The sequence below is a fragment of the Leopardus geoffroyi genome, chromosome D3 (assembly GCF_018350155.1).
Source record: "Leopardus geoffroyi isolate Oge1 chromosome D3, O.geoffroyi_Oge1_pat1.0, whole genome shotgun sequence".
NCBI classification, from domain to species: domain Eukaryota; kingdom Metazoa; phylum Chordata; class Mammalia; order Carnivora; family Felidae; genus Leopardus; species Leopardus geoffroyi.
In genome coordinates, this window is record NC_059339.1 from 17724161 (window position 1) to 17865482 (window position 141322).

Consider the following 141322-nt stretch of genomic DNA (forward strand, 5'->3'; position numbering starts at 1 on the left):
CAGTAGAGCCTGTGCTCACAAGACCTACGTGCAAGTGACACAAAGCAGGTCACAGATCTCTAAGTACTACAGGATAAGTATTATTAGAAAGAAAAGGAACACAAAACCACATTTAGGCACATGCGCGTACTCAGGCTGGAAGCGGAACAAGAAAGATGACGAATAGCCTTCTTGACATAAGAAAAGTCATTTTAGGGGGCGCCTGGCTGGCTCAGTCCGTTAAGCATCCAACTTCAGCTCAGGTCATGATCTCACGGTTCCTGGGTTTGAGCCCCGCCACGGGCTCTGTGCTGTCAGCTCGGAGCCCGGAGCCTGCTTCGGATTCTGTGTCTTCCTCTCTCTCTGCCCCTCCCCGGCTCATGCTCTGTCTCTCCTCTCTCCCCAAAATAAACATTTAAAAAAAATTAACAAATTTAAAAAAAAAGAAAGAAAGAAAAGTCATTTTAGGTCCCCACCATCTTGAGATCTGCAAAAGCATTTCTTGCAGAATTTTCTTGGGGTATCTTGAAATTGCAGAAGAACAGACCCCAGCAGATAATGATTTTAAGGGTTGGGGGGAGTCGGGGAGGTCTGGTAAGACTGTAAGAACAAACAGCCACTATCAGGCCAGGAGCCAGGCTAATCATGTCAAGACAATAAATCAGTGCTCAAAACACCAGTACTGGTTCAAATGTAAAGATTAATCTGAGGCACATTCTTGAGTTATCTTTGCAGGATCTAAACCCCTCTGAGCACTCAGATGCCAGACCGACCAAAGCCAGAGAACTGGTGATGCTGACTTCTATCCGGACTCTGTCACCTTAAGATGACTTTTGCCCTAATTCCATGCTGAAGCCCCTTCATGAATATGCATGCCCTCCCACCTTAAAACTTGCCCAGTTTTGCTATTCAAGGAGACGAGGCTCTGGGAAACATCCCTGGTGCTCTCCTTTACATGTGGCAAGTAAAACCCCTCCTCTTCCTAGTCTTTGGCTAGGTTGTGTCTTTTGGCCTGACGCTCACCGAAAGGTGCACCCAGTTTCGGGTAACAAGGTGTGCAAATGCATAGGAAAAGCCCCGCAGGGGTGCCCTCCACAATGTTAAAAAGCGGATGCTGACGGTGAGTGGGTGGAACACAGAGGATTTGGGGGCTAGGGAACCATTCTATATGATCCTAGAACGGTGGATACACGTCATCGTAAATTTGTCCAAACCCATAGAATGCACACCGCCAAGAGCAAACCCAAATACAAACTATAGACTCTGGGTGATCATGGTGCGTGGATGGAGGTTCATCAAGCGTAACGGGCGTCCGGCTCTGGTGTGGGATGTTGGTACTGGGGGAGCCTGTGCATTTGTGGGGCCGCACGGCATACGTGGGAGATCTCTGTACCTTCCCCTCATTTAGTTTCATTTTACCATGAATCTAAAACGGCTCTAAACGCTAAAGTTTACTTATAAAATAAACATGAAAACATTTTTCCAAAGGGCATACCTCTGGAGAGAGGGGAGAGAGCACTCGTGCTTTCCGCCGTAGACAAAAAAGAAAAAAAAGATCAAAGAAAAAAGAATATAGAAGTAAGGGAGATGGCACTTTATTGGTTGAAAAACCTCCGCCTTCCAACGCCATCTCCCACCCCTGCCATTCTTGATAAGAAGATAGATTTAGGTCCTAATTTTAAAGATTCAGAAGCCTTTCAGAAATGTGCCTTGCTTTGTCTTCTTCGCCCGTTCCCCCTGCCTGAATCTGTTTGGCATCCGATCCGTGAACGCCTCCCTGTGGGGCTGTGCTCCCCGCACAAGGGGCCCTAAGCACAGAGAAGGTCTAGGCAAAATTTATGCATGACTCAGTTACAGTCTTGCATGATTTCCCACTTGTGTCTTTTTGTAAACCTTGATTTAAATTTCGTTCCCTTAGCACATTCCCTTAGCACATTCTCTCCCCTTCCAGATATTGTTGCAATGGATATTGGGCTCTTTAAGACTTTCTCGGCTGCGAGTAAGAGGAGCTAAATTAGCAAAAGGTGGGATTTATTATAGGCATTCAGTAAATGTTTGTTGTTGCTGCTGCCCCTGCTATTATTAAAGGCGGGACCTGGCTGGGTTTCAGGAACAGCTGGATGCAGGAACTGGTACGCCATCAGAAATTTCGTCTCCCTCCATTGCTCATCTCTGGTCCATTTCAGACTGGTCTTTTTCACTGGTAAGTGAAATCCAAGTCAAATCAGCTTTAGCAAAAAAAAAAAAAGGGCAGGGGCAGGGGGTGATTATTGGCTCATGGAACTGTGGCTTCAGAAACTGCTTCACATACGTGCTAGAACTACACGAACCACATGCTTATCCTGGAAGAGAGTTCTGAAATCAGTCCTACTCTACCCATGTGAACTCTCGGTGAGAAAATGGTGGTTTGTGCCATGGCAAATCAGGGTAATGTCACCAACAAAGGTAGACAGATGCTAGGTAGGCAGAAACAACATGCATCCACAATTCATCTTTTTCCTCATTCTCCTCTCTCTCTCTCTCTCTCTCTCTCTCTCACACACACACACACACACACACACATACACAACTGGCTTCTTCAGACACTCTGACCTTTATGATAGGACATGTGGCTGCCAACGGATCTTAAATCCACTTGGCCACACTATCTCAATCCCAAGCCCAACAATTTCAGTGAAGGTTTTGTATCAGTTATCTGCTGCTGCATAACAAATGATCCCAAAACTGAGTGGCTTAAAACAACAACCACATTTATAATCTCACATAGTTTCTGTGGGTCAGGAATCCAGGGGTAGCTTAGCTGAGTGGTCATGGCTCAGGGTCTCTCATATTCCAGAAATCATCTGAAGGCCAGACAGGGGCTGCAGAATCCACTTCCAAAATAGTTCATGCACATGGCTGGGAAGTTAGTTCTGGTTGTTATAGTTCTTCACCACATGGGCCTGTCTATAGGCTGCTTGAGTGTCCTCAATCAAGCATGGCAGTGGGCTTCCCCTGAGGTGAGTGAAAGACAGAGAACATCAGCCAGAAACGATCCTTTTTATGACCTGCCTCAGAAGTCAAATACCATCATTCTATTCATTAAAAGCAAGGCACTAAGTCCAGCCCATATTCAAGGGGAGGGAAATTAGGCTTAACTGTTTGGAAGGAAGAGTATCAAAGAACTTGTGGATATATGTCAACACCACTACAGAACTGATGAGTCTTTCTTGGGTCAAGTTTTCACCCTTGAACCAATCAACTGTATCCAGAGGCAGGGTCAAGTGCTAACATGGCTGCTCTCTCTACTCGTGTGGATATGAATGGAAAAGAAGTTTCTGGAAAGAGGAGCTATACAACCAGAGAGAGCTCTTTACCTTTACCTCCAGCTCCAGAGAGAAAAATCCCAGAGAAGCGTTTCGATTGGCTCAGCTTGCGGCATATGCCCCTCTCAAGAGCCATCAGTCACAGGGGTCAGGGTGCAGGGTCTGGTGCCAGAATAAGGGAATGGAAGAGGAATCCAAAATGGTCATGGACAATAGTGTCTACACTGCGTGACTTTAGGTGGGCCACTTAATCTTTGTTAGGTCTTAGTTTCAACATCTCCTAAATAGTGATAAGGCCTTCTGTATAGAGTTGACTATTTTTTTTTAACTTTAAGTAGGCTCCATGCCCAATGTGGGGCTTGAACTCCCGACCCTGAGATCAAGAGTCGCATGCTCTACCGACGGAGCCAGCCAGGCACCCCATAGTTGCTACAACTATTAAATTAGGTGATATCTGTAAAGCACAATGCATAGCCACATGGAAGTGTAGTCAGATGATCCTTGCTGCTACAAGTACCTAAAACTTACACTGGCATTTTTTAAAAAGTAATATACAATTGGAAAGTCTCAGGACCCACTCTTCTCGTTCTCTTGGTTCTTACTTCCTCACTGGGATTGACTTCCTCCACGAGCAGGCTTTCCTCATGAAAGCAAAAGAGCTGCAGCAGTTCCAGGCCTCATGTCTGAAACCCACACAATCCACACACACACACACACACACACACACACACACACACACGCACAGAATGTCTTCCTTCCAACATCACAAGCAAGAGTCCTGACGTTCACTCTGATTGGACTGACTTAGATCACATTCCCATCTCTGAACCAATCAGTGTCCAGGGAAATGGACTGTGCTGATTAGCTGAGGCCAATCAAAACCCACCCTGATGGTGGGGGTAGAGTCGGTGTTCCAGGAGCACAAGGGGCAGGTGGGAAGAAGTGGAATAAAAACCAGGTACTATTAGAAAAGAGGGTCGGCTGGCTGGCCACCTCAGCCCTTTTGTGTTACAGCAGCAGGGTTGAGCAGTTGCCACACGGACCATGTGGCCCACAAAGCCTAAAACAGTTACTCTTGGGTCCTCTACAGAAGAAGTTTGCAGACCCCTCCATGCAGGCAAGCATACGATTTCCATTGCAAGAGTGCTAAAAGTATCTATTTCTTTCACTCTCCTCTCCCTTCTCTTTTGAGAGACATCATGATAAACCAGCAGAGCAGGCACGTGTAGGCAGAAGGATCTTCCTAGGGTCCATCAACTCCCACCCCGTTGGCAATGACTAAACACGAAGCCACAGAATTCACATCAGGCAGAGGACTGGGTTGAGAAGAGCTTTCATGGCTGCTGGAGCATATAGGCTCTGACTCCATTACCCACTGCAGAACTTCACCACTCAAAGATCAATGACGCAGCCTAGATGATGCTGGCAGCCCATGGGCTGCAGATCCCAATTTTTCCTCTGTGATAAATGAGGAGCAATCTCCAGGAGCTCTAGCCTGAGAGACAGCCCTAGTTAAATTACTTTATCGCCCAGCTGAGAGATGGCCAGCTTGGAGAAGAGGTACTCGGGCAGCATATTAACTAGAGTCAGCATCGGCACACAGGCCCTTTCTTGGAGCAACAGACTCCTCCCTCCTCCTTCCCATCAAAGCACAGAACTCCACCCTGTAAGTGGCCTGTGGAAGCCACTCTCCCTGCCACTCCCTTGCGAAAAGAGACTGGGCATCTGCGAAGGATATGCCCACCCTCCGTGCACATGTCCAGCGAGATCGCTGCTTGATGTTTGCTGAGTGGCAGAGAACATGTACATCATGGTGTCCCTGCAGACACTTGAAATGCTGGTCTATCAAGTTTAAAAGAAAGCTCCAGAGCAGCGGCTAGGTGCACGGGCAGTGGAGAGATTCAGAATGGGTTTCAAAACCCAGCTCCTCAATTCACTATTTATCATGGTCAAGTATCTCAGTTTGGGATCACTCAGAAACCTCCTCTGGGACAAGGGTCCGAGTGCAAGCAGGTGATTTAGGCAGTGACCTCATGAAGCACCAGCAGGGGACTGGAGAAGAGATGGAACTATGCAGGGTATGTATTAAGGAAGCTACCAAGGAGGTCAACCGGGATTGAATTCTGTTGGGGACTCCTGGGAACCAGTGATGTTCCCCCTCCAAGGAGCTACCTCATCCAAGGAGCAAGGAAGCTGGGGTATTTATACACCAACTTCTCCTATAAATCATTATTCGAGGGCTGTCCCGGGAGGCATTAACTCCCTGCCACTTCTGGCCTGCTATGCATGGGGACTCTGGTGGTCAGTGGGATCCCTCCGTCAAAGAGGTGCAGATGCTGGGGGTTGGAAGTCTAGCCCATGAACTCTGAAATGGTAAGACCCAAGGGAGTAAGTGTGGAGGGGCACCATTAACATACATTACAACAAGCACTCTAAATCCTCTGGGAGTCAGTTTCCTTACCTATAAAATGTAATAATACCTAATATCATAGGATTGCTTTGAGGGATAAAGGCAATACCATAAGTTACAAAATTCAACACAGTGCCTGGTGCAAGTAAACATTCAATACGTGACAGCTCTGTTTAAAAGACTCAGGCTGCATGGGGCGCCTGGGCGGCTCAGTCGGTTAAGCGTCTGACTTCGGTTCAGGTCATGATCTCGTGGTCCATGGGTTCGAGCTGTACTGACAGCTCAGAGCCTGGAGCCTGCTTCGGATTCTGTGTCTCCCTCTCTCTCTGCCCCTCCCCTGGTCATATTCTGTCTGTCTGTCTCTCTCCAAAATAAATAAACATTTAAAAATAATAATAAAATAAAAGACTCGGCTACAAACTCAAATATGCAATGAATCCCTGCCTCATTTTTACAATCAACTCAGAACCTCCCCCCACCCCACCCCCCCCATCTTATAGGGTTGGTGAGAAATTCAATCTCCATATTTTGAGGTGGTCCATCCACATTTCTTTTTTAAGTGTTTTTTTTTTTAATTTACTTAAGACAGAGAGAGACCAAGCATGAGAGAGAGGAGAGGAAGGGCAGAGAGACAGGGAGAGAGAAGTGCCCAAGCAGGCTCCCGACTGTCAGTGCAGAGCCCGAAGCAGGATAGATCTCAGGAACCGTGAGATCATGACCTGAGCAGCGATCAAGAATAGGATGCTTAACTGACTGAGCCACCCAGCGATCCCAGTCCTTCCACATTTCTAAGGTGGCACGGAATCTGGGAGGCTTAATGTGGAGCTCAGGAAACAAAAGATAGGCCTCTGGTCCTCAGTTCCCTACGTGTTGCTAATGGGCTATCATCCAGCTCTCTACAGAATTGCTTAAGCTTGGCCACAGAAATCTTGTGCAGACTGAGAGCCCCAATAGCCAGGCTCCGTCTTCCTTAAGTATACCCCAGTCATTCCACACCACCGCATCCCAACCACCAGGGGCGTTCCAGCCATCCCCCTCAGGATCCTATGGAGAATCATGGCACCTGCAGAACTCCAGCCAACCCCCTTCTGGTGTTGAGGAGTCTCCCTCCACTCCCACTGCTTCTGCCATTTCCCTGCTCCTCAAGGACACTTGTCTCCCTGTCCTTCCCTTTGAGACGACAGCATCATCTAGGCTGCACATCACTGTCGAGCTATGAGTGGAGACGTTCTGTGACAGGCAATGGACTCAGAGCCCTTCACTCTCCTACGGCGTCCCTGAAGGCTCTCAGTAACCCAGTCCTCTGCCTGATGTGACTTCACAGGCTTTATAGGTAGGTCATTGGCTACGGAGTAGGTTTTGAGTCCCCCTGGGACAGTTCTGCCTGCAGACGACACTAGTCCACTTTGTCATGATGCGTAACAAGACAGAAGAGGAAAGAGGGAAGGAAACAAACATTTATCGAGTACCAATAGAAGCAGACATTGGACGACTGCCTACCTCATGTCCATCCTCTTTTCTCCTTTCTTAGCAGTATCCAGCAGAGAGGAGAATTTGCAGATAACGCCTCACATTCTGATTCATCTCTTGTAGGAAAAAAACCACAAATTAATATCTCAACGAATTATCCTGTCTTATAAAACTTTGTGCAACATCAACTATCATCTCATACCAAATTCTAATATAAGCCAGGAGCAAGAGCCATTGGTCTAGTGGGAAAAGAAAAAGCCAAAACTAGAAATGCTATTTGTTTGGGGTTTGGTTGTTTGGTTTTGCTTTGCTTTGCTTTGCTTTTTCCGGGGAGAATTAACAAGTTCATTTCTGTAGAGGAGAGTGCCTGGTATACAGTAAGCACATACTAACTGTGCTGTGTGGTCCAGCACAGCAGATATGCCATTCTGAAGATGTGTTCACACTGTAAGAAACAGAACTGTGTTATTTCTCTGGGAGTGGCCAAATGTCTGCTTCTCAAAACAAACAAAATAATTTCTTTCCCCGAGGGAATGGGAGAGTGATCCAGGAAAATATCACCTTGCCTCCTCACCATCAAAGGTACCAAATGCAAGAAAATTTAATACAGATCATTTGCATCTATTTGGGGCTTTTAGCATTTCAAAATGGTCTCACCTCAAGGCTTTGCAAGTGTCAGAAACCCAGCTCAAAGTAATGAAGCCTAAAGGGGAATTTGCTGACTGGTATAACCTGGAAGTTCAAGTGTGGTTTGATCCAGGTACTCACAAGAGAGCATCAATACTGGGTTTTTTCTATTTTTCATCTCTGTTGGCTTCACTCTCAGGTTGGTGTTTCCCCAGCATGACTGACAGCAGCTCCTTGCTCCTTGCTCACATCCCACCAGCTAGAGATCCCACCAAAAAAAAAAAAAAAAAAAAAAAAAAAAAAAAAAAAGAATATCTCTGTAGCAGTATCTCTCTCCTTAGTCCTGGAATGCATTCTTTTTTTTTTTTTTTTTTTTTTTAATTTTTTAAACATTTACTTATTTTTGAGAGACAGAGCATGAGCAGGGGAGAAGCAGAGAGAGAAGGAGACACAGAATCTGAAGCAGCCTGCAGGCTCTGAGCTGTCAGCACGGAGCCTGATGTGGGGCTCGAACCCACAAACTGTGAGATCATGACCTGAACCGAAGTCAGATGCTTAACCAACTGAGCTACCCAGGTGCCCCAACAATCTTTTTTTTTTAAGCTTATTTATTTATTTTGAGAGAGAGTGCAAGTGGAGGAGAGGCAGAAAGAGAGAGAGAGAGAGAGAGAGAGAGAGAGAGAGAGAGAATCCCAAGCAGGCTCCACACTGTTAGCACAGAGCCGGGTGTGAGGCTAGCACTCATGAACCCTGAGATCATGACCTGAGCCACCCAGGTGCCCCAGTCCTGGAATGCATTCTGATTGGACAGCTCTGCAGTCATGTGCGTTACCTGAACCAATCATTGTGCTGGAGGATGCAGTACATGTTCTGATTGGCCAGGCCTCATGTTGCCTCTCAAGGGAGACCGCCTGGAAGAAAGATGGCTTCTCACTGTAAATCAGAGTGATGTTACCAGAAGAGGGGAAAAGTATGCCAGGCACGCATGCATAACTGATACCCCTGCAGGATCCACAGCTACCGTGTAGTTCTCAAGGGGCTCTATGATCCCCAAAATGATCATTTAGGGTTTTTGCTCCTTTTTAATCTCAAAGTCATGCACACTCACTGTAATGATTACTTTTATTTTACAGATGTTGAACCTGAGGTTCAGAAGGAACAAGGGACACCCAAATTCTCAGTCAGTCTGCCTCCAAAGGGCGGCGGGGGGGGGGGGGGGGGGTCCTTAAACCACCGAGCAGATCTGTCCACTGTCTTTTCGTCTAAGGTCCATTTACAGGCCCAGGGGTCATTTTCAGGACTGTCCAAACTCTTCTTCTACTATATACATAAACCAAAGGAACCAAACAGCGTTCTTCACCCCTCACTCCCACAACCCAGGAAGAGCAAACTTCAGGAGCCCGTCTGTAGCCACCTGGCATGGGGACTGATCACCGAGCCAGTAAGCTTGGGTTGGGTTAATACAGCAGTCACCTGAGCACTTGTTAAAATGGTAGATCCCTAAGCTCCACCCCACACGCCTGGGAAATCAGAATCTCTCAGGCTATGGCATCCAGCCTCCAAGATGGTCCCCTGTGATTCCTGCCTCCCAGTGAATCCCTGGTATTTACAACCTTTTATTGAGTCCCCTCATCCCTGAATAGGCCTGACCTGTTGTCTTAGTTAGCTCAGGCTGCTATACCCAAAAAATACCGTATATGGGGTTGATGTAAACAATAAACTATTTCACAAGTTCTAGAAGCTTGGAAGTCCAAGATCAAGGTGCTAGGGTTCACTTCCTCGTTCACAGATCACCATCTTTTTGCTGTGTCCTACGTGGCAGAAGGGCGAGGGAGCTCTCTCAGTCCCTTTTATAAAGAGGTCACTCGTCCCATTCATGGAGGCCTTCGTGACCTAATCACATCGGAACGGCCCCTCTTCCTAACCTGTCCCATTGGGGATTAGGGTTTCAATGTATGAACAAATGCTCAGTCCATAACACCCGTGTAACCAGTAGGCTATTGCAGAAGCTGACTTCTGTGGCTAGGTCATAAACAACATCACATCTGCCTTGCTCTCTCTTGAGTCAGTTGCTCTGGGGCAAGTCAGACACCATGTCACGAGGATGCGCAGCCAGCGTGACGCAGGTTTCCGCATGCCGAGGACCCGAGTTCCGTGACCTGCGAAATCAGTCCCCCAGCTCCAGCCAGGCCCTGGCCCACACCCTGACCGCAGCCTCATAAGAGACCACATGCCAAAACCAACCAGGCAAGATGCTACCTAATTCCCGACCCTCAAGAGCTATGTGAAGCAAAAATGCACTGTTGTTTTAAGCCGTTAGGTTTCAGGGTGATTCGTTACGTAGGAGTAGATAGTTACTGCACAGAGTGAGCCCAGAAATCTGCATGTTTTATAAGCTTCCTGGATAAGTCAGAGGTGCGTTCCGATCCCAGCCAATGCAGCCCCAGGATGTTCCTGCAGCATTGTATGGAGGGGACAGTGGCACTCTCTCCAGGGAATTAGGAAGCAAATTATAGTCCACCCCCAAATTATAGACAGTGATGCAGGTACACAGCTATACCTTTTTTCAAAGGAGGCCTAGTGTTATTTCATGACACGTTGAATGAAACACCAGTCAGCATATACTAAGCCATCCTACTTTTGTTCCATAAGGAGTATTATTATGTAGTCCCTCGTGCCCCAGGAGTCACCCTCCTGTAAATATACAATAAAGGCTTTTATTCCTTAAAAAGAGTTTACTTCACTCCAAAACTTTCAGCGCACAAGCCCACAGCAGCCTGATCGCTTAGAATTAGTCTCAGCTGTTTCTTTTTTTTTTTTTTTAATTTTTTTTTTCAACGTTTATTTTTTATTTTTGGGACAGAGAGAGACAGAGCATGAACGGGGGAGGGACAGAGAGAGAGGGAGACACAGAATCGGAAACAGGCTCCAGGCTCTGAGCCATCAGCCCAGAGCCCGACGCGGGGCTCGAACTCACAGACCGCGAGATCGTGACCTGGCTGAAGTCGGACGCTTAACCGACTGCGCCACCCAGGCGCCCCAGTCTCAGCTGTTTCTAAAGGTTCCCCAAGAATCCATTCACCCCGGGTTCAGGAATGAGCCCACACGTCCTTTTGACCTTGGCATCCTGCTGTCCTACCTCTGTATTCTGCTGGGACGACTCCCACCCCTAACCCCAGAGGCAAGATACTGTTCCCCCGACGAACTTCACCACACAGCCCTCGAAAATATCCAAGTGAAACCAGGCTGTAGGGTTTGTGTTTTTTTAACACATGTGAAGTACCTGAAAATCCCACTGTAAAAATTAGTTTTAAGGGGGGATGGCATAGGCAGTGGAGGCAGTAAAGCATAGTGGTTCAAATCCCGACTCCGCCTCTTAAATCAGCCCCTTTGCCTCATTTCTCTGCTGTCCCGCTGCCCTCACAATTCCAGGGCCACAGTTCGTATTGTTTTCTATGCATATAGCACCCCCTGGAGTTGTGCCTTCGTTTCCTCGTGTAAAATAAGGAATCTAATCATAATTTATAAGGTCATTATTAGGATTGGGTAGGTTAACTCCTTCAAATAAAGCCCTTCAACAGAGCTTGGCCCAGAGCAAGCATTCAACAAACGTCACCTGTTACTTTAACTGCCATCGTTATTATCCACATAGATTCCACACACATAATCCCGCTGCCCTCCTTAGAAGTCACCCCAGTTATTGTTTAAGCCGGCACACTTGCGGAATTTTCTGTGCATTTACGTACACACAGAAACACATTTTTGCATTGGTTTTGTGTTTCTCGAATGAATGGGACCATTCTCTGTGTATTGTTCCCCGGCGGCATGTGTCAGAGAAACACCCACATCCACAGGTACGGATCTGGCTCACTCTAGTGCAGATATACCATGGTTTGTCTAAGAGTCCCCACCAGATGGACACTTAGCTTATTCCCAGTTTTATGCTATTACAAACAACCCCTTTTGTTTGATGCTGCGGAAAACGTCAATACATGCCTCTTTGTCCATCACACTAGTGCTGAGACGAGATTCCTAGAGGTGGCATTTGTGGGCCATAGGGTATTTGCACCTCAAATGCTGACAGATCCTCAGGCTGTGCAACACTACAGACAGCAAGATAAGAGGAGAGCCTTTGTCACATGGAGATTAATTTAGACCCATTGGGGTTTTTTTATTTATTTTTTTATGTTTATTTATTTTTGAGAGAGAGAGACAGAGTGCCAGTGAGGGAGGGGCGGAGAGAGGGAGACACAGAATCCGAAGCAGGCTCCAGGCTCCGAGCTGTCAGCACAGAGCACGACGCGGGGCTCGAACTCACCAACAGCGAGATCGTGACCTGAGCCCAAGCCACACGCTCAGCCAACTGAGTCTCCAATTTAGAACCACTGTTAAGAAAGTTTCCTCTCTTTCCATCCTGAAGAGCAGACACCACATTCAAGCTCCATGACAAGGAGCTGCTCGCTGAGCACTAAAGACATTCTGGAGAAGGCGGGAGGTGGGGGCGGGGGTCTCCACCCCTCCAAGTTCCCACCCAGCTCCTTCTGGACGAAGAAAGATAAGGAAGAAGACCAACAACACCTCCTCATGAAGCAGGGAGCATCTCCTCCGCCGAGAAGCCCTGTCACCGCCTGCAGTGAGCCTCCTGGCCCAAATGAGACAACTGCATTGGCTGGCAGGACATTTACAGCTCTGTCTGCTAGGTCTTATACATCACCACTGGGAGGGAGACCAACCCTGGAGACCTGGGTCCTCCTCGCCAAACCCTCCCTTTCGCCTCCAGCCTCAGGTGACGGGAAGATCAAACCTGCACATCCCTCCTGCCACCATCTGGCCCTGAATCCCCAACCCCAGTGAGCAAGGGCTCAGATGAGAACACACACCCCATCTCCCAAGAGCAAACAAGCACATGCAGGCCTGCAGCAGCCCACCTCCAAGTGCAGAAGCAGATTCTTCTCCAGCCCTGCAGGGGCACGTTCTGCTAACACACACACACACACACACACACACACACACACACACACACACGGTTTGCATTAGGTTCTCCTTAAAATACCTAACAGCTTCCTCTGTGCTTCAGCATTTGGGCTTTCCGGGTCTCCCCAAGAACTGTAAATAGATCATTTTTCTTATTTTCTGCTCACCGAGAATCAAGGGATGTTCCTTCTCAAAGGTAAACTCCAGTCTTCTTCCCAGAAAGCAGGAAATGCGTGTAATGTATTAAATCAGGGTTTTCCACGCGTTCCCCGAAAATGTGCAAGTTGACTCTACCCCAGGAACTCTATTAAATATGTATTTATATTTTTCATTCCTTCAACGATATTTACTGAGCACTACTACACGTAGGACGTAGTGTAGGTGCTGAGGACACAGAGGCGGAAAAAACAAGCCAAGATTCTACAGGGGTTACATTTTAGCGCACAGATACATGGGGGAAAAGCCAACAAATATTTTTTAATGTTTATTTTGAGACAGAGAGAGAGCAGGGAAGCGGCAGAGAGACAGGGGGAGAGAGAATTCCAATGCAGGGCTCGATCCCACGAACCGTGAGATCATGATCTGAGCCGACGTCAAGAGTCGGAGGCCTAACGGACTGAGCCACCCAGGCGCCCCAAGCTGACCAATATTTTTAAGTGATAAGGGTTATCCTGAAGATTGTGAGAAGAGCAGACCTTTTTTTTTTTTTTTTTTTTGAATGGTTTGTGTTGTTCGAAACTTTTCCATTTGGAAAAAAAAAATCATAGTTTAGAAGAATATTGTTGCGTGTGTGCCCACAATATAATGTTGCATGAAAATCACTGAGTACAGAAGAATATTCAAAGTGCTAGCAGTGTGTGTGTGTGTGTGTGTGTGCGTGTGTGTTGCTAGCGGTGGTTTTTGACTGGAGGAATCAGAGAGGAATGTGTTGCTTCATTTTCTTTGTGCCCTTCTGTGTTTTCCAAGTGTTACGCATCGAGCGCACACAGTTTTTATAAATAGGGGGGAAATGTTATTTAACAACTGGGACTGCTTCCTTGCCCCAAGGTATTCTATCCATCGGTCTGTCGGAATACCTGAATGTTCTCCATTAGAGTCACTCGTTTGATTAAACCCTGTTTTCGCGGAGGCGCCTGCTAAAATACGGAAGAGGAACCGCACGCTGGTCTCTGTGAGATCTCACACCGTGAAGCAGAAATGTGAACAAGGGAATCTAAAAATGAACTGTTGCTTTGGAGAGCGGGGAGCACCCCCCCCCCGGCCCCAGCCCCCCGGCTCAGTGAGACGCAGGCAGAGAGGGAGCACGAAGAAGAGAAGAAGGGATGGAGAAGCAGAGACCAGCGGGGCACAGTGGGGAGGAGGGGAGGAGGCATCTAGCCCAGCCGGGAGGCGGGAGGCGGGAGGACTCCCATCCACGCCCCTCCACCTACTCCCACCACACCGACCCCCAAGAGTTATTCTGGAAGCAAGGTCAGCGCTAATTAGCACACTAATGAACAACCTGTTTGCTGCGAGGAAAAGGAAACCTATTTGTGCACAGTTTTCTCAGTGGTGAACGGCATGGCCCAAGTTTCAGAAGCTCCATCTAGGGTGACGTCACTGCCCCCTGTCACAGGGGCCAGAGCTGAATGCCACAGCAGCACCCAAAGGGCTCACTCACCCATCTCTCTCTCCCTCTCTCCCTCTCTCTGTAGGTTTTCATCCAGAGTCCTGTATGGTAACACCTGACAGAGGGGAAGGCGGTCCTCAGAACCACAGTGGGAGAGCAGAGGGGAGGGGGGGGGGGCCAGTCGGCCAAGAGATGAACCCTTCCCGATGTGATCCTACCATGCACGCCTCTGCTCCACAACCTCCTGCACTCCGTTCCTGGTGCCCGAACCCAAGATACCCTCAAAGCCTCCCTCTGCTCCACACGGTGACCACGCACATCGAGGGGCGGGGGTGGGGCGGGCAGGGGGAAGCAGGGGTGCAATTTAGCCAACGTCACTTAACAAGTCAGGAGCACAGAGGACCACGAGCCAGATCTCTGACATCACGTCACTCAGCCTCCATTACAGCCCGTTTCGCCTGCCCTCCCGGGAATCTGAGGTGCGACAATATTGATCATCAAGGGAAGGTTAATATGAAAAGAGAATGTACCTAAATTAAGACAGACGAGTGCAAATCTATCAACCTTACCCCAGTCCTATCAACCTGTCCGCAAGTCTTGTTGGCTCTCCCTTCAAAATCTATTGGGGATCCAGCTCCTCCTTCTTAGTGAGGCCACCTGGGGCCAAGGCACCAGGATTTCTGCTGCTGCCACCTCCCTCTCTCCCAGCTTCCACCCTTGCTCCACGACAGGCCGTTCACACACACAGCAGCCAGAGTCCTTTCTTTAAGATATAGATTGGATCATGTGTCTCTTTCCAGCTTGGAGCCTCCAGCGAATGACTTCCAGCGACACTTAAAACTTTCATTTCTCACCCTGGTCTATGAGGCAGGACATGATCTGTCTGCGTATCTGACCTCTTCTCCTACAGCATTGTCCTCACAAACCCTGTCCTTTCTATTCCTGGAAAGCCCCCAGCTCTCCTCCCACCCCACCCTCTGGCCTTTGCACATGCTGGTCCCTAGCCCTGGAGTTCTCAGTCCCCAGTGTCTGCACAGCTGGCTCTTTCTCTCCCTTCAGGTCTCAACTCAGATGTCACCTCCTCCAAGAGGCCCTCCGTGAGTCCGTATAAAACCCTCTCCCCCATTTACTCCCTTCTCATCAGTTGGGTTCACTCTTTCAAAAGAATTTCTCACCCTCTGAAATTACTTTGTTCACCCATCTGTTTGTTAATTGTCCTCCCAGACCACCACATAGACACTACCGGGGCAGGGCCCAGGCCTGCTTTGTTCAAGCACCCAGTACACAGTAGGCGCTCAATAAATACCTGAGAAGAAAGGGAGGGAGGATGGAGGAGAGTGGGAGGGAGGAAGAGAGAGAACGGGAGACCTGTTGAGCTCCTCACGCCCACGTCCATACCACGACTCCAAATACTCAAGTAACAGTCAGCTGACCAGGGCAGCAAGCCCGGAGCCGGCCCCACCGTCCATCAACACCGCGACAGCGGGTATTCTGTGTCGCTTGGCATGAGCCCCCATGTGACTGGTCATGGCTATTCAGAACAGCCAGGGCCTCTGCTAATGAGGTGAGCAGCCATTTTCTCCAAAGCTTGTAACATCACTGAGAATGCTTCTCTCCAGGTCAGGTTTATGGCTCTTACCTGACGCTCATTATAGGGTGTTATAATAGGTCTGAGAAAAATAGCCAACACCTGTGGAATTCTGCCTCCCAGGGTCCGGCCTTGGCCTTGGGTCCTGAGGTACACGGGTGCCCATATCACAGGCTCAGCAGTCTACACTGAGCTGGGGAGAGGATCCGACCTGCCTGGTGCTGAAAATCCCTTCCCCCTGCTCTACAAGGAGCAGGGGCTCAGGCCAAACCAACCATGGATGATCCCCCTCAAATCCCACTCTCTCCCTCCGGCAAGAAGAAAGTGATATTGATTCTGCAGGCTCTGGGGATGGTAAATTTGCCCTTGTCAGGCAGGCTCTACCAAGCTGGGGAGAAAACAAACCACTCCAGCACCTAAATCTAGTAAACCGAGGAGAGGTGGCAGCCAGGATTGCTGCAGGGAGGGGAGGTAGGGGCCAGGAGAGATTTACGGGGCACCAGCAGGAGAGAAATGGGGGTGGTTGAGCCCATTCTTCTGCCAACCCCAGATTTATACACTCCAGGCCTAGTTCACTGTCCCCACGGGACCTCAGGGACCTTTTGGTCTCTCCTCCTAGCCTTGGGGAGATTAATCACACAGAGAGGAGGCGAGTGTCGGTATATCGCTGTGGGTGTGGGTGTGGGTGTGCCTGTGTGTGCTTGGATATGTGTGTGAATTGTGTGTCTTTGTGTGTTGGCTTCAGTGCATTTGTGCATTTTGTGTATGTATGCGTTTGTGTTTCTCTTCGGCTACTCCTTTCAAATATATGCTATCAGTATCTCTCTGAAACAGCCTTTGGGGAGTTGAGCCTCCTCTACCAACGTCATGAAGCTTCATCTTCCTTTCTTGAATGTCAAGGCACCTTTTCCCATGCTGACCATAGAGCAAACCTTGGAGGTGGTCTTGGGTTATATCCAGGGATAAAATGAACATCTGTGATTGCAGTATGCTAAGAAAATGAGATGGGTAGCCCTAAGCCCCTAGCTGGTGAATACCCTCCTCTTTCCTTCTTGCAAATCACTTGTGGTTTAGAGCAACAATTTTAAAATCCTGTGTCTGGGGGCACCTGGGTGGCTCAGTCAGTTAAGCGTCTGACTTCGGCTCAGGTCGTGATCTCACAGTTCGTGAGTTCGAGCCCCACGTCAGGCTCTGGCTCTGTGCTGACAGCTCAGAGCCTGGAGCCTGCTTCGGATTCTGTTCTCCCTTTCTCTCTGCTCCTCCCTGCTCACATGCTATCTCTCTCTCAAAAACAAATAAGGATTTAAAAAAAATTTAATAAAATAAAATCCTGTGTCTGTAGTCTTTTTTATTTCAACATGAGCAGCCCTTCAATTCTCCCTACCTCTGCCTTCATGACCTGAATGTTACCAAATGAGGTGGCAGCATCAGAAAAATCAAAGCAGGCTGAGTCCTTAAGTCATTGCATGAGGGACCACCACCTAGAGGGTTGACTGACCCTCACCAGAATTCATAGAGGAGAAATACAGCTTTGTGGTATGAAGCCATGGAGATTTCTGGGCGTGCTTGTTCCTGCCGCATTAGTGGGCTTATCCTGACTAATATAACACCTAAACCATCATATATATATATGATATATATGATATATATGACATATATATATATATGATATATATGACATACATATATACATATATATGACATCACATATATATACCCTTGGTGAGATACACCAAAACACTTTGGGATGTGCTGAATCTGACTATTTCTAAGGTCCTATTCATGTCCAACATGAAGATCCTAACCTCTTATGATGGAATGGCCTTCATTCTTTCCCCAATCATATGACTAGAATCTCTACACAGATGAAATCTCATCCCGACATTGCCACCCAGCCCTCTGGAGTGTTAGGAGATAAGTTGAAAGATGCTGCCGGGTTCTCCCATTATGGCAAAACATGAAACTGAGGTGTCTTTGTTGTGACCATGAGGCTTCTATGTTTACTACTCACCTCAGGACTCGGCCAACTGTATGTCACCCTGTGTTGGGCAACTGTTCCCAACCCAACCCAAATCCCTTCTCTCCAGGTGCCTTTCTATGATCAAGACCCTTCTGATTAAGGACACCACTTTGAAATTATCCACAGAAGACTCCCCAGAAGTACCTTTTGGCTTCAAGCAAGCCCGGTGCCTTGAGGGGCTTATCCCGGCTCTTGTCCAGGTGAATTGGTCACTCATGTCTAACGACAGTGCCAGTGACCTAGGTTCAAATCCCCACTCTGGCATGTCCTAGCTGTGTGATCTCTTGGCAAGTTTCTTAGCCTCTCTGGGCCTCATGTTCCTCATCTGTAAAATGTGGACAATAACAGCAGCTACCATGGGGTTGTCCCGAGGAAATATAGAACATGAAACTGGTTCTCCAAGCTGAAGTGAATCAGAGTAGCCTTTCATGTAAGCAGAACAGGGAAATACACTGTGTTCAAAAGTTCTTTTCCTCCCTGATCTGGCAAAGTGTCAGTACTTCTGCCATTAGAGTCACCAGTTTGCATTAGGATATTGCCACTAGAAATAAACTTGATCTGACAGACTAGCCCTTTGACTCACTATTGCTCTCTAGCTAAGACTGACTTCTTGAATGTGTCATTGCTATCAGGAATGGGAGACAATGAGACAGGGGACTAGTGGATTTTCATGATGAGAAGGAGAGCCCATGCTTGGGCATTTCTGGAGAAGTACAGGTCAAATGATAAGAAGCCCCAGGCACTAAAGAGACAGCATGAAAATAGTATATGAATCACTTCACTTGAGGTCACTGTTTCTTCCTGCATAAAAGCCATAGGATGTACTGAGAGTATAAAGTGGATGCCACAAATTTTAAAGTGTAGTGGACTGACTTGTTATTGCTATTGCCATAACCATTATAATCTGCCCTACTCACAAAAGCCCTTACAAAACCATCCCTCCCTCAGTGCTCCTTACACCTTCTCCTTCCTGTGTGGTTGGATGAATCAAAACCAACACTCTCCAATTTCCAGGACTCTCCTGGAATCATTGTTTGTTCTCCAAGAGGGTGGATTTTAATTCCTTTGTAGGTGAGAGCCTGGCTTCCATTCCCTCTCTGCTGTCATGGAAACCAGGGCACTAGCAACCTGGCATGGAAACAAGAATATGATTTTTTTTTTCTTTCACCAAGCAGAGGAGAGGCTAAGACAACTTCTAGGCAGGGGGAGGAGGCCTTACAGTCGATTTGATCTCCTTTTGTGAAGGAACAGCTACCCAGAAGATGCCAACAGAAGGTGCCTCCCGGAGCTGTTCAGCCACAGAGCCCTGGAACTGACTTCAGAACCATGGAAAGCTCCCTAGGACTTAAAGGTTGAGAGAGGAGGCTACACCATATCCTGACTTCTAGAAAAGCAGAGTATTAAAGATGGGGACTGTGCTGTGTTTAAGAGTGTCAGAACCACAAAGAGGAAATGTGAAATATCATTTAGTTCACAATCCCTCAAAGTGTGTTCTGAGGGCCTGCATCAGAATCATCTAAAACGCCATTCCTTCCAACATCTGAATCCTTCTCTGTGGGGCGGAGTCCTGCATTGTGCATTTTAACACACTGCCTCAAAAAATTCTGATGCACATCAAAGCTTGAGGCCAACTGGTCTAGTGCCACACTCGTATTTTTCAGGTGGGGAAATGTGCTAGTCAAAGTGACGTGCATTTTCTCAGTTCAAACAGCAAGTTGCAACCAGAATCCATGTGTCCCAATTACCAAGATTTCTCCGAACCATCCAGCACTGCTCCGAAGTCCCATTTCAAAACCCTACCCTAAGTACCTATGCTGATGGCCCTGGCGAGCACATGAGATAATCATGCCTTAGGTCATCTCTCTGAGAGCTCTCTCCTACGACACAAATTCTCACTGGGAGAGGCAAACTGTCTTACCACCATATTCATATCCCTGGAATCTAACACAAACACGGATGCTCAGTGCTTGTTGGCTGAACTAACTAATCGATTCGTGTACTAATGGATGAATGAACTCCTCAACAATGGGGTGTGATGTCTCTTTAATGGAGCTGTAATAAAAATTCACATTTATTGAGCAAGCTTACACGCCAGTTTCAGGGCTAAGAAATCAACACTCAGAGCCCATTGGGTTTGCACAACAACCCAATGAGATAGGAACTATTATCGTCCTTAATTCAAAGATGAAGAAATACAGCGTGGAGAGGTGTAGCAATTTACCCAGGGTGCACACAGCTGTGGCAGAGCTGGGATTCACACCCAGGTGTACTAAATCCAAAGGCTGAGCTCCAAGCCACATTTTTTGGACACACCAGGAAAAGGCACTTGCCCTAATGAATGGCCTCTGTGCAGTGGGAAGAAGGTTAAAGAAAAGGATATTCAAGCCCCTGCGATGTGTTTGGTCACTAGCCAGAGCCTCTGCTTTGAGCTTTCCAAAGAGAGGTTAAACCCACCCACCCATCCATCCATCCATCCATCCATCCATTCCTTCATTCTGAAAATATTTGTTGGCCACCTAGTGTGTGCCAGGCCCTGTTCTAGATACGAGGGTACAGTAGTGAACAAGATAGACAAGGTTTCTGTTCTAGTTGAGGGAGACAATCAGCACACAAAGAACTAACAAATAGGTACTGTGGTATCAGGCAGTGATGAGAGCTAAGAAGAATACAGCAGAGCAAAGGGGATAGAGAGTGACAGGGCATGGAGGGAAACAGCCAGGAGAGCTACTGACACACAGCAGCTGTGTCTGCAAGAACCCCAAACAGCTAGCTGAAAAATAACATGTCAGGCAACCCACTGGTTGGCATCAGAACAACCAAACCATCTCAGTGCGTTTTCTCCACTGAACTCATCTTATGTTGTCTTATTTTTTCTCTTTTAACAGAATCATTGATGAATAGATAGAAATAGAACCCGAGAGCCGGAGGCTATGACCGATGCTCCATTCTCTGGCCCGGCCCGGGCCTTTTTTCTGGTTGAGATAGCCCTGCTGTGAACAGTAAGGACTGGCAGGAGTGCCCGCTCAGGGCTCAGAAATAAGAACAGAGGCCTGTCCATTGACAATCGTGTCAGTTGGGACTCTCTGGATACAGGTCACGGTAGTTTTCTAAATCTAACATTAGGAATAAAAGGGGACACGTAAGGGTACAGAGTGTTTCAAAAACACCAGGCTAGGGACATTCCAGGACTCAGGAGTGACCTGAATGAGCAGCAGAAGGCTCTCAGGATGCCTGCTTCCTCTCTACGTCTGCCACTCGGCCTGCTTCTCTCTCTGCGTGTGGGCTGTCCAGTTTATGTGACGAGCCAGAAGCTAGCTGCCCACCGCTCCTGAGTTTTATAGTGCTGCTCAAAAGCAGCCCTCTGACACTAAACCTTCTTAGTCCCGATCTCAGATTCCCAGGGAAGAGGTTCTACCTGGCACATTTGGGGCTAGGGACTCCCACCTACGGTCAGGCAGCTCTGGCCAGGGAGAGGAGAACTTCATCGAACAATCATGGCGAACCTGTGTGTCAGAAGAGTAATGGAGGAATTGTTTTCAGGACTAACGGAATCAGAGTGACCTACACAGGATCTCATAAACTTGCCATGACTATGATATATCCCAGACCCTAAACACAGAGAAAATGCACACTCCAGGGGTTGAGCAATTTGACCGGGGAAGAACTTGGGGTCCATACTACATGGAAGCCAGTGATGGGGATGAGACAGTTAAGCCGAACCCACAAACTCTGAAAAGCACCCAACTCCACTCGGTAGTCATTGAAATGGCCTCCATAAAGCTCCGAGGCAAAATTATAGATCATCATTTTAATTGAGTGCAATTGGCTATACATTAATATTCATGATTATTAGAGCAGCTAATTTTCCTCTTTATAGAAAGTGAGTGGGGGATCATTTCAGCTGCTACTTACTTTTCCTCCTTTAGATTTCTGCGGGGGAGGTGAAAGAATAAAAGACATGGCACTTGAAATCAGCCATCAATTCCTGAATGTTGGGTAATTATTAAGGATTTTTAATTGCTTTGACCTCTTAGACGGGGCTGGGGAGAAGCATCTTATGAATATAAAAAACACACATATACACGAGCCTCCAGAAATGGCTCCTCCGGTTGGATGAAAGCAGATTATCTAAATGAGAATCTGATCCATTCCTCAGTCCCACTAGCCTGCCAAGGATAATAGTAACGACAGAAACAACCACAATGATTGGATTGCCATCAGAGCCCAAGCGGGATGAGGAGGATATCTGCCTGAGGGTACAGCTAACATGGGCTAAGAGAGAACAGGCAGGGTGACAAGGGGGTCCATGCAAGGTAGCAGTGGCAGGTGTAACAGGATGATTGTTTCATTGGTCAGACAGTTAAATATACTGAGGAAAATGGCAGCCAGCTTTCTCATCATCAGAAGGGAGTTACAAATATGGAAATGGAAAAAACCAGAATAAACTCGATGGTGATAGATTTGAATCAGAGGTATCAGTGTGACTTTATGCTTTTCAGTATATAGAAAAAGTCTAGAAATAAATACAGACGTGAGCATGTCTATGTGTGTGTGTACACATGTGTGCACACATGCGTGCACACGCACACACACACACACACACACACACACACATCCCTGAGCTTTGTCCACGGGGGGGCTCTCAGAACTGTGATGCCCCAACAGCAATACACACACCAGGACCAACTTTACTTCTAGATATCCCCCACTAAACTGAACCAGGGCTCCCTTGAGAAATGGTTGAGTCCAGAGCTGCTGGCTCAGGGAGAGTACAGGATGAGCCTAGAACATCTTGCTGGGCCAAAAAGCAAAGCAGTGCTCAGAGTAAAATGGAGGTTGTATCAAGGGACGCAGAAGACAGCTTGAAGGGACTCTCACTGGCCCAAAAATGAGGCAATCTGACCACTAAAATAAATGATAACAGTAATGGATTAAATCCTCTAAGTAAAATAGCAAAGAATTAGTTCTTAATGTTATGAATGAATGAATGAATGAGTGAATGATTTGGTGACGACATTTACATAGTTTCAAAGAGCTGGGGCTCCTGGGCGGCTCAGTTGGTTAAGCATCCGATTCTTGATTTCGGCTCAGGTCATGATCTCGTGGTCATGATATCGGTCCCTGCATCAGGCTCTGCACTGACAATGCAGATCTTGCTTGGGATTCTCTTTCTCCCTCTCTCTCTACCCCTCCCCCACTCATGCTCACTCTTTTTCGCTGTCTCTCAAAATAAATAAATAAACAGTAAACAAACAAAAAAAAAGAACCTTTCCACAAAAATATTAAGACAGAGGAAAAGAGTAACTTCACAGCAAAAAGAAGCTTGGCAGAAACCACCTTAGTCACATGACTAAAGAGAACAGACCAATAATGGGACACATGGAAATCACACGCCACCTGGCAGGATTCAATAAGGACACAGAATTGCTCCTGTGCCATTCCTGCCAAAGATGCACGATCCAAAGCTAAACTCAAGGGAACATCAGACAAACCCAAACTGAGGGACATTCTGCAAAATGATGGGCCTGTCCCCTTCAAAAGGTTGAAGAATGCTCCAGACTAAAGGAGACTCAAGAGACAGCACACCTACAGGCAATGGGCAATCCCGAACTGGACCCTTCTGTTACAAAGGACATTATTGGGACAAACAGCAAACGCTGAAAGGGGTCTGAGGATTAGAGGTTAGTAACGTGTCAGGGTTAATGTCCTGATCCTAACAGTTTTATTGTGACGATCTCAGAGCCTTCCTGTTTTAGGGAAATAAATTCTACTATATTCAGCGGTCATGGATCATCAGGTTGGCAGCTTTCTTCCAAATGGCTCTGGGGGAAAAAAGGTACTTGTATTGAACTTACAACTTTTCTATGCTACTGATAATTGCCAACTTGAGTGCCTACTGTGTGCCGTGCACTCCATCACCGCTTCTATCTTACAAATAACCTTACAAAATATTTCTAGTTCATTTTACAGGTGAGGAAACAGAAGTTCACAGAGGTTAAGCATCGTGCATAAGACTGTTACTTCTTTCATTAGACAAGTATTCATTGCATCTCTGGGGGCTGTGTGAGGCACCAGCACATAGAGTAAGGAATAAAATAAGCATGCCCGACCTTCATGAAGTCTCCAGCCCAGGAGGAATAGAGGCAATAACCAAGAAAGCAAACAAGGAAATAGTTCCAGGGCATGACGAGGACCATGAAGGTACCAACAAGAGGTGTCGGGAAAGATAACGTTGGAGGGTAAAGGATGAGCCAGGTCGTGTGGACCTTTATAAAATTTGGATTGCATTCTAAATCAGAGGGAAATCACGAGCATGATTAATGCAGGGGAGTGGCTGGATCTGATTCATATTTTAAAGGAACTCCCTCACTGTGGAGAGAGATAAGACGGGGCAAGAAGAGAAAATGTAGGGGCCAGAGAGCTAGTAGATGGCAGAGCCAATGTGTCCCCCACCCCCCACCCAGATCTGTGTGACCTCACTCTCTTGACACTGAGGGAGGGCATGCACTCTGGGTGCCTTCCCATGTTCTCCTGCACTTACCAGGTCTGGGCATCCAGCCCAAATTCCATCTGTCAGCTCCCTGCCTTGGGCTTTCTTTGGCCGTCCAGAGCAGGTCGACAGTGCCCAGAATCAATGCTGGCTCTGTCACCGGGAGAGCATCCCTCGGCTGGTGACACTGGGAGAGCCTCCCTTGACCAGTGACCTATCAGGCCTAGTGGATAAATACCATAGCTCCCTAGAGCAGGACGTGTTGAGTGAAATGAGCCACTTCATAGCAATCTGGGGCCAGTCCGTGTTACACAGAGTCTAAAGATGGCGGGGGGAGGTGGGGTGAGCTCTGGAATTAAATGAGATCTGGGTTCTAACCCCAGCTCTGCCACTTAGCGGGAGACGGAAGTGAGAGGCGCACAGGCTCCTTAGGCTGGGGCCAGCGAAGACCTCCCTCCTTTTTGTTGTTTGAATATCTTCCGTTTTGGGTCTTCCGGACCAGGGGGCACCAGCAATGGCCAACAGAACTTTCTGCGATCCGGGGAACGTTCTTTACCTGCATTGTCCAGTCTGGTAGCCACTAGTCACATGTGGCTATGGAGTACTTAAAATCTGATTAATGCAGCTGAGGGACTGAAGTTTTCATCTGACACCATTTTCATGAATTTGAATGTAAATAGCGACACATGGCTACTGGCTGCCGCGTTGGAGGGCGCGGGTCTACCCCCTTGGGACAAACGCTAGGGCCCATCCCGCTGGAATGGGCACCCGCACCCGGCTTCCGAGCTCTCCGGAGAAAGGCAGCCGGTGGGAGCAGCAAACCACACATCCAAAGCCACGTGACCCCTGTCCTCTGGTCGCCAGGATCAGCCACTGGGCTTCTCTCTCCTTTGTCCTGCCTGAACAGTGCTGTTCCTTTTCAGAGATGCACACGCATTTTCATAAGAACATACAGTGCTAAATCGCATCTCTCTCTCTCCTGACACAATTCTCTCTCTAACGAGATTTCCCCCATTTTCCACAGCAGCTGTGCTGAAAAGCCATCTTCTGATTGAGCCGTGACGCCTGAACGCAAGGGATGGGCGGGGCATGAGGCACAAAGCCAGAGGGATTTAGGTCTATTTTCTCACCTCTTTGGGGACAGCCAGCTAATATAATCAAGCCAAAGACGATTTCCCTAACGCCCGCTGCGAGGCCAGCTGACCGGCACCTGCCTGGGCCACTTGTAATTGACGACGCTGCCAACAGACGGAGCCTCGGCCGTGGGACAGCCCGGCCCGGGGGCCTCGCATCTCTGGAGTGAACCTTCTGTTGCCCTTTACGAAGGGTGAAAACAGAGACCCATTTCTTGCGAGAAGATGAGCGGAATTTATTCTCTAATAGGAGATGGCGAGAGGAACTTTGGTGGTCTGAGAGCTCTTCGGGCAAGCCTAGCAGAAGTGACGCTTTCCCCTGTCCCTTAATAGCCATTCTGGAGCCCTGGTCTATTTAGCCCCCACCCGTCACTGACCCCAGCCCTTTCTCCCCACCTCCCGTCATCTCTCACCTGCAGGAACAAAATCACCTTCTCAAAGACCTCCCTGCGGGGCGCCCGGGTGACTCAGTCGGTTAAGCCTCCGACTCGATTTGGGCTCACAGTTCACGGGCTCAAGCCCCGTGTCGCGCTCTGTGCTGGCAGCTCAGAGACTGCTTGGGATTCTCTCTCTCCCACTCTCTCTGCAACTCCCCTCCCTCTCTCTCTCTCTCTCTCTCTCTTAAAAAACAACAAAAGGCTTCCTGGCTTGCATTCTGCTCCTCTCACACCACAGCCAGAGTAACTACTGGTGGGCAGGACAGGCCATGTTATGGGGCTGTAACAATCAGTCCTCAAAAGCTAGTTACTCCAAACCATCATGACAATCAGGGTTTAGTCCTTGCTCAGGTTCCGTTCAGCTAGGACGTCGGCTCCATGGCCCCACCTGCAGGATGCCAGGACAAACGCTGAGGGCCGCTCCAGATGGAAAACGGACAGCCACCCCTCACTCCCCAGGCTCCCGGCACGCGGCAGGCTGTCGTGCCCTCCACCCTGGCCTCGTCTCCTCCTAGGCCAGGCTGCGACAAGGGCCAGGAGGCTGCAGAATCTCTGAGGGGACAAATCACCCTTCCTGTCCATGGCATTGCGACAGTTTATGTCAGGAAGAAAACAAACGCACACGGTGACACTCCCTCCCCGATTTAGCACAGGGCCTATTCCCTCATCGCTTGGGCACCTACGCCGAGATCCACAAAGCAGTGAGTCCCAAGTGCTGATTTATAGTTGTTAGGATTATGAAAAGAAAGTGTTTGTTTAAAAAAAAAAAAAAGTGTTTGTGGACAGGCCACCCTCCTTTTTTTTTTTTTTTTTTTTTTTTTTTAAGGTTAAAATGAAGATTTCACACCAGTAGCAGAATCATCCGATGAACAGGGAGGAGGAATCTTTTCCTGGCCTGGCCAGTGCCTATTTCACACCCTCGTGGACAATTTTCCTGGCCAGGAAGAAAGACATTAAAAAGGTGGCTCTTGGGACGCCTGGAAGGCTCAGTCGGTGAGGCGTCTGAATTCAGCTCAGGCCATGATCTTGCGGTTTGTGAGTTTGAGCCCCACATCCGGCTGCCTGCTATGAGCACAGAGCCCGCTTCGGATCCTCTGTCCCCCTCTTTCTCTCTGTCCCTCCTGCCTCGTTCTCTCTCTCAAATAATTTTTTTAAAAAAATTAAGGTGGCTTTTTTTTTTCTTTTTCTTTTTTTAAGCAGCCTGAGCAGAAGCTGGGGCCTGGGGTTCCTGAGTTCCTCTCTGGTGAGGGGAGAGGGGGGAAGCCGGAGACCAGGTGACTCTCAGTTCTGCCGATTAATATCTGTGTGTGATTTAGCCTCAGTCTCCCTATCTGTAAAATGGGGATGCAAGTAACTTTGTTTGAGGATTAAATGGTAGAGTGAAAACAAAGTGTCTTAGATACTGTAGGCATTCTATATTTTGAAGTGCTTTTACATTTTGGGGCTGCTCTGGCTCCTGACGTGTCTTCCCCACATCTCTACGAGCCGGCCGCTGCCCTTCCTTCAGGGCCACCTCTGCTGGCAAGCCCTCCTTGATTGGATCTCCTGGGCCAATGAAGATCTTGGTCACCTCCGAATCCGCATACTCTTTAGGCCTCGACTATGAATTCTGGATAATTCTCGTCTCCCCAGCTAGACCTAAGCTAGAAACGGAGCTCTGATTTGTTCGTGTCTGTTGCTGAATCCAGCAGGGGTTGGATGCACAGCTCAATACTATTCTCTGTGTTCCCTTCTCCCCCGAGCAGTCTTCAGACCACCCTTTGAGGGAGGTTTCAAGGGCAAATTAGGCCCTGCTGTGGCCCAGGTTACATGACAGATAAGTCAGGGGCACTTATGGCCACGCGCCCCCCCCCACCGCCCCTCGCCACCCCACTCCCGCCCTCCCCACCCTCTCACCCATGCCTCCAGCCGGGCTGAGCTCTCTGCCCTTGTGCATTTTCCAGGCTCCATCCCACAAGCTGCTCTGCTTTCAAAACACCCACCCTCCTCTCCGTCACTTGGTCTACTGCTGCCCTGTTCAACTCCTCTCATTCTCCTCCTCTCGGTCCTCACCTCCTCGAGGACAGGGACCTGGCCTGCCTCAGTACTTGCCTTGCCCTGGGGGCCGCGGCACCCAATCACAAGCGAGTGAATGAGTCGCTCTGTTCTATCTAGGGAACAGGAATTACAAACGAAGCTCTCTGCTTGGCTGGCAGGAAGAGGAGAGGCAGGAAGAGGCTGGCAGACACAGAAACCCCCTCACACACACTCACCCCAGGAGCGGAGGTGATGGAGAAGACGATCAGGCACTGACCCGTGCTACAAGCCAGGTGGACGTCAGAAACACTCTGCTAAGCGCAAGAAGCCAGACCTGAAAGGCCACAGAGTGTACAATTTCAGACATATGAACTGCCACGAAGAGGCAAATGTGTAAGGCAGAAAATAGATTAGCGGTTTCCAGGGGGTGGGGGAAAGGAGGGGGGGGGCTGTTACTAATGGGAAGTAGGCTTCTTCTGGGGCAGGTTAACGTGTTCTGGGATTAAATAGCGGTGATGGTTGTACAACCTAGGGAGTATACTAAAACCACTGAATTTTATACCTTAAAAAGGGCAAATTTTATGACATGTGGATTATAGCTCAATAAAAAAAGATGATGATAGATAGATATTTTTTAAGTTATACCAGCTACTTGATTACAGTTGATGATGGTTAGTATGTCGAGATCCATATGCTTTGATGAACATGTTTCTTCCTCTGCAATAATACCGCAGTATTTTTTTTTTCATAAATAAACCTGAAGTGTGGTCCTTTAAATTAAAAAAAAAAAAAAAAAAAAAGGAAAGGACCAGAGTGATTCAGGTGATCTCCTCTTCCTGCTTCCCCATCAGCTCCATACGGTCAACGGTCTCACCCCCTGTGTGAACCACACCATCCTTAGTTTGAACCCCGGATGTTACCACCCTCAGGGCAGCCAATCACAGCCACACGGCTACAAGCAAGGGACGGAAGGAAACTCTGGCACCTTTCCCCAGATACTCTCCCGGCCGGCTCCGAGCCCCCAAACGAAAGCAGGACTGGCTGAGAAAACCAGGCCCGGGAGCCCCCAAGTGTAGACAGGCAACACAAGAAGAAGATTGCGGACCGGCCCCAACCTTCACCTCCTCCCTCATCCAGGCCCTCTGCCGCCTTCCCGCCCCTAGAGGCACGGTGTCTGGTCCGCCGAGGTGAAGCTTGGGTGGGAGTTGGATTTGCGCCAACGGTGTGCTCGCGGACGCAGCCCGTGCAAAGTCCTAAATACACTTTTGCACTTGGCTGGTGTCTCGTGCCTTGGCCGTGGGCACTGGCATGGGAAGAGAATGCCCTGGGCAGCCTGCTGGTGCCAGGAGGCCAAAGGCGAAGGTGTGGAAGCCTGAGCCTCCTCTGCAGCCTGGAAGCCCGGCCCAGCTGAGCCCAGCTCCTCCTGAACCGCAGATGGGCCGCGTGAGGGGGACGGACGTGCCGGGGCTAAGCCACGGTACCTCGGCGTGGCTGCCCACGGAGCTGACTGGTGCTTCCGGACACACGTGGCCGCACATCCTGGCCTCCCGGAAGACAGGGGCCTCGGCTCCCAGGAGACGGAGCGCTGGGACTCGTCCCTGAACTCCAGTCCTGCCAGCCCCTAATACCCTGGGCCCACCAGTGTGGTGGGAGGAAGTTTCTCGGGCAGCGGTGACCCCCTGTGCACCTTGGCGACGTTGCACTGGGGTCTCCTCCCCTCCACCTGCAGGGAAGGAGTGGACGGAGGCCGAGAGGGGCTCTCGGGTCCTCTTCTCTTGAGGACTCTGGGCCGGGCAAGAACTGGGATGGAGGACCGATGATTCCCGCACAGGGGCCCAGGACCTGTGGGCTCCGCTGTGGGCCATCTTGGGGACACTGCTCCCAGGAAGGCTCAAACCTCTATCAAAGTCCAGAAGGCAAGAGGCGGCCACCAAGTATCTGCTGAACATGTGCCAAACTGCTTGGGTTTAAATCCCAGCTCCTTCCCTTGCTACCATGTAACCTGAGCTCTCTGTGCCTCAGTGCTCCCATCTGTGAAATGGGGATCTCACGACAACAAGAAAACGGCATTTGTCCCACGGGATCGTTAATGAAGATTAAATCAGACGGGTACTCGTAGAGCAGTCCGCACAATGCCTAGGTCATACTGAGGGCTCAGTCTTGGCTACTGTCGTTACTATCATTTTCAACGTTATGAAGGGAACCAATGGGTGGAGAGGGAAAGAGTAAGAGAGGGGATATACTTAGTGAGGATGGTCATAAAACGCTGTGCCCGACATCTCATTTCAGCTGAGGCTTGGAAGGATAAGGAGCCAACATGTGGAAGAGGTGGAGGAAAGGGCATCCCGGACTGAGGGAGCAAGTGCAAAGATCCTGAGGTAGGACAGAGCTTGATGCTCCCGCAAAACCGAAAGGGGCTGTGGATGCAGCAAGTCCAGCTCCTTCCACCTCAGGGCCTTTGCACATGCGGCGTCTTCATGGAACACTTCTCCCCCTCCCCGGCCCTCCCCTCACCTGCAGCGCAGCCCCTTTTGCCAGCTTAATTGCTACTTATCCCACATTTGCCAGCTCAAAAGCCACTTCCTCCCAGAGCCTTCCTGGATTTCCCAGATGAGGTCAAAATTGGTTATTCCACCTGGATTCATTTCCTGAGACTGCTGTATCAAATTTCCACCAATATGGTGGCTTAAAACAACAGAAATTCACTTCCTCACAGTTCTAGAGGCCAGAAGTTCCAAAGTCAAGGTGTCAGCAGGCCCCTGATCCCTCTGGATGCGCTAGGAAAGAACCCTTCCTTGCGTCTCCCAGTTTCTGGTGGCTCCAAGTGTCCTTTGTCTTATGGCTGTATCACAACACCCTCGCATGGCTCTCTCCTCCTTCTCTCTTGTGGGGACACTTGTCATTGGACTTAGGGCCCGACTGGATAATCCAGGATAATCTCATCTCGAGATCCTTCCTTTGTTTTGTTTTGTTTTTTTAAATTTTTAAATGCTTTTCTAATGTTTGTTTATTTTTGAGAGAGACAGAGACAGAGGGACAGAGACAGAACGCAAGTGGGGGAGGGGCAGAGAGAAAGGGAAACACAAAATCCAAAGCAGGCTCCAGGCTCTGGGCTGTCAGTACAGAGTCCGACACGGGGTTCAAATTTAGAAACCACGAGATCATGACCCGAGCCGAAGTCGGACGCTCAACTGACTGAGCCACCTTGGTGGCCCCAAATGTTTATTTATTTATTTTGAGAAAGCGAGAGTGAGTGGCAAGCAGGCGAGGGGCAGAGAGAGACGGAGAGAGAGAATCCCAAGCAGGCTCCACCCTCTCAACACAGAGCCCAACACGGGGCTCAATCCCACAAACTGCAAAAACGTGACCTGAGCCAACGTTAAGAGTCGGACACTTAACTGACTGACTGAGCCACTCAGGCTCCCTGAGAGCCTTTATTTAATTACATCTGCAAAGACCCTTTTTTTCCAAATAAGGTCATGTCCACGGGTTCCAGAAGTTAGGACATGGACAGATCTGTTTGGAGACCGCCATTCACCCCACTCAACCTTTTCACGTCATCTCGGAACCTTCCCTCACTCCCTTAACCCTCAGTCCCTTAACCATAGTTGGAAATTCTGGAATTATTTGCAAAATCATTCGGCAATGCCAGTCTTCTTAGGAAGCTGCACGCAACAAGAAGGCGGACCCCACATCTGTGCTGCTCACCACTGGAGGCCGCGGGCACCCGGTGTGTGTTTGTCGAACCAACAGGCCGCTGAGCCCCAAGCTCCTAGAGGATGCCTCTCGTCAAGGACACAGGCCAGAAGCCAGAAGCAAGGCCTCCAGCCTGCAATGTGCTCAAGCCTTTACAGCCTCATAAATCCCATGGCTTGCGGCATGATTAGGACTGAGTCAAAATGCAAGAAATTTAATTTCCCAGGGCTCAGCCTTGTAAACTCACCCCCTCCCACCCCCGAGCCAGTAGCCATAAATGTTTGATAAAACACCACGCAGCTTCTGTTTCTCAGAAACGGTCCGTGGACCCAGGGAAGACACGTTGTAATTAATGTTTGGTGGAGCCCTTCCTAATGGCCTGGGCTCTCTGTAGCCGTAAAAATAACAACGACACTCACCCAGCCAGTCTGCTGATGTGTCTAGTCCACACAGGAAAAGAGAACGGAGAATCTCAGAAGCAACTTCAGACACGTTACAGGATAAGGGAATGGGGCCGTGGATGTGTACGGTGCTTTGGGCTTTTCAACACACAGCCGTGTCCTTGGTCTCACTTGATCCTTGCTTTGGGTCCGTGAGAAGCGCAAAGCGAGAACTGCTCGCTCTGTTTAATGGAAGAGAAAACTGAGGCCCAGAGAGGAAACTTGCCAAGTCACACAGCTCACAAAAGCCCCAGGACCTGAACCTGGGGGTCAGGACCCCTGACCCCCTCATACACCGTCAGTGGTGATGGTGGGAAGGACAGGATGCATCTACACAGCAGCAAGAAGGAGGCGAGTCAGGTTTGAGGAGGACCTTCCTGACCAAGAGCATTCTACAGCATGTAACCATAGCAATGGCCTTCTGAAGGACATCTGGATCCAGCCAAGCCTGAAGCCAGAGCCCTAGATTTTTCAACCCATTGAGCCGGCATATTACCTTGCTTCAGCCAATATGAACTGAGTTTCTAAGGCTTTCCAATCAAAGGAATCCTGATTCACACACTCTCGATTCTATCCCCAAGATGAAGCCAGGGAATCAGGAGGAAAACTCCCTCTCGCATTTAAGACACGTTGGCAAGGGTGTCGTTGGCATCAAGAAATTCTAGAATGTCAGAGCCGGAAGAGTCACCTCACTATCCAGAGGAAGAAACAGAGGCCAAGAGAGTGGACTTGACTTTCTTAAAGCCATGCAATACAGGAACCAAAGCAGGCCTCATATCCAGGCATCGAAGGCAGTGAAGGCATCCAGCCATGTAAGATCACCCGAGGAGCACAAAACAGCATCTCCCAAACACAAATGACCAAATCAATCAAATCACCAGATCAGAAAAGACCTCCCACTCCCTGTCACACTGCCACCGTCAGGGGGACCCAGCCCCCATCGTCTTTCTGTCTCCAAGATGCATAAACCCAGGGAAGGAGTTCCAGCGATGCCGATTGGTGGAGGGATACAGCTAGAGAAATGGTGGATTATCACTGGGTCACTACAGGTGGGGAAACTGAGGCTAGGAACAGGACCGTGACTGGCCTTTCCACTTTCACAGAAAGATCTGCCCACAGCAGGCCACGGGCAAGGCAGACACATCTTTGGGAACCACACTCCAGTAAGAGCCCGGGGTCAGATGGTGCTGCCTCCCCTAATTCGCCTGAACTGATGTGGGCCAGCTGGAAGCACGAGGACGGCCAGCTGAGCAGGACACAGGCCCTAGACCAAGCCCCCCCTGCCTTTAAGAATCTAAAGAACAGGGGCGCCTGGGTGGCGCAGTCGGTTAAGCGTCCGACTTCAGTCAGGTCACGATCTCGCGGTCCGTGAGTTCGAGCCCCGCGTCGGGCTCTGGGCTGATGGCTCGGAGCCTGGAGCCTGTTTCCGATTCTGTGTCTCCCTCTCTCTCTGCACCTCCCCCGTTCATGCTCTGTCTCTCCTGTCCCAAAAATAAATAAACGTTGAAAAAAAAAAATTAAAAAAAAAAAAAAAAAAAAGAATCTAAAGCAAACTCTAGTCACTCTTCCCCTGGAGTGAGAAGAGAGAACCTCATATTTTGCCCTTAAGAAATGGGTGTTGACATCTCTTTACATTATTAGAGAAAATGCCCGGCCGAGAAATAAACCACCGCTTTATTTACAGTATTATTTCCCAGAACTCCGAGAAATGCTGTGCTTTTCTGCATAGACTTCAGACCGAAGCATAATTCATCACAATACATCGAACTTCACAGAACATAAAACTCTCCCTACCTTGTAAAAACATACAAGGATTTGCTCCCTCTTCATATAAATTCCTTAAGAACATCCCAGCTGCACACATCATCTCGAAAGGATTTCCCTTACTGGAAAGAGCCAACTCCACCAGTGGCGATCTCTGCGGTGGCCGAGGGAACAACGAAAATGAGAACGATAGAAGTTGTAACAAAGCATTCTGTGGGGAAGAAACCCATCCCAGATCAGCCTAGAGCAGCGAAATAAGTCACCTCCGTGCTGAAGTCCGGGTTTGGCGAGGCGGGTGATAGAAACAGAAGCGAGAAGGGCGAGGACCGTGTCTAATTTTGGTCGCCAGTGTACCCTAGCGCATAGTGGGTGCTCGGTAAATTCAAGTTGAGGGGGGGGTGGGGAGATTAGGAGGGGAGGAAGAAGGAGCCTGCAGAGCCTATAAATGTATCAGTTCTCTCCCCCTACAACGATGCCATGTAACCAGCTATCTTAAACCTCAAGCTCTTCAAACTACTACTTCCGCGACCCTGAACAAGTCTGCGGTTGGCTGGCCGTTCTTCAAGCCTCAGCCAAGCTCACACACTTGTCTGGCAGTCAGCACGTGTTGGCTGATGGCCTCCGTTGGGACAACTGGGCTCTCTCTCCCGTGCGTCTGTCACATGCATGCATCTCTCGTGTTCTAGTCTGGACGCGTTTTCCGGCCAGCTCAGGCACATTCTCTAGGCGCCTGCGGGAGTCCAAGGGAGCAAGTGGAAATATGCAAGCACTGTTTTCAGCCTCCGCTTGCCTTATGTTTGCTAGTATCCCACGGGTCAGAGAAGGTCACACGGTCAAGCCCCGAGCCAGAACAGGAGGAGATTAGGAGCTCTAGAACCAGCATGGATACGGGGAGGACATTAAGGGGACCATCCGAGCCGTACCCATTATCACCATAATGATTCCCGATTCCCAAAAGCCCTCACCCTCCAACCGCACCCCACAGTCTGTGATCTTACACCCATGGGAACAACAACAACAAAAAAGAACAGAAAACAAGATTCTACTGACCCCACTCTCCATATGGGCAAAGTAAGGCTCCAAAGTCAGGCCCTCCAATCGGTCATATTTATTTAAAATAGCCGTTGCAAATCTTAATACCTACAGGGACAGGCAGGATAATTACTGAGCCAGACCCAGCAGGGAACGGAGTGAACTGGGACCACTCTCCCTGCGCCCTCAAGGCCGGCAGGTGCGCAGCCAAGGCCTCACAAGAATGGGGGCCCAGGGCCGCCAGCTCACCTAATTATCTCAAGAGAAGCTGGAAATAGGCATTTGTAAGCGAAGTCACATTTCCAAGTTAGCCACTATTTTTCTGTTTGACTGCAGACACATTGTGGGCACCCTCCCCCGGCGCCCCACCCAACAGCCATGAGGCACCCCCGACGGTCAGGCCTGGGGGTGCAGGTTCTGCCTCCAAACACTGCGATGTAAGGACCGTGGGCCCCAAGCTTATTGATTTTGCTTCACCATGGGTGAGAGTCAGACATTTCCTTAGGAAATGGAGGCAGGAACTGGGTCTGCCTTGCTGACCACTCGGTGCCTCAGCCCAGAAAGGTCCCTGGAATGCGATACTGGTTAGAAGGAAGGATGAGGAGAAGGGAGGGAGGGAGAGGAGAGAAAGGAACATTTCTAGAACGTCTGCCCCGCATCACGAAGCATTCTACATGCATGTTGTGGACAGAATGATGTCCCCCCCACCCCCAAATTCATATCTTGAAGCCTTAACCCCAAAGTGACTGTGTTTGGAAATGGGGCCTTTAAGGAAGTAATTAAGGTTAAATGAGGTCATAGGGTGAGGGCCTTAATCCAATAGGGCTGGTGTCCTTATACAGGAGGAAGAACCACCCGAGATAATGCCTTCTCTCTCCCTCCCTCTCTCTTCCTCTTTCTTTCTCTTTCTTCCCCTCCCCTCCCCTCTCTCCCTCTCCATCTCTCCCCTTCTCCTTCCTTCTCTCCCTCCCTCCCTCTCCCTCTCTACCCCCCTTCCCCCCTCTCTCTCCTTCTCCCTCTCTCTCCCCTCTCTCTCTCTCTCTCTCTCTCCCCCTCCCCTCTCTCCCTCTCCCTCCCACACAAATGCAGAGGAAAGAGCGAGAAGATGCCATAGGCAAACCAAGGAGCGAGGCCTCGCCAGAAACCAACCCTGTTGACATCTTGGACTTCTAGACTCCAGAACTGTGAGAGATCCATTTCTGTGGTTTAAGCTGCTCAGTCTCCGGTATTTTGTTATGGCTGCCCAGCTGACTAATACAATGCACAGTCTCATTCCATTTAAATTATAGTACAAAGACGTGACATAAATCCCCACCCAAGAGAAAGGTAAACACCTCACCTTTGTGTAGTATTTTATTTACGAGGCCCTGGGGCGGGGTGGGGAGGGGGGGCGGGGGTGGGGGGGGACAAATGATTGCCTTCATTTTTCAGGTGAGAAGACTGGGGCTCAGAGAGGCTGAGGCACTTGCCCAAGGTCACACAGTGAGAACACCAAGTCAGTCGCTCTTTCCCATACATCCCGGCATCTGGTCTGGCCTGGACGATATTGGTGCTCAGCCCAAACCCACTCAGATCTCTTCATTCCTTCTCTGTGTGCCCCAGCATCTACCCCAGCCTCTGCATGCATTCACCTCCACCAGCCAGTCCTGTGACCCTTCGTGGAGCTCCTGGGCTGCTGAAGGCCTCTGCTGGCACTTGCAGGGGGGCCAGGAACGCCTGAGCTTCCTTCCCGGGCAGGCCTTAGCTGATGACCATCAGGTGCCTGTGTGTGAAAGCCCCGCTCCCTCCCCAGGCTAACTCAGCTCAGGGACTCACTCTCCAGGGCACCCCTGAGGATCCGGGCTGAGGATACCCTCCATAGGACTTTGCCCCGAAATCATACCTTGTTTGGCTTCTTCCCTTTCCCTGCCCTGCCTCCCTGACCCCCTTACTCATCTCCCCTGGGACACATAAGTCTTTCTTATGTGACCTAAGAAGACCTAAGAAGGTCTTCTCCTGGGAAACCCAATCCAAGCCCGGGTCCCCTTAAAGACGTATGCCCTACAGCAGCTAGGCTGGTTTTCTGACCTGGCTCCTGATACAGCGGGAACCAGGCAGAGCCCAGGGCCTGATGCAGAATCACACCTCCAGGGACACCCTGAAGGAAGCAGATGGGCAGCTCTGGAGACAGCTGTCAGCGGGGCTGGGAATGGGCACTCCGTGACAGGAGGAGAGAGGGGAAGAGAATGAGGCCCTCTGGCTTTCTTTGACCTGTCCTGTTTTCTTGTTACACAATTTCTACACAGGCAGAAGACCAAAAAAAATTTTTTCAATGCACATTTTTTTTTTTTAAAGATCACCCAAAGATAAAATAAGCAGTCAACATATTGGGGTAGCTCCAGCCAGACTGTGCATGCGTTTAAACAAAAATAGGGCCACTCCATATTTAGAAAAAGCACTGTGTAGAAAGGGAGCCAGACTACCAGGCTGTGGACCTCGCTCCTCACTCACAGCTTTGGGACCTGAGGCAAACAACCTCACCTCTCTGTGCCTCCGTTCCCTCATCTGCAAAGTGGAGAGGCTAATGTCTACCTTCGAAGGCCTTGGAGGGTGGTCTCGAGGATGAAATGAGCTAATGCATCTAGGGCACTTAAGACAGTCCCTCACAGGGGCGCCTGGGTGGCGCAGTCGGTTAAGCGTCCGACTTCAGCCAGGTCACGATCTCGCGGTCCGTGAGTTCGAGCCCCGCGTCGGGCTCTGGGCTGATGGCTCAGAGCCTGGAGCCTGTTTCTGATTCTGTGTCCCCCTCTCTCTCTGCCCCTCCCCCGTTCATGCTGTGTCTCTCTCTGTCCCAAAAATAAATAAACGTTGAAAAAAAAAAATTAAAAAAAAGACAGTCCCTCACATACACACAGTCCTGTGATAACATTTGCCGTCCTCACCAGCAGAACTGTTCTAACTGGAGGCCCTGAACCAGCAGCTTCTGGCAAGAGCCAGCCTGCAGAAGTGTGTTTTCGTTCAATCCGAATAACGGGTTTGGGACCTGTTCGGTGTCGGGCGCGCACAGGTGCCCTCTCAAGAGTTGGCCGGGTCGGAGGCAAGGGAATCGAAAGCGTGTACTCCAACCCCTTCTTACCTCTCGGTCTTCGGTGTAGAGCTGCCCGGAGGGGTAGGGAGCTTGAATTCCCAGCAAAATGGATCCTGGCGGGCTGAGGGCAAAGCGCCAGCAACAGAGATGCAGGTGCTAACCGTGGGGAAGACAGTGCCCATGAAAACAGGAAAGAGGTCCCCGCATGCGAGCAGGGCACTGATCGCATTTGCTACAGAACGTGGAAGTACACGGAGGTCCTGATCGGTTGGCAGCGATTGCCAGGAGCAGGATGTTGGCATCTGATACCAAAGGACCAGGAATACCAAAGAATGTACCCTGTCTGGCTCCGTCCCACGTAATGAAAACTCGCCCCACCCCCAGTGTCCAATTTTCACCCCTAGAGATGAACGCTTATCTATGTCTAGTCCCTCATCTGACAGATGAGGAAATTGAGGCCCAGAGAGGGAAAGTGACTTGCCCAAGGCAACACAGCAAAAAGACCACACAGCTGGGGGCTAGAATGCTGGTCTCTGCTCAGCTGCCCTTGAATCTTAATTCCTCCCCAAACCTGAAAGAGAACATTGTAGGCCCCAAGCGCAAAAATCCCTCTTGGAGTTCTAGAAGGGGGAGCCCATCCCCTGTCGTCTCTGGGTGGAGTGGGGAGAAATCCAACTTCAAGACGGTAGAGGCTAGTGCCAAAAGCAGATGTGCAAACAAAGATAAGGAAGGCAGGGTTTTCACCAGACAAATTCGTGCCCTGCTCGGTTTAGACATTAAAATGAACTAACTTAATTTCATGCCATATGCAAATCCTTACCAGCTGTCAGCTCTGTAATCACAGGAGACTTAATGTAATAACTAAACAAGAACAAAAACGCAGCAAATACAGGCTCTGGGCAAGTCCATTGACAGCGGGTTTTATGTTTCTGGGAACTCAGCAAGTGCAGAGCATTTATGGCGGACATCTGGAAGCAGCTATGTGCCCACACGCCTGCCATCTCCTTAACAAAAATGCTGGCAGCGATAATAAATAATGGTTAAGGACTGAGCTGGCCGTTGCACGCCCTGAGCCCCCGTGTACCGTGAACGTCTCTCTCCAGACCCCACAGCTTCTCTGCGATCGTCAGGGCTCAGTTCGGCCTGGCTGCATCTGCACTGAGCTCAGAAGTAGCCAAAAGACATCGCGGGCTCGTTCGGTCTGGGTCCCCTGACTTGGAACCAAAGGAGTGGGAAGACGGCTGCTGTCACGGGGGAGGAGGGGCGGTCTTCCAACCTGAGGGCCCCGCGTTACTCTGACTGCCTGAATGAACAATCATAATGATTTAAGATCATTCATTCATTCATTCATTCAACAACCAGGTAGTGAGCACCTATTATGTGTCAGGCACTGGGCTGGAAATGGATTAGCAAACAAAATACAGAAAACTCCCTGGCTTTGTGAAGTCTACTTTCTGGTGGGACACATTTTTAAGACACAGCTGGGACGTGTGTTAGGAAAAAGACACTTTGCGCCCTACGACGTCACCAACATTATTGCCTTAGGATGGCGGTCTAGGTTCCAAAGTTGATTTAAAGAAAAGCATTAAGTAAATAATAAAACAGGTGATTCAGAGGTGGGCTAAAGGCATGAAGGGGCTTCTTGTGCACAACGCTTATATGGGTGTTATTGGTATTGTCAGTCCCGTTTGACAGCTAGGGAAACCGAGGCTCAGAGAGGTGGAGTCATTTGCCTGAGGTCACATGGGAAGTGACGGAGTCCAGATTTGAACCCAGGTCCATCTTCAGAGTCAGTGTTTTAACCACTACCCTGAGCCAAAGAGATACATCAGGTGGTCCATTCTGACACTTGGCTCCCTGCCACCAGCTACCAAAATCACTTTGCACATGGTTTATATCCCCTCTACAAAAATCCCACCAAGAGGTTGTGCAATTTCCCCTTGCTTACGTTTCAGGTTAAGGAGGATTTGGGGCAGCCTATTTCATATCCTTCCTTCATTTGGGAGCCAGGACCGCCTCCCATTCGCACACAGCCTAACTCGGGGGACTGTGGAAACAACCCACTATGGGGAACCCCCCCCCCGAGAACCCACAGCTACTTCCTCAGCCCCGACAGGGCTGGTCCCGCGTGTCTGTGACCAGCAGGGAAACCTGCCAGCACTCCGGCCAGGAAAGCAACTCGGAACACCTTCATTTCCAGATAATCAATAACATCTCCCGTGTATCGCATGCCAAGAGCTCACTCACTCCTCTCACAACCTGCTTGACAACCAGATCATTCCCATTTCACAGATGAGACGACAAAGCCAGGAAGCCCAAGGTCACACAGTGGCAGGGCTGGGTTTTCAACCCCAGACAGTCTGGCTCCAGACCCTGAGCTCTAAACCAGGGGTCAGAAAACTTGTTCTAGGAAGGGCCCACTAGTAAATATTTTAGACTTTGTGGGCCTTTCAGTCTCTGCTGCGACCACTCTCCTCAGCCATAGACGATACATAAACCAGTGAACATGGCCATGTTCCAATAAAACTTTATTTACAAAAACAGGCAGGGGGCCAAACTGGGCCCCCACGCCATAATTTGCCAACCTCTACTTTATTTTTTTAAGTTTATTTATTTTGCGTGCAAGCAGGGTAAGGGCACAGAGAGAGAGAGAGAGAGAGAGAGAGAGAGAATCCCAAGCAGGCTCTGCACTGTCAGCACAGAGCCCGATGCAGGGCTCCAACTCACGAACCGTGAGATCATGACCTGAGCCAAAATCAAGAGTCAAACGCTCAACCGACTGAGCCACCAGGCGCCCCACCAACCCCTACTTTAAATCACTGCACAGCACTGCCTTTTATCATTTCCAAAGCACATACCCTGAGCCCCCCTTTGGGGATTTGTGTCACAGAGAAAACATAGAAACAAGAAGTTGGTCTCGGGCAGTGCCACTTCTGAGGGCACCTCTGCGCCTTCCCGTCACACTGGAAGCTCATTTGCCCTCCGTCCCTGTTGTGATGGAGCCTCTTAACTCCCTCCCGGGTGACAGCCGTAAGGGCCAACATGTGAGATTTAACACCCCATTCCCCGGGGTAATTAGATCCAGCCATACAAAGTGAAATGTTGGACAATTAACTTCTCTGCGGCTCCCTGAGGTGATGTGGCAACAGTGTGAGCGACCCTGTCCATAAACCACTCTTTTGTTCTCTCCTGGAACCCTGAAGCCACTCATTTGTTCTCTGTTGCTGCCGTGTGTTCCATTGGAAGAGGTCGGGGATGGGGTGAGGCGAGGTCAACACCCCAAGAAAGGCACTTAGCACTGTGGAAGGGGGGGGGGAGCCACAGGGAAGACCTTTATAAATGGAAGCAGTAAGGTTCAGTAAAATCTAATCAGCCCTGAAACAAGGTGAGCTCTTCGTACTTACTAGAATGTTCCATTCATGCCAGAACGATTTGGGGGTTCGTGTTGCACCGGGGGGGGGGGGGGACTGCGGGCAAGGGCTGCCCTGCGAGTCCACAAGCTGCCAGGGAGACAGTGGACAAATAATTGGATACAAGAGGGACTGACACCTAGGGAGAGGGCAGGGAGCCCTGACCACACAAGGGACTAGGGTTTGAGCAAGCTCCCCAAGAAAGGAGCTGAAATGCTCTGAGGGGAGCAGGACTTTGCTACGGGAAGCAGGGACGTGGGAAAGAACATTCCAGGTGAAAAGACTGTGTAGCAGCCCTCTGGCCGAATGGCCCTTGGTGTGCGTGAAGTCCCTGAACCCTCTCATGGATGTTACTGCTACTTGACATCATCCTGCACAAAAGATCTTTCCTGAAGGATCTTTCTGCTCCTCCCTGATTGGCTATTCAGGGAGAGACTCTGACAGGGAGGAGGGGTGTGCAGCACGGAGTTCTCCTACAGAATCATACGACGGCCCCGGAAATCAGGAAATGAACACCAGCATCCTCGTCACTTAATCCTCAGACCTCATTTAGGTGTTACCAGTTATCCCAATAAAGCCCTTTATAATAAAAGGACACGATTCACAATCAGAACACCTTGAGGTGTCACATTTTCCTCTGTGTCTTCCAGTCTGTAACAGTTCCTCCTCGGTCTTTCTTTGGCTCTCATGATCGGGACACTTTTGACAGGTACCGGCACGGCAGTTTGTAGAATTTCGTTCGGTGTGGATCTGTCCAGGTTGCCTGTCCGATTAGGCTGTCCCCTGCACACCCGCCCCTGCAGACCAGCGGCCCCCAGGTGAGCTGCACGCTTACCACAAGTAAGCCTGTTGACTTGCCATTGTATTTTAGGAAAACAGCACGTGGTAGGATAAAATACGAGGGGAAAAGGAAGTTGTGTCCATGAAAAGTTAAGTGTTTTTAGAAAGCCCTGAGAAAATCAACTTCCTAAATAGAAACTGCTAATTAGCTAGAGAGGTAGGTGACTACTGTAAAAGATTGCAGCGGCCCGGGGTGGGGGTGGGGGGCTACTATTAAAATCTGGAAGGGTCTGTATTCTGCTCTGCAAGTGGCTCTAAAGTCTCATTACATTTGGAGCGCCTGGGTGGCTCAGTCGATTAAGTGTTCAGCTCTTGGTTTCAGCTCAGGTCATGATCTCATGGTTCATGGTTTGGAGCCCCACATCGGGCATTGCTCTGACAGCTCAGAGCCTACTTGGGATTCTCTCTCCTTCCCTCTCTGCCTCTCCCCTGCTCTCTCTCTCTCTCTCTCTCTCAAAATAAATAAATAAACTTTAAAAATAAAATAAAATAAAACAGGGGTGTCTGGGTGGCTCATTCGGTTAAGCATCCGACTTTGGCTCAGGTCATGATCTCCAGGTTCATGGGTTCAAACCCCACATCGGGCTCTGTGCTGACAGCTCGGAGCCTGGAGCTGCTTTGGATTCTGTGCCTCCCTCTCTCTCTGTACCTCCCCATTCACACTATGTCACTTTCTCTCTCTCAAAAATAAATAACATTTTTTAAAAATTTAAAAATAAAGAAATTAAAATAAAATAATAAATTCTTTATTACATTTAAGTAAGCCAAAAGAGACAATCATCTGACTTGTAAAGGAAAGACAACAGGAGGCTTTAATCACTCAACCTATCATCGATTAATTAACCCCATATTAACTAATTACCTAGGTTACTGAATTGACCTCATATTAACTAACCCCATGTTAATATAGGAAAATTAATGTACAGAATATAAATTAGTATACAGGACACTTGTGTGGGTAAGTGAAAATAAAAGATAAAATATTCTAGGATATAAAATGTTCTGGTTTTCTGCTTTAACCAACGTTTTCAATTAATCTCGCCAGATACTAGCCAATGGGAAAATAGTATCACGCTCCATATCACATGTCATCAGAGAAATGCAAATTACAACAACAGGACACCGTTAGGGGTGCCTGGGTGGCTCAGTCGTTGGAGGGTCCCACTTAGGCTCGGGTCGTGATCTCGCGGTCTCGCGGGATCGAGCCCCACGTCGGGCTCCGTGCTGACAGCTCGGAGCCTGGAGCCCGCTTCGGATTCTGTGCCTCCCTCTCTCTCTCAAAAATGAATAAATGCCAAAAAGAAAATTATAAAAATACAACAGGATGCCACCACACACCTGTGAGAAGGGCCCAAATCTGGAACACGGTCAACACCAAATGCTGACAAGGGTGTGAAGCGACAGGTGCTCTCACTCATGGCTGCTGGGAGGTCAAAAAAGGACTTTGGGAAACAGGTTGGCAGTTTCCTCCAAAACCAAACCTACTCTTCCGACACAAGCCCGCAACCGTGCTCCTTGGTATTTACCCAAAGGAGTTGAACACCGGTCCACACAAAAACCTGCACACAGATATTTACAGCAGCTTTACTCATAATTGCCCAAACCCGAAAGCAGCCAAGATGCCCTTCAGGAGGTGAGTGGATAGACCATGAAGCATTCAGCGCTAAAAGGAAATGACCTATCAAGCCATGAACAGACATGGAGGAAACTTAAATGCATATTACTAAGTGAAAGAAGCCAATCGGAAAAGGCTACGTACTGAAGGATTCCAACAAAAGATATTAAAAAAAAAATTTTTTTTAATGTTTATTTTGGGGAGAGAGCATGTAAGCGGGGGAGGGGCAGAGAGGAAGACAGAGGATCTGAAGTGGGCTCCAGGCTCCAAGCTGTCAGCACAGAGGGGCTCGAACTCACGAACTGTGAGATCATGACCTGTGCCGAGATCGGACACTTCAACCAACTGAGCCACCCGGGCGCCCCCCAACAGACAACATTCTGAAAAAGACAAAACCATGGAGACAGTAAAAATATCACGTTGCCCTGGGTTGGGACGGATGAGAGGGATGAAAAGGCAGAGCACAGAGGACATTTAGGACAGTGAAAATACTCTGCATGATATGGTGGTACAACACTGAGAATGAGCCTGGATGTCAACTATGGACCTTGACCTTGGTGATAATGACATGTCCACGTAGCTTCATCGGTTACAACAAACACTGCGCCCTGGTCAGAGATGTTGGTGAAGGGGGTCGGGGCTGTGAATGGGGGGTGAGTAGGGTGTATGTGGGGAATCTCTGTACCTTCCTGTCAATTTTCCTGTGAACTTAAAGCTGCTCTAAAAAGCTTTTGAAAATCTTTAAAATTAAAAAAGAAGCGATACCAGATAGCATCTCAGCTGTCCATGAGGACATGTTAAAAGTGAACACTAGGAATGTTATCTGGCCTTAAAAAGGAAGGAGATTGTGGGGACCTTGGGTGGCTCAGTCAGTTAAGCGTCTGACTCTTGATTCTGGCTCAGGCCATCATCTCACCATATGGTGAGTTCAAGCCCGGCATCGGAGCCTGCTTGGGATTCTCTCTCCCTCTCTCTCTCTCTCTCTCTCTCTGTCCTTTCCCCACCCCCCTCTCAAAAATCAGTAAATAAACTTTAAAAATTTTTAATTAAAAAAAAAAAAAGAAAAAGGAAGGAGATTCTGAAACATGCTAACCACAGGGTGGACCTCGGAGGTATGTGAGGCTAAGCCATCACAAAGAGACAAATACGGTCAGGTTCCACCCAGACTGGTCAGAATCATACAGACAGGAAGTAGAAGGGGGTCTCACAGGCTGGGGGGAGGCGGACTGGGGAGCTACGGTCTCAGTGTCGGCAGATGAAAAGGGGTCTGGAGACGGATGGTAGTGGTGTTTGTACAAAAGTGTGAATGTGTTTGATGCCACTATTTCAAAATAGTTAAGGTGGTAAATTTCATGTTATGTGCATTTTAATATAATAATAATACTCATCAAAGTCAAGTATCCAGACTAGTGCAAGGTGAATGGTGAGATTTTTTTTTTTTGATACACACGGTTTATGGCTGAAAGAAAAGAGACAGATTATAGCTTCAGCAAAACATGGGCATGAACTAAAAGAGGCGGCTTTTAAGTGGATCCCACAAAAAGAAAAGGTGGGGGGAGTGCTTGGGTGGCTCAGCCGGTTCAGCGCCCAACTCTTGATTTCGGCTCAGGTCACGATCTCATGGTTTGTGGGATCGAGCCCCACGTCAGGCTCTGCACTGACAGTGTGGAGTCTGCTTGGGATTCTCTCTCTCCCTCTCTCTCTTTCTGCCCCTCCCCCACTCATGCTTTTTTTTTTCCCTCTCTCTCTCTCTCAATAAATAAGCATTAAAGAAGAAGAAGAAAGGTTTAAAAAAGGGAGGTGGCGGGGGGCGGGGGGGAGAAAAGGTCTGTAACAATGAACTAGTCCTAACACGCATGCCACTCCTAGGATGGTGCCTGGCACCTAGTGAGCACTTCCTGGCTGTGATTAGAACTGTCCCACCCCGGCCTCCAAAAGAAGGAGCGCGGTGGGGAGGCATGTCCACCCGTGCAGGCATGACACGTGGCCAGTCGTGCTCCAAACGGGCCACTTGTCCCACTACAGCCTCAAAGCAGCGGGGAAGGGTGAACATTGGTGGCCTCGGAGGAATCTGCTCCCCTCCGTCCATCTGGAGGCCGGGTGGGGGCTAATTTGGCAGCTGCACCTCTGGCCCATGAATTGTTCTCAAAGAGAACAGAGACACCTTTGTCAGGGAGACTATGAAGAACCTTAAGGAGGCAAAGAATAAAAATGCTGAAAGAAGCCAGTCACAAAAGACTACGTATTCTATGATTCCATTTATAGGAAGAAGAATCTATAGGGATAGAAAGTAGGTTGCCGGGGCTGAGGGCGGCCGGTGGCAGAGAAATCTAAAGGGTGGGAGGTTTCTTTTCGGGGGGATGAAAAGTTCTAACCTTGACCATGATCCTGAGTGGATTGTATGGTACGAGAATCACACCTCAGTAAAGTTGATATTAACAACAATAGGGGCACCTGCTTGGCTCAGTTGGTGGAGCATGCAACTCTTGATCTCGGGGTTGTGAGCTCAAGCCCCACACTGGGTGTAGAGAATCCTAACACACACACACACACACACACACACACACACACACACGCACAAATCTGAAAGTCTTCTTAAAATAACAGTATCAACGTCAACAAGAAGCTGCCTTGGCTGTAAACGTGCTCCTTGGGTTCCTCTGAGAATGCCAGAATCACCACCATCACCCTATGGGGGTTGTGCTCATTTCACAATTTATTTATTTATCTAAAAAAATTTTTTTTAACATTTATTCATTTTTGAGAGACAGAGAGCAAGTAGGGGAGGGGCAGAGAGAGAGGGAGACACAGAATCGGAAGCAGGCTCCAGGCTCCGAGCTGTCAGCCCAGAGCCCGACGTGGGGCTCGAACTCACAAACCGCGAGATCGTGACCTGAGCCGAAGTCGGACGCTTAACCGACAGCCACCCAGGCGCCCCTCATTTCACAATTTATTAAAGAGCATTTCCAGGAAAAGATCCTTTGATGTCCGTCCCTAGCCTTGTCTAGTTAGAAGTGGGAAACGCAGAATAAAAGTGCAGCTTTCTAGCCCAGCCAGGCACCCTTGCTAATTTCCTTGGCTCCGTGTTACTATGGCAACCGAAAGCTTCCACTGAGTGCTTCTGGGGCGTGTCCAAAGGGACTGCAATCTGGACCCAGGGTGGTTGCGGCCCCCCCTGCCCCGCGGCTGCCAAGCGCTTGGCTGTCCCGCTGACGGGTGTTGCTGGAAGGGGCAGCCTCGGATCGGGTGAGGCAGGGAGATCTGAGAAGGGGGAGGAGGCAGACCGTGGGGCCTCCAGATCGGCACTTGGGCTGGCCTAGTGGCCACCCTAAGTCACCATCACCACGCAGGAGGAGGAGAAGGTGTCAGTCACATCTTCTAGAGGCAACGATCTACAACGGCGTCCTGAGCACGTGAGCCAGTCTCCACGTCCGCATGACTGTGTTTTTTAGGCAGGAGTAGGCAGCTTCTCAGGCCAATGAGAGTAGCAGGGCTGGAAAGCTCTCATGAAACATCTGGGGGAAAGGCACTCTGGCAACTCAGAACCCACTGTTGTGACAGGTGAGTCTCACGCCTGCAGAAGCTTCCTGTCCTGAGGCCCCCAAAGACTCGGAAAGAACCACTGGGATTGAGGAGGGGCAGGCACAGTGGGTGCTGGACAGGCAGCCTCCGAGACGGCCCCCGATGACCTTCACCTCCTGCTGAACGCTAGGCAGTCCCCTTCCACATGGTACCGAGGTTGCCCTGTGTTGCGGCCCATACAGTCCAGCAGAGGTGACGATGCGTGACTTCAAAAGCTATGTCATAAAAGACACCATGCGCTTGGATCACTCAGACTGGGGGGAAGCTGCCATGCTGTGGGGACACTCAAACAGCCCTACGAAGTGACCCACATGGAGAGAAACGGAAGCCCCTGGCCACCAGCCAGCACCAACTTTTCAGCCACCTTGGGAATGGCTCTTTAGCCGAGTCAAGCCTTCGGGTGACTGTAACCCCAGCCAACATCACAACTGCAATCTCGAGAGAGATCCTGAGCCACAACTACCCAACTAGGGACACCTGGGAGGCTCAGTCGGTTAAGCGTCCGACTTCGGCTCAGGTCACGATCCCACGGTTCGTGAGTTTGAGCCCTGCGTTTGGGCTCTGCACCAACAGCTAGGAACCCAGAGCCTGCTTTGGATTCTGTGTCTCCCTCTCTCTCTCTCTCTGCCCCTCCCCAGTTTCTGCTCTCTTTCTCAAAAATAAATAAATAAACATTAAAAAAAAAATGAGGGACACCTGGGTGGCTCAGCTGGTTAACCGTCCAACTTCGGCTCAGGTCACGATCTCGCAGTTTATGAGTTCGAGCCCCATGTCCGGCTCTGTGCTGACAGCTCAGAGCCTAGAGCCTCCTTCGGATTCTGTGTCTCCCCCTCTCTCTGCCCCTCCCATGCTCATGCTCTGTCTCTCCCTGTCTCTCAATAATAAATAAACGTTAAAAATTTTTTAAAAACTCACCCAGTTAAGCCACTCCTGGATTCTTGACACATATGATGAGCTATGCAAAATAATAAATGTTTATTGTCGTGTTAAGCTGCTAAATTTGGGCATTATTTGTTACACAGCAGTGGATAACCCATACAGAGCAGATCCAGCTGCCCCTAAGAGACTGAAACTGTCTTGAGAAGAAAAGATGACTTTATTAAGATTTCTCCCTCCTTGCTTCTCATTCCCTTCTTCAAAGTACTTTTACATAAGAAAGTGATGTGTTGATGAATAAAGAGAGAGTCTACGGACTTGGATTTGTGTCCTGGCTTTGCCCTTGCACTCTATCCGCCTCAGTTTCTCCACCTGTAGAACTGAAGAGCCTAAGCATAACCTGTCAGCTCTGAGATCACAGAGTCTCCTAGTGGTTAAAAACCACAAATTCTGAGTCAGGAAGGCTGGTTGTGAACCCTGGCTCTGCCACTTGCTTGCTGTGTGACTCAGACTAATTACTTAACTTCTATGAGCCCCAGTCTTACCTTCTGTAAAGTGGGCTTAATAATCTCTGCCTCACAGCATTGTTCCAAAAGTCCAATAAAACAATACACATAAACTACTTCGTACACAGTAAGTGCTTAATAAATGGTGGCTACCACTACCAGTAATGAGATAGTGTGACCAGTACAATTATTTCCATGTATAGCCAAGATACAGAAGGATCAGAAAGGTTGGAGGACTTTATCAGTCTAGAGCAGGCCTAGGTATAGGGTGTTTTTTTAAAAGCTCCCCAGGTGATTCGTTGAGAAGCTCTGCCCTAGAGAAACTTCCAGACACACACCAAAAGATCATATAAGAACTTCGCTGACATGTTGCTTGTAATAGAAAAGGACTGAAAATACTCTAAATGCCCATCAACAGGTAAATGGGAAATAAATTGTTAAATGGAATACCACATAGCAGTGTCCCATTAATGAACCAGAACTCCATGCATCAATAGGACTATAAATCTCTCAAACAAAATGCCAAACAAAACAACAACAACAAAAAGAAGGATACGCAGCACACATATAACATGTAAAAGCATGCAGAACATCGCTATATATCATTTAGGAATATATACCTATGGGTAAAAACAAGAGGCCATATATGGATGTAATAAGCAACAAATTCAAGACGGTGATTATCTCTCGGAGGGAAGGAAGGGAAGTTGATATGGGAGAGAGTGCCCCGGGGCTTCAGTACGTTGGTAATATAATATGATATTTCTTAAACTGGCGGAGGGGGGGGTGCAGGGAGGCACCCAGGGACCCATTTTACTACCTATGCCTTCTGGATGTCTGAAATATTTCATGATTTAAAAATAGATGTGCATAAAAAATAGTACAATTGCGCACGGGATTTTTTTTGTCTTCTTCTTGTTTGTTTGTGCCTTCTATTATATCTGTGATCCCATTATGCTTTTAGGAAATAAAGTAGTTGTGATAACGTTGTAAAGTGACGGACACTAACTACACTCTTCATGGTGAGCATTGCGTGATGTACAGAATTGTCAAGTCACTGTGTTGTACGCCCAAACGAACATAATATTGTATGCCAGCCACACTTCAATTAAAAAAAAAAAATTAAGTAGGTAGTTGGTTATTTGGGTTATTTAATGAGAAAAGGAAACAGTTATGGTTTAATTTTTTGAAAGTAAGAAACATCACTTCCCCAAGTGATTGCTCTGAAAAGAGTACTTCTTTGCATGTCTGAGATCATCCTGAATCCCAAGCATGAGCCATCAGCCCAAGGACACCTATCCCAAACCCTGTCTCCTGTGGATGCTCCCTGGACCCCACTGGGTATGCAAACTGAGGACATCAGTAGTCAGGGAAAAGGGTTGCTGGGGGCCTCTTCTGCAGCAGCTCTAAGTTAGAAGGAGAGAGAAAAAAAAAAATCAAAGCAGGTTGGGAAATGAAAAGAGCCTGGGAGTTGGGAGAGAGAGAACCAGTCTGGTGTATTTTCTTTTAAATGAAGTTGAGTCATTCTGGAGCCATCAATGCAATATATAGCCTCGAGTTGGGGAGTTTTGTGTTTCCTAAGCAATAGAACCCGATTCAGCCAGCAAGAAGCGCTTGACTGCTGTTTCTTAAAGATGCATAAGGGTTTGTTTTGTTTTGTTTTGTTTTGCATAATGGACACATTTCCAAGCAGCCACTTTCCAGGTTCTTTGTCAAGTGTCAAGGTAAGCTCTTAGAAAACTCCTGCGTGGGCCACGAGGAAGCCATTTCCACCCAACATAGAATGCTTAAGGTGGAGAAAGCCGACTTTTCAATCTCGCTTCAGGGACCATATTTTGTGCATTCAACACAGCTGAATGCAGACAAAGTCAAGAAAATTGAGTGTGATCTCCTGACAAAGATTGAACGGGGGACGTGATGTTTGGTGAATTACTGCCCCCTGGTGGTCACCGACAGTGGTGCAGTCATTTGCTGAGCGGGCATTTGTGATGTTACTTCCTGTGTTCCCAGCCACCATCTCCCGCCCATTCTAAAAGCCTAAAACAGGGATTACAGTCTGGCAGCCCTGCATGGCCAGTGGGCAGAGATGCCAACTGTTAAAAAATCTGGAGAGCTTGCTTCGAGATCTAGGCCTGACATTTCTTGTGAAAAATCAGAAAATGTGTCAACTCTTGGACACATTTTTCACACGGTAAAGGTAGGCTAGAGCAGATTAGCTGTTACCCACCTTGGATAAGGCAGGTACGCTCACCTTGTCCACACTCCCCACCTCCCTCTACTGTCTCAGGCCCAGGCAATTTCACTCCTTGATGGTTCTTATGCAGCTTCTGGATTTGCTCCCCACGGTCTAAGCTCATTAAAGAACTGGGGCCTGAAGAGGTGGAAAGCGGACAGTGCCTTTAAAAGCGGATGATGATGTCATCTTATGCCTGGGAGGGGACAGAAGTCCACAAGCCCCATGATATCCAGTTCAGTGTGGTGAGTGACCTAGTCCAGGTAGGCCTTGCATTTGAACACATTATCTGTCTGGCCCCCGAGCCTCACTGCTTTCCCCTCCACTGACCATCCTCCATAATTCACTGGTAGCAAGGCAGCCTGGCCCTCCTCTGGGAAAAGTTTTTACAACATTACTACGCAGGCCAGCAGAAGTGAAAATTCAGGGCACTTCAAGGGAACCGTGTTCAAGACCTTCGTTCAAAAGACAGAAACAAGGGGCGCCTGGGTGGCTCAGTCGGTTAAGCATCCGACTTCAGCTCAGGTCATGATCTCGCGGACCGGGAGTTCGAGCCCCGCATCAGGCTCTGTGCTGACAGCTCAGAGCCTGGAGCCTGTTTCAGATCCTGTGTCTCCCTCTCTCTCTGACCCTCCCCCGTTCATGCTGTCTCTCCCTGTCTCAAAAATAAATAAACGTTAAAAAAAATTTAAAAAAAAAAAAAAAAAGACAGAAACAATACGGGGCCCCTGGGTGGCTCAGTCGGTTGAGCAACTGACTCTTGATCTCAGCTCAGATCATGATCTCACCGTCGTGGGATCGAGCCCCATGTCAGGCTCCGCACTGAGTGTGGAGCCTGCTTGAGATTCTTGTCTCCCTCTCTATGCCCCTCCCCTGCTCACATTCTCTCAAAATAAATACATTTAAAAAAGAAAAAAAAAAAAAAAAGATAGAAACAAGAAGCCCCAGAAATAACCACCATCTTGATTTTTTTTTTTGTTTGTTTCTTAAAAACACCATGGTTTGTCCTGTTTTAGATATCTCTTATTTGAGTCAACAAAATCTCTTGAGCCTTTGCTATGTGCCGTTCTCCATGCCAAGAGCCGGGAGCTGGGGGAATAGGGGAAGAGTTACCAGATATAAGCGGAAGCACAGCCAGCGAGGGCCAAAGCTGTTTGGTCCCTCACCTTGCAATGCCCCGCACCCCTCCCCACCCCCCCACGCCCCCATGGTATCTTTCATGACAGCACACCTCTGGCCTGGGTTGGGACACTTCCTTTGTGCCGTAGGTCAGTGGCTTCCCTCAACTGGATCAGGCTGAGACCTAAGAAAGGACATGGAGTCACTCCCCCGTGGTTGGAGCAGCCTACAGCTCTGACAGTTTCTTCTGTGAATAACAAAAACAGCAAGGACTTGGTGTCTTGTCTAGGAATAACTGCAACAGCAGATACTCACCAAACGTCAGATTTGTGCCAGACATGTAGGATCTCGCTTCGCCCTCACATAAAACTCTATGAAGTACTGTCATCACACTGTCCCCATTTTACTGAAAAGCAAACGGAACCGGTGAGATAGACCAAGTCACTTGCTGAATGTTAACTCAGCTTGCAAGGGGGCAGAGCTGGGATTGGAACCCCGGGCTGTGTGGCTTCCAGTGGAAACGCCCACAACCACTGCCTGATAGTGGCTCCCGAGGGGAATGTGTGTCATGGAAAAGGTCAGATCTTGAAGAGTCTGGCCTGCAAATCCTGAACTTGGGGCCAAAGGCGAGGCAGTTTGTCTCCATTTTACAAATGGAAAAACTGAAGCTCGGAATAACTTGCCGAAGGTCTCACAGAGCGGAGGTGACAAAGTCTGAACTTCAGCCGGGGTCCCTCTGGCTCCAGTCTATAGGCTAACATCTTAATGCTTAGCATTTCTGGGCACGTCCTGGGTGTTTAATTTCAATATCTGTGAACTAAGACGGAAGTTTCAGCTCTCTGCTTCAAAGAAAAATCTCTATCTCCCTGGGAAGCTAAATAAACCAGCCAGCTCCTTCTCGAGCGGATGCCAAATTAAAAACTCAGGGAGGAAAAGGAAAAGAGGTCAGAAACGACGGCAACCCTGGTACAGCGTCGTGGCTAAGAACAAGGGGCTGTGACGGCAGACTAACAGGGTGGAGAGCACCCTCATTTCACACCTAAGGAAAAGGAGGCCCAGGAGAAGGGCCCCAGGACGTGGAGAGGGAAGCACAGCACTCCGGGGCTGGCGGAATTACCAGTTTCCGACCGCGGCATCTATCATACCCGCAGATCTCCGCGCCCGCGCGGGTTTTCCGCACGCTACTCCCGCCTCTCGCCCGGGCACCGCCCCGCCTGTTGCTTATTGGCCGCTGCGGGCACGAGACCAACACAGGAGCCAGCCAATGGGAGTGGCCCACGGCGCATCTTTCCCGGGGAAGCAGGAGCTGACGCGAAAACCCGGAAGTACGAGAGGCGGACAGGTCGGGGAAGCCAATCCGCCACGACGAGGATGGCGAACCACCCAATGGCGAGGCGAGGCGCCGGGGGCGGGGCCAGAAGGCCGGCGGCGGAGCAGGGCCTGGGAGCCGGCGGCTGCGGGGCCTCCGAGCGCCTGGAAGTCGGCTGCAGGGTCGGAACCGGCGCGCGGTAGGAGGGGGAGAGCCCAAGGGGCTCGGAAAGAGCCAGCTGGGCAGGGGGCGGCGGGGGAGTGAGTCCTGGGCGGGGTTCAGAGGGACTGTAGCCAAGCCCCTCTGGGCGTCTGTTTCCCCCTTCCTAGGGTAGTGAGGGGTGAGATTCGCATCTCCTGCCTTCCCTGCGCAGACCCGCGTCCCTGGCGAACTCCAGCCCTGCCGTGTATCCCGTCCCTCCGGGAGCCGCACAAAGTACCTGGATGAAGCAGTGACTCACACCCTCCTCTAAACCCCTACAGCACGCCAAGCGTACCCCCGTTAGGGCGCAGACCAAGCCATTTCAGGTGTTATCAACGAGCCAGCTTCCCCATTAGACTCTAAGCCCTGAGCGATCACAAACCTCATCAGTCATTTCTGGGTCTTGGAGGCCCAGCACCAGAAGCAGGCCGGAATAGGGGTACACGGGTCCTGGTTGAGAATAAGGTAGAGGTTAAGACCTGGGCACTCTTCCTAGATGCACTGAGGATTCATTCTTCATGCTTCTGTTTACTCCCATGGCCTTCTAGAAACTGACTTGCTGATTTAGTTTCCTTTGTAAAATGGAGCTAAGGGTAGCTTTCCTTCATAAGGTGTTAAGGAGTAAGTGAGATAATGCACGGCTACCCCACAGCCCAGTGCTCAGTACACCATAGTTGCCCAATAAATGCTTATTGTCAGCATAATGGTGCTTGCATACCTGACCCCTCCACCTCCACTGCCAGCCCCAAGCACATGCCCACTGTCCCGATGGAGGGTGAGGAGTGGGTCACCCACTCTGGCCCACATCTGGAGGTTTTGAGATGCTTGGACTGCCCAAGCTCTAGGTGAGATCGTTGCTGGGCAGGCCAGGAAAGGAAGGCCAGAGAGGGGAGAGCAGCACTGTGGCTAATACCAGGGTGAGGGCATGAAGAGGCAGTAAATCAGGCCACAAAAATAGTTGTGTTTATCAGACACTAGGCCCCAGAACTGCCTTGGCCAATCTTGATGTGTGGCCACAGAGATTTGTGGTCAAGGGAGGTTGGGGGAGAGTTCCTGAATTCAAGTCCCAAGACTGTCACTTACTCACTGGGTGACTTGGGGCAAGGGGCTTCATCTCTGAGCCTGTTTTGTCATCTGGAGAAGTGGGAGGACGATAGATAGCATCTGCTCCTGTTGGAGACTGGTAGAGATAGTATGCATGAGGTCCTTGGTACTTAGCATGGGGCCTGGCACACAGTAAGCGCTCAATAAGTGTTGAGCGCGGTAGCATTACTGCTCAGAGTCCCAACGGCCTGGAAGTGGCACCAGTCTTTCGGGCTGGCCCCTCCCCGTTGATAAGCACTTCCTGCCTTGCCTCAATCCCCCTGGTCATAGTGAAGTAAGAGGTGTGGGAGCCTCCAAGCCCCAGCTGAAGTCAGCAACATATCTTGCGTGTGTCCCCTTCCCCCACTTCATCTCCTACAACTCTTGGTCCCCTGCAGATCCTGCTCTGAGGCAACGGAGTATGTCCAGGGGGCCTGCCCCTCCGTCCAGATGACACTCATGCCGATGGCTTCAGTGATGGCAGTGACTGAACCGAAGTGGGTCTCCGTCTGGGGCCGCTTCCTGTGGGTGATGCTGCTGAGCATGGTGTTGGGGTCCCTGCTGGCGCTACTGCTGCCGCTGGGGCCCATCGAAGAGCAGTGTCTGACCGTGCTCAAAGGCTTCTACCTGCTCAGGAGCAAGCTGGACAGGGTGCAGCATGCCGTCACCAAGTGTACCAGCCCGTCTACAGAGCTCAGTGTCACCTCCAGCGATGCGGCACTGCTGGCGGTCAGGACCAAGGCCTCTCCAGGTAAGACAGACTGGCCAGCTGTCCTCAACACTTGTTAATTTCATAGATATTTACAGTGCATACTGGGTCGTGTGTGCAGGACACAGGGCCACTATGGGGAACAAGTCTACCCTGAGCTCCCGGCTCAGACAAGCTGACAAATGACTGCCGCACGGCATCACCAGCCTGGTGATGGGGAAGGAGGGGAGCACACCAGGAAGGCTCCCTGGAGGGGATGCCTGAGCTGAGACCCCAGTGTAAATAGGAAAATGACCGAAAGGAAAAGGCATGAGGGGAAAGTGCACCAGGCAGAGACCCGGAGGGTGAGAGGGCTTGGGCATCCAAGGAAAAGAAGCCAAGTATGTGTTAATGACCCTCAGCAGTGGGTGGAGGGCTGGTGAGGGAGGGCTTGAGCTAGAGAAGTTTCTACCCCCGCGCTGTCCTCTGTGGTGCACTGTTAGGAGGCTGAGCTTCCCTGGTCTCTACCCGCTGGATGCTAGTAGCACCCTCACGCCCTTAACTGTGACACCCCACCATGTCTCAGACGCTGCTGGATGTCCTCTAAAGGACAAAATCACCCCTGCTTGAGAATCACTGGGTTAAAAGATTTAAAGAACAGATCAGGGGTGGGGAAGCCCCCAGGGCCTGGCACCGGGGTGTGTGTGTGTGGGGGGGGGCCGCTGTTCACAGCCTAGGCCTGAAGGGACAGGAGCAGGGATCAGCATCACCAGGACTGATCCAGGACAGCAGGGAGCTGAGAAGATCATACAGGAGGGCCACCTGACAGGAGTTGTGGCCACAGCCACTCACTTCGGCCCTCAGAAAGCTGGGGGCTGGGGAGTCCGGGTGATACCTCCCAGGGTGGAGGCAGTGGCTCTGGGGACACACACACACCAGGTGTGGGGCACAAACGCATCCACACACACACAGAGTGCTGGGACGAGCCCCCTGAAGCACCGGCACAGGGGACAGCGCCCCTGAACATCCCGTGGCCTCCCTACCCATGCTTCTTTGGCTCTCTTCTAGCTGGGAAGTTGGAAGCCAAAGCAGCTCTGAACCAAGCCCTGGAAATGAAACGCCAAGGCAAGCGAGAGAAAGCCCACAAGCTCTTCTTGCACGCCCTCCAAATGGACCCAGACTTCGCAGACGCGCTCAACGAGTTCGGCATCTTTTCCGAAGAGGACAAGGACATCGTCCAGGCCGATTACTTGTACGCCAGAGCGTTGACCATCTCGCCCTACCACGAGAAAGCACTGGTCAACCGGGACCGGACACTGCCGCTGGTGGAGGAGATCGACCAGAGGTATTTCAGCATCATCGACAGCAAAGTGAAGAAGGTCATGTCCATCCCCAAGGGCAACTCCGCGCTGCGCAGGGTCATGGAGGAAACCTACTACCATCACATCTACCACACGGTCGCGATCGAGGGCAATACCCTCACCCTCTCGGAAATCAGGCACATCCTCGAGACCCGCTATGCCGTGCCAGGGAAAAGCCTGGAGGAGCAGAACGAGGTCATCGGCATGCACGCAGCAATGACGTACATCAACACGACGCTGGTTTCCCGCATCGGCTCTGTGGCCATCAGCGACGTGCTGGAGATCCATAGGCGGGTGCTGGGTTACGTGGATCCAGTGGAAGCTGGCAGGTTTCGGACGACACAGGTCCTGGTGGGACATCACATCCCTCCCCATCCTCAAGACGTGGGAAAGCAGATGGAGGAGTTCATCCAGTGGCTCAACTCCGAGGACGCCATGAACCTGCACCCGGTGGAGTTTGCGGCCCTGGCCCATTATAAACTGGTGTACATCCACCCTTTCATCGACGGCAACGGAAGGACCTCGCGCCTGCTCATGAACCTCATCCTGATGCAGGCGGGCTACCCCCCCATCACCATCCGCAAGGAGCAGAGGTCCGAGTACTACCACGTACTGGAAGTCGCCAACGAAGGCGACGTGAGGCCGTTCATCCGCTTCATCGCCAAGTGTACGGAGACCACCCTGGACACCCTGCTCTTTGCCACAACCGAGTACCCGGTGGCCCTGCCAGAGGCCACGCCCAACCATTCCGGGTTTAAGGAGACTCTGCCCGTGAGGCCCTAACCCCGGAGAGCCTCCCTTGGTGCCAAGGGATGACCCAGTGGGAAGCAACACTTAGCGTTTCTAGAAACCTAGCCGTCTCCCGAAGCAAAAGGAGACCGATTAGGAACTTAAGCGTTCTTTACCTCCAAATGTTTTTGTTAAAAAAGCGACAAAACTAAATTATTAAGCCCTGTCTTTAAGGTAACTTATAACTCAGCCCAAGTTATTTATTTTCTTCTTTTGAGCTAGTAAATGTTGTGTGGCGTCCGCTGTCCGTGGTGGTGGCCCCAGTAGGCGCTGGGGGCGCACTGGTGCGCTTTGTGTGACCAGAACACGGGTTCTGGAGCAGAATTTGCACTCGGGTCGGGAGAGGCCGGGAGTGTGGACCGAGGTCTAGGGCCCCAGGAGTAACTCCTCCAAGTGTTTCTGTGAAACTGGCTGAGAGGTGCTGGGACTTCACCTGGGAGGTCAGCACTCTTGGTGCGAACCCGGTCCCGGTTCTGAGAAATAATGGAAAGCTTTCTTTCTGAGAGAGTTTTGCTCCCCTACAAAGAGATGAGCATTGTGACTAATTCTCACTAGTAGGGCAGACTTTTGAGATACAAAATAAAAAATGTTGACAACATTTCTGTGAGATACCTTGCTTATTTCAAGGGAGTCTTTGAGTCCTAGGTGGCTTGCGAACGCGAGTTGCAGAGGCTGGTTTTTTTTTTTCCCTGTCAAAACTCTTTTTCTAATTAAGAATAGCCGAGCGGCCAGCTTGGTTTTCTCTGTGTCTGAATGTTTCTCACACTTCATTTGCAGCAACTCAGACCAGATGTTTTAGTCTCAAAGTTCTGAGTTCGTCACTCGACTGGGTCATACCGCACGTCAGGTATTGTGCACGTGGCCAAGTCTGACTCTGAGTGTAACATCTTGTGTAGGTAGACATTCAAGAATACATCTGAGAAAACAGATGCCACGTATGAACACCGAATATGCATTTTTGGTAACAAACTGGAGTGTCTCCCGAACCAAGGGAAAACCCTTAGCCACAGTCCGATGTGTCTCTCTTGTCGTGCGGTTTGATCCACGTACTCACCTGACCCCCACCTCCCGCAGCCAGGGTACAGCACGGTGTCCAGCATTCCCTCGGGGAAGCAAAAGAGATTGCCTTCCAGTGGTCTTATCTTCCTAGGAACTTGTAAAATGATAAAATGTACCACACGGCCAAGTTTCCACGTCGTCATTCTATGGAAGAAGGCTCTCTATCGATAACAAATGGCAGAGGCGACAATGTGACCGCTGCTGTGCTCCTCAGAGTCAAAAGGGCCACGGGTCCCCCTCCCAGTGACGGAGCACGGGACATCTCACGCCGTAGTGCACTCTGTCAGGGTCCAAATGATGGTGAATACATACAAAGTGTGGTCTCTGGCTTGAGAAGTCACACTCTGACAGTAAGGAGGTCACTATTCTGAAGTAGCAGGTGTCTGTATACCTCTTTGTGTAATTAGCACAGAGTAGCTTTCTGAAGGATTAAGAAAAATGTCTGAAGTGGCCCCGAGTGATATTCAAACCTCTATAAAAAATCTTTTTGTATTTGCACGTTGCCGTAAGGTAGCTCTTCAACCTAACTCTTCTTGATGTTATAGGCACACCAAGGAAGCCTGACGGCAGCGCTCTGTACTATAGAGAAGCGTGCGCTTTAGTTCTGTTGCGAAGGATGTTATTTTAACAGATGACTGACTCTAGTAAAGTATTTTACGACAGAAAGGCCCGAGACTCGGCTGTCTTATCCAAGAGCTGTTCCCATTTGTTACGAGGATGAAGGAGGAATTCTTGCAGAACGTGAAGTCCTATTTAGATTATCGTGGCAGAAAACAGATCCCAGACGGTGATTTCAACAGGAAAATGGGACAGAACCCTTTGGGTTAGCCACCTACCTGTGCCGGCAGGGAGAAGTCACCGACCTGTCACTGACACTCCCAACTGCGTGCCATTTCGTGCTCCTGTTTGCCAACAGTTCTTCGTTTCCTGGGGAAAACACACAGACCCACTCACATGTTCCCGACAGTCCGTTTCTAGAGCCGTCAATACCCTGAGCTCCAGCCTGAAGAGGTTCAACTCTGTGATGGGCCTGTGTTGACAGGCGAGAGCACAAAGTGAGGGCAGAAGGCTGCCCCCATCAAGAAAACAGAACAGTAAGACGGGAAGCCGCGAGAGTAAAGCCACATTAACCTGGATTAGGAAGGGAATATTCGTGGCTCCTCGGCAGCCGTCCCTGAGCATCCCCAGTCCCCTCACCCAGCGAGCAGGCTTCTGCAGGAGGGTGAGTGGCCATATTCCAAAGAGCACAGGAGGAACCAGGGTCACAGCACACGCTCTTCTGGCTGCTTCCAGCAGCCACTACTTGAATTTAATTCAGAAGTAACACCTGACAAAAAATGTTTTGTGCCAAAGAGAAAGACAAGGTAGAGGGGAACCTTCAGATTAAAAGCCTTGGGAGGTTTATCAACCGATCCTAACTTACCACGGTGGGGGGCGGGGGGATACATTTACAGAACAACAGGAAACTGGCCATGTGGATAGCTGAGGACACGAAGGCATGACTGCTCATGTTTCTAGGGATGATGACAATACTGTGACCTTTAGGTCTTTATCTCTTTGAGGCAGGTGCTACGCGGTTACTGGGGGAGTCCTGTGATGTCCGTAACAGGCAGGAGGGGGTGGGGGCAGAAACGAAGGCCGATGCGCTAGATGGGAAATGCTGAGGCTCAGTGGCAGGCGCGTAAGGACTTCCTTTTGCTCTTCTGTCTGTGCTTTTGAATAATGCTTACAGTTTTCTGTGAAAAATGTAGTAAAGCCTGATGCACAGAAACTTAAAAAACCAGAGAAGTGGGTTGATTTCCATCACACATGAAGCATTTCCTGATTTCTTCCCCAAGAGTGTCTTTACAAAGTCTATTTCCCTATTGGACTGGCAATGCTGCTTTTAAAGCAATAAGTATTTGATAGAAGCGGAGAGGTTAAAAAAAAAAAAAAAAAAAAAAAAGCTTAAAAGCTGCAGTGCCAACATGCTGCAAAGTAAAGTTTAAAACGGAAGACCCATCACATCGGAAAGGATTTAAATCAAAGGGACAGCAGGACTGGACTTACAAAAGTTCTATTCACACATGTGTTAGGTAACACCAAGTGCACCCATCTCAAAACACGTCCGGGTTTGAATGAACATCTGAGTACCATTCAGCAAGAAGTTTTTAAGAGAACTTCAGTTTAATAAACAAAGCTAAGTGGGAAGATTTTAAGTTTGCACTTGACATGGCATTTAAACAAAACCAAAGGGCTGAAACGCAATGTTTAGACAAAGAATACAGTTCACTCAACACTAGGCAAAGAAAATGGTCCACGGCAGGTGGCGCACAGAACTCCCAGACAAAACAAATGTCACAAAGACTCGGCTTTTAGGAAACATAAAACAATGGGTTGATGTATCATTTACAAATACATAATATAAAAACGCGCACAGCCCCCTTGAACAAAAATCCATCAATTTTTTTTTAGGTGACTTCCCCTATCCCCACCACCCCTTTACTAAAATAGGCCATTCTGGTGAATTACTAGCATCTGCCATTTTGTCTTTTAAAATTAAAAGAGTGACGGGCACGTGTGCTGTGCAAGGTGTAAGAGAAGTGTCTTATAAAAGGGGGCCAGAGCTGGCCGAAAACATTTGGACAGGTGGTTCTCAAAACGGTGTTTGAGTTTCACTTCTGTTTCTCACTCCATAAGACACAAAAATATTTTAGGAAACTACACCCTGGGCCCAACCACGGAGTGATCATTTTCCTCCTATTGCCCTCAATATGAGGGAGCACTTCAAGCCTCTTTCCTTGGACACCCTCATCCCTTTCTGTCTAACCCAGAGGAAAATGTGCAAGAGGGGTGCTGCCCCGGGCCCCTCCATACCCAGAGTACCGCTGGGTGCCGGGTGGTCTTCCTGGCCAGCATGAAGTAAGGCATTTCCCTTCTCCACAGTCCCATTCACTTTCTCAGAAGCAACTTGGCAAAATCGGCATTGGACATCTTGGGTGCCTCGGTGGCCGCTGAGGTGGTGACCGCTGGCCGCGGGGCGGGGCCGTTCTCAGCCTGAGCAGCCGGGGCGCCCGGGCGCTGCAGGGCACGAGGCAGCAGGGAGAGCTGGGTTCTTCCCTTCCCCCGCCTGGAAGAGCAAACACCGAATGTATCCTTTCCAAGCAACAATTCACGGCCCCTCCTTGATTTGGGAAAAGAAGCCAGGATGGTCTTAAATCACCCAAAGCTAAAAGGTGAAGACTGTACTTTCAAGGGTCATTTCTGTAGTCTGTTACGAGACAAGTTTCTCTCAATGCACAGAGCACAAAGTTAAGAGGTGAAGAGTAAAAACCAGAAAGGTAAAGATGATCCCTGTTCTGCCTGACTTTGAACTGGCAAAAACCGGTTTAACAAACTGCCCCTTCCACAATTTTGGCAAAGACCAACCCTGTGCAATACAGTCACGAGCAGGGCGGATCAAAATGCTGTCATCCTTCAGACCTCACCAACTAACGTCACAATTCTGCCGTCTCATTCCTACCGGCTGAAAACCTCGCTCTTAGAGGATTATAGCTGGGGCTACAGGTCACCCCGGCAAGCTTCTGAATCCACACGTATGGACCCTACTGCCAAAGGAGGCTTTAAAATAACCGCCGCCTAGAAACCGACCGCCCTCAAATAAGTCACGTGTGAAACTGTGAACACCAGGAAGGGCTCCGCTCCCCGGCTCACGCGCCGTGCGGACCTGCTCCGGACACCCTGCTCTGGTGAGCCACGGTGAGCATCCCCAGCACGGCAGGCCCTGGCTCTCTGCCCAAGCCCGCGTGACTAGCAGGAAACCAGCTAGCGGCGCCGGCCAAGACGGAGTCTGCGCCCGGTGGCACGCAAGCACTTACGCTCCATAAATCTGCCGCGGCACCAAGGCACCACCCGGCCCTCTCCTTGCTTCTGGCTTCTCTGGAACCTTCCTCTGAGGGGGATTGCTGATGGCCACTTTGATGACATTCTCTTTGATAGTCATGCCATCCATCTTCAGTACGGCCTGTGATGCCTGAGATTCACTTTCATACTCCACATAAGCCAGGCCCTGAAAGAGGCGGAGCCAGAGCCGTCAGGTCAGGTGCTGCGCAGCCAGACACGATTTCCTCCCTCAGTTCTGGAAGCCGGTACCGGGCAGGCACCCCGTCATCGGGTTCCCTCCCCCCACCGCCACCGTCCTTTGTCTACAGATTTATTCGCTGGCCCTGCTCTTCCTCTCTGTTTCTGCCGACTGTAACTTCAGATCATCTTTGTGAGGTTGGTACACCTCATGCTTGCTCCAGAAAAAAAAAAAAAAAAAAAAAAAGGAAAGAAAAAAAAGATAAGAATAACGAAGGAAAGAAAGAAACGGACAGACGGACCAGTGTAAATCCAGCAAAAACAAATGGATGAGGTGGCTGGACACGGGATGAGCCCTCATGTCTGCACCTCGGCCCCTCCTTGCTTCATAGTCTTCAACTCTCCATCACCCTGGACGGCCGGGGGAACGAGAGGTCATCCAAACACGTGCCTGAACAACTACTCAGAATGTCGCACAAAAAGGATCTCGCAAGGTGCCCAGGGGGGCTAAGGGGAGGACGTGATGGGGTCTCGGGGAGGGACGGGAAGTGGTGGCTGGAGGCCTAGTGAAGGGGCCGGCCTGGGCAAGAGGGCGCTCGCTCTGGAAGAGGGCACCTCGCCCACACCTCACAGCCAGGGGTCTGCGCTGAGGCCCCTGCTAATTCAGGGCAGGTTCCCCGCCACGGCCGATGCCCTATTCTTTTTAGCATAATTAGCTGGAAACAAGCCAATCCGAGTCCAAATGCAAGTAGAACCAAGTGTCCTATCATTCTGTCAACCTGTCGTTTCTCAGCAGACAAACCAGAAACCTACTCAGAACCTAACAGCCTGAACAGATGGAGAACGAGGCTGGCCCGAGCCTTGGGAGGCTAACGCATCGCGCGCAGACACTGACCTTCGGTTTGCCCGCCCGGTTGGTAACCAGCCTGATGTCCTTCACGGTGCCATGAGCCTTACAGATCTCTTCCAGTTCCTCTTTAGTGCAGGAAAAAGGCAGGCCCGAGACAAACAGCTTGTGTTTCTCCAGGGCAGTGCTGTACCTGAACACCTACAGAAAGAAGGGAGGGAAACGAAGTCAAGCACCCACAGCCCCATCCAGCACACCACACCCTAGTGCATACCAGACTCAGCCCGGAGACGGGAGCCAACCCTGGGTGCCACAGATTGGTTTTTTTGTTTGTTTGTTTTTAATGTTTGTTATTTTTGAGTGAGAGAGCATGAGCAGAGGAGGGGCAGAGAGCGAGGGAGACACAGAATCTGAGGCAGGCTCCAGGCTCCGAGCTGTCAGCACAGAAACTGATGTGGGGCTCGAACCCACGAACAGCCGCATCGTGACCTGAGACAAAGTCTGACGCTTAACCCACTGAGCCCCCCAGGCGCCCCCGGGTGCTGTGAATTGTTAATGGCACCACTCCAAGCAAGTCACTTTAACTTCCTCCTCCAGAACATGGCAAGAATGGAAGCCGCTGTTCTCCTAGTGTGGGCAAGGAGCCGACAAGGCAGTATGTTAAATACCTCACACGGCCCCCTCGCCCCCTCGCCCCCTCTCCACTGCTAAATTCAGCGGCAAGCAGCCATTGTTACGGTTCCTAATGTTCTCATCACGTGTCAACCAGCGCGGGCTCGAAGAAACCGAGCCAGGAGTCAGGCCTCAGCTACCCAGCTCAGAACAGACCCAGTTAACGCGGCAGTTACCAGACTACAGATACCGCACGTGGACGCTAAATGTTAGCGGCTCCAGGAGAAAAGCGTTCGCTCTGCCCGCAGCAACCCAACATGAAAGGCGTCGTGTTGCACAGACCCACCTTGAAATCGGGATTTTTGCTCTTATCCACACAGGGGGAAACAAACATCGGCCTCCCTTCTACGTTCTTCCGGTCTAACTCCAGCGCCTGCAGGGCGGACTTCTCCTCTTTAAACTCCACGTAGCAATAGCCTCGGAAATCGCCCCGGTTGCTGAAGATGGGCCGGATCTCCGCCACCTCCCCACAGGCCTCAAAGAGCGGCCGGAGCTGCACGTCCGGCTCACTCATGCTGTAGGGCAGGTTGCTGACGAAGACGGTGATGCTGTCCTTGCTGCTGTCGTGGGGCACCTTGGGCACGTCCCTCTTCAGGGCGGCCGCCCTCTCCTTCTGCTTTGAGGGGGGGTCCACGTCCACGGGCACACTTTTCCCCAAGAGTCCCGCTTCCGGCTCTCGGTCCTGTGCTTCTCCAGCTGAGGGAGTGCTGTCCTCAACCTTTCTGCGTTTGGAAGGCTGCTCTACAGGTTGAAGGAAGCAAAGTAGCAACGATTAAGATTTCTTCTCTTCAGCGAGCTGTTCCCCGTAAGTGCTCTTGCGGGGAAAGTTCTCCTCCCACCACAAACGGCTGGTCTGTGGCAGCTGCCCAGGACACACTCTCTGGACCTGGGCCATACCACGCCCTCTGTCAAGTCGTGCTTCACCCATTCAACTTGTCCCCCCACTTTCTGGGCCTCAGTTACATTCAGGTAAGTGGACTAAATCAGGTGATCACTTAAGTCCCCATCACCCACTCTTTTTTCTTCCTAATTTTTTTTATTTTTGAGAGAGTGTGTGTGTCAGCGGGGGAGGGGCAGAGAGAGAGAGGGAGACAGAATCCGAAGCAGGCTCCAGGCTCTGAGCTGTCAGCACAGAGCCCGACGCGGGGCTCGAACTCGCACACCACGAGATCATGACCTGAGCTGAAGGCGATGCTTAACTGACTGAGCCACCCAGGCGTCCCCCATCGTCCACTCTTAATTATACAGTTGATCCTTGAACAACACGGTTTTGAACTGCGCAGGTGCACTTGCACGTGGACTTTTCTGATAAATACCATTCAGCATGGAAATGTACTTTCTCTTCTGGTTTTTGCAATTACGTTTTTTCTCTAGCCTCATTATAAGCATACAGTATAGAACATACGTGACGCACAAAATATGTGTTAGTCAACTGCTGACAGCATCCCGGGAAGGCCCCCAGTCAACGGTAGGCTAGCAGTAGTTAAGTTTGGGGGGAATCAAAAGTTACATGCGGATTTTTGACTGTGCCCGAGGTCGGCACCCCTAACCCTCAAGGTTCAAGAGTCACCTGCATCAAAGGGCAGGGGATCTCCAACTTCAGGTGGCAAATGCTCTAGTACCCCTTTTGCTGGGGCAGCAACGGAGGGATGGGGCCGGGAGACTTGAATTTAACGTTTATTTATTTTTGGGACAGAGAGAGACAGAGCATGAACGGGGGAGGGGCAGAGAGAGAGGGAGACACAGAATCGGAAACAGGCTCCAGGCTCTGAGCCACCAGCCCAGAGCCTGACGCGGGGCTCGAACTCACGGACCGCGAGATCGTGACCTGGCTGAAGTCGGACGCTTAACCGACTGCGCCACCCAGGCGCCCCGGGAGACTTGAATTTAAACAAGCCCCTTAGGTGACTCTGCAATACGGGCTCCACATCTACACAGCACTGCAGTCCCTAAACTGTTCACTGCTGTCTCGTGTCCTTCAGCAGAGTTTAACAACATTCCACTCCAACCCATCTGCCCCACTGCCTCCTGAGGAACGGTCCTGGAAGCCAATTGGCACTGGCCCCACTTCCAGACCTTTCCATCAACTCCCCACTACCCTCCTAATGAAGTCTAACCATTGCACGCTGCATTCAAGAGCGGCCCCGAGTGGGCAGGCCGGCCAGCTCCTCCGGCCTCGCCTCCCCCAGCCTCCCATATGCCAGCACACCGCCCCCAGCACGCATCGGGGCTCAAACCCAGCTACCTGTCATTCAGAGAAAATGCCAGGCTCTTCTGTGCCTCGTGCCTCGCTGTCAGTGGCACTGTTTGGTTTACCTTTCCCTTCCTTTGCACTTGACAGCGACCCCTCCTGCCTCCAGATGTCGAGATGCGTGAAGTCTTTCCTGCAGACAGCTGACACCCGCCAGTGGCCCTTTGGCCTCCGCCATTAATCCACACCGTGCTCTCCCACGATCCTGACTACCCACCACGGCAGTCACGTCACATCTGCCTTTCCTGCTAAACCTGGAGCCCTAGGACTGTGAGCTACCCATACATGGTCATTCTGAAGCCCCCAAAAGGTGCATAAGCGAAAGGTCGTTCAATTGGATGATGGCTCCGTTACTATTTCCCTCTGGTTGACACCATTGTACTAGGAAAACGTATGGCGTCCCTTAATGTCTAGAGACAATGCTTTTACCTTGACTGACGTTGCTGAAATAAACCTGACCCACACCTGCCCAGCCCTGGAACGGCAGGGGCAAGAGAAACTCTGGCTGAAGACTCTACCAAGTCACAACCATTTGGCAGGCCGAACAAGGCAGGTGCCCGCGCAGGCTGGGGCTGCGGTGCGGGATGCTGGAGCCTGAGAGGATGAGGGGCAGGGGCAGCTGGGGTGTGGGAACCCGAGTGGGTGAGGGGGGTTCCACACAGCAGGCAGGCGGAGGGGGGGCGATGGCACAGTGGAGGGAGTGGAGGCTGGGAAGACAGGCCGAGGTGGCTGCAGGGCAGGGAATGGCACACGGCGTGGAGCCCGAGCAGGGGGAGGTCACGCATGTGGACGGTGGAGAGGGACAGGAAGGGTGATGGGGCACCATGCGAGCAACTTATTCTCACATGGCTTAAGACAAAAGTTCTCTGGATGTTTTTCATAACTTCACTGGAACTTGGAGATGCTCCCAAGTAGCATTTCCAGAAAGCTTTACCTTCTTCATCATCGCCCCACTCTTTCTCATCATCCTCTTCTGCTTTGCGCTTGTCTGCGCCTCTGGTCTTTTTCTTCTTTTTTAACGCCTTCTTCTCAGCCCGGGCCCTCTTCCGCTGTTCTGCCTTTTCTTCTTCTTGCTGGGCGAGCGCCGCTTCCTTCTCCGCAACCTGGGAAGTTGGGAACACGGACGCATCACTAAAATGCAGCGACTGCGGGAACTCTACGGACCCGTGGGGAGTGGCGAGGGAAGGGGACTTGGGAGTGGACATTCACTACCCCAGGGAGAGGAGAGGTCGCCAGGAGGGGGAGGAGGGTGTCCTCACAACGTTCCCGGCCAGGGCTTATCCAGGATTCTTAGGGTTCTGTGTCTCGAGTCTACAGGATGCTCTGCAGTGTCCCCAGGAATTACTCACCAAAAGGAAGAAACACATCGTAAAACCGGGGCTCTCATTAACTGGGACGGGTTCAAGTTCCAATCACCGGGCTACGTGGGGCTCCATTCTATCTCTTTCAACTATAGCCCAATAACTTTTAGGTCCCAAATCCCCCCCACTACATACTTATTGCTGGGGCTCAAATTTTGAGCCAATCCAAGAAAATGATACAAGATAGGCTTCAATGCGGATTCAAGTGTTTCACTAATTAATATTCTCTGAGCAAACGATACTTAAGACCTCAAAGGTTTTGACAAGAAATATTCATACGAAACACAGTCAAAACAGCTAGCAGAGGTTCTGAAGACTTTAAATAAGCATCATCACCTTAATTCTCTGCTCATTAACACGAGCTAATCGAGTTTCGGTTTTCTGAACAGCTATATCCCAATCTTCTAGAGTACCTTGACAGAAAGAGAAGCAAACTTTAACTTTTTTGCATTTGCAAGGGTGCAACAGTATAAAATTTTCTTAATTTCCCCGCACCTCTACCAGAGATCTCTCCCATCAAACAATAAAAACTGGAGAGTCGGCTCCCCATTTTAGGACTTCCTTGTGGCAGGCTTGAGCTTTTCAGAATGTGAATAGTCCTCCCAGATATGTCTAAAACATCCCTTTTCTTTTAGAAGAGACTTGAAAACCAGAATATGATCTATTATGGGCTCTCCGCGGCAAAGATTAAGAAGACATTCTAACGTAACGGGTACAAGGCATTTACACGAAGATGAAGGATTTTAAGAGCTGCTCAAATGATAAATGTTAGGGTATTTTTTATTTGCTTTTGTTGCTTCCGTGTTTTGTTTCCAGTTCCGAGGGGTTCATACCCCAAATCTAGATCAACACCCGTAGATAAATGCAATTTCCTACTGAGAACTTAATACCGAGGCTCTCAGCTAGGACAAGGGACGCACACCCCACCGAGGGCCATGTTCAGCCCTTTGCCCCTCAACAGGCCTTTCGTGTGCGTGACATTGTGCTAGAGCAGGGACTCTGAACTGCGAGCTGGCTCCCCAGGGAACAAGTCTGGAGATGTCTCTGTCGTGACCGGGGGTGAGGGAGGAGTGCTGCCGGTACCTAGTGAGCAGACAGGGCTGCTTTGCCCACCGCAAAGAATGAAGAGAACCCTGTGCCAGGGCGCATCCCAGAGAGCCCTCCTTGTACCCAGAGACTCTCAGAAGAGGGGCGACAGGATGTGGACTCACTGGCGAGTGCCATCAACGCTCTAATCACTGAGTGCCATCTGAGCGGCTGTACCCATACCCAGTCTGTCCTTAGACTATAGTCTTGAGACCAACCGGCTAATGGGACAGACTCCAAGCCAGAAGCCGAGAGCGGAGGGTCCCCACCTTCTGTCCTCTCCATGGTGAGCAACACTTCACAGACGTGCTCGGGGTAGTCACTGGTACACTGGACGGCCCGGTGCAGAGCCTTCCTACAGTGCTGGGTGTCACCGTGTGCCCTAGGACAGAAAACAAACCATGGCTGCCACCGGGACACAAAGCAGCAGGCACAGAGAAGGAGAGGCCGTGTTCTCACAGGCAGCGTCACAAGATCAGAAGCTCTGCGACAACTCTAGCTTCTGAGGAGGCTCTAGCTTCCAGAACTGCCCACAGCTCTTTGCTACTTGTAATACTTTCTCCCTTCTCCTCCAGTCAAAAGCTAAGGCTTTCTTCTAAGCCACTCTTGCCTTTAGCAACCAGATGCTACTGGAAAATGCACCTGGGGCAGTAGTCCGTGACCAGGTGACCTGCCTTGACAGCACTGGCATAGGCAACACAGGTGGGAGGTCTAAGAATGCCATATAACTTGATCAAGTCCTTAGAGAAACTCTAGAATGCTGTCCTACCCAAGGGAAGAATCACTAATCCAGCAGACTGCCAGATTTCATGCCCAGAGTCCCATCTTTTGGTAACTGCTGTTACTAAGAGAATATTGTTTATTGTGATGAGCAGTGGAAAGATACACTGCTCATCACAATAAACAATATTCTCTTAGTAACAGCAGCTCTGAAACACTACGTTCCCATTTCTATTTTTTAAAAACTTACAAACATATGTAAATATTATAAATACGTATTAGGACACTAAAAAATAAAAAAATGAGAGCGGCGGTTCTCCAAGTATGATCCACGTCACCCCAGAGGGTCTCCAAGACCCTTTCAGGGAGGGGATCTGCAAAGTCAAAACTACTTTTGTTGTTACTGAACACGAATTGACTTTTTCACTGTGCTGACATTTGCACTGATGGTGCAAGAGCTACGGTGGCCCTTAGCACAAATCAAGGCAGCACAGTTTCCACATCCTGTGGGACAAAAGGAGATGTGCACACTTAAAGTGCCTTTTCTGCACACCCGAGTATGACGGTTGTCCCAAAGAAGAGATCCTTTTGTTTAGGGGGCAAGCTGAACTAGTTTGTTTTCTCATGAAACAACATTTTTACTTGAGAAAAGAGCTGAGTGACAAAACCTATGGTTATGTAGACCTGAGAATCCGGCAGACATTTCTGAAAATTAATGAAGTGGGTTCGTCACTTCAAGGAAAACCACGAACTGTATCTGTTGCCATGTTAACAGCGCAACTTCTGAGTGAAAATCCCGATTTAGGAAAATCTGTATCTGCCACTTTGAGGCTGACAGGTTCCTCCTTAACAGACTTTTCTAAGATCACCGAGGACATGAACAAAATGATACCTTTTAAAATACCGTATTAAAGGGGCGCCTGGGTGGCTCAGTCGATTAAACGTTTAGTCTGACTTCGGCTCAGGTCATGATCTCACGGCTCGTGAGTTCAAGCCCCATGTCAGGCTCTGTGCTGACAGCTCAGAGCCTGGAACCTGTTTCGGATTCTGTGTCTCCCTCTCTCTCTCTGACCCTCCCCCGTTCATGCTCTGTCTCTCTGTCTCAAAGTAAATAAACGTTAAAAAAATTAAAAATAAAATAAAATAAAATAAAATAAAATAAAATAAAATAAAATAAAATAAAATAAAATAAAATAAAATACCGTATTATGAAATGTGTCGATACTGTGTAGAGCTGCATGACTCAGTGATTGCGTATTTTCCACATGAACAATGCAGGTCACAGAACCATGCATATTTGGTAAAAAGTCCATTCAAAGTACAAAACAGACCAATGGATATTAGCGTAAGAGTCTCAGAAATTCAATGATACGGTTTCAGGTGCCACATCGCAACTATTAAGAAACTACTTGCTGGGGCGCCTGGGTGGCTCGGTCGGCTAAGCGTCTGACTTCAGCTCAGGTCATGATCTCAAAACTCATGAGTTTGAGCCCCGCATCAGGCTCTCTGCTGTTAGTGTGGAGCCCGCTTCAGTTCCTGTCTCCCTCTCTCTCTGCCCCTTCCCCAGCTCGTGCTTTTTCTCTGTCTCAAAAATAAATAAAAACATCTAAATAAACTTTTTAAAGAAAATACTACTTGCCGAATCTTGCTCTAGTATGAAAGAATATCCATACTTATCTGAAAAGCTTATTAAAATACCCCTTCTCTCTTCTAGCCTCCTATCTGTGTGAAGCCAAATTTTCTTCATATTCTTCAATGCAAATTCACAAGACAGCAAATACAAAATCCAGCAATCTTCTAACCCAAACGAACGATACTCGCAAAAATGCAAAACCATGCCACTTTCCTAAGTTATTTCGGGGTTTGGAAAATAATCATTTTTCATAAATAATATATTCTTTATGTTAAACATAATGAATTTATTATTGTGACAATAAAATTATGTTTCAATCTTTCACTTTCTAATACAGTGCTATTGATACTTAGGAAGATGTATCAATGTTTCTAATGTGGTCCATTAAAGACACAGAACTCACATAAACAAAAGCCGTTCAGGGTTCTCAAACTTTAAGAGTGTAAGGGATCCGGGGCGCCTGGGTGGCTCGGTCGGTTAAGCGTCCGACTTCGGCTCAGGTCATGATCTCACGGTCCGTGAGTTCGAGCCCCGCGTCGGGCTCTGTGCCGACAGCTCAGAGCCTGGAGCCTGTTTCAGATTCTGTGTCTCCCTCTCTCTCTGCCCCTCCCCTGTTCATGCTCTGTCTCTCTCTGTCTCAAAAATAAATACACGTTAAAAAAAAATTAAAAAAAAAAAAAAAAAAAAAGAGTGTAAGATTCCTGACCAAAAAATCTGAGAACTGCTGGTCTAGAGGAATATTCAACAAGCATTTTTTTTTTTAAATGGTTATTTTTAGATAGCACATGTGTGCATAGGGGAGAGCCAGAGGGGGGGGGGAGGGGGAGGGGGAGGGGGAGAGGGGGAGAGAGGGAGAGAGGGAGAGAGGGAGAGAGGGAGAGAGGGAGAGAGGGAGAGAGGGAGAGAGGGAGAGAGGGAGAGAGGGAGAGAGGGAGAGAGGGAGAGAGAATATCCCAAGCAGGCTCCATGCGGTCAGTGCAGAGCCTGATACGGGACCCAATCCCACGAACCGTGAGGACTTGAACTAAAATCAAGAGTCAGATGCTTAACCCACTGAGCCACCCAGGTGCTGCTCATAAGCTTTAATAGTAGTCATGTCTCTGGGGATGAGATGGGAAGAAACTTTCACTTTCTACCACACAGTTTTGTAAGTGTCTATTTTAATTTGAGTACATGTTGTTTTTTAAATTGGGGTAAAATCCAAAATACTCAAAAAAATATATAGACAAATATATTTACTGACACACAATGTTTAAGACACAATGAAATAGAAAAGCTGGTCATATTTTTTACATCTTACCCCCGTGATAAATATCATTGGTCACATTATTTATTTAAAATAGCTTCAGAGATTTATAATGTACGCTATCATTCCAATTTCTTTAAAACAACAACAAAAAAATTACAGAGCACCTGGGTGGCTCAGTCACTTAAGCATTCAACCCTTGATTTAGGCTCAGGCCATGATCTCACAGTCATGGGATCGAGCCCCACATGGGGCTCTGCACTGGGCGTGGAACCTGCTTAAGATTCTCCCTCTCCCTGTGCCCCTCCCTAACTCGTGCATGCGCTTCCTCAAAAAAATAAAATAAAAAAAATTTTTTTAATGTTTATTTATTTTTGAGAGAGGGAGAGAGAGAGAGAGAGAGAAAGAGACAGACTGTGAGCAGGGGAGGGGCCGAGAGAGAGAGAGACACAGAATCCGAAGCAGGCGCCAGGCTCTGAGCCGTCAGCACACGGAGCTCAAACCCACAAACCGTGAGATCGTGACCTAAGCCGAAGTCCGGCGCTTAACCGACTGAGCCACCCAGGTGCCCCTAAAATAAAAATAATTTTTAAAAAATTTAAATCTAAAAAAATCTCCAGGAACATACCCAAACTATTAGCTAACAAAGGTTATGTCCTCTGGGTCTGTCGCTACAGAAAATTTGGGGTTTTTTTCTCTTCGTTTTTTAATAGTTTCTACTCTTACATCCAAAGCAAATATAAAAAATAGTTCCCCCCAAAAGTCACATAAAACATTCATCTCCAAAAATCAAAACAAACCAAAATAACAAACACAAAGAAACGCACGGCTGTAAGACAAGCCCAAGCATAAAACAGTAGGTTCGGTTCCCTGGCCTCGCCCATTATACACACAGCCACCAACAAAAGAGAGGCTAATCGGTGGGGGTGGGGTGGGGGGTGGGGGGGGGTGGCGGGGGGGGACCGGCCTGCAGTAAGGAGCAGGCCCAAGCTGGCAGGAGTCAGCCAGGAGGGAAGACGGGTTACTCCTGACAAGCACCACCAAAAGCACCCCCAGATCAGTTACCTTTCCAGGTTGTAATATTCAAGCCACATGTTGGCATACTTGGCGTTCCCTTTGGTCATGATGCTGTCCCAGAGTTCCCGAGCTTTCTGCATGTTATTGCACAGTCGAGCCTGAAACGCATTAATGGGCTCCATTAGGAACGATTCAAACCTTACCGACGTTGGCACCCATAACAAAACACACCTCAAACAGACAGGCTTTAAAAACCCCCCACTAACTGTGCATGTGACGTAACTCCCTGGACATTCCCAGCCACCTTCCACGGCGACGGGCTCGGCTCAACCACTCCAGCCTCTCCAAGGGGACAAGCCTCTAGCTGCCTGCCTAACCTATTTGAGAGCAAAGAGCAAGAGCCCACAGGTACTTACGACAGAACTAGCTGGACAATCGTGTTTTATTTTTATCAAGCTGAACTACGAGTGTTTAATCTGAGGCAATGCGGAGAAAGAAAGACTGCTCTAGGAGGAGGCCCCCTGCTGTGCCACTTGGGCAAGTGAACCTCTCTGTGAACCTGACAGACATCCGTTTCTTTGACCTGACCCCTCTCAGAAAATAAAATGTGCTTCGAATTTCACAATTCTGGAAGTGCCTGGGGGGCTCAGTCGGTTAAGTGTCCGACTGCGGCTCAGGTGATGATCTCGCGGTTCGTGGGTTCGAGCCCCGCATCGGGCTCTGTGCTGACAGCTTGGAGCCTGGAGCCCGCTTCAGACTCTGTGTCTCCCTCTCTCTCTCTGCCCCTCCCCCGCTCTCTCCCTCTCTTTCTCTGTCTCTCTCTCAAAAATAAACATAATAAATATATATTAAAAAAAAAAAAAAGAATTTCACAGTTCTGTGAGCTGATCGAGGGCGGGTTCCGTATCTTCTTGATTCGGGGTCCTTGGTCCAACAATAACACTCAATTCACTGTGTCCCCTAATTATCCGTCAAACTCCTGTCTCCCACACGAGATGAAAGCCTTAGGAGCACGAGGCGGGTCTATCTCCCCAGCACACAGCGAAACACCTGGCGAACAGTCCACACCCGGTACAGCCTGACGAACAAGGCACTGAGGGACGGAGGCAAGAGGTGCAGAGTGATGGGCGTTCCAATGTCCGCCGCACAGCCTCTTAACTGCGTGCCAGTGTTTTCTCTGAGGTATGAGTGAATGTGCACCGAGCTAGATATGTAACAGAGATCCTTACAGACCCTGGACCATCACCTAAGATTCGGACTCAACTTTAGCCACATTGACGACACACGCGTCCTTCAAAGCGGGCTGGAACCGACAGGCGTGTCGGAAACATTTACCTCAATCCTAGCCCAGTTCTGCATGATCATGCAGCTTGGATCTCCGCTCTCGTTGAAACCTGTAAGAACAGAGTCAGTCAAAATCAGAAAGCAATTTAGAGACCCAGAGCCTCTGACTGAGAAGGCGCATATCCACCAAGAACAGGAGACGAGCGGAAAAGGGAACAGGTCGAAGCCACACTTACGCTCCTCCACCTCCTGCTTCAGATACTCCAAGGCGCGAGTGAACGCAGACCTCAGCTCTTCCAGCTCTTTACTGGAGTCTGTCAGAAATTGCAAAAGAGGTTTGGCTTCGTGAAGCCACATAGCATGTCTTTTTTAATTTTTTAAATCCCACAGTGCAACTCCTGGGAGCCTGTTGTGCATCTGGCATCAGCTCCTGCCCTCATCACATAGCTGGGGAGAAAGGCCACAACAGCACCCATCACGGACAGCACAACAAAGGTGAGCACAGGGTGCCGTGTGTGGGACCACAGCAGAGGGGGTCTTGCCCAGCTGAAGGCCACCTGCATGAGGGCAAGTCAGGGGTTTCTGATGCCTTTTTTTTTTTTTTTTTTTTTGGAGGAGAAAAGGGAAGAAGGCAGGGGATCCTCCAGAGATTCAAAGATTTAAAAGACATACGGGAGTCCTACCTAAAGAACTATTTAGGATCTATAGAAGGGAGAGAGGAGAGAAATGAGACGAAAGAGGCTGGCAGGAGCCAGAATAAAAGAGAAGGACCTTAACTCTCTTCCTTTACAATTCACAGCAGGACTTGTTAGAAGATTTAAATAGCCAAAATTTCTGGGGGCAAACAGTTACCAGTGGCTGGTCTACATCATTTGCCTAACCATGATGTATCTGGGCAACCTGGGACATCTCAGCAGCAGGTATGTTGAGAAAAAAGTCAGAACCGAATCTGACACACGAATTTAAATACCTTGTTTGAAATCAACCCTTCTCCTCAGGTAATCAAGGTACGCCTGCCAAATTTCCACATAATCAGTGGCCTGAATGAAGCCGGCACTCAAAGCTTTCTCGAAGGTCGCTGGAATTGAAGAAAAAGCCAGGATTTGTTACCAATTCAAAAAGAAGCTAATATAAGTTCTCAAGATTGTTACAAAAACCTCTACTGACTATCAGATACTGTATGACTTAAAACAATAATGATAGGATACAACAAAGTGAAGTGAGCTAGAGAGACATGTTCAAAAGAAAAGCTACTACAGGATTTGGACCGTGTTCTAAAAGGGGTAAATTCCACATGATGTCCTACACTAAGAGAATTCCAGGCCAAGTCAGATTGGAGAGAAGACCCAACTTCTTGGAAAATCACAAAGAATGTCAGCATTCTTTGGCTCTGAGAAGACAAAAACACAACCAAGTTATCTCCCACTTAGGGCCTTTTTTGTCACTAACCCCCAATATCCCAAACTCAACACCCAGGGAAAGGCTGACCTAATGACTCTGTCACAGCTATCTTTCTGGCTTGGAACAGAAAGTTTAAGAGTCTTCCCACAAAAACATTCGCACCGGAAATCACTTGATGGTCAACTCCGTGTCTTTCCATGGCCAAGAGGTAACGGCTCCACAGGGCAACTGTCCAGGGGCAGTTTCTAACGGCACGATTATGTACAGATAAAACCAAATCCTTTACTTTCAGCTGCCGATCCTACGATGAAGAAGTTCACGGTGAGGAGATAAAATGCTACCGTTACAGGCTTCACCATCCACGAGACCTTTCCAGCACGACCAGCTGACAAAAGAAATTTCCTTAGAAATTCTCGTGACTGGTGTCTTCGACAAAAAAACCGCAAAGGGGAATTGAGGAGAGGGGAGACCAGAGATGAAAACAGCTTTAAGGGATATCAGCCTAGCCGCGTGGATGGACCCAGTTTGCACCCTGACTCACATCTTTTATACGCACATACTGACGTACTCGCCAGTGAAACGTGACTTCTGGATCTGCTTCACATGGAAGGGGGAAGAAGGCAAGCACACAGATGGAACTAGACTAGTGCCGTGAGTTAACCGTTGAAGCTGGGTGACGGCACGCCAGGTTCCGCCTTCCCTCATCTATGTGCCAGGTGTACATTTTCTCCAGAATACAAAGTGAAAAGAAAAACATTGGCGTCGCAAAGCCCTCAACAGGAAGACCGTGCCCATTTTCCCCACAGTGAGCGTGATCAGTCTGATAGGACTTGAAACAGCAGAACCTCACGGGTTGGCCAACAGGGCGAAAGGAAGACGAGGGAAAGGGGAGAGCGCAGAGAGGAGCAGCACACGGCTGACTCCCGGCGCCCTGGCTGAGTTCCTCCGCACAGACTCTCAATCGGTAAAAAGGAAACGAAGTTATTAGAACAAATCAGGTCGTCTTACTAGGTACTGACTGTAGCGGATCCACAAATCTGGGACGAGGCAGTTCTCGACCAGGGCGCGCTCGAAGATCAACTGGACTCGAGCAGGGTCGCCGATTTTCATCTCAAAATCGATGTACGCCTGATATTCAGCCAGTCTGGGTGCCTCTGCTTGCAACTAGGGAAGGCGGGGGAAGCACAATGAGGTCGAAATGAGCTACTCGACACCGGGAGGAAGCACAACACATCTTCATATTAAATCCTGGCAAGACTGGCTACGTCAATCAGAATCACCAATCCCCACCCCGGGTACCTCCGCAATCTGACCGGCAGAGTGAGGGTCCGGGGTGCCTCTCCACGGCAACACTTACAAAGACTCCATCAACCCTTTCCCGGACCCATCCCTAGGCCACAGGATTTCTGATGAGAGCATCCACCAGAAACCAAATGAAGGAGAAACACCTTTGCCAATGACCACGGCTAGCCATCGCTCCAAAGAAGTCCCTTCCTTGGCCTACTGAGCGAGCAAGGGCAACCACACTGGAGCACTTCGGTACCGTGTGGTACTTCAGGTTTCTCATCCCACATATCAGCTCCCACCGGGACGCAGGCACAGGCAGAAAAGGGAAGACACGAGGCCGAATGCTGACTGCTCCAAAGACCAACAGTCCAAATTCTTTTCAGACAAAAACCTTATTCAACTTTGCTTTTCAGCCACCCTCTGCTGAAGATCCTAACATCAAACTGGATGAGGATTTCACTAATGACGCTTTGAGAAATACAACCACCTCCAATCATTTACACGTGAAAAAGGGACACAGAGCACACGCGGGCCAGCAGGAGAGCACGCACGCTCTGAACATAGAAAGATGATGTTGTAGAGAGCCTCGGTTTCCAGTTGTAATGACAAACTAGTTGCCCAGGCAGACTGCCACTGAAAACAACTTAAAATTGCTGGATTAAATATGAAAAACGTCTTGAAAAACATCAGCAAACCGGCAAAGAAACAAGAAATACTAAGAACAAAATCTAAGTGAAGGTTAAGCCTTTGCTGGTATGAGATCTATTAAGGATGTGATCTTCACAATGAGGTGTCATTATTACCCCCTCTTACATTCGAGGCGACCGATACACAAGGCGGCTAAGAACGAAGTCTGAGAGCTAGTAACTGGCAGAGCTAACATTCAAACTCGAGGTAGCCTGGCTCTCAAAGTCTCTGTCCTTACTATGCCACAAGATACCAAAAACAGAGCCAAGAAGCCCAACTAACCCCCAAAAGGATAAATACAAAGATATCCACCCCTGGACCTCCTGTAATGAAATTACAGGACATCAAACAAAACCAAAGAGATCTTAAAACGGGCCGGAGAAAAAACAAGGATTGGCATCAAAGAAGCTGACTTCTTAACAGCCAACGACAGAAGCAAGACAGGAGACGTAACTGTCAGTCGAGAATTCTACATCCTGAGAAATGAACTTTCAAGGAGACCAAAGTGAAAGACCTTTGCAAATTAAAACTGACACCATCTGTCACCAGCAAATATCCAGTGCAGGAGACTCTCAAAGGGTGTATCTGAAGCAAAAAAAAAAAAAAAAAAAAAAGATTCCAGATGAAAGCTCTAGGATGCAAGACGGGAAAAAGAGCAAAGAAAAATGGGAAATGCACATAAGTGAATGCAGACAGGGTGGGGCTGTATAATGCAAGGTTCACAAGGATGCCTCTCAGGTTAAACAAAAAGACAAGAAATACAAGAAAACAAGAGTGTAAGTCTGAGACATGGTAAATGAAGCTGAAAGTATTCTAAGGCCAAGAAAGGTTGAAAAACACCACTTACAGACAATCTTATGGTCAACAAAACAAAAACCAAATACTATGGTCAACACAGAAAATCCAAAAGAATCAATAAATCATTGGTAAGAATTTATAAAGAAAACAGACAAAAATTAATATAGAAAACAAAAATAAATTTATACAATTTTACAGAAAGACACAGCCTAAATAGCAAAGACCTATAAACCACGTTCATAGATTGGAAGACTCAAAATTTTAAAGATGTATATTCTTCCCCAAATTGATCTACAGAGAAAATGTAATTCCAAAAAAAAAATTCAACAGCTTTTTAAATAAAATTTGAAAAGCTGATTCTATTCAACAGAAGCAGTAAGAACTAAAACAGGGGTGCCTGGTGGCTCTAACTCTTGATTTTGGCTCAGGTCATGATCTCACAGTTTGGGGGTTTGAGCCCCGCATCGGGTTTTGTGCTGGCAGCGTGGAGCCTGCTTGGGATTCTCTCTCTCCCTCTCTCTTTGCCCCTCCCCTGCTCGCACGCTCTGTCTCTCTCTCTCTCAAAATAAACAAATAAACTTAATAAATAAATAACATTTATTAAAAAAAGGGACTAAAGAAAGACAAAACACTCTTGAAGAGGAACAACATGGGTGGGATTCATGTCACCTACGAGCAAAATTTATAAAACTATCAGTATTATGATAGTATAAAATAAACCAGTGGGGCAGAATAGAAAGCCCAGAAACAGATACGCAAATGCAGAGCTAATCTATGACAGATGTGGGCCGGCACATCAACGAGGGAAAGGTGGAATTATCAAAATCGGTGCTGGAAAACTGGTCTCATATGGAAAAATGAAACTGGACCCCATCTCATGCTATATGCAAAAATCAATTCCATACGAAGATCTAAACATGAAACACACAACCATAAACTTTCAGAAGAAAACAGAGATAAGAACAGCCATGAGCTTGGAACATGGAGAGATTTCTTAAGCATAACAAAAGCGCAAACTGTAAGACAAAGAATGATAAATCCAATTAGAGTGAAATTAAGAACCAGTCATCAAAAGATGCCATTAAACACCTTGAAAAGACAAATCACAAACTTGGGGGAAGTTTTTGCCATACATACAACCAAAAGTAAGGATTAAGATCTGAGGTTCCTCCGAATTAATTAAAAAAACACAAATGAAAGGGAAATGAGTCACAGACTTCAACAGGTACCTCACAAAAAAGGAAACCTGAATGCCAACAGATGTGAAAAAATGCTCAATTTTAGTAGTAACCAGGGAAATGCGAATTAAAGCTACACCTCAGATCCATCAGAATGGGTAAAATTTGAGTATGTCGATATCCAAGGCTGGTGAGGGCGACGAGAACCCCGAGTTCGCTGAGAACCCCCCGCTAGGAGCATCAGCCGATGACGCGGAAAACAGTCCCGCAGGACGGGACAAGCCAGCAATTCCATTCCTAGGTGCACGCTCTGGAGGAACTCTCCTCACACGTGTACCAAGAGATACATCCAAGAACGGTCGGAAACATGCTGCTCCTCCTAGCAAAACACGGGAAAGCGACCCAACTACCTAGGAACACGAGTCAACAAATCGAGGCACACACATACACAACTCGATAGCCGTGGAAACAAATGGACTATACTTATCAACATGGGTACAACCCAAAAACATGGTCGATGAAAGAAAATACACAGCATGATTCCATTATATAAAAGCTCAAAAAACAAGCAAAATTAAACAATACGTTAATCAAAGGTATGTTCGTAGATTGTAAAACTATAAAGAAAAGCGAGGGAATGATTATCACAAAAGTCAGGAAAGTGATTACCTCTCGGGAGAGGGAAGAGGAAGCAATCGGAGAGGGGCACATAGGAGACTTCTAAGGTACTGGCAATGTTCTATTTCTTAACCTGGGTGGTGGGTACATGGACGTTCACTTTATTATTAGGATGTAAACTGCACGTACACATTTATACACTCTACACATTTCACAACAAAACAGATTTTAAAGATACCGCTTTATTTGCAACTATCGATCAGGGTAAAGTTTGCAGGGACGCGTTTACCGTAAAAGAGGCCAACACTTACCAGCGCTTCTTCATAGGGTTTGTATTTCTCCAGCTGCTGCAGTGCTTTGTTATAGTTCTGAATTACCGACTCCGGTATTGGGTCTTCTGACCATTCTTCATACTCTGCGAATGTTGCCTCCATATCTATTGAAAGATGGATTCAGCCCCGTAGGTCTTGCCATGGGTTTTATCAACCCAACCAGAGATGAAACCATGAGACTCAGATGTTGCTAGCCCCTCCCACATGAGCGGCCACAACAGCTCTTAGGATCGGATCTTCTACTGGGCCCGGACTTGACCTTAAGATTCTGTCTCAAGGCAATTCCCCAAGCAGCCCTACCAACTAACTAAGCAGTTAATTAAATAATAACAACACTCACCCACTGCTTCCTATGATCTAATACTCTCCATCCACTAACTCATTTGATCCTCACAACTCTATGGAATAGGTTCTATCGTGATCCCCATTTTGCAGATGAGCAAACGCAAGCAGAGAGTTACATCAAATGGTAGAGCAAGGCCTTGAGCCAGGCAGTAAGGCTCAAGGTCACGTTCTACTCACTGGGCTGTGCCATGTCACAGTGGTACATGAGGGGACACCTACAAGCCACTGAGTTCTAGGCTTTTCTGCATATCGCCCAAGGATTCAACTGGGAAGCCAGCCATTTTATAAATCTGTCAAATCAAATCCAAATAAACCGTGAAGTAAAAAGAGAAATTATGCCTGGGCTCAAGTAGTTATCCAGAAGTGCCAGGGGTGTGCAACGCGTAACCAGGCCTAGGGAACAAATAAGATGGAAGCACCAAACTCTTCCCATGCCCAGAAAAATCCTCCAGGCGCCGCTCACACTCAATACCAGAGCTTCAAAGGCTTGGCTTACCAAAATATATTTACCCAAAAAGGAAAATCCTTACCAAACCCCCAAGAAATTCAGATGGGAACACTTCCAGTCAACAGTGCTCCTGAACCAAATCACATCCCTCCCCCCGCCCCCGGAAGAATGATAGAAGCCTGTGGAAAATCCCCATTCTGATACCAAAGAGATTACTCCTAAAGAGAAAATGTTCACAACGGAACCCTTACTCATTAAAGCTTCCCCAGGAAATATAGGGGGTCAGCTTCCCTACCCCTTATAGTGACCCCACCTCTCCACCAACAACGTCTTAACGTAGGAAACTGAGTCAGGAAGTCTGCTGCTGACCCTCAGAATCCCCTTGAGCATTAACAAGTCAAGGTATATTTTTACCAATACACAGTGACACTGTCCAGTGAGAGCAAGAACACCAGCGACATTTGCCTCACAGGACGCTAGGAAAGGACTAATGACAGGACAGACCCCCAGGCATTTTAAAAACCATGGAGGAAGGGCCGGCTACTGACATGTCGGTTTCTCTTACCAAAGAGTGGGATCGCCAACTGTCGCCGGAAGAGACTGTGGACTTTCTCCAGCTGTGAATCAAAGGTTTGTTCCCGGTCAAAAGGGGAAAGGAAGCCAGCTATGGGCTAAAGAAGCAAATGTGTAGTAAATTACAAACTTTTTGGTTCTTCCTACTTCAAAAAATATTTCAACAAGTTTTTAGTTGAAAGTAAAAAACTGTTTCTGACCTCTTAGGCATGAGGTATTGTGACAAACGTTGCAAGGGATTCAAAAATAAACTGGTCTCTGCTACTAAGTGTTTAAGATGGAGTGAAAAGCAAAAAGGAATATAAGAAACGCATATACGGACTATATTCTATACAAATGACTACCACGGGGCCGAATGGAGATATCACAAAAGTATCACTGGTATCGAAGTCCCGTGGCTGGCTTTATTTAAGCTGGTTTTGGAGGCTGCGGTTCGTTATGAAGGGAGGAGATCGGGAAGGACTCCCGGGGGAGCTGGCACCTGGGGTGCATCTGCAGGCTCTCCGGACATAGCAAGAGAGAAGGAACGGCGTGGGAACGGGGGACGGCAAGCGCCCGAGTGTCGAGGGGGGACTGCGGGAGCAGGGCCCACGCAGGGCTGGGTCAGCCAAAGGCGTCGGACCTGATGCCTCAGTCGGGGTGAGCTAGAGGCACCGCTGCAGGCTCTTCAATAGGGATGTCACCAAGAAGGGAGAGCGCCACTTTAGTAATGACCTAACTGCCGGCGGGCTCCGCTAACTGCCAACACTAACTCTGTGCATACACACACACAGGGGAGAGGGGACACTGGGAGGGGCTGTAAAATCCTGTAAATGAGAGTTTAAAAATCTAATTATGATGGGGTCAAATCTCTTGCAGTTACTACTGGACACGACACATACACACATACATATATATATGTATGTGTATATGTGCACATATATACGTGTGTGTATATATGTGTGTGTGTATATATGTGTGTGTATGTGTTTTAGAGTGACGTGGTTATTCTTGTGTATTCACCTGGAACCAGTAACTGAAATAGTAGTATTTTTTTAAACATCAAGAAAAAATCATAGGGTCATTTGCTTTTCAGTCCAACAAATCATTCTTGCTATTCCACAAAGACTACCGATTTACTTTACTGCCCACCCACTAGGGGACTGGCAAAGACCATTTTGTTAGCGGTGTTCCTCCAAGACCACTTACAAAGAGCCCCGACTGTTCAAAGGCAAGCACTGGGCCCAGAGACGGGGGCACTCACCCGGGCAGCTTCCACAATCGCACTTTCAAACTCCCGGTAAGCCTCCCAGATGGCGAGTCCTTTGGTCATATGTAAGCCAACCGATGAGAGTGCCCTTTCAAACACAGAGCGGACTTTCTCAAGGCCACCTTTCTGCCCAATCCCACCGACTGAGTACTGGCCGTACTCGAGCCAAATGTTAGGACCTAAGAAGAAGTGTTCTAATCAGTTCAGGATATGAAATACCCAAATATCAAAACTTTTGTTCTGATGCATCGCAAAATAAACGTGCCCACCAAAACAGTACAAATTCATATAAAATGTTAACGGAACATCAACCAGCATCCCCACTTACATATAATGCTAACACTGCAGCTCAAAAAAAAGAGTATCTTAAACCATGTTCCTACTAGGTTTCGATTATCGAGTTTTACTTCATAAACAGAATATGCCAGGAGGTAATATGTAATACGACTGTGATTATCAAGCTTATTTATTAAAACCGAAGGAATCCACTAACAGAGTTTAACGAAAATAGTTACAAATCTGAGTCAACTTTCAGAAAGGTTGCAAAGCCCAGAATTTTTTAACTTTTGAACACTGACTCCTTTTTAAACCTACTGTTTGAAGTGAAAGAACAAATTAAAAGCACCGATCCTGTCACCAGAAGTCTGTATTTTAAGTCTCCAGGTGTAATGATGTTTACACAGCAACAACAGAAAAGGCCTGGTGGCCCTGGGTTTTTTTCCCACTTTCTTTTTACACTTTTCATATACTCACCCCTGCTGCTTTTAAGAGCAGACTGATGAACTAAACTCTTCGGAAAGGCAGTGATTCTTATGGCACACATTTTGCCTACTAAGTCACTTTTCCAAGACCTGAAAATAATTTCACGGGCCTGTGCTAACTAACCTTGTAAAATAAAAACACTTAAAAAATAAAGAAGCCTATATGAGAATTACTGTACGTTTTCCCAAGGCTTGCTTTTCCACTGAAACGGGTTTATTTCAAAGACCTTAGCCAAAGTTCGTCAGCTACTCTGTTTTAGTTCACCAGTACTGAGCTTCCATACAGGCTGCAAAATAAAACAGGAAAAGAGGGGCGCCCAGCTGACTCCATCAGAAGAGCATGTGACTCTTGATCCTGGGGTTATGAGTTTGAGCCCCACGTGGGGTGTAGAGATCACTTTAAAAAATAAAATCTTTAAAAAAAAAAAGGAAAAGAGCAGCTCTTGGAGCAGAAACCCTTGGTGATGGTTGAGTCATGTCTACAGATGGTCTATGAAACAGCTCATCCTCTGAAGAGAAGGGAAGAGAAGGGAATTTTCAATGGATTACCTCACAACTCCTCCCAATATTTAAACAATCTAAAAAGGTGTAAAAATTATGAGTAGTATTTTAAACTCAGAAAACCCAAGGGTACAGGGTCCACAATAATTACGAGAAGCAAATAATGAGTCACTGGACTCCAGGTTCCAAAGCAGGGCATGAAGCCTTCTCCAAAGACCAAGGAACCCGATTTTCAAAATCATCAAAGAGCCAAAGGGCCACAGGCATACTCTGTTACTGGCGCACTGAACGCCTCCCAGATGGTCTGAAATCGGGAGTACATGCATCTTCAAATGTGCAAAACATAATCAAAAACTAAGAAGCAGACCAAAGTGGCTTCATAGTGGTTTCTGAACATTCACAAAACATGTGACACAACTTCCACGTTCTAAAGCTCCTGAAAACAACAAAAAAGCCCTGTGGGTCCCCATTCAAAACTACTGTGAGACACATAATCTGGGGCACCTGGGTGGCTCAGTCGGTGGGGGGTCCCACTTCGGCTCAGGTAATGATCTCACAGTTCGTGAGTTCGAGCCCCACATCCGGCTCACTGCTGTTAGCACCGAGCCCCCTTCAGATCCTCTGTTCTCCCCTCTCGGCCTCTCGCCCACTTGCTCTCTCTCAAAAATAAATAAAACATTAAAAACAGAGAGAGAGACAGAGAGACAGACATAATCTAAGAAGCACAGTTATCCAGCTTCCTGACCCCCAGCAGCCCTGAAGCACTTGGGGAAAAGGAAGGCGCGCTGACTTCAGCACTAAGTGGCAGCGGAGGCCGGACAGCCGGAATGACTACAAACCATAAAGGACCTAAAAACATCACAGTCTGGGCAGAGACAAAAGATCCCTGGAGAAAAAGAACCGGTGCTGTTAAGGACGACTCTGAGACCTTAGCAAAGGGGTAACAGGATCATCAGAAAACATGGGAACATCGTGCCTTAAGAACTGTCAAGAGACTCTAAGAAGCCACAGGGGCAGCATCAGAACAGAGACACAAGTATAGCTTCTAGAAGTGCATATGGTATAATTTCATATTCCCTAAACACCTGTAATTTTCAGTATCCAGATTATAAAAACTAAAAATCGATCAATTCTTTTTGGCTGGTAAAAAGGTACATGAAAGGTCCTCTCCCTCAGGGCAGTCTAGAGTCCAGACACCCACGCTTCTCACAAGGGGAGGTGCCCACGGCGGGAAGTGGGGCAAATCACACATGGAAGGAAGATGTTTAATTTAAAAGACGGAAAGGTGGGGGCGCCTGGGTGGCTCAGTCAGTTGGGTGACTTGATTTTGGCTCGGGTCACGATCTCGCAGTTCATGAGCTCAAGCCCCGCATCGGGCTCTGCGCTGTCAGCATGGAGCCAACTTGGGATCCTGCCTCTGCTCCCACTGGGGTTCTCTCTCTCATGCACACGCACTCTCTCTCTCTCAAAATAAATAAAAACGTAAAAAATAAAAAAAATGGGGGCACCTGGGTGGCTTAGTCGGTTAAGCATTTGACTTCAGCCTAGGTCATGATCTTGCCGTTCCTGAGTTCGAGCCCCACGTCGGGCTCTGTGCCGACAGCTCAGAGCCTGGAGCTGCTTGGGATTCTGTGTCTCCCTCTCTCTCTCTACCCCTTCCCGACTCGTGCGCGAGTGCACACCCTCTCTCTCTCTCTCTCAAAAGTAAATAAACCTTAAAAAACAATTTTAATAAACAACAAATAAGTAAAGAAATAAAACATTCTGTCCAAAACAATCCAAACAACCCGTTCAACGTGTAAAAGTCATCTGGAAATACCACGTAAGTTCTCCCCGCCAGAAAAGTGCTAGGCGTAACTATATTCATTATCTTGCTAGAAATATCTCTTCCACTTGAATTTGAAAACCAAATATCCTCAAATGACAACCACAGACAATGAGAACGATGAGCAAACTCCAATCCTTCTAACTGCTAGACTAACGCTCTCCTTCCTGAGCAGTGACACCTCACAGGACGGTCCAGGGCAGGAGAGGCCGCCGCTGGGCGACGCTGCAGACGCCTCGGAGAAGCGCACGGGGAACTTACAGATGTAATCCTTCACAGCCTTCTCAAAGAGGTCGTACACGTGCTCTCTGTCCAGACCGTCCAGAGCCATGCTGATCTCGTCATGCAGCCACTCCAGCCAGAGCTCTGCAAGACAACAGCACCTCCTGCGTCACCATCTCCTTCACCAAAGGGCAGGACGAAAGCAGGGACTTTACTGCCAGTCACGGGCACACAAACACCTCACCCATCTTATACAGCCTGGTACAGTTCGCAGAAATTCCATTCTTAAAGCCTGTACCAAGCACGTAGAAGGTTTATGCTTCCAAATCAAATAATTAGAAACATAATATCCTACACCTATTGGGCATTTTATACTCTGCAAAGTACTTACATATATTTCCCATTTAATCTTTGTCAAAATTCTGTAGGTGACAGTAATAATAATTAATAAAAATGGCATCTAAGCATTGACAACACACTAAGGTATCTGTTAAGTGTTGTGCACAGAACACCTCTTCCAACCCACGTACTATAAGGCAGAAACTATTATCAGCCCCATTTTACTGCTGGGAAAACTGAGTCTTAAAACGTTTACATAATTCACTTAAGGTCACCCAGCAGTAAGACGTACAGCCAGGAATGAACCTCGGTGATCTGATTTCAGTTTCCATACTCGGCAGTTATGCTTTCGGGGCAGGGAGAGCTGGATCTGGGACCAGAGTTTTCCAACTCCTCCTTAAATATCCGTTACAAACATTCGTGAAGACTGAACCACAAAGATGCACAGTTTAGTTATGTTTCAAATAAGCAAGTAAGTATAAATAACCTAAATGCCCAACGATCCTGTAACAAACAAGGTATAAATAAATAAACGTTGAAAAAAAAAATTAAAAAAAAAAAAAAAAAGTTTTCATCGTGATATAGGATTAAAAAAAAAAAAAACTCAGGATCCGAAACGTGGGTCACTATTACATGATCACGACTACATTTCGAAAAAAACTACAAGATGAGAAACTAGAAATCCCTGACACTGGCTGATGGGCTTTCTTCTTTCCACTTTATTTGTATGTTCCAAATGTTCTGTAAGGCACACATCCCACTGAAACAAGAATGTGTATCCTGCACTTCCGTTTTTATCAAAGCAGCCTGACCGCTAAGCATCACCTTCAGTCAAAGGAAAGATCTCACTCATCTTCTGGCGAGCCATCCTCACTTTGGTGAGCTCGCCTTCCAGCCGGAGCAGCCGGATCAGGTCCACGTGGCAGTTGTAGTCATAGACATTGATAGAGAGCTAAAAGGAGAACAACACAAGGTGAAATTTAATATGCCATCATCAAAATAACTTAGCATTCTTCACCACTCGTTAGGAGGCACATGTCTGCTTACAGACAAAAGGGGCCATCTGGGAGAGCCAAGGAAACAACAATGTAACATTTACCCCCAGGAAGAGGAAGAAAAATCAATGAATGAGGCTTTCTCTAATCAACACAAAGCTCTCCCAATCTGTCACAGTCCCTATCAGAAAGCAGTTGGGTTCTCTCTGAAACACAGGAACATTCTGATGAAACGAATGAATAAATAAATACCAAGTGTGACCTTAGGCAACTTATTAATTCTTCTAAGCCTCCAGTGTTTCACCTGTAAAACAGGGACACCACTAAGGTCTAGTCCATAAAGTTCTTGCAAGGATTTTACTGTCTTTATTTTCATTTTTTTTTTAAGTAATCTCTACACCCAACATGGGGCTCAAACTCACAACCCCGAGATTAAGAGTCAACTGAGCCAGCCAGGTGCCCCTCTTGCAAGGATTTTAAAAGGTGCTTCATGACATGGTTTAGCACATGCCAGGTATGTAGGTTAAGAGCTCTTTTACTAAACAAACAAAAACACCTACTGCGAAATGAAAATGAAATGAAAATCCCTACTGCGAGAAACAAGAATGGCAACACCTGTTGAAGCTGAGTGAGAGGTAGAGACTTGTTTTTATATTTGAAACTTTTCAAACTCAAAGTTAAAACAAATCAAAATCGCTTAAATAGCTATCAGACATCTGAGACCACAGCAAACTAAAAGAATTTGCCGCTAGCAGACTGACTCTTAAAAGATAACAAAAGGAAATGATAAATCTTGGAGCACCAGGAAGGGAGAGAGAACAGAAAGTATAGAAATACGAGCAAGTATCAGGAAAGGTGCTTCCCATGAGTTTTCTAAATTGGATGTGATAACTGAAACAAGACTTTCAAGGCCATCTGATACCCAAAACAATGATATTTAAAAGTAGGGATGGTAAAGGGACTTAAATGGAAAGATTTCCACATTTCACTCATTGGTAGAACAAATACCATGTAAGTTAAATACACTGTAATACCCAAGGCAACCACCAAGAAACTATACAAAGCAATATACTAAAAATCACTGCAAATAAATCAAGATGGGATATTAAAAGATGTTCAAGTAACTCACAGGAAGGCAAGAATAAAGACACAAAAAAACAGAGGAAACAAACAAAATAATAAAATGCCAGGCATTAGACCTAACATATCAACACCTATCTTAATGTTTATGGTCTCAATATACTAATTAATAAGGCAAAGAATGCAGAGCAGATAAAAACACAACCCTTCTAAGAAACTCACTTCAAATTCAAGGACATAGGCAGGCTGAAAGGAAAAGGGTGGAAAAAGATATACCATGTAAACATTAGTCCAAAAAAAGCAGAAGTGGTTATGTTAATATCACATACAGCGGACTTTAGAGAAAATTACAAAGGATAAAAACGGACACTACAGGGGCACCTCGCTGGCTCAGTCAGTGGAGTGTATGACTCTTGATTTGGGCTCAGGTCATGATCCCAGGGTTGTGGGTTAGCGCATTAGCTTGGCACAGAGCTTGTTTAAGATCTCCCCTCCCCCACCCCCACCTCTGCCCCTCTCACCAGCTCACACATGCTTTCTCTCTCTCAAATTTAAAACAAAAAGGGGGGGGGGATTACGTAATGATAAAAGGATCAACCCACCAGGAAGGTCACAAACAACAGATCCTTCAAAACAGATTAAGCAAGACTGAGCTAAGAGACACGACCACAGTTATAATGGGGACTTCAACATTCTCCACTTCAACTAAAAGTAGTACTGGACAGATAATCAGCAAGGACACAGAACTCAGTTTCATCAACCAACATGATCTAATCAACATATATAGAACACTCCATCCAAGAGCAACAGAATACACCTTTTTTTCCCTCAAGGGCCCATGGAACATTCACTGAGACTAAATCACAGGCCATAAGACAAACCTCAACAAATTTTCAAAAACTGAAATCATATACAGTATGTTTTCTGATGACAATAGAATTAAATCAAAAATCAGTAAAAATGGGGAAATCTTTAAACATTTGGAAACAAAGTGATATACTTCTAAATAACCCATGGATCAAAGAGGAAGTATCGAGGAAAACAAAAATACACACTACTGAATGAAAATGAAAATACAATAAATTCAGGATACAGCCAACGCAGTGTGGAGAGGAACACTTAACCGAACTAAACTCAATGTATAAAAAGAATTATATGCCATGACTAAACAATTTGTTCCAGGAATGCAAGGCTAGTTCAATCTTTGAAAATCAATCACCATAATCCACTAAATCAACAGGCTAAACAAAAATCATGATATCCACTGACACAGAAAATGCAATTGACAAAATCCAACAACCATTTACAATAAAAACTCTCAGCAAGTTGGCCCGCACTAAAATTTAAACTTTTTGCTCTATAAAAGACTCCATCAAGAGGATGCAAAGACAAGCTATAGACTTCAAAAAAAAAAAAAAAAAATGTACAAACCACATATGTAATAAAGGACTAGTATCTAAAAGCTAGAACTCTAGGGATGCCTGGGTGGCTCAGTTGGTTAAGCATCTGACTCGTGACTTCAGCTCAGGTCACGATCTCATAGTTCATGAGTTCAAGCCCCACATCAGGCTCAGTGCTGACAGTGCAGAGCCTGTTTGGGAATTCTCTCTCCTCTCTCTGCCCCATTCTCTCTCTCAAAATAAATAAATAAACTTAAAAAAAAAAAAAATATATATATATATATATAGCTCTAAACTTGACAATAAAGAGGTGCCTGGGTGGCTCAGTCAGTTGAGCATCTGACTCTTGATTTGGGCTCAGTTCACAATCTCATAGTTGGTGAGTTCAAGCCCTGCGTTGGGCTCTGTGCTGACAGGGCAGAGCCTGCTAAGGATTCTCTCTCTCTCCTTCTCTCTCTGCCCCTCCCCACTCACATGTGTGCTCTCCCTCTCTCATGTAAATAAACTTAAAGTAAATTCAACAGTAAAAAACAAACAATCCAATTAAAAAATGGGTAAAAGACATGAACCAACACGTATATCCAAAGAGGACACCCAGATGGCAAGTAAGTCCACATGAACAGTCAAGATCGTTAACTATCAGGGAAATGTAAGGTAAAACCACGATGAAACATTACACACCTAACAGAGTGACTAAAATAAAAAAAAGCGACACCACCAAATGCTGGAGAAGATGCAAAAACAAAAACAAATAAAAACAAAAAACCAAATGGATCACTCACACATTGCTGCTGGGAAGGTAACACGTATACAGCAGCTTTGGAACACAGCTGGGCTGTTCCTCGTAAAATTCAACACACGATCACTTTATCGTCCAGCAAGTGCACCGTGGGTATTTCTCCAGGGAAACAAAACCCATGGTCACACAAAACCTGTTCCTAACAGCTTTAGTCCTATTAGCCCAAACTGGAAACAACCCAGATGTCCTTCAATGGTGAATGGCTAAAGTCACCATGGTGCACCCACACTGTGGAATACTTTTCAGCCAGAAAAAGGAAGTGAATATACACCCCACTCAGATGAATTTTATGCTGAGTAAGATGAATTATGCTGAAGAAGAAAAGCTAATGCAAAAAGATTACATACTATATGATTCCATTTACATAACATCCCTGAAATGACAAAATTATAGAAACAGAGAACAGACAGTGATGGCCAGAGGTCAGGAACTATAGCTATAAAAAAACCAGAAGGACCCCTGTTGTGACAGAACTGATCTGTGTCAACTGTGTCGACGTCAACATGTGGGTAGTGACATCATATGTAGTTTTAAGAAGATTACCACTGGGAGAAACTGGTAAAGGGTACACAGGAGCTCTGTATTATTTCTTACAACTGCAGGGAAGTCTACGACTAGCTCAAAATGAAAATTTAACTTTCTAAAAAAGCTTTTATAGGAGGTTGGGGTATGGGGTTACCTTAGGTCTATACAAAAACACTAGTGTCTACTTTTCCAACACCTGCCACAGCATTTTGGCAATAAATATTTCCCCCTCCTTCATTCAACTAACACTCTGAAGGTATACTCAATAATCTAGATGCTAGCTGATACATTAGAATACGCATGGAAGGACTCGTCTCACCAGGTTGCAAGTCTCAGCAGAGTCAGACCGTGGAATTGACACGGGATTGACAAACTGACCAACAGAACAAAAGAGAGCACCCAGCATCAGACCCACACAGACAGAAAACCTATGACAAAGTGGCACTCATCGCATCCATTAAAATGAATTCATGACCCATAACCATGACCCCAGTTTGAAAAACACTGACTCAGAGAAATTCTTTTTTTTTTTTTAATTTTTTTTAGCATTTATTCATTTTTTGAGAGGCAGAGAGAGACAGTATGAGCTGGGAAAGCACAGAGAGAGAGGGAAACACAGAATCCGAAGCAGGCTCCAGGTTCTGAGCTGTCGGCACAGACCCCGACACGGGGCTCGAACTCCCAAACAGTGAGATCACGACCTGAGCCAAAGTCGGACACTTAACCGACAGAGCCACCCAGGTGCCCCATAGAAATTCTTAAACATGGTGGATAATAGCATGTTTCAACAGTAACAATGTACCTTGTGGCTGGTTGGTAATAGGACAAAAGAAAAAAAACTGTAAGCAATCCAAATGCCAGAAGAACTGATAAATTGTGGGATACTCGCCCAATGTTATGCTAAATATACAGTAGTCAAAATGAATTAAGTGCAGCTACAAGCAACACAGATGAATGTTAGAAACAGGATGCTGAGTGGAAAGCAGTCCCAAAAGATTACATACAGCATGGTATATTTTTTAAAAGCTCATCAATGAACAAAAGTGGACAACAGATTACTTAGGAATGCATACGTGGGAAATAAAATTCCATGTTTTAAGGGAAAAGGGAGCACAGCAGATTCAAGAAAGTAGTTACCCGGGTTTTGGGAGGAGAGGCAGGGCAACGGAATAGGGGAAAGACCCATCGGTACCTGCAACAACACTGCTGAAGTTCCAACTCTTCGACCACGTGCTGGGTAAGCAGTAGTCACTTATCACCCTTTGTAACTTACAGATGTGAACTGCTTTGCATGTATCAAATTACATGCAAAAGGACAATAAAGGCTCAATAACAGGTAAGACTGTGACCTATACTTTTTTTTTAAATCCTAAGACTTTTAGCAATGTTCTCCTGCTCATGATATATAAAATTTAACAAGCAGAGCCCATCCCAAGATCCAACATGAAGGGCTGAAGAAGGACTGGACTAGGTCAGGACCCAAGCGTTCTGATCTCCCCTGGCTCTCCTCCTTTGTACCAGGAAGGCGCTGGAGTGAACCTCTGCTTGCCACGCAGGCTGTCATGACACGCTGATGTTTCAAAATGGACTGTCTAGTGTGCACTCAAGTGACACTAACTAAAGAAGTGAAGTTTGCACAAAATGTACTTTCCTCGTTAAAGAAGGGGCAAAAGCTCTCCCTGTCACCCACCGCTCTCAACTCACTTGGGTCTGAGAGTGGTTTTGGAGCACGAAGAGGAGTGGGACAGTCCTTGTCAGTCATCGTGAGTAATGTCTGTCTATACAAGCGTCCCTTACCTGCATATCACATGGAGGTCAGAAAGAGTAAGTCAGTGAAGTAGAGAAACGGCCTCTAAGGTGCCGTGGTCCAAATTTCTCATGTTTAGGCCCAAACAATGAAGATACTATACATGAAGAGGCGTTCCAAAAGTACGTGTTTGAAATGCATACTGAGGATGCATTTAAGAGACATTTCCACAGAGTTCACTTGGCATTGACGAATGAGCACACATACAGGTCTATTCTGGTCTCAGAGCCTCATTAACGACAAAGGATGCTTTAAAGAAAGAGGCGGCTTAACCAACGCAGAAAATGATGTGTTGATTTCCTGACTCCCTAGAGGCACAGCCTGGAAAAGGGGTGGAGAAGTAACAAAAGGCCTGGTCCAAGAGACACAACCACTGCAATCATGGGAAGGGCAAGAAAAGAACAGAGCAGGCCTACTATGCGTCAAATGTGCCACGAACTTTCGAAGCAGCAGGTCACTTAAGCTCCACGACAGCCCTGTGAGGTTGGCACCTTGTTTTAACCACCTGGGCCACCGAGGGACCAGCGGGTTGGAGTAACCGATAGGGCATCACTTTTAGTCTCAGGGCACAAACAGATAACGGGAAACCCTTGCTTTTGTTACACAGATACCACAACTTGAAGCTTTCATAAACTACACTCAGGGATGAGCACTGGACTTCGCAAATATGACCAGGTTGAGTTTTTCACAGGCCTGTCTAGAAGTTATTCCGTGGCACTAGAGGAACTAGAGGCTATGTGATTAGGAGGAGGTGGGAGAAAGGTTTGGAAAAATGGGAAAAATCAATCCCTTGACCCCACGACAGAGAGTCTGATAAAGCTAAGAGGCTCTTCAATTCACATCACTTGCCAGATCCCATCCTGTGTGGTCCCCTTCCAAACTCCATCCCGCCCTCTGTGGCCCAAGGTGGGGCAGGCAACGAGGGGACACCAGTAGCCAGGACACCTCTGCTCTGACCCATCCTCCTCTCTAGCTAGATGCTTCTCCTCATCAGGGATTTAATCTTTCTGCTTCCAAGCCTGTCCTTCTGCTAAAACCAATAATCCTACTTCCCCTGCCTCACAGAAGAGTAGGATCTGAGTGAGCTAATGGCTCGCTGAAAAGCTGAAGGCTAGAAATCAGAAGGACAGACTTCCATCAGGGCAGGGACATAGCCTGGCATTTTCCCAACACATGAAAGACTGAACGAACACCAGCACGCTTATTTATAAAACGCGAACAGGGAACCACTTTCCTACACCCACTGGTTCCTTTGACGTTCAGACGTGATGATGAATGGAACGAGCGATACCAACGGACATCGTTACTATTTCACAACACAAGTATCACTGCCGGAGAGGCCATCCTAAGGAATCTCACACCCAACAAGGTTGAGTAACCTAGGTTAACAACTTCACATCACTGATTTCATACAGATGTGGCATCGGGGCCGCAGACAACCCGGTTAAATTCAAATCCCCTTGTGAGTGACTTTGAGCAAATCGTTTCACTCTTCACTGAGCCTGTTTCCTCATCACTAAAATGAGAATGTGCTTGATTTCTGTTTGCCCTTCCAATTCTACTCCACCTTCTCCTCCCTGTCCTGTGCCCTCCCGTGTGTACCATATCCATGGGGTCTCTGGCTCTCTTGCTTCCAGCAGGGTTCGCCAGCCAAAGGCACCAGCAGATGTTTGGAGAGAGGAAGAGAGGTCAGGGTATTCCTTCCTCCACCCCAATCCCTGATGGGAAACTACAGCTGTGCGCCCTGACTAAAGGTGTCTCACCTGCTCTCGGGTGCCCTCTCCACACGACTATCCAGAAAACTGGTCACGGTTTTCCCGCCTCATCTCTTCGGGCCTAATGGTGGTCACAAGGTCCTGCTGTTAAGGAGCCCCGAGGAACTGAACCTTCACTCCTGGTTTCTCAGCTCACGCTTTTATAAACACATTAGTCCCTTTATTGTCCTTTTCTCAAATTATCCTAATTCGAGTGTGCCACCTATTTCCTGCTGGGACCCTGGATCACACAGAAGTTACAAATTAGGGATCACGCTACCATTAGGTGCCAGGCACTGGGCCTTTAATTACTGTTATGAAAACTACATGATGCAGGAGTTGTTCCTCCCAATCTGCAGGTGAGAAAGCACAGGCTCAGACAAGTTAAGAAATCTGCCTAGGCACACGTAAGCATGGAAGGGCTACAACTGGGACCCCAGCCTCCAGCCGCTGAAACCGCTACCTTCCCGTTTCTATTATCGCCGTCCCGCGGGTTGCTTTGTCTATCGTACTGCAGTTCATCATTATGGTCATTCCTACCGGGAAAAAAAAAAAGAAAGAAAAGAAAAAAGAAAGAAAGAAAGAAAAAGCCACTCTCTTATGAATAACATTTTATTGCTGCTGCAGACCATACTTTAACGGGTGGTTCAGAGTGGGAGCTCTGGAGTCGTTTCAAAGTTCAAGGCCTGGCCGCCACTTGCAGAAGTGTAATCTGCTGCAAGATAATTCCCTCCACGAGGAGCCTCAATCCCCTCCGGGAAAACGGGGAATAACACTACTTCCTTCACTAGGTCGCTGCGCAAGTTCAAGGGGACGACACTCGCAAAGCACCCGGCAAGCAGGAAGCGCCCAAACGATGGGAGCTGCGGTGATTAATAGCGGTTTTGCGGCCTTGGGAGCTTTAATTACCGCCGGAGGCCGGGCACCGGGGAGAAGGGCCGGCGCTTGGGAACCACAGGGAAGGAGCCCGCCGCCCCAGCCACGGACACACCTGCTCCTCCAGCCGCTCGATCTCCAGCTGGTTCTTCTCCTCCTCTTCGTCGTACTCCCACTCGTACTCCCCGGGGGAGCTCTCCGCGGAGGAAGCCATGGCGTACTCCTCGTCCCCATCGCTCTCACTCACGCCTTCCTCCTGCTGGTCCCACCCCGGCCCCATGGCCTTGTACGTCGCAGCGGCCACGGCCCGCGACAACACCTTCCTCCTCGTCCTAGCCGCCTTAACCTCATCTTCCTCGCCCTCCGCGGTGGGCCCGGCCTTAGGCTCGGCCTCCGCTTCCGAAGCCGATGTTGCGGCCGCCGTCGCCATCTTGCGCTTCCAGTGACTCTCGGGTCTTCTCTCGGCGGCCGAGGACCCGCGAAAGTAGAAGCTGCCCGCGGCGTTCGCCTGCTTAAAACCCCGCTCTCGGGCCACCGAATGGGAAACTGTGAGCCTCGGGTGACGGGAAAATCTGGGAATACACGAAATTTTGTATTGCTTTTGAGACAGGAGACAGCCTGACCTTGGGCAGTTAGGCATAAGTGGCTCCTTGATAACAACAAGAGGGCAGAAAGGACAGGACCGTCTGAGACACCCACTTCCTGGGACAATCCGCCGGGGACCATATCCAGGTTCAGCAGCTGCACGGTTACTCCCCCTCAAAATGTCCCGCCACTGTAACCCACAGAAGCCCTCCCCTCGGATGCCCTAGTGGCTTTCTCCTTAAGGAGCCCCTCCGGGGTGGCGAGAGTCTCTTTGTTTCGTCCTCGCCCTCATAAACCTGGTGCCTGTGCTGCTCTTAACCTTGCTGATCGGTTCCATTTTTGAGAACACAATCCCGGCTTTAAAAAACGGTTACAGCTTTGAAGGCTCCTTGGAGATCTCCGCGTCTTCTAACGGTAAGTAAGGAGCAGTCGGCACCCTCTTTTCCTATCTCACACGAACTCTCAAACTATGGGCACCTGTTAGCCAGTTAAGAGCGAATGGGGCGTTGCCATTCTCAAAGCCTCGGGTGACAGGTTCCCTGGGTCTTCTCCCAGCTGCGCCCCAAACGGAGTTGGGAACGTGGATGTATTGGAGACCCAGTTTCCCGATGCATGGGACTTAGGGGAGGGCAAACAACAACTGATGCGTCCTGACTGAACTACTCTTTGGTGGACGCCTGAAGGCGCTGGCGGAAACTGACCCCTGACCGCCCGTTTGGGTATCCCGCTCAATTTTCCTCTTTGTCTCGACCAGCCTCTCCCTTCGGGAAATGAGTGGAGAAGCCCAGGACTGATCCCCCGGAAATCTTCCCAGGAGTGACCCGGGAGACTTCCAAGGGGTCCTACTCACAGGTTTCCCAAACTACAGTGGAAGGTGGCTACTTGCTTCCGATTCTGACACTCTGGCGTGGCTCATCTCCCCGGTCCGCATTTTCTACCTTTCATCTTCAAACTCCTCTTGTGGAGTTTATAGCCCTCACCCGGGTCCTGGAGCTTTAGTGAAGGTAAAAAGTTCATCTTTTTACCTAAGATGATCTTACCTAAACATCTGTACAGACTTTAAGTATGCCTACTTGGTCCTTCATGGCCATGCTGTCATCTGGAGAGAAAGAAACTTTCTAGCAGCCACTGGGACTCCTATCCAGTTCCATCAGGAGATAGGTCATTTACTGATCTCAGTCTGTGTGTGTGTGTGTGTGTGTGTGTGTGTGTGTGTGTGTGTGTGTGTGTGTGTGTGTGTGTTTCAATGTTTATTTATTGTTGAGAGAGTGCAAGCGGGGGAGGGGCAGAGAGAGGGGGACAGAGGATCCGAAGCAGGCTCTGCGCTGGCAGCACAGAGCCCAATATGGGGCTTGAACTCACGAACCATGAGATCATGACTTGAGCTGAAGTTGAACGCTAAGGGACAGAGCCACCCAGGTGCCCATGACCTCAGTCTCTTCCCCCAACACACTGTAAAGGCCACCAAAAAGGACCAGATGAGGTTGCAAAGGGAAATAAAAGGACTGATGCCACAGCCAAATAGGCAGCTAATAGTGTTTCCCCATAAAAACAAAATAGCTCCTCTCTTTTGGGAACCCCCCTTACAACCCATGAAACCCCAATACAGCGACAAAGAAACCATGAGAACCCTGTCCTGGCGATTTACCCTCTTGCCCTCGGGATGGCTACAGGATGAACAGGGGAAGATCTTGTTGCCCATTGCTACCAGATGGAAACTGCTTAAAACCTTCCATCAATCATCCACCTGGAAAGAGATGGGACACTTCAGTGGACGTGTAAGTTCTTCACAGGAAATAAAATTAGACTAGGGGCACCTGGGTGGCTCAGTCGGTTGAGCGTCCGACTTCATCTCAGGTCATGATCTCACGGTCCGTGAGTTCAAGCCCCGCATTGGGCTCTGTGCTGACAGCTCAGCACCTGGAGCCTGCTTCCGATTCTGTGTCTCCCTCTCTCTCTGCCCCTCCCCTGCTCATGCTCTGTCTCTCTCTGTCTCAAAAATAAATAAAAACATAAAAAAATTTAGACTGTTGAGCAGGTGGTAGGATCCTGAGAAATATATCAAAAATAAATAAATAAATAAATAAATAAATAAATAAATAACCCCAAGCACCATCGGGTGGCTCCTCCAAGGAGTCCAACAAACAGGGTCTTTTCCTGGGGGAAGATTGGCCGGTATTTGCCAAAAACTCCAGGAATACAGTACCTACTGGTGTGGGTGGGCACCTTCACCAGTTGGATTGAGGTCTTCCCCAGTAAGATGGAAAAGGCCCTGGAAGTAATTAAGACAATTGAACATGAAATTATTCCCCGATCTGGGGCGCCTGTTAAGCGTCCGACTTCGGCTCAGGTCATGATCTCGCAGTTTGTGGGTTCAAACCCCGCATCAGGCTCTGTGCTGACCTCTCAGAGACTGGAACCTGCTTCAGATTCCGTGTCTCCCTCTCTCTCTCTCGGCCCCTCCCCCACTCATGCTCTGTCTCTCTCTCAAAAATAAAGAAACATTTAAAAAAATTAAAAAAAAAAATTATTCCCCGATTTGGGTTGCTTGAAAGCGTTCAGAGTGATAATGGTCCATCACACAGGGCATCTCTGCTGCCCTAGGTATTCGGTACCACCTACATTGTGCCTGGAGACCCCAGTCCTCAGGAAAGGTTGAGAGGGCAAACGGGGTTCTAAAGAGGCACCTAAAAAAAGTTTGCTCAAGAGATGAGCCTCCCCTGGATACAGGTCTTGCCTATTGCCTTGCTGGGAATGAGGAATACTCCTCAGGGCTGGTCTGGCTTTAGCCCCTCCGAGACGCTTTATGGGAGACCCTTTCTAACCAACGACATATTATTTGACAAGTAACAGGTCAAACATGTCATTTCTCCTTCCAAATTCCAGAGGGCACTACAAGAAAACGAAAATACCACACAGCGCATACAAGGAGGACCTCTATTTGAGCCCGGGCATCCAGTTCTAGTTCAATCTCTTCCTCCTCCTTCCCCCTCTCTTCAGCCTTCCTGAGAGGACCCCTGCCTGGTGATCCTCTCCACCCCTTCTGCTGGTAAGATTTCAGGAGGAGATGCTTGGATTCACCACACTCATCTAAAGCCCTGGCGAGCTCCAGACGATCCTCAGAAGGAAGGAGACAAGTACATTTGTGAGCCTATTGAAGACCTACAATTGCTCTTCAAGAAGTTCAGAGAAGTGCTCCACCCCTTAAACGTCTCATAACAACACCATGACCCCTAGGGCTTTAATATTTCTATATCTCACACTCTTATGGTGCCGGCCGCCACGGGGAATCCTCGAGTGGGTTCCATTAATTGCCGCTGCCTTTATCTTAACTGACTGCTGGATCTGTGGGAAGGATTCTTTAGGCACAGTCATCCCAGCCCCCACGTCTGTGTGGCTCTGAGCCAATGACACTGTCACCCCCTTCATCTCCTCTACCAGTCCTCTCCCCGGCGCTCACATTGAACGGCTGTTCTTCAAAGCCTGGAAGGAGGATACGGAAACTAAAAGGAACAACACCCCTTGGTCCAGTGGTACCCTCACCCTCGCCCGGTTGGACCGACTCCACCTCAACGCCAGTGCCGCCTTCCCAATCTGCTTTGAAAAGTCAACGTCCATCCCACACACGGGTCTCTTCACAGGTAATCTCCCCACATCTCAATGTAATCTCACATCCCAAGTCACTAGAGCCTCTGCGGAAGGAGACCTGGAACTCTTCCCGCTGTAGTTCTCTCAGTGCGTGTAAGAACACTGATAAATATCACCTTTTCCTCGACGTTTCCTCCGAGCCCAGTATCCCCCAAAGCGCACAACCTCCTGCACCGCAGGCAATGTCCGTGTAGCCAGAAGGTCTACCGTCTCTTATAATTCAGCAAATTTAAGTCTGGCGTCCACACCACTCCTCTCGTCCCAAGAATTCTTCCTCAAAACATATCCCTCCAGCTTCCTTGCATCCACCATACGGGAAAGACTCAGACGCCTCCCTAATTTGAAGCAGATTGTCAGGGGGCCCCCCTGCAACAAGTAGACCGCAAGCCCTCTTTACTTACGACTTCCACGTAAACCTCCGGGTGGAAGAGGGTTTGTTCTGTGGAATCAGGGAGTACATCACGCTGCCGCCCTTATGGAGAGGGCAGTGCTTCCTCGCTTTCATAGCTCCCCCAGCTGATGATGCGCCTGGTTCCAGCAGCATGCTGCAGGTTCTAAATGATCCTTGACCAGGGTCCAAAGGGTGGCTATTGCTCCCCTTCTGGTCTCTCTGTTCACTGGATTGTCGGGAGCGTCTGGAACAGCCCTAGGAGGCACCTCCGTAGACCTCTCGGCACAACTGGCCAAGACATTGAGGGAGACCATCAAGGGGATACAAACACCTGCAGAGCAGGTGAACTCCTTGGCAGGAGTCACACTTCAAAACCGACAGGCCTATGGGGCGCCTGGGTGGCTCAGTCGGTTAAGCATCTGACTTCGGCTCAGGTCATGATCTCACGGTTCATGGGTTTGAGCCCCACCTCAGGCTCTGTCTGACAGCTCAGAGGCTGGAGCCTGCTTCAGATTCTGTGTCTCCCTCTCTCTCTCCCTGTCCCTCGCTCATGCTCTCTCTCTCTCAAAAATGAATAAACGTTAAAAAAAATAAAAACATTTTTAAAAATAAAAAACCGACAGGCCTGAGACTTGCTAACCTCAAGTGCAGTGGGTGATCCTGTGCCTGCCTTAAGGAAGAACGTTGTTTCTACATCAATAGCGGGACAGATGGCCACACGTCTCGATTCCTCCAACAGTCTGGTCATCTCCATAGAGGCTCTTTCCAATTGGTGGGGCTCCCTAAGGGCTCAACTGTTCGCGCTGGCTTTGGCCACTAACAGCTCCCTTATTAACCCCTTCCTTAATGCTCCTCTTAGGACTTTATATTCTCAGTGCACTCACCTGGTTTGTTGCTTCTTGCCCAGAGTCCTTTACACCTGCAAATGGTCCTATCAGTGTACCCAGCAATGGAAGTGCCACTAGACCTTTACTGGGGGCCACGAGACAGACCCCACAGGGAGGGACTCTAGCTGCCACTCACCTCCATGCCCCATCCCAGCATGAAGAAGTCAGAGAGGTCACCACCCACATACCCCAAGGGCAGTTGGGGTCACCTCCTCTAAGGGGGGACTGTGACAGGAGACAGACTGACCTTGGGCAGATAGGGATAAGTGGCCCCTTGTTAATAGCAGAGCAGAAAGTACAGGACTGAGACACCCACTTCCTGGAACAATCTGTCAGGGCCCATATCCGTGTTCATTAGCTGCACAGTCACACCTCAAAAGGTCCCACCACTGTAGCCCATACAAGCCCTCCCTCTCCAACGACTTAAGGAGCCTCCTCTTTAAGGAGCCCCTTCCAGGTCACAGGGGTCTCTTTGTTTCACTCTCATCCTAATAAACTTGGTGCTTGTGCTGCTCTTAACCTCTTTGGTCAGTTCCATTCTTTGGCTACATCAGAACACGATCGTGGGTTTTAAAAAGCGGTTACACATTTACATACGTGTAAAAGTAGTCATAGAGGAAAAACTCCCTAACACAGCGCATGTTCCATCGCAACTTTAGACAGAAGTTGAGTCTTTGTACAGAAGTGCAGGCCATAGAGGAAGTCATGAAGTGATGATTGAAGGGAAGGGTTTGGCGCCATCTTGAGAAGGTCAAAAGGAATCTAGGCATAAACGCCTGCCTTCCCACCTAGCCCGACCTGGTGTTTGTTTCAGTCTCCGCAGTAACTGAGCCTCAAACGCAGAGAAAACAAGTTTTCAGGGGAAGGATCAATTGCACCATTCACAAGAAAAACCCATTTCCCAAAGAGATTCCTCCCCTTTATGTAATACCTGGTGCCTACTGGGCATTAAATAAATGTGTGAGTTTTCTGGTTTTTTAAGATCATATTCTGCAAACCTCGATTAATAAATCACATGACTACACTTATTTAGAAACTCTTCATTTCCAAGCATTGTCATATAAATTACTCTTTATGAAAAGAGAAATAGATGCAGACATAAATTCATATCTGCACTTCTTTAAAAATCAGGGCATGGTGTGTTCGCGTCCTCAAGCTCATTTTTTAGTAGGAAAATACTGATGTTTATTTGTTGCCTCTCTCCCTCTTAGCAAGGTTAATTATGTAAGCAATGAATGTGTTTTTTCTTTCCCTTGGATCCCCAAAGACTAGTACAGCGCCTTGCCACATGGTAGGTACTCCACGTTTATTTGCTCAATGAATGAATTGTCCTTGAATTAGTACAAAAGTCAGGATCAAGGCTTAAAGAGGTGAAGTCATTCGCATAGGGTCACACGGGAACCAGGGTTGTCAGAGCTTCCCAAATGCCTGGGCAACCTTGGACAAGTTACTAAATCTCTCTGACCCTCAACTCCTGAAGCTGAAAAGTGGGGGTAAGAGAAGTAGACTGGTTGATCCACTGCGCCCACTCCGGCGGTAGGCTTTGTGAACGCAAATCTGGGTCCCCATTGCAGCTCCAGCACCCCATGAGATCCACAAGCCTACAGGAAGAATTAGCCCTCCGCCTTCGATCCTTTAGCTCCGTGTCCCGCCCACCCCCGGAGGGGCGTGGTCAAGGCGGGGCCAAACGGGGACCTGCGCACAGAGGGGAAGGACGCAGGCGCGAAGTCGCGGTGACGTAAAAGGGTGCGCGCTCTAAGCGGAGAGCCGACTCGCGGGCGCACCCCTCCCCTCGGTCTCGCGCTCGGCCTGCGCAGGCGCAAGCCCGCAAGATGGCTACGGCTGGAGCGGGCCGTCTGAGGCGGGCGGCGTCCGCCCTGCTGCTCCGAAGCCCGCGCGTGCCCGCCCGGGAGCTGTCGGCTCCGGCCCGGCTGTATCACAAGAAGGTAGGGGCTGATGAGGGGCTGCGCGGGGCCCGCACCGGCAAGGGGGCGGGAGGACGAGGACCACCTGAGGGACTCAGGTAGGTCAGCGCCCGGCGGAGGCCCGGCCTAGAGAGGAGCGGTTGCGGGGTTGTGCGCGGCCTCGGGAGGCCCCAGTGCAGCCAGGGTGGGGGCCGTCCCCTCGCGCGCCTCTGCCTGGACTAGCTTTCGTTTGCTGCGCAGTGACTACCTGCGCCTGAAATAAAACTAACCGCTGCCCGTGGGCCCCGCCGCTGGCTGCGATTTCGGGCATCCCAGCCTTAAAACGCAACAGCCCGGGAAGGAGGCCTCTGTTGTAATCTGGCAGCCTGACTTCAGGGATAAACGCACACACTGGCGCGGGCTCCGGCTTCAGCCAGGCTATTGCCCTGGCCAGGTGACCTTGGGGAAGTCACTGCTCTGCGCTGAACCTGTTTTCCCCATTTGTAAAATGAGGTCTTGGCATTCATCTACACGAGCTAGGTAGTGCTTGTGGAGTCCTCGGCCTGGTGCCCAACACACGGGGATCATCTGTGGTGCGGTTCTTGCTGTCGGAGCCCTTAGGCTCCGAGTGGAGTCAGACTCGTAATCAACAGTCACAATATTTTAATTTTTGTCTTTTTTGGCGGACGGAAAGGAAAGGAGCCGGGGGTGTAGGGATAGGTGCCTAGTTTGCAGCCCTTGCCTTCCGAGGGCGTGGAGTCCCCTAGACATGAAACTCTCCCACTCAGAAAAGGACTACCTGAAGGACGCGGTAAATCAACATGGGGCAAAAAGTCCAGATTTAGCTTACTATTTTGTACGTCCTTGGGCTTGGAGTCAAAATCCGTGGTCCGGTAAGTGGGGAAAGCAAACTGGAAGGTAGGGAGACTTACGACTAACTGGTAGACAAGCCTCGAGGTTACATTAAAGCCTCTTGTATGCCAGATTATCATTCCGTTCTGGCTTCTGCACGGTTGCAGGGACTTCGCTCCTCCCCCACCCAGGGGTGTGTTTTGTTGACAATACACGCTCCGCGAACGTGGGCTAGCAGCCTTTCAACCACCAGGGTGCGCTGCTCCACCAGAGCGATTTCAGGGCCTTGAAATACAGTCATAGGACGGTTATTTTATCACACACAAATGCATTCCATAGCATTGTTCCTCCTGGAACATTCTCCTTGAGGCTTCTGGGCAGTCCTTCAATTGCTGGACCATAATTCATTTTAGAATTGTTAATAGTAATCATTACCCTTTGAAGATGGATTTTATTTGGAAATAACATAAATGCTATTTGATCCCAATGACTTGTGATTAAAAACCCTGTGGAATTAAGACATGATTTTGCTGATTTTCCTCCAGCATCCCAAATGTCTGAAGGTAGTTGGAGAAGAGCTACAAAAAGATGGGGTTATAAAGTCTCATGGACATAAAGTGTAAGCCCTTCTGCTGAGGTGAAGTTTGGTGTTCAGTGATTGTTTGTCAGGTTCTGCTTGCTGGCTGCAAGGAGCTTACCATCAAGTGGGGGCGCGGGGGCGGTAACAAGAAAGAGTGATCATGTCTTCTCTTAACCTTCTCATTTCAGGTTGTTGATCATTATGAAAATCCTAGGAATGTAGGGTCCCTTGACAAGACATCAAAAAACGTTGGAACCGGATTGGTGGGAGCGCCAGCTTGTGGTGATGTGATGAAATTACAGGTGCCACTGGTTTTCATCTTTTAGTTCACAAACCATTTGCACCTACAGCATTTCATTTGGTCTCCATCTGGATTCCTAGGACAGGATGGGATGAGCTGCTGTCACCAATCATTAGAGTGGGAGCTGAGTGTTAGTTCTCCTTCTTAATACACTACGCCGACCCCTTCTGACAGAGTAAACCAGTCTCCCTTTTCTACTGTCTCAGCTTAAATTCCAACCTCAGCTCGGTAGAGTTTCAAAGGAAAACCACAACCGTTCAGTTAGCAATCCCCGGTGAGACAGGAAATGGCAGTATATCAACCCTCCCCCCAAATGGGAGACAACAGAAAGGGAGGGACTGGCACTTTGGGTAAACTGTACCTTTGACCACATCTACTTCACCTTGGGGAGTGAGTAGCAAGCTTGCCAGAGGTCTTCATGCCTGTCTTGGAAAACAGAGGGGAGGCAGGAGGGAACCACTAGATGTCATTTCATGCCAAACTGAAAAGCATTAACCAGAGGCCTTATTGCAGACTCTCCCAGGGCTTAAACCTACAGATTGACTGAGAGCCATGAGCAGCAGACCTTCATAGCCAAAAAGCAAGCTAGGCTTGCAGAACAAAAACAAAACACGGAGGGAGGGGGGCACATTCTTCAGCCTGTCTTTACCAGGTAGGCCTGTATGGTTGTGATAGTTGTTCCTACACTTTTCACCACTGAGCCCTTTGCCAAAGCAAAGCAAATTTAGTAGTCATTAATGCCAGAACTTAAAAGTGTGAAAATCAAGACCAAAGCCCTTGGGGAGAACCCAAGTTCTACAGGGCGGCACCAGGAATCACTGCTTAACTCCTGTCTCTTTTTCAGATTCAAGTAGATGAACAGGGGAAGATTGTGGATGCCAGGTTTAAAACATTTGGCTGTGGGTCTGCAATTGCTTCCAGCTCATTAGCCACCGAGTGGGTAAAAGGGAAGACGGTAAGGTTGCCTACAAACTGAGAGAATTAAATCACATTCCCAACAAACCTGCCTCTGAATTCAGGGAAGGGTCTTGTTGGGGCCGGGGAGTCACTGTGATTTTTTTTCAAAATATTCTAATAACTTTTTAAATTTCTCCTACTCAGGTTTTGATTAAATTCTTCTCTACGTTGAGAATTACGGATAATTTTGTTAGGTGTATTTTAATGGGGGCGGGGGGGGGGTTGATCATTTTTATTTGTTCAGGGATTTTGATGGTTTTACTTTTGTTTTTAATTATGTAGAAAAAAGATCTTCACCTCCCCCTCTAACAAAAAAGAACTACAAAGAAATCTGTGGCTTTCTCCCAGGTTGCTGATTATGTTATAATTTCCTAGGAGTTTAAGGATGGGAGAGGTTATATCGTGGTTTGTGTTCTTGTTTATTTCCTTCCATCATATTTCAGGAAGGACTGCAGGTGGCTTGTAAGGATTCGTGAAATAACAAACTAGCCTGTGCTAAAAGAGGGATTAAAGAATCAAAAACAGCGAAGATGGAGGCAAAGTGAACAAATAAATCAGAACAGTGATCCCGGTGGCTGATCAGCAGGTCCTCAGAGGGTAGAAATGAGAGAGGCTGGAACATCTTTTCTGTCCTTTTCTCTGCCAAAGCCTCTTTCCCAGCAGCTGCAGAGGTAGAAGGTCCCACATGCAGTGAAGAGCTGGAGTTTCTAAAATCCAGTCATTAAAACCTCTCCGAAAAGCCAAAATGCAGGGCTGCTTATCTTTGCAGCCCCAAGGGATCAAGTTCAGGGAGCTGAGTCACGGAGGGGTGTGCTTGGGGAGCTGGGCAGCTCTACAGCAATGTGGAGTGCCAGGCCACGTGCCACCCGCCTCCTGGGGCTCAAGGCCTTCTGGCTGGCAAGCTCCTCTGGCGAGCACACACCTAACCTGTTCTGGCAGGAGGTGGCTCTGAAGTCATTTGTGCTTAAGCACTGTCCTCAGGGGAAGGGGAAGTGAGACAAGGCACCTGTGCTCCCAGGATCTGGCCTTTGAGTTGTGACCAGAAAGTGGAGGAAAGAGGGCCTTTCTATGACCTTGAAGTCCTCCTATCTGAGTTACTAGGAACAGAATGTGAAGTATAATCATTGAAGTCAGCAGAATTGGGAAACGGGGGGGCAGATGGGGAAATCTGGCATTCCTTAAGCAGTGGGGCTCCATGCCATGTAGGCCTGCCTCACGTGCCCTTGGGCACTCAACCAAACCCAGGCATCCTAGTGTGTTTCAAGGAGACAGGTCTTCCTTTAGGCAGAGGAGGGGCCTAAAGAGACCTCTCACCCCAAGACCTGTCTGTGCCACTGGCCTATCTGCCATCTCTCTGACCTCGCTGACACTCTTTAGCACTTCTAGTTGAAGGGATTTATTCTAAACATTTGGTATAAGACCATCAGTAAAGCTGGTATTCACAAAACCAGAATAGGAAATCCCTGGCTTTAAAAAAAAAAAAAAGACTCATGTCGCTGGCCTCCAGCAGACCCCTAAGGGACTCCTCACTGGCTGGCTTGTGGGACCGTCTTTGTCGGCCTTGCTGACCCTGGCCAAGCGCCGGGGTGTGTGAACTCCACCCTTGAGCGTCCCAGCTGCAGCCTTGATGCACAAGCGAGGGGCCTTTGGGGCTGTTAAAGGGAAATCATCCCCCACCACCCTGTCCGGAGGGCCTCTTTGACCTTCTCTTTTCTTACTGCCTGTTCTTTAAGCGAGAGCATCGCTGCTAAAACTGTTGGTCTTTCACGTGTCTCAGGTAGAGGAAGCCCTGACCATCAAGAACACAGACATCGCCAAGGAGCTCTGCCTTCCCCCCGTGAAACTGCACTGCTCCAGTAAGTCTCTGCTCCAGAATCCAACAAGCTGGGGCAGTTGGGAGTTTGTCATGTATCAGCTGGCATTTGTGCAGGGTACGGGCAAGTCCATTTTCATCGCGGAGTCTGTCTCTGTAGCCTTGAGAGGGTTAAACCCCGGGTGACACAGTCGTCTCCAGGAGGATCTTCCAGGAGGTCGTGTGTGGTGGGCATCATGCTGAGCACTTCGTGGCATCATTTCTCAGCCTCAGAAACGTCTGCTAGTCCACAGAAGGTGTCATTACGTGTCCCTCTTACAGACCAGGAAAGCGGGGCTCAGGTTAAAGCGCCCCAGTTCCATGGCTTCTAAGTGGGAAAGCCAGCACCTAGCCCCCAATCTCTGATGCCAGAATCTGTGCTGTTCCCACCCCATCGGAGTCAAGTTCAGACCAGTAAAGGTGAAAAGCTTTTGCCACGATCCCATCTGTTGTATGTGTGTTGTCGCGTCCTTTCCCAGGCGCTGTTCTGTCGAGGTCTGCATCTGTGTACGGGATGACCAGGTCCGCTCGTTCACTAGTCCCCTCTGTGCTGTCCTAAGCGAAAGCCCAGATGCCTGAACACCTCTACGTGGCTTTCTAGTTCAGTCTCAGCCTTAAGTCTAAAGCTTTTTCCATCCTCTCTCTCAACCTTCTGCGGGAAGGAGGGAATGAGAAATGGCAGCTTCACTTACTGATGGAGGTTTACTGACCACATTAGTTACAAATCAGCAGAGAGCCCGGTCTCCTGCCCAGGGTAAGACCCCCAGGAGAACAGAGTGCTGGGGCAGGGACGTGGAACACAGCCTTCAGGAAGTCTGCTGAGACCAGAGTTCTTTCCACCTGAGCTGGACTTTCAAGTACCCAGGAATCCAGGCCAGAGCTCATAAGCATTTTCACACGGCTTCAGAAAACCCCCAGCCGCCTCTTTTGGCCGCCTCCTTGGGTACCGCAGCCTTCAGCTGCCGCTCTCTGCCGCTGGCTTGCTTGCTGCTGTCATTCCAGCACTCTTCATTTCTATTTTCCCCCATAGCGTCATTTGTAACATTGACTCCAAAGTAAAAGTGTTCAGGCTTGGGGTCTCTGGAGAGTAATGTGGCAGGTGCCACCTGTTGGCAATATGTAAGTCATGCCAGCTTGCTCAGCCAGCATCCACCACCTTTATTCCTGACCTCCACGTGAGCAGACGAGACCATTTCTCCTGTCCCTCCGATGCATCAGACACTTGGTGCAAGTCCTCACGCTATCCCTGCAAGAAAACAGTGTCCCAGTCTTCTAGAAGAGAAAGGGCATTCCAGGAGGCTGAGGGACCAGGCCCAAATCCCACGTATTTAAACCCCAGTGTGTCTCCAGAGCCACTGGACAGGAGCAGCCTGGCTCAGGAAACGGCTGGTTGGCTTTCCAGGCTTGCCCGTCGCCCCCCACACCCTGGCTAGTCGGCTCTGTTAAGCCCTTCCCAGCACCACGGCCCTCCAGCTCTGAAAGATGCAATTCCTAAGACTCTGTCTGTAGAGCCTCCAAACTTAGCTTGTCTTTCCTTGTGCCACTTCCAGTGCTGGCTGAAGATGCGATCAAGGCTGCCCTGGCCGATTACAAACTGAAACAAGAACCCAAGAAGGGAGAGGCGGAGAAGAAATGAGCCCTCGGCGAAGCGACCGGCAGGTCATATACGCTGTTTGTCCACCCGCCACACAATCACCGTAGATGTTCAGAAGCCCCTCACACTACAGTACGAGACCCTCTGAGACACGCACAGCACTTGCTGGTCACGTTGTGGCTCTAATGCAAGCAAAATACACAGTTTACTCGTTCCAGACCCCGTGCTTTCTTTCAGCCCCCTTTTATCGCCTTAACCCAGTTTGTGTATATTTTGAATTGTGTGCATGGCCTCAAAGCTGAAATCAGGAACGGAGTCTGCTGTGCTGGTCCCCGAAGTGCACCGATACCTCGTTTCAGCTGACCCTGTCTGAGGAAGATCACCAGTAGAAGGCCTTGGTAGGATTATTTGAGAGAGCCAATTATTGTACATAAAACAGATTTGCATATATCTATATATATAATAAAAGAACGTAAGACCATGTTTTTCTCTGGTAAGCCTTGTCTCCTGGATCCCTCACTCACCCCCAGGTGCCGCCCCGAGCCCCCGGGGCTCCCAGGTCCTGAACCGTGACAGCATGTGCACCTTTCTCAGCAAACTGGTCAGTAAAGACCACTGACAGAGATGGCCAGATGTGTGTCACACTTTATGGAATGGGGTGAAGGTGAAAGGAGAGGGCCATCTCTGTTCATGGTGCTTTGCAAACTAATAGATTGAGAAATAAATCACATTAAAATACAATGTGATAAATAAATTAGCACAGGTCTTTATAGTAGGGATTCGTCCCTGTGGGAGGAAAGGCTGTTAACGTTTCAGAGAACTGTCCCAGCTATTTGGAACCTTGACTTTAAAAATGAATTCAGCTACAATTTTGACCCAAGAAATTGATTTGGGTATGTATAGATAGATCACTGACGGAATTCAGATTCATACTAAAGACGGTGACAGTACGACTTTAAAAAAAAAAAGCGGGGGGGGGTGTGCCTGGGTGGCTCAGTCAGTTGGGCATCTGACTCTTGATTTTGGCCCGGGTCGTGATCTCATGGTTTGTGGGTTCGAGCCCTCCATCAGGCTCCATGCTGACAGTGCGAGCCTGCTTGGGATTCTCTCTCTCCCTCTCTCATTGCCCCTCCCCACTCGCTCGCTCTCTCTCAAAATAAGTAAACAACAACAAAAAAACACCCGGAGGATGAGTTCAAAATGGAGATTTCTAGACCCATCATTCCACTTTAGGTCCCCTTTAGATTTTTTTTTTTTTTTCCCCAATGTTTATTTTTGAGAGAGAGAGAGAGAGAAACAGTGCAAGTGGGGGAGGGCAGAGAGAGAGGGAAACAATCCCAAGCAGGCTCCAGGCTCTGAGCTGTCAGCACAGAGCCCGATGGGGGCTTGAACCCATGAACCGTGAGATCCTGACCTGAGCTGAAGTCAGACACTTAACCGACCGAGCCACCCAGGTGCCCCCCGGCAGGTGATTCTAATGCCTCTGACTTCTGATGGCCTGGGTGGTTCTGGATAGTGGTGGAGGAGCCCAGGCACAGGGAGGGAACTTCCTTTGTCCATTCTCTGCCATGCCCTGCACAGGGGTGGTATTTGAGTAGCTCATTCGGAGCTGTCTGCACATGTACAGTGACCTGAAGTTTTAAAACATCCGTCACTGGCTCAGGCATGAATAACATTCTACCCAGCATCCCTCCTGACCCTCATCTGCCCCCGGAGCTGTGGGTATCATTTTGAGGTACCCCACAGTCCTGCATCAGCCAAAATCCCACTTAAAAAGGCCCAATTTTCTAGCAAAAACGTGATCTTAGAAAGTACCATCTAACCGTCTCAAATCTCCAACTCTTCAAAAGTAAAAAAAAAAAAAAGAAAAAGAAAAAGAAAACGAAAAGTCCTCTGAGTCCTGGAGGAAGGCGCAGAACTTCAAAGCCCATTCCCTCCACAGAGTGGGCCTTTATAAGAATCTCAAATTAGGGCCACCGGGTGGAGCCATGTCAAAATGTCCCGTGTGGCACACTACTATTTAATTCACCATCCCTCTAGGCTAAGCCGGTCCCGTTGCCTTCTTTATTATATGTGGCCACATTGCAATTCCCCACCGCGTTTCTCTGTAATTTAAAAAAATGAGACATTTCTGTCCCGGTTAACATCCCCTGAGACTCGAACCAGAATTCTACACGCCACGAGCTGCTCGCAGACAGCCACAGCAAGATTACCAGAACAGCCCAAACCTCAAAGTAGGTGTTTGTGCAGCGAAAAGAAGTGATTTTTTTTTTTTTTTTTTTTTTTTTGACTTACATTCAAGACCCTCCTTTCCCCAGACAAGTCTAGTGGTAACCACACGAGGGCATCGCCTACCCTTCCATGAGCTGAAGGCTAGGTCTCTGCATCTCTAAGGAAAACCTCCACGGAGAGATCTTGACGTGCAAGTCGGAAGAGTCCATCATGCACCCAGGCCCTGACGTTTGTCATCTGTTGATTGGCACGGCAGCCCTCTGAGGGGGCCCTTATTTAAACTGACCCAAGCCACAAGGCCCAGGCTTCTTCCTGGTTTCCCGCTGGCAGGACACATCAAAGATTCCTCCCGCGGGCCAGAGGCTCACCTGGGCCTTGAGAATTCACATGAAAGGAAGCCAACACGGGATAAGCCCCCGTGCGTTCATCTGGCCAACTCGCCACCAAGCACCACGGCCCTTGGCTGGCTGTGCTTCAGGACCGTCCGGGGAGCCTGCTTTAACCCCCGGGGAGCCTGCTTTAACCCCCGACGCCCGATTAAATCTGATGTCCCGAGGGTGGAGCCTGGGCGCTGGTATCTTTTAAAAAGCTCCCCAGGAGTTTCCAGTATGCACCCACGGGCGAGAACCGCGGCGCCCTTTGCAAATCAGCCTGCTAAGATTATTTCACTGGAGGCTCACAGCCCTGTGAGGTGTCACCTCCCATCTCCAAAAGAGCTCCTGAGTCCCATCCTCGCTGGCCCCCAGCGTCTGCCTTAGTCTAGGCCATCGTCATCTCTCTCCTGGCCCCCGCAGTGGTCTCCCTGCCTCCAGCCTCACTGTTGGGATCCGTTTCACACGTGGCTGCCGGAGGGGTCTTCCTAAACAAAAGTGACTCCGTCGCTCCTTTTCTTAAAACCTGCCCGTGGCTCCCTGTTGCACTTCAGACAAATTCCAAACTTCCTACCACATCGATGGATTTGCCCCAGCCATGCTGAACCTTACTGTTAGGCTTTTCCCTTGCTTCTGGCAGGAATGCCCTCACCAGGCATTCTCCCTTAACCCCCACTCAGCCTGGGAGCCTCATCTCAGGCATCAATCACCTCCTCTGAGAAGCCTTCCCGGATTGTCCCAGGTTGAGCTAGGTGCCCCTCTCTGCTCCCGCAGTCCCCTATACTTCTTAATCACGTACGTGTCATAGACAGCACTGCAGTTTGCTTTTCTCTTGTTTTTCCGTATCATTGCACAGACATTAAGTCTTTTTTTTCACTTTTAAATAGGTAACATACCACAAGAAAAAAATTCAAACAGCCTGAAATGGAAGAGTCCTATATAAGTTTCCTTGCCATCCTTAATTCCCCAGCCTCCTTCCCCAAGGCAATCTCTAACACTTGTTTCATAGGTGTCCTTCTAGCAATTCTCTAGGCACATCCAAGTATACGTGTGTTTAAGTAGACCATCCTTTTGTTTCTTTTTCACACAGGTGGTAGCATACCATACATACTTCTGCCATGTTTATTTTCCTCTTGACCATATTTCTGAAGGCCATTCCCTCTCCGTTCCTATAGACCTGCTACATTCATCACAGCTGCACAGCATTCTATAGATGAAGGTCCATAATTTAGTTTTCTGTTGATGATTACATAGATTATTTTCATGGCAATGTCTTAATTATGGGACCCAGCATCTGGTACAGTTCTTAACTTACTAGGGGATTCCCTGAATGCTTATTCGGTGTATGAATGGATGGGTGTTTGGATTGGTGGGTGGATGGGTGGATGGATGGATGGATAGATAGATAAGTGGGTGGGTGGATGGGTGAGTGGGTGGATTGGTAGGTGGGGGGGATGGATGGATGGATGGATGAATGGGTTCATGGGTTAAGTGTCCACATAGATGGATGGATGGGCCAATGAATGGGTGGGTAAACAGAAGGGTGGATGGATGGAGGGTGTGTGAGTGGGTGGGTAGGTGGGTAGATGGATGGATGAATACATGGGGGGGATGGGTGGGTTAATGGGTGAATGGATACATAGATGGATAGTGGGTGGGTGGTGAATGGATGGACGGATGGACAGAGAACCAGGCTCAGAATGGTGAAATGGCTTGCCCCCGATGACACAGCCAGGAAGCAGAAGGCCAGCACTCCGCTGAGGTCCTCTATCCACCTCCCACCCCTTTCAAAGCACCACACCACAACTATGACCATGTCTCTAATTTAACCTTCCCTAGATGTTATTCCTGGATTTGGGCCACTTGGGACCACATCAGAATGCACAGTTTTAGAACCTCCCATTAAGCATGTCCTGTCAAAACTAGCGGTCTCTATCCTGGAGTCTTATTGAAATGCCAAGCAAATGAGAGGCATCTCTTGATAACTGAGGCCCCTTGAACTTCAGGGAGGAATACAGACTCTGTCCACCCTCATGACAAGACAGAATACTTATAGGTCCCACTGAGTCTCGGTAGAGCGAGGGGACACTGCAGACGAGCTCCAGCCCCAACCAGAAGATGGATGAGAAGCACATCCCTCATCAATGGCTCTTTCTGGCCCATCTACTTGCTTTCTCCACCCTCCAAGGTGACATCAGCCAACGCCTCCAAAAACCACCTCCCCAGAGAAGGCCACGTCCACACAGGGAGGCAGCAGCAGCACAAAGCCGAGTGAGCTTGAAGTGCTGGAATCAGACCGAGGGGGTTCAAGTCCTGGCTGCCACTGTGGGACCCCGAACAGGAGACCTCAACCACCCCAAGCCTCGGTGTATTCATCTGCAGAATGGGAACGATAACAGTACCTACCCGGTCGGGTTGACCTGACAACTGAATGAAAGAATGCAATAAAGCATATGATACATAGAGTTCATTATTGTTATGGTGTCTGTTATGATTACGCACAACAGCTCAGCCCTGACTACGGACCAGGCACAGTTGCTGGGTGTTTCTATAGATCAGCTCGTTGGCTCCTCCCAGGAGACTCCTAACCTGCTATTATTATCCCATTCTTCAGATGAAGAAACCACCAGCTAAAGGGCATGTCCAAGATCACACAGCCAGGAAGTGACAGAGGAGGGATTCTAGCCCCAGGCTGCCTGATCCGGAGTCCAGGCCCTCTGCTTGCTACGACTCCACTCACGCTCTCTGCTGCCATTATTACTACGAGCGTGGGTATCATTACTACCATTGCAAATAGTAGCTATTGTTACTTCTACTGTTACTACTCCCACTATTACTGTTACTCTTTTTAAAATACCACAACCTCAAGGCTTCCAACCTATGGTATGTTCACCACGAGACCAGCCCTCACACTAAGTCCTTCAAAGTCACGCAGAGCTCTCGTCTGGCTGCACAGGGCAGGAAACACACAGATGTGACTTCTGTCACACATGGCTTGTTGGGCAAGCTCCCTCCACGGTGCTTGGCCAACCACAGGGTATGGCTATGCCCCAGGCCCAGCCTCAAATACCACCACCGCCCTCCCCGCCCAGCTATCTTTGGAAAAGTCATGTTAGGCACCTCAGAGAAGCCCAGCTCCCAGAATAACTCCAGAAGGCCCCCCGGGTGAGGACAACTATTATTGCCCTTAGAGCTGCTTGTGCCCAAGAAGTTCCAGGGGCCTCCCATCCTGCCCCTGGCACCTCAAGCCAATGGGTCAAAGGAAGCCCCAATGTGGAAACTGGGCTGGACACCCCTCTACCCAAATACCTCCCCACCACATGCAGCCCTGCGTCACTGGCCTCCTGAGTCACTTGGGGAGCAACCCTGAACGAGGACTTGGGGGCTTGGGTTCTGACCCCAGCTCTGCCGTGACCTCTGCGTGTGACTTTAAGCAGGCACTTCACCAAGCTGAGCTTTGATCTCCCTTTCTGAAAAATCAGCAGAAAGCTAGCCCCTATGTCATAGGATTGCTGTAAGGACTGAACGAATTATCCCAGCTCCAGTCAAAAAAGACACAGAGCCAGGCATGCAGTTAGCGCTCAATAAATGTTAACCACCATCACCTTCACCTTCACCACCACCACCATCCCCAGCATCATTATCATTACCACCACCACGTCCCCGTCATCATTACCACCATCATTATCACCATCATCATCATCACCAGGATCCCCATTATCACTGCCACCATCACTGTCATACCCATCATCGCCATCGTTATCACCATCACTGTCCCCATCGATAGCACCATCATTGTTACAGGTCAGGTTCCCCCAAGAAGCCGACTCTGATATGCAAGTTAGCATGAGGGGTATTTATCTGGGCGTGTCCCTGGCGTCAACACCTGTGGAAGGGTGGGTAACAAAGCAGGATTGGGCAGAGGGAGGACGTGGGCAGCAGTGTGCCCCCGACAAAACTGCCCGTCGATCCCGTGAGGAGCTCTAAGTCTGACAGCCCCTCAGACGTGTCTGGCATCTGCGCGCTTGGCACTTACAGTCTCTAGAATTTATCACAATCTGGGGTTCAGAGGAGATCTGCATATTGTAAGAAGAAGAGACAAGGGCTTACCCCCAATGAGGAATTCGGGGATCTGTGGGGTTTACTGTCTGGGGGCAAAGGAGCTTTGTGGGAGCTTCTCACACTGTCCCATTTGCCCCGCAGCCCCAGCGTCTTGCTCACTTTCCCACAACGGCAGGGCCCCTGGGGACCATCTCCCTTCAAGCGGGTGCTCATCCGTTCTAACCCCAAAGGCTTGGGACAGCGTGGCCCTGCTTCCTGGCAAGCCTTCTTGGGCGGCCGCCGGGATCTGTCTCCTCTTGACCTTTCCCACTCTTTTTTCTAGGGAGCTGAACCAAAGGATGGTCTGCTCGTGCAGGCGAGTCCCTTTCCGGCTGAGCTGACAGAGCTGAGGGCCTCAGGGAGAGCGTCTGGGTCAGGGCCACCTGCCCTTCGTGGCCACGAGCAAGCGTGGGCCTCTCTCATGTAGAAAACCCGCGAGGGGCTGTTACAGGGCAAAATGAGGTCGCGTGATCCAAGTGGCCAGGACAGCCAGGCACCCAGTAGGGGCTTACTAGATGCTCCTTCACCCACAACACAGGCCCTTAGCGGGTGCCACAGGGCAGAAAGGAGACGCCAGGATTTATGCCAAGCAGTGGCTTGCTTCCCACCGAACCTCTCTCTCTGGCCTCGGAGGCCCTACCTGCCTACCTTTTGTCTCACTCAACCCATTCCAGCCCCAGTGGCCTCTCCCTCAGACTCCCCAAGCTCATTCCCACCTCAGGGCCTTTGCACTTGCTGGCCCCTCTGCCCAGAGCCTTCTTCCCCAGAGCTTCCCAAGACTGCCCCCTCCGTTTGGGTCCTACCTCACCCCATCCACCCCTGCTCAGGTAGAAACCCATGCCTGCTGTCTAGCTCATCATACTGTTTATTTTCTCCACAGTACACAGCACCCTGGATTCCCCTCGCTTGGGGAGGGCACGTCTGAGGATTCACCACTGGATCTCTGATGCCTAGAACAGTAACTGTGTACCACAGAGGAGGCCCTCCCAAAGGCCCATTCTGGTCACAGGTCCCGGAAGAGGGTAGGAGGCAAAAGGAAGACCTGTTCTCCTTCCCTGGGCAACCCTTTCTCCTCTGTCCGCGCAGTTTCTCTGCACAAGGAGGGGACCGGACCCAATGAATCCATATTCCCTTCCAGCTCCAACAAAAAGATTCCACAAACTTGGACAACTTCTCATTTTAGCCAATAACCAACTCATGCCAGAACATGATTCATCTCCGCCGATTTTGCCTAGCAACCAGCCCTTTTCCCCACACCCCGAGTCAACCTCCCCCCAAGAAAAATTCCTCCCCCGCCACACACCCGCCCCACCTCCCCGCCCCCCCCCCCACTTCTGGCATCCCGGAGAGGAATGCAAGCCTTCAAGATCCCCCCCTGTCTGTCTGCCACCAACATTTTAACGCAACCTCAGAATGTCTCGGGCTATGTCTGGAACAAGCTGGGGGGAGCTGTTCCCCCCCGGGATTAGTACAGGAAACAGCAGCAGAAGTCAGGCAGGCAGAAAGCGCTGACCCAGCACGGGGAGATCATTTCTATTCTGATGCCTCACCCTCCTCTTACATCCAGCTCCCGAGGCCTTGAAAAGTGTCTGCGTTTTAGGGAGGAAGCGAGGGGAGACCGGGAAAGCGAGCAGGGCAGCGGGAGAGTCCATGCTCGAGAAGGACCCGGCTCATTCAGATTGCCCCAGGGATGTTTGCAGGCATTGCCTCATCTTCGGAGATACTGGAAAGCAGTTAATAAACCTCAATACCCGTTCGCAACACAAAATCTTGGCGATCTAAGAATAGAAAGGAATGTCCTTGACTTGGAAAGGGATATTTACCAGAAAACTACAGCAAACATTATGCCCAGTGGAAAACCGTATAAGCACCCCCCATCAAGATCAGGCACGAGGCAAGGATGTCCACCTCCTCAAAAAAAAAATTATGTTAATATGTATTTATTTTTGAGAGAGAGACAGACACGGAGTGCGAGCGGGGGAGGGGCAGAGAGAGGGAGACACAGAACTGGAAGCGGGCTCCAGGCTGTCAGCACAGAGGCCGACGCGGGGCTCGAACTCACGAACTGTGAGATCACGACCTGAGCCGAAGTCAGAGGCCTAACCGACTGAGCCACCCAGGCGCCCCTCCACCTCCTCAACCGGCACCTTCTCCGCCATCACCACCACAGTAACACCCATCATCGTCTCCCCCACAGCCTCTACCCTCCTCCAGCACCTCCCCCTCCCCCTCTACTATCACGACCCCCCCCCCCCGCCCCCAACCCTTCACCGTCACTCTCCCACCACCAGTCAACACTGACGACAGTCAGGGACGTGGGCTGGAGACCCGCCTCGGCCACTACCCTTCTCAGTTTGCCCGTCTGTACCTTGAGTGGTAGGATCGTACCAGCTGTTTGCAAACTACGCTCCACTGAGCACTCGGGGCTCGTGCAGGGGCACAGGGAGGTGAACAGGTGCCCTCCGGGGGCAGCCCGTTCCCCCTCCAAAATACAGCTCTTCTCTCATCCAACTTAGGGTAGGAGTCCTGGTGAGAGTTTATGAGAACAAAGGATTCTGTGGCTCAACAGGGTTGAAAACCAGCGGAAACGCGATCAACACAAGCGGAGACTAAGGATCGAAGCAGGTGACTCATGGGAGAAGGACTCTGTACGAAGCCCCCTCCATCAGGTCAAGGCCACTTCCTGGGGCTCATCGTTCTTTCCCTTCGTGTAAGGTAGTCGGTAAACCGCAAGGAGGTTGAGCTCCCAGGCCAGACCTCGGATCTGAGCCCTCTCCCCCACTCACCGGCCGTGTGACCTCGGAGGGGTCACCTCCGTCAACAGTTCGCGGAGCAGGGATGGCTTCCTCATGGGCTAAACGAAGCTGAGCAAAGCGACCCCGTAGCGATTTTTCCAATGGGATCGTTTACGTGGAAAGCAAATCGAGAAACGTTGATGATATTAATGCTCCAGGCCCTTGCCTCGCAAAGCAAGTGCTCTCTGAACATCCTCTCACTTGACAGGAGCACCGGCTAGAACTCTGCCACACCAGTGGGCACAGGGACGGCCTCCCTTTTCTCACTTGTGAACCACGCGGGCACGGGCATCCTGGCAGGCCCATCTCAGGGCCCACACGCAGGCACTTCTGTAGGCCGGCTCCGGGTAAGAACTTCTGGGGTGAAAGGCAAGGACATGATGCTGCCATATGACCCTCGGAGAGGGCCGTATATCTGCACTCCGGTCCACTCAAAACCACACCGTGCGAGCATCTGATCTGCACAAAGACAAGCCGTTCTTATCTCACGAGAGGTCACGGGAAAAATTCAAAAGTGTTTCTAACTGGCTCCCCGATGGCTGGCCCCGTCCTTCCAGCCAGAGCTCTGCGGTCAGGGGGAAAGCGGCCCTCAGGCCCAGCCCGTCCAACTTAGGTGTGATGGAAGGAAGGACTTCCTAACAGCGAGGAGTTTTCAGATGCTGGAGACGACAGAAGTTGCTGGAAGGATTCCTCTAGGGGTCTCTCAAGATGGGAGGCCAGAGGTAGTTTGAGCTCTCAGGCGGGAAGAAGCCAGGTTCTCCCAAGACCTTCTTGTCCAAGAACCGAGCGACTCAGGGGAAAATGGCATCCAGCCGCCTTTCCCCCCAGATGCCGTCAATAACGCCTCATACAAGGGCGCAGGGTTTGGGGGCCCACCAGCCGTCTGAAATTCAGAGCACTGCCTTCTTCCCTTTGCCAGAGACGTGGTCGAGGCCCAGAGAGGGCAAGCGACTTGCTCCAGGCAGCACAGCCAGGGAGGGTGTAGAGTTGCACCCCTCCCCCCCCCCCCATAACCCCGGAGCACCAGACCGGGGACCAGTGCCCATCCAGGGCCCCCCCGCCTGCAAGTTCACGTCTCAGGAGAGCCGCGGGGCCGCGGGCTCGACCTCCAGACGCGGTGGACTCTTGGCGTCCCCGCACGTGCGCAGCATCTTGGGTAGATCCAAGGCGCTTGGGGTCCCAAGGCCAGCTGGTCCTTCCCCCGCCACGTGACCTCAGGCCAGCCCCGACGGCGCACTCGGGAACGCGGGGACACCCTGTCCACAGGGCCGTGCTGCCAGAGGCTCGGGCACCCGCTCCACCGGCAAGCGAGAGCGCCCGCCCTGCGGGTGCGCGCATGCGCCGTGTGTGAGGCGGAAGGGCCTGACGCGCGGCGGGCTGGGGTCAGAGGCCTCTTTGCTGCCTTTCCGCCTGCAGACCCGCGCGCCGCGGCACGTCCTGCTGCCCCAGCTGAGCTGCAGGGGTGTGAGCACAATGGACGTGGGCCTCTCCTCCAACCCTGCTTGCCCTGCATTCACACACTCATTCATGCATTCATTCATTCGGGAACAGGATTGCAGAAGTGTGACCTTGGGCAAGTCACTTCACCTCTCTGATTTTCCGTGCCTTCCTCTGTGAAACGGTGGATAATACCCGTGCCTCCCTCAGCTTTGTGAGGACCCAATGTATAGAAAGTGCTTAGCGCTGTGCCCGCTACGCACCGGGGACTCAAGCAGTGACGGAAAGTGGACCCAACAGGGGGATTTCAACACTGACAAAGGATACAAGGAGGAGATCTGGGGGCCACAGGGGTCTCTCTCGGACAGCCTCGTCCCACAACCTTCCCCAGGGCAGGTGCAGGAGAGGTGTCCCACCTCCCAACGTCACTCTTCCTCTCCGCTCCTCCTTCAGAGAGCAACTTGAAGGGATTCATTGGGCTCAGCATGCATTGAGCGCCTACTGGATACCCAGCTCTGTACTGGGCTCTGACCTGCAGTGCAGCTGGGCAGGGAAGCCACAGAATCTCAGAGATCGGAACTGCCTGCCGTGCCCTCTCTGGAGCTTCCTGGCAGCAGGAGCAACAAAGATAATCAGAAACGGAGCCCTTTCTCCCTCCCGGGCCCCAGGCCATGAGCTCTAGGAGCATTTTCTCATCTGAGCCTCGCGACAGGGCAGGACCTGTGGTTTCACAGGTGAGGCGCTGAGGCTCCAAAAGGGGGTGGAAACTGCCTAAGGTCACACAGCCTGGAAGTGGAATTCGAACTTGGGTTTGGATCCAAGTCTTGTGGGATGCAGACACCTTCAGTCCTTCCCCCACTGCTCCTGAAGGAGTGTCCTGCCCAGAGTCAGTGCTGATAAGTATTTGGCTTGTTTTATAGACGGGAACACAACAGAGAGGGGAGGGGTGATTTTCCAGGTCACCCGGCAGCTAATGCAGCTGGATACCACCCCTCCCCAACCTTTCCAACCCCCCAGAGATGGCCTTGGCACCTGCCCCAGATGGGCCCAAGTTCGTGGGCTCCCCTACCCCTGTTGTCAGCCGCGTCTCCAGCCGCACTCGCCCAGACAATATCTAAGCCCTAACTGCGGTCACCGCACCTCGGAGGGAGACAGGGAACAGCTGTCACATGACCCCTGGCCCCCGCCAGGCGCCAGACCCCTGCAGAGGGGCACACGGGGTTGCGGGGTCCTTCCCCAAAGGGCGGCACGAGCCTGTCTCTTCTCTCTGGCCACATCCTTCACCCCCTCCTTGGAGTTGACGGGACTTCCCTGGCTGCTGGCTCTGCTCTGCTCTCACCGGACACTTCCAGGCCCCTCTGCCCTGCCCCCACCCCAAGAAAAGACGTTATAACGCCAAAGTTTCAAGCGTCTGAGATCGCTGATTCTGGAGCTTCTAAACCTAGATCTGGAAAGAAGAGGTGACTTTCAGGACAGCTGGACACTTAGAGACAGAAGTTTCCGCCCTTTTCTCTGGGCACAGCACTTCACAGTCGACAGCTAACGGAAGCTCACATTCACTGAGCACCCGTGGGGGGCCTGCTCTAAGCAGGTCTAAGTGAATGACCCCAACTCCCACCGCCCCTCTGAGGTAAGGGCCACCATTATTCCCATCTCACAGCTGAGGAAACTCAGGCTCGGAGAGGTTTAGTGACTTGCCCGAGGTCACACAGCCGGGTGGTGGCAGAGCTGAGATTGGAACCCAGGTCATGGGAAGCCTGTACCCCTAAGCAGCAGGCTCCACTGTCCCACACGCTGTAAGGTGCGTTCACGTCTATTAACCTTGCAGCATTCTGGCGGGTGGGGGAGCCAGGGCACAGGCTGTGGTCCAGGGGCTTTACAAGTGAAGAACCCGTAGCTCAAAGAGGTAAGCTGACTTGCCCAAGGCCATGCAGGTAGAAGGGTCTCCAGGTTCCTTATTTCCGCATCCCCCTCCCCTTGCAGTCCCCAGTCCTCCACCCCGGTACAATCCCAGCCTCTCTTTTTCCCCCTCCAGACCCCCTGGCTGAGCCTGGCTCCCCAAAGCCTAAGGCAGAGGTCCCAGGTGGCCACCCATAGACCTGGACCCTCCATCCTTCCCGGGCACCCCTAGGTGGCCCCTGCAGGGCCCCAGCGGGTGGTGGGATGCCCATGCCCGGCACCGCAGAGGCCTCTGGCGTCAGGGACCCCGGCAAGAGCAGATTTACGAGCAGGACTATTTTATACTTTGCAGCTGCCGCTATAAACCCTGGACCCATTTGGCTGGGGGGGGGGGGCGGGGAGCAGCTGCAGAGGAACCCCCCAGGGCCCGGGAGCCACTGCCAGATCCTCCAGGCTTTTTCTGAGCAGCCAGAGGAATCCTGAAATTAAAACCTCCTGAAAACATGGCAAATCCCTATCTTGCTCCACATAGGCCTGCTTCTTCCCCGACACCAGCTGAAGAGCCGGAGACGAGGCAGGGCAGAGACGGACACAACAGAGACCCGGGTCCCTGGTCGGCTCTGGGTGGGTCCCAGCCCCTGTCTGGTCCACAGATGCCCACGCACGACATGGGGGTGCTGGTCTGGTTCAGGGTTTCTGAGACTGTCTGGACTTCAGAAGTTCCCCACAGTAACTTAGTTCAAACCGTCCCACTGTAAGATTCTGTGCTCCCACGACTTCCTGGCTGTGTGACCTTGGACAAGTAGCTTGACCTCTCCGAGCCTGTTGTTTTCATCTGTAAAATGGGGAGAAATAACAACCATCTCACTAAGAAGGCTGTAAAGAAGGAATAGAATACACCAGGAGTTCCCAGCAGCTTTATTTGTAATAGCCAAAAGCTGGAAAACCACCCAAACGTCCATCAGCAGGTGAACGGATAAACAAATTACAGTACATCCATACGAGGGAATCCTACTCAACAATAAAAAGCAGGGGAGTATCCGGGCACCTGGGCGGCTCAGTCCGTTGAGCATCCAACTGTCGATTTCGGCTCAGGTCACGATCCCAGGGTCACGGGATCGAGTCCCAAGTTGGGCTCCACGCTGAGGGTGGGTTCTCTCTCTCTCCCTCTGCCCCTCCCCCCGGATCGTGCACAATTTCTCTCTCTACAAAAAATAATAAAATCAAAAATAAAGAAGAGTATATGGTTCCATTTATAGAAAATTCCAGAAAACAAAAATGGATCCTAGTGACATAAACAGATCAATAGTTGTCTAGGGATTGAGGTGGGGAGAAGCGGTCAGCAGAGACCACAAAGGGGTATGAAGAAACTTTCGGAGGTGACGGATATGTCCATTACCCTGATTGTGGTGATGGCTTTAAGAGATACACCTACACCTATGTCAAAATTATCAAATTGCACGTTTTTAAAAATGTGCATTTTATCGTGCGTCAGTTATACCTCTGCAAACCGGCAAGAATGAATATGTATCAGTAAAGCGCCAGAGACGCGTGTAACAGTCCATTTGTAAATGGCGGCCATTCCTGTTATTAATCACTGTGGTCGCATCTAGAGGATTCTTTGAGTCATTTTCATCTCCTCCCCGGGGTGCCTGGGTGGCTCAGTAGGTTAAGCATTTTCACCTCCTCCCCTAGAATATAGGTTCAGGTCTGTTGTGCCAATGGTGTGTCCTCGGTACCTGGCACACAGTAGGTGCTCATTAAAGAGTTGCGGTTGGAAAATGAAAAGTCGATGACCCTGGCAGTTGCTTCTCGGCCACCTTGGAACCCGGAAAGCTGATGGATCCCCTTGGGGGCAGACTCAATGATTCCAAACCTCTAGGAATGAGAACCAAGACAGGAAGGACCCACGGCACTGGCCAGTCACCGTCAACACCCCAGGGGTAGGGTGGCGTTAAAACAAGGACTGGGGACCCACGATGAAATGCAACGGACGCAAAACAGGATTCCCCACCCCAGCATCAGAAGGGCTCAGCTTCTGGGCCCACAAGCGAGTTCTAAGATGACCCTGGATTGAGGAGTCAGACGGACGGTTCAAATCCCAGCTACGCCTGTCCGCGTGACACAGGACAAGCCTCTTCACCCTCCGCTTCCTCGTCTGTAAAAGGGAGGCGATGATGTTGCTCGTCTCTCTGTGGGGAGTGTGGTGAGGGTTCAATGGTGTGATGGATGCTCACGTGTGCCTTCCTTCAGCCTCATACGTGTGCACCTGTGTGCACACGCAGAGCCCCTACTGTGTGCCCGGAGTGCTGGGGAGACACTGGGGACAGACCCGCAGGCAGAGACAGTTGCCCAGCCACACCCTCAGACACTCTGATTTCATTGGTCTGGGTCGGGGGACGCCTGGCTGGCTCGGTCAGTGGAGCATCTGACCGATCAGATCATGACCAATCAGATCATGACCGATCAGGTCATGATCTCCTTGTTCGTGAGTTCGAGCCCCACATCAGGCTCACTGCTGTCAGCGAGGAGCCTGCTTCGGATCATCTGTCCCCACCCCCCCTCTACCTCTCCCCTGCTCAGGCGCTCACACGCTCTCTCTCAAAGATAAATCAACATATAAAAAAAAACTTTAAAAAATCTGAGTGGGGCCTGAGTGCGGTTATGATTTTAAAAGGCCCTCAGTAATCTCCATGTGCAGGTTGAGACCCCTGCCGGGTAGGGCAGGATCATCTCCTCTTCATACACATGGAAACGAAAGCCCAGATGGCCGAGGCCACACAGCCGAGAGAGGACGGAGGTGGCATGGACACAGGCAGATCTCATCCTAGGGGCCCAAACCTCCTTAATCACCCCAAGAAGATTACAGATGATGCCCCCAGGGCAGAGCCCCTGGAAGACGGGACTTCTGCCCCTCCCGCTCTTGCCTTGACACGACCCCCAGCCAGGGGTTACCCAGACCCTCGGGCTGGTCGGAGAAACGCAGGGCCTGGGGATAAGGGCTCTCCGGCAGCCCCGCCCCCACCCCCACCACACTGCACCAGCAGCCCCCATTCCCACACTGAGCTGGGGGCCGTATCTTGGGGTGGTTTTGCTGTCCCTCCCCCTCTCTCTCTACAGCAGCGGCAGCAAGCCCAGCCCCCAGACAGACTCCCAGCCTGGGGGCAGCTGTGTGGTTTTATAAGCCCCGGGACAGTGGGGGCCTGTTCGGGCCCTGGCAGATTCCTGGATCCCTGGGAACAGGGGAACGGCCCACCCCCACCCTCAAGCCCCATTTTCCCCCTCTCCTGGACCCAACCCACACATGCCCCCAACCACTGTCTGCTCCACAGCCCGCCCTCTGCTGGTGCCTGGCCAGATGTGTGCCCACAAGAGAGGCCCTGCTGGTAACGCCAGCAAAGATGTGGGAGCACACTGGAGGGGCTCTAAGCAGAAGTGGGGCCTTGCTCTCTCCTCCCCCAGGGCCTCATTCATTCATTCATTCACCAAAAAAGCTGTAGAGCCCATTTACCGATTCACTCTAGAATCAGACCACGAGGCTGGAATCCCGGCTGTGTGACCCGGGCACCTGACATCACCTCTGTGGACCTCAGTTTCCTCATCTGTGAAGTGGGAATAACAGCAGTGTCTATCTCATAGGCTTGAGAGTCCCAATAAGCAAAGGATGTTCAGTGCTTAGAGCACTGCCCGGTAGGTACAGGTGCTCATTCACTATAAGCAATTATTATTAGCATTGAGCCCAGGGGACTGTGAAAGAAAGGCTGGGCGGGGGGAGGGTGCTGTCAGGAAAGGTGACATCTAAGCTGGAAGCTAAAGAAGGAGGCGGAGTTAGCAAGACAAGTGGGGGGGGGAAGGGTGTCATAGGCAGAGGGAATAGTAGCTGTAAAAGCTCAGAGGTAAGAGGGAGGTTGACTTATGTACTGGGACTCAAACTACCTCCTTAATCCTCACCCCCATCATTCCCGGGAGACACAGGCCATAACTAAGGCCACACATTACGTGTCCTGTGGCAGCTCCAGTTGACGATTAATGGGGGAGACGTTGACCACGGAGCCGCTGGTTGGAAAACTCATCCCTGCCTGCTCCCCAGGGATCTCTAACATCTACTTCTGTCTTACCTACCCCAGCCCTACCCAATCGCCTAGGACCCCGCAGGAGCTCAGGAGCAAGGAGAGAGCCTGTCACACACGGAGAGGTTGAGTGACTTGGTCAGAGCCACATAGCATGCAGGCATCCATATTGGATTTTCCCTACATTCTTGGGCGGGAGCCTGTCTGGGCTGAGAGAGGGAGGGCCCTTCCCCACTGCGCGAGACAGAGGCCATTGTGTGTTATGAAACCCAAACCCGGCGCCCCTCTGAAGGGATGTGGGGTCAGCGGAGGAGAGGGGCTGGTGGGGGGGGGGGATGGCCTCCCTGCCCCCATCACCCCGGGGATCGAGCACGTGCTCCCAGCCCAGCCACATCTGGATTCCAGCTGGCTGCTCCAGGGAGGGGGGGGGGGGGCGCGCAGTGGCAGCAGGAACATGCCATCAAAGGCAAGGAAGAGCCTGGCGGTGAGGAGACAAAGGCTAGGGCTGCCTCCCACCCCAGGCCAAGGGTGCGGTGACCATGGCGCTGGCCATGAGACCGACTCTAGTCCTCGGCCACTCTGCCAGAGGATGGGAGACTGAAACGTCGGCTGGTAGTGTCTCTACGGCTCATATTTCCAGGGAAAGGAGGGGAGTGGCTCTCCGACAGCCACAGTAACTAGCAGACCTGCTCACAGAAGCCGGCTGGGTCTGTGTGGCCGCGAGTCCAGGGCTGGTGCCCAGTCTTGGGGGCAAGAACTCCCACCCCCTTCCCATGGGGAACCTGCTCTCCACTCCCTTCCCGAATCTGCTCATTCAGCCTGCCCGCCGTATCTCCCCCAGAAAGCTGCCTCACCCCATGGAACAGCCCAGAAGAAAGGCTCCACCCCCCACCCCCACCAGAAGACTCATCCCCACCCCCCCCACCCCCAACCCGCCCCGCAGAAAACCAGCGACACTCGGGCCAGAATAAAGGTTTATTGTGCTGGTTTGCTATATCTCAGCACCTAAAAAATTGTGCAGAGGTTGGGGGGGCCCCAGATGAAGGCCTGAGGAAGAACACCCCCCAGAGCCTCCCCAGATCGGGACGGAGCTCAGTCTCCCTTGTCGAAAGCTAAAGAATGCTGTGGGCACAGGCTGCCAGACAATGCACGTGAGCGACGTGGAGGGGGGCCAGGGCCCCCCCCCCCCGCTCCAGGCTGGGTGTTGGAAACCGCCCCCACCTTCTCAGTCTCCCCCAGAGTGGGGCCCCCTCACACACAGCCCCCCCAGCTTCGGGGGCCTGACAAGAAAGCTTTGATGCATTCATCCCATGCGGGTGGCAGTGACAGGATGAGCAATTCGCCCCCGGGCAGAGATGCTTGGCAGAATTGAGGGGACCCGAGCACCCCCAGACCCCATACCCCTCACCCTGGACCAACCACAAACTGGGGGGCACCTTCAGGAACATCTGGGGCACTGATTTCCAGAGTGTGCTCTGCAAGATGTTATTCTGTAACTGCAAAATAACAATGACGACGACAAAAAAAAAAAAAACCCTGTGGTCAAAAGCAGTTTGAGACAGACCAACCGGGTTCCAACCGGGGCCTTTACTGGAGTATTTGCAGAGCCCTGGGGTGCCCTAAGGGGGGGGGGTGCGGGGAACAGAGAGGCAGTGTTTCCTCAACTCATCGGACCCCCAAATCCTTTTTCCACAGAGCACCGCAGGGAACGCAGCTTTGGAAATGCTCATTTAGGGACGTGTCGCGATGGCGATGTGCGCACGGGCCCCCGGAAGCTTCCCGATTCATCAGGCCCACGTCTACGGTAGCTCTAACTGCGCCCGCCCCAGGGGCCTTGTCCCATTCCCCCTGGTCCAAAACTCCTAGGTATTCTGACTTTTCTTTCCTACCCCCGGCGAGGTCCGCACCGTCACAGGGGACCCATGATCTACGTTTCCCAAAGGACATGGCCCATGTCGTCGGCCGTGTTTTCATGAATATAGCAGGGATCCTTCCCATCCCCGCCTGCCCGGAGGAGCTGTGTTTGGGGTGCCGCCCTTTGGGGCTGCAGGGGCAAGTGTTCCTGGAACGGGGGGAGCTTCCCGGGGGAGGCCGGAGACCAGCACCTCTGCCCACTGCAGGGTTGGGACACACTGGGATTTGCGGCAGGGGGGGCGCCGAGGAGAGGGTGTCAGGGAGCGGAAAGGGTCAAGGGCCTTCCCACATCCACGGAGGTGACCGCTAGGGGTCCGACAGTCAAGGCCAGCAGCCCCAGAGGCCTGTTAGACCTTGGGGGCGATACCGCAAGCGCAGGGGCTCTCGGGGGGACCAGCGGGTCCTCTGGCTTCCTGGGCTGGTGAAGGAGCCGCTTCTGACTCGCCTTGGCCTTGGCCGGCCTCCAGAGCCTCCTCCGCCCCCACCGCGCATGGCTCATCTGGCACCTCGGCTTTCTCCACCGGGACCCCACGTCCCTGGGCTTCCTGGGCCCCCTCCCGGCTGCCGCTCTCGTCTTCCTCCGACTTGCCCTCCATCCTGGCTCCGTCTCCACCGCCCAGGGCAGCTCTGGCGGGGGACTTGAGGTTCTGGGTGGCGGCAAGGATGTCAGCCTGGAGCTGCTGGGAGGAATCCAGGGCTTCCTCGGACCGGCCGTCGGGAGCCCGGTCGGGGACCTCGCTGAAGGCGCGGGGGCCCCCGGCCCGGTCACTCTGGTCCACGTACTTCTTCTTGGGGAAAGACGAGGGGTAGTAGGCCGAGGCCTTGTGCTTCTGGCGGGTGATGAGGGCGGCGCAGACGATGAACATCAGCAGGAACACCAGGGAGCCCACCACGGCGATGAGCATCACGTACTGGCGGAAGAAGTCCACGATCCCGTCCAGGAAGTTGGTGGGGGGCCTGGGGCCCGCCAGGGGCGTGGGCCGGGGCCCCAGCGACGTGGGGCTGAGGGCCGGGGTCCGGGGGGGCGGGAGGCTCGGGGAGGAGGCCGATGAGCCCTCGGCCTCCCCGCTGCCCCCTGTGTCCTCCAGGAAGGCGGCCTGCAGGGGCACGGAGTAGGCCACCGCGGGCAGGGCCCTGAGGAGAAGCAGCAGAGACACGAGCAGCCTGGGGACCACGGCGGAAACCATGTTGTCCGGGACCTGCGGGGAAGCGAGGCGGGAGACAGGTCAGGGTGGAACGCCGGGGTCTCGGGGACCGCGGCCAGGCGCAGGAAACAGCACGTGTTCCAGAAGGCCGCTTCCCCTGCCCGCCACACAATGGACCCCGTCCGCCCATACGTGGGGGACATGCCCGCCCCCTCCTTCACTCTGAGATCCCAGAGGGACCCCTGGTGAGGCACCCCACTCCACTCTGAGGTCCTGGAGGGCAGGGACCGAATCTTACTTCTCTCGGCACCCTCAGGGTTTCACACCGTGTCCGGTATACAGTAAGTGCTCCATAAATGTCTCTTGACCGACCGGGCCGAATGAATAATAACTTCCCCTTCCACTGCCTGCCATGTGCCAGGTCCTATTTTAAGTTTCTCACACAGAAGTTCATTGACTCCTGAGACCCACCCGATGGGAGAAGTACTATTATGACCCCCATTTTGCGGGTGTGAAAAACTGAGGCTCAGAGGGGTTAAGTCATTGCCAGGAGAGGGCAGGGGTTCGGATCCAGGCAGGGAGGGAGAAATGATGGTAAGGCTGAGTAAGTAAGAAACAGAGTCACTGAGGGAGTGAGCTCTTTTGGGGAACCTTCCCCAGCAGCCCCCAGTGACTCTGGGGTTCCGTGAAGCTTCCAGACTCCCTGAGCTCAGCAGAGGGTCTGGATGCCAAGAACACGGCTAGCCCTCACCTCAAGGCACAAAGCAGGGCGTGGAGGCCCGGGAGGGGGCGGCGGGACCCCTTGTGCCAGAGACAAAGCTGGAGACTGCGGGAGCCCCAGTCCTATGGCCCCCCGTAAACGGGAACCAGATGAACCCCGCACCTCCCTCCTCCCCTGCGGCAAGACTGCTCCCGAGATGAACCCCCAGACCCCATCCCGCCCAGACAGCCTGGCTGACCAATAAATTCTGCACAGCCTAGGTTTACAGAGGAGACCAGCTCCTGAAACACGGACTCTCCCGGCCAGCCCGAGGAGGGCTAGGCACTCAGACAAACCCAGGAGTCCCTTTCTGCAGCCCCCTCGTGGGCTGCCCCGAGAACCCCTCCTGACCCAACAGACGGCTCAGGCCCCTGGGTGGGGCTAGAAGCTCGAAGAAAAGCCTTAGGAAGCCCTGTATGCCGCCCTCTCTCAGGGGATTGAGATGGGGGACAGGGGCCCAGAGAGGGCGAGGGGCAGGCCCTTGGTCACGGAGCAAGGTCCTGGCCTGGAGGAGGAGGTCAGGTTCCCAGCACCTCGACTGCGTGTCCCCTCGAGTGCCCGGTCCCCAAGTCCTGCTCCGGAAATCGGCTGAGGGGTACCGGGTTAAGTGTGGGGGTGCGGGGAGTGAGGCCTTTGAGCGGCTTCTTCCTAACGACCCGAAGCCTCCCCATTAAGCATCGTTAGTGGCAATTAATTGTACCGACATAAATTTGGACAAACTGCCTCCGGTGGCCAAAAACAAAACAAAAGAAAACAAAAAAGATAATTCCGGGGCATAAAAAGAGGCAAATCTGTTCAGGGGTTCGTTTTGAATAATGAGCTGATGACCCTGGGCTTTCCACTGGGGGGCGGGGGGAGGGGAAGCCCCGCCCCCTTTGCCGGGGGCCCCGCCCCAGAGCCACTCTACAGTTCAGCCCTGGGGGCCAACACCTGCCGGCTCTGCCTGACTGGCCCAGGCGACAGTGACTCGCCCAGGGACACACGGAGGGGAGTGTCAGAGCCGGGGTGTTAACCTTCCTCTGTGTGACTCAGACTACACACACTCACACACACACTCACACACTCGTATGTGCCCCGGGCCGGCCCAGAAACGAGCCGGCACCCTGGGAGACACTACTTGTCCGCTGCAACAAGGGCCTTCCCAGCACCCCCCGCCCCGCGCACTTGTTAGCAAAGGTCCCCACGGACACTTTTGATCTCTGGGGTCTGTGTCCACCAGTCACCTCCCTGCCTGAGAGACACCTTTCGTGGTGGCGGCCGAAGCTTCTCACCACAGCTACTACCCCCCGGGGGGTGCCCACGGGGCTGTCCTGGGAGGGCCTGCCAGCAGCGAAGCGGCTGGAACCCTGGCTCCACCTGGTCGAGCGCTGTGGTCCGATCCCTCCGGGCCTCACTTTCCCCGTCTGTACAGTGGGCAGGCGGCGGGGAGGTGACCACAGGGCCTAAGGACCGGGTGAGATAATGTGGAGAAGGCAGCTGGCACAGAGCACCCGGGAAAGGGCGGGCTCCAGAGCAGCCACGTTTCGACCCCAGCAGAGCCCAGGACTAGCGGCGGCATCCTCCAAGCAGGCAAATGATTAAAAATGATTTCCTTACCTGATGTGTAAACTGGCTCACTGCCCCCCCACCCCTCCCCCGCCGAGGAAATGATCAACTTTTTTACCCTGTTGAGTGAAATCTCAGCTCTGGCCACCCAGGAATCCAGGGCGCATGCGCGTGCAGACACGCATGCACACGCGCGCGCGCACACACACATACACACACACACACACACACACACACACACACACAGCACCCAGCTGGATAGAGGGAAGGGCTCCCCTCCCCCACAGAACCTTGGGGTCAGGGACAGAGGATAAGGAAAGAGGACACACAGGCTATCACTGGCCGTTAAAGGCCGAGACCCCGACTCTCGGGTCCCCCACACCCCACAGCCTGGCTCCCCCGGAAAGGTGCAGGCGTGTGGGAAGCCGGTCGGGCCTCAAAGCAAGGTGTGACCCTATCCGACGAGCCCCTGCCCTCTCTGGGCCTCAGTTTCCCCTTTATACAGTGGGAACCGTGGCCTGGACAGCTCTGAAGTGATCCCTCCGCCAGCCGGCCGTCCCCACCTCCTTTCTGGGAGAAGGTGAGCCTAGCTTCCTGAGTCCTCATTTTTTTCCGGGGCTCGGAAACTCAGCTCCCGGCCATTGGGAGCTGGCGTCAGGCCAACCCCTCCCTGTCATTTTACCCAAGAGGAAATTCGCCCCCGAGGCTGGGAATGGCCTGGCCAGGATCACACAACCAGTTGAGGCAGAGCTCCGAAGGGAAGCGGGTCCGAACACCCCAGAGGAGGCCGCTCACTGCCCAGCTATGTGTCCCAGAGTCGGGCATGTCACCTCTGTGAGCCTCGGTGTCCCCATCTGTATGATGGGGATAAGGGCCACCTCTCGGGCCTATTGTCCACGGCAGTGCCAGATGAGGAGTAGGTTATCAGTTAATTAGTGGGGGCCGCATGGTGGTGCAGGGCCCCCAGCTTGGAGCAGGGCCTCCTCCAGCACCAATCTCACTGAGGCTTGCGGCCTTAAATGTGCCTGGGGCATACACGGGTGCCTCAAATCCCCCCCTAGGGCCTGGGTACCTGAGGCTGGGAGGCGAGTCACTGCCCCACCCCCACCCAGAGACTCGTGGCCAGAGGGGGAGGGGCAGCCCGCAAAAACCTGGCTTCAATTAGTGGCTGTTGGGGGAGGGGTCTGGCTGAATCGCTAGGCGCCCCCGCCCCAGGCCCCGGGGCAGCCGAGGACAGGGGCTTGGGTCCCTTGGAAGGGAGGCCGGGACAGGGAAAGGGAGTCCTGAGGCTCAAAAGACACAGGCACACGGAGCAGCAGCAGCAGCGCGGACACACAACATACGGACGGACGCACAACGCAGACACACACACGCTACAACGCACACGCACAGCAGCGGGGACACACATACGCCCAGACACCCCAGAAAGTTTGCACGGCACCCCCCCCGCCCCCCCCCCTCCCGGCGCGGATGCACACAGGGCGCACGACAGCCCCACGCCGGGCCGCCCGTCCGGCCCCGAGAGCGCATACCCAGTCCCGGGGCACGCGCTGGCTCCCCCACAGACGCGACAGGCCGGTCCGCTCGAGCCCGCCGCTGACCCTGGGCCGCCCGCCCCCGCGCCCACTGGTGGGGAACACATCCCCCCGCGGGGAGGCCACAACCGCACACACGCAGCCCCGCCGGCCCGGCAGCGCCCGCAGGACACCGCGACGGCGCACCCGCGTTCCGCCACGCCAGCCCGTCGCGCAGGTCCCGCGGGCGCGCGGCCTCCAACGCACCCTCCGAATGCACGCGGACTTAGAGACGCGCCCCAAAGTGCTCGCGCCGGCACTCCCGTCCCCGAACCCCCGGCCACCGCCAGGCTCCCGGACCGAGGGGACGCGGGGACTCACCCGTCCCTCCGCGCACGCAGGCCTGGGTGCTCCCGCCAGGTGGAGCGTCGGGGAGTGCCAGCTGCCGCCGCTGCTCCGGGCCCGGCGCCGCCCGCCCCCTGCCCCCGCCTCCTTCCTCCCGCCCCGCGGCCGCGGGGCCAGCTTGATTCCATTAGGCGGCTTTGGGGTGGGGACAGGGGAGGGGCGGGGCTGCGCTGGCCCCACACGGTCCCCCCTCGCTCACAGCTTGCACTCCCCCAGGCGCCCCTCCAGCTCTGGGGAGCCCCAGATGGGGCATTTCCTCCTTGACTCGGGGGGTGGGGGGGGGGTAGGTCCCTAGGACCGGCCCCCAGGGGCGGACAGACGGACACACAGGGCTGGCCTGCAGCGCTCCCCCAGAACAGCGAGCTGGGGGCCTGCCTCCCTTCCAAAGGGGACGAGGTCAGGGAGGTTCAGGGGCCCCTGGAAGCCGGGAGGAAAATTCCCCGTCCTGGTCCTCGATTCCAGCTGTGACTCAGGTTTTCCGAGGCTCGGGGTGCAGGGTGGGAGCAGAGTGTGTTTAAGGGAGCGCCCGAGCGGAGGCCTGATGGAGGGTCCAGGTCTGCAGCAGGGAGCCGAGTTCTGGCACCCACTGTCTGGCCCTGGTTGGGCTCTTCCCTTCTCCAGGCCTCAGTTTCCTTATTTGCCAGGGTGGGCGGGAAGCTTCCTGGGCTCCCTCTGGCTCCGACGTTGGAAGATCTGTGGCCTTCCAGTACCCCAAATGGAGGGGCGCCTGGGTGGCTCAGTCGGTTAAGCGTTTGACTTCAGCTCAGGTCATGATCTAGCCGTCCGTGAGTTCGAGCCCCGCGGCGGGCTCTGTGCTGACTGCTCGGAGCCTGGAGCCTGCTTCAGATTCTGCGTCTCCCTCACTCTCTGCCCCTCCCCGCCTCACGTTCTGTCTCGCTTTCTCTCAAAAATAAACATCAAACACACACACACAATACCCCAAATGGACTAGCTGGAGTGGGAATCGGGACCCCATTTCACAGGTGGGAAAAGTGAGGCAGGGTGTATTCAAGCGGCTCAACCAGGAAACTGAGGCAAGTCAATAGTAGACCCTGCAACTGGGATCTCTGGCTGACCTGAGGACCCCGGTGGGTCAGTGGCCCTTGATTCCATTCATTCACGTACCCATTCATTCATTCATTCATTCATTCACAAGTGCTTGCTGAACATGTGCCAGGCACATTGCCCATCAGGTCTCAGAGGGAAATCCCACACAACCCAGCCCTCTGGAGAAGTCCAGGGAGAAGGACGCATATGTGAATTACTTTTACACAAAATGGAAAAGGGATCCGTAGAAGGAGAGAGGTCAGGCCAAGAGCTCGGGGAACCCCAGGGCAGGGAGAGGTGCCCTGAGAGAAAGAGGCGGGAAGTCGTCCAGGAGGACAGCAGCCAGTCTGAACAAGAGACCCTGGAGAGGCATCCTGGCAGGAGGACCAGCATGGATAAAGGCACAGTGACTGGAAAGCCACACCGTAATTAGATCAGGCTGGAGCGTGAGGCAGAGAAAAGGGAGGTGCGGGTAATGAGGGTCGAAGTCAGCAAGAGCCAGGTTAAAGCGTCACTCATCCAGGAGGCAGTAGGGAGCCACAGAAGGTATGGGACAGGGGGAGTGCGTGAGTTAACAATTCCTGTCCACCCTTTAGGGACCAGGACTCTAGATTACTAGAGTCCCAGCAATCCCTACTCACCTCCAAAAACGGGGGAGAGCAGTTGTTGTTTGGAAAAAAACCCCAGAGGAGATCCCATTATCTCTTGGGGTCACCCCCAAACCTTGCGTCCCAAGGAAACGGATGACTGCCCGCCAGTGGGCGCTCGTAGATGCACATGCCCCCAGGCGCAAGTGGCCGCCCACAGACGTGATGCAGCAGGGGCACCCACCTTCAAGACGACCAGGGGGCATCCCAGGGCCCACTACCCCGGGGAGGAGCCCCTGCCGGCAAAGCCTGAGGGCTGCAGGGAAGCTGACCCCGAGACATCAAGAGGCAGGGGTGCAACCAGCCCAAACAGGACCTGACTCCAGTTCGGATGGCCCGGATGCCCCCGCCTAAAGTCAGGGTTCTGTTCTGTGCCCCTGCTTTGGTACCAGAATGGCAGAGCCCGGACCCACAGGCAGACGGACCTGGGTTCAAATTCCACCTCCGCCTCTGTTTCGTCCTCTGGAAACTGAGGACAGAGACTGTCTGCGGCTCACAAGGCTTCTGGGAAAAGTCAGAGGAGCTGGAGGGCAGGAACGAGCACTGCTTAGATGCCAAGTGTATGAGTTTCCTACAGCCGCCATAGCAAATGACCACAAACTTCAGTGGCTTAAACAGCACACATCTGTTATTCACGGTACTGGCAGCCACAAGTCAGAAATGGGTCTCACCGGGTGAAAAGCACGGTGTCGGCGGGGCTCCGTTCATCCCGGGGCATTCGGGGGAGGGATCTAGAAGCCGCCTGAGTCCCCCTGCTTATGGGCTCTTTCTCCGTCTTCACGGCCAGCTGCCATGGGCTAGGTTCTCACACTACATCCCCCTGGCTCTCTTCCAAACCTCTCTCCCAATTTCAAGGACCCTTGGGATGACATTGGGCTCACCCAGATAGCCCAGGATGACCTCCCCACCTCCTGTCCTTAACCTAATCCCATCCGCAAAGCCCTTTGCCATGCCGGGTGACACATTCCCATCTGTAGGTTCCAGGGCTCAGGATGTGGACATCTCTGGGGGAGGGGCCTCATTCTGCCTCCCACACTGAGAGCGAATGTTATTACTTGCTTCCTGCAAAGTTGAGTCAGCCACCCTCCAAAGTACCGGGCGTCCCTCCCCTCCATGGAGCCCACCGCTGTGCCTCAAGCCCAGCAGGCTCCGTAAGTGCCTGGGGGAGAGGTGGATGGATAAGCACATCCCATTTGACAGATGTGGAAACTGAGGTTCACAGCAGCGTGACCTAGCTCCAACAGCGTGTGGAGATCAGAGCCCTTGTTTCTTCGCCAGCCCCTGTGTCTCACCAACTGTGGGGGGCTGGGCAAATCGCTGCCCCTCTCTGGGCTGCAGCTAAATGGGCTTGGGCCAGATCTCTGCCACGAGGCTGCCAACACTGAGGTCCCGACGCTCTCACACTCCGCCCTTCGTTCGTTCTACAAATATCTCTTGACGTTTACTTTACACCCAGCCGGTGTCAGGCTCTGGGAGACAGTGATGAGCAAACACGGGCACAGAGCTCACAGCGTAGAAGGGAGACCTGAAATAAACAAGTAAACAAACAAATGAGTATCTAACTGCAAACCGGGCTAAGAGCTGGGCTGGGGCAGTTCTGGCATTGTAGGGGGCTAGTCTGGTCCCAGAGCTCCTGGGGCCCTCCATGAGGAGCTAATAGCAGAGTTGCTCATGGAGATGAGGAGGAGGTATTTAGGAAGGCAAGGAGGCAGGAGGATCCCCAGCAGCAAGAACAGCACGTGCAAAGGCCCCGGGGTAGTTGGAAACCAGCACCTTCAGAGCGGTTCCGGAAGGTTATTATCCTTTAAGAATAGATGAGCCATGGGGCGCCTGGGTGGCTTAGTCCATTAAAGCGTCTGACTTTAGCTCAGCTCATGATCTCACAGCTTGTGAGTTCAAGCCCTGCATCGGGCTCTCTGCTGTCAGCACAGAGCCCGCTCCAGATCCTCGGTCCGTTCTCTCTCTGGCCCTCCCCCACTCGTTCCTTCTGTGTCTCTCTCTCTCTCTCCCTCTCTTTCAAAATAAATAATTAAACTTCAACCAAACAGAGTAGATGAGCCAGGTCCGTTTTGTGCACTTCCATAACGCCAGCATCTAGGACAGCGCCTGGCACACAGTAGGCGCTCCATAAATGCTTGTCGCTGTGCGAATGGGCATTCTGACCGCCACTCTTGCACTCCCAGGTTTTGACAACCTCGTGCTCCGAGACTTTGCCCCAGCCAGTCTTCGTCTACCGCAAGGTCTCACATTCTTCACTCTCCAGCCCCAGGGCCTATTGCGGGCCGGGCCCAGCTGACCCCCAGGGCCCGCACCGCCATGGCTCCGAGGTGAGCGGGCAGGCCTGGGGCACGGAGCAGGCCAGGCCACTCGCTTGCAACCTATAATCCCGGCCTTGAAGCAATTCCGAGACCCCGCCCGGTGCCCCCCGTACAATTACCAGCTGTGCACCCGCCCCGCTGAACAGCCGTGGCCGAGGAGGCGGAGAAGGGGAGGGGACCCCCCCCCACACCCCGCGGCTTGGCCAAGGTCCTCCCCGGTTGAGCCTGGGGCAGCCCGGCCCACCGCAGTCCCCAGCTCCGGCCTCTGGTGGGTTCCGTGCCGCCTCTAATTACACGGCCCTCAGGCCACTGGGACCTGCCCTCCTGGCAAAAATATCCCAAGCCTTTTATGTGGCTGGAGAGGCCTGGGCTGTGGCCCCATCACAGCATAGTCCTGGCCTTCAGAGGGACACCCATGGAGTGGCCTCCTGGGGGGGGGGGGTGCTCCAAGGAGGCAGAATGGGCAGGCCAGAGCTCTAGGTGTGCTGTGAAACCCCCCTGGGCCTCAGTTTCCCCACCTATAAACTCGAGAGTTTCACTTGCTCCCCAGCTGTGTACCGAGCACCTGTCAACAGGATCTGTGCTGTCGATGAGCCAGAAACGGCCAGCTTTGCGCCGCCGTCCCTGCTCCCCTGCACATCATCGCTCAGTCATCGCCACCTCCAGGAAGCCCTCCCCGACCCCATCTGGAGAGGGATGTCAGCAGCCTCCTCCGTGCTCCCAGCGGGCTCCCCGTTCAGAGGGCTTGAGCACGCCGGGCTCTCGTGGTCTCTCGACATATGACTCTAGACTGTCAGCTTCTCGGGTCCAGAATCAGAGCCTTTCTGTTAAGGCATCCCCACTCTACCAGCTCCTGGACACGGCAGGGGCTCCATAAATGCCGCCCACCGGCTGAATGACTTTAGCCCCATCTGTGCATGTCACAGATGTGGAAACGGAGGCCCAGGGAGGGGCTGTACAATGACGTTATTTTGCTGTGCAGCAGCTCCTGTCCAGGAACAAGGCAGACCAGGGCCCGGCCTCAGGGAGCTCCTAGTAGGGGACACGGATGAGAAACAAGTCAAGTGGCAAATTGGGAAGATAATCCAACACTGCGAAATGCTGTCAAGGAGATAAAAAGGATAAAAGATAGCTTAGAAGTAAGCGGGGGTGGGGGGCAGGTGCCTGGGCAGTTATTTTAGCAACCGTGGTCAGGGACAGCCTGTCTGAAGATGTTTCTGAACTGCAGGATAGAGTTCTGAACTCAGATGTTCTGAACTCTTATCCTGCAGGATAAGAGACACTAGGCACTCGAGGAGCAGGAGGAAGAGCTCCCGGACCAAGGGAACAGCAGGCGCAAAGGCCCTGAGGTAGGAAAGGGCTCGGCAGGAGGCCTCTTCCAGGAAAACGAGACAGCGCGTTGATCCGCTAAGACCCTGGGGTAGTTAAAAGCTTGGACATTAGGGGACCTGCGTTAGCTCCTGGCTCTGCTCCTCACACACTGCGTGGCCCCGAGCCTCGGTTTCCCTTCCTGCATCAGGAGGGGTCAGCGGAGGCTCCTCCAAGCTCTGTCGCTCAGTGATCCTAAGTAAATTTTCCACGCGTTTGCATTCACTTGTCGTCGCCACGCTCACCCACGATGGACAGAAGAGCAAAACAGCACAGCCACTTTGGAAAGCGGTCTGGCAGCTCCCACAAAGTTAGCCGTCCGCTTCCCGGATGGTCCAGCAACCTCCTTCGTAGGTATCTACCCAAGAGAAATAAAAACACACGTCCACACAGAGACAAAAATATCCATGACCGCGTTAATCTACAAGGGCAGAAAACACTGGAAGAACCCCAATGTCCACCAACAGAAAAACGGGTGAACAGACTGGTACCTCGATGCAGGAGAGCGCTTCTCAGCAGCGAAAGGAAGAGGCCGGGGGCATACGGCGTGGATAAGTCCCATCAACACGCCCAGCGAAAGAACTGAACCCGGGAGAACACACACTGGGTGATGCCATTTACGCGAAGTTCTAGAACAAATGCAAAACTAAGCTACGGGAACAGAAGTCAGAGGAGCAGTTACCTTGGCAGGGGGTGGTGGTGTTGGCCGGAAAGAGGCACAAAGGGACCTTCTAGGGCCGGAAGCGTATGCTATCTAGACCCGGGTGGCGGTTACACGGGCGCGTGCGTAGGGAAGAATCAAGATGCACCCTTGAGATTCGTGTGTTTTACGTAGGTTATGACTCGATGAAAAGTTTTCTGGAAAAAAAAAGGAACTCTGCATCGCCCTCTTTTTTTGGAGGGGGGCACAGGAGCCGGTAGGATCTCTGGCTTCCCGTGGCTCTGGTGGCCCGGCCAGCTGCGCGCTGCCTTGTAAACATTTACATTCCCCGCGGCCTGGCCGGTGTAAGGAGCGCTTCGCTAGCCCCGCACGGAAGCCATCTGGGAGGGCAGGAATGTAAACACCGCAGACCTGGCCTCACCCTCCCCATCTGGCCCTGCCCACTGGGTGCCCTCGGGCACGTCGTGCCCCCGCGGTGGTCTCCACTGCCCCCGCCCCACCCGCTACCCCATCGTGGGACGGGATCAGATGGTGCTTCTGAATTCCTTTGCAGCCCTATTGGGAAGGGGGTGGGGTGCCTGACTTTGAGCAGAGGGCTGCTGGCCGAGAGCGAGAAGTGGGGAGCTTATATTCTAGTGGAACAAGGAAGACGGTTAAAGTGACAACTTAGTGATATATGAGTCAGGAAAAGGTCAGGGAAAAAGGGACATTCCAGCGAAGCCCTGAAGGCTGTGAGAGAGTGAGTGAGAGATGATCAGAGGAAGAGCATTCCAGGCAGCGAGAAGAGCAGGTGCAAAGGTCCTGCGGTAGGTGGAGCCTGGCATTTTCAAGGAGAGGA

General features: G+C 50.6%; 4 protein-coding genes, 2 long non-coding RNA genes and 1 pseudogene across 10 annotated transcripts; 3 read left to right on the forward strand and 4 right to left on the reverse strand.

Annotated features, from left to right (window-relative positions):
- Nucleotides 1-1959: 1959 nt before the first annotated feature.
- Nucleotides 1960-54241, reverse strand: LOC123588032. 2 transcript variants are annotated; one of them, XR_006707661.1, is made up of 6 exons: nt 54131-54241; nt 52554-52644; nt 7933-8050; nt 7195-7280; nt 2743-2973; nt 1960-2207 (listed from the first exon to the last, which is right to left on the reverse strand). It is a non-coding gene; the product is annotated as an uncharacterized LOC123588032 (long non-coding RNA). The 2 variants fall into 2 exon arrangements; XR_006707660.1 differs by lacking the exon at nt 54131-54241 and adding an exon at nt 53356-53606.
- Nucleotides 26875-29638, reverse strand: LOC123588033. 2 transcript variants are annotated; one of them, XR_006707662.1, is made up of 4 exons: nt 29044-29638; nt 28704-28828; nt 28295-28392; nt 26875-26976 (listed from the first exon to the last, which is right to left on the reverse strand). It is a non-coding gene; the product is annotated as an uncharacterized LOC123588033 (long non-coding RNA). The 2 variants fall into 2 exon arrangements; XR_006707663.1 differs by lacking the exon at nt 26875-26976 and adding an exon at nt 27442-27685.
- On the forward strand, nt 53621-58266 carry FICD (FIC domain protein adenylyltransferase). Its single transcript, XM_045458234.1, has 3 exons — nt 53621-53746; nt 55230-55582; nt 56588-58266. Exons 1-3 carry the CDS (start codon nt 53625-53627, stop codon nt 57661-57663), a joined length of 1551 nt encoding a protein of 516 aa, XP_045314190.1. The 5' UTR covers nt 53621-53624; the 3' UTR covers nt 57664-58266.
- Nucleotides 58267-60872: 2606 nt separating this feature from the next.
- Nucleotides 60873-97168, reverse strand: SART3 (spliceosome associated factor 3, U4/U6 recycling protein). 2 transcript variants are annotated; one of them, XM_045458233.1, is made up of 19 exons: nt 96820-97168; nt 88294-88420; nt 87169-87273; nt 83815-83999; nt 82564-82615; nt 81185-81309; nt 77314-77469; nt 76468-76606; nt 75875-75982; nt 75141-75218; nt 74956-75014; nt 73669-73778; nt 69274-69386; nt 68255-68331; nt 67492-67660; nt 64593-65047; nt 63683-63835; nt 62586-62776; nt 60873-61837 (listed from the first exon to the last, which is right to left on the reverse strand). In XM_045458233.1, the coding sequence occupies exons 1-19, from the start codon at nt 97132-97134 to the stop codon at nt 61660-61662; spliced, it is 2895 nt and encodes a 964-aa protein (XP_045314189.1). In that variant the 5' UTR covers nt 97135-97168; the 3' UTR covers nt 60873-61659. The 2 variants fall into 2 exon arrangements, with proteins under 2 accessions (XP_045314189.1, XP_045314188.1); XM_045458232.1 differs by having other exon boundaries at nt 82564-82669.
- Nucleotides 61947-62063, forward strand: LOC123588652 (annotated as a pseudogene).
- A 6804-nt stretch (nt 97169-103972) lies between the features above and the next one.
- On the forward strand, nt 103973-110736 carry ISCU (iron-sulfur cluster assembly enzyme). Its single transcript, XM_045458235.1, has 5 exons — nt 103973-104161; nt 105740-105853; nt 106697-106807; nt 108587-108665; nt 110212-110736. Exons 1-5 carry the CDS (start codon nt 104048-104050, stop codon nt 110295-110297), a joined length of 504 nt encoding a protein of 167 aa, XP_045314191.1. The 5' UTR covers nt 103973-104047; the 3' UTR covers nt 110298-110736.
- Nucleotides 110737-128122: 17386 nt separating this feature from the next.
- TMEM119 (transmembrane protein 119) lies at nt 128123-134549 on the reverse strand. Of its 2 annotated transcripts, none has more exons than XM_045458236.1 (2): nt 134420-134549; nt 128123-130273 (listed from the first exon to the last, which is right to left on the reverse strand). In XM_045458236.1, the coding sequence occupies exon 2, from the start codon at nt 130259-130261 to the stop codon at nt 129422-129424; it is 840 nt and encodes a 279-aa protein (XP_045314192.1). In that variant the 5' UTR covers nt 130262-130273; nt 134420-134549; the 3' UTR covers nt 128123-129421. The 2 variants fall into 2 exon arrangements, with proteins under 2 accessions (XP_045314192.1, XP_045314194.1); XM_045458238.1 differs by lacking the exon at nt 134420-134549 and adding an exon at nt 132576-132686.
- Between the last annotated feature and the right edge of the window lie 6773 nt (nt 134550-141322).

Excerpts from the sequence above, each read along its gene's own strand:
- SART3 (XM_045458232.1), bottom strand. The coding sequence starts at position 97,134 with ATGGCGACGGCGGCCGCAACATCGGCTTCGGAAGCGGAGGCCGAGCCT. Across the intron at positions 68,332-69,273 it reads CACCATGGAGAGGACAGAAG|GTACTCTAGAAGATTGGGAT; the intron begins GTGGGGACCCTC and ends CTTTCTGTCAAG. Across the intron at positions 65,048-67,491 it reads GTGGGGCGATGATGAAGAAG|AGCAGCCTTCCAAACGCAGA; the intron begins GTAAAGCTTTCT and ends TTCAACCTGTAG.
- FICD (XM_045458234.1), top strand. The coding sequence starts at position 53,625 with ATGGCGAGGCGAGGCGCCGGGGGCGGGGCCAGAAGGCCGGCGGCGGAG. Across the intron at positions 53,747-55,229 it reads AGGGTCGGAACCGGCGCGCG|ATCCTGCTCTGAGGCAACGG; the intron begins GTAGGAGGGGGA and ends GGTCCCCTGCAG. Across the intron at positions 55,583-56,587 it reads CAGGACCAAGGCCTCTCCAG|CTGGGAAGTTGGAAGCCAAA; the intron begins GTAAGACAGACT and ends GCTCTCTTCTAG.
- ISCU (XM_045458235.1), top strand. The coding sequence starts at position 104,048 with ATGGCTACGGCTGGAGCGGGCCGTCTGAGGCGGGCGGCGTCCGCCCTG. Across the intron at positions 104,162-105,739 it reads CCCGGCTGTATCACAAGAAG|GTTGTTGATCATTATGAAAA; the intron begins GTAGGGGCTGAT and ends TTCTCATTTCAG. Across the intron at positions 108,666-110,211 it reads CGTGAAACTGCACTGCTCCA|TGCTGGCTGAAGATGCGATC; the intron begins GTAAGTCTCTGC and ends TGCCACTTCCAG.
- TMEM119 (XM_045458236.1), bottom strand. The coding sequence starts at position 130,261 with ATGGTTTCCGCCGTGGTCCCCAGGCTGCTCGTGTCTCTGCTGCTTCTC.